This window comes from Meriones unguiculatus, chromosome 14 (genome assembly GCF_030254825.1).
Source record: "Meriones unguiculatus strain TT.TT164.6M chromosome 14, Bangor_MerUng_6.1, whole genome shotgun sequence".
Lineage (NCBI taxonomy): Eukaryota > Metazoa > Chordata > Mammalia > Rodentia > Muridae > Meriones > Meriones unguiculatus.
The window spans coordinates 20,552,516-20,676,906 of NC_083361.1; the positions used below are offsets into that span (position 1 = coordinate 20,552,516).

Below are 124,391 nucleotides of genomic sequence, written 5' to 3' on the forward strand. Positions count from 1 at the left end.
CTGCATGAATGAAACTGAATGAGGGCTGCAGCCTTGCCAGGCCACAGAGGAAGACAATGCAGCTAGCCCTGATGAGACCTGATAGGCTAGGATCAGATAGAAGAGGAGGAGGCCCTCCCCTGTCAGTGGACTAGGGAAAGGGCATAGGGGAAGAAGAGGGAGGGTGATGGGATGGGGAGGAGATGGAGGGAGCTACAGCCAGGATACAAAGTGAATAAACTGTAATAAATAAATAAATAAATTTTGAAAGGTGCTATCCATTTCAAGTGTCTAATCTAAATGTTTTCATGCCCCCTAGTGGCCTCATAAAGTGAGGTGGCAGTTTCAGTGAATCCTTGTACCCAGAGTCTACAGAATCCTGCTGACCCCAAGAACTCAAGTACCTGCCTTCTTGTGGAAGAGATCAGAATGTTTAAGATGGTTTCATTCCAAACCTGGGATAACATTCACCATCCCCCCTTGAAAATGTACTCAAGGTAGCTTACCTTTTCATGGCAGAATTTGGGGCTTTCTTAGCCAATACTCAATAACTCAGTCTGGCCAGGTTTTTTTTTTTTTATTTTAACATTAAAAATTTTTATATTGATTACAGTTTATTCACTTTGTATACCAGCTATAGCCCCCTCCCTCATTCTCTCCCAAACCTACCCTCCCTCCCTTACCTTCTCCCATGTCCCTCTCCAAGTCCACTCCCCTTCCATCTGATCCTAGCCTATCAGGTCTCATCAGGACTGGCTGCATTGTCTTCCTCTGTAGCATGGTAAGGCTGCAGCGCCTCCCTCAAGGGGAGGTGATCAAAGAGCCAGACTCTGAGTTCATGTCAGGGACAGCCTGCAGTAGCTTGATGACAGGTGTCTAGATCTGAAGTGGCCACTCATAGGTCATCCGCATACTGTAAGAGACTAATACTAGGGTAGGTATGTCTGTACTTACCCAAATCCTCATGCAATGCCTCATCAAAAATGGTGGGAGAATTCTTGAATCCTTGTGGCAGTCTGGCCCAAGTCAGTTGTCCATTGAAGCCCCGTTCTAGATCATACCATTTGAAGGCAAAGGCTGAGTGACAGGGGCCAGTGGAAGGCCGAACAAAGCATCTTTAAGGTCTAATACTATATATACAGTCCGTTTGGGTGAGAGGCGAGTAGCAAGGTGTATGGGTTAGACACCATAGAGTGTTTATCTTCCACCTTTTTGTTGACTTCTGTCAAGTCCTGCATGGCTGATAGTCATTAGACTGTGGCTTTTCCACTGGCAACAGGGGGTTGTTCCAAGCCAATTGACAGGGCATCAAGATTTCCTGCTCCCAGAGGCAGTTAAAATGGGGTGCAACTCCCAAGGAATGGAATATTGTTTAGTCCTGGCAGGGAGGGCATTAGCCTTCAGTTGTATGATAAGGGGTGGCCGAGGTTTGGCCAGTCCAGCTAAATTGGTCTCTGCCCCTACCTCAGGGATAGTTTTAGTTCTTCTAGGAAGGCATCTGGGCTTGGGGCCTCTTGGTGGAGTATACAATTTATATTTGTCATCCAGGGCCAAGGTTAAGACATGTATAGGGGTCAGAAGACAGGGTCAGCTCTCCTGGAGTTAGAGTTATGAATGATTTTGAGCCACCATGTGGGTGCTGGGAACTGAACCCAAGGTCCTCTCCAAGATCAATTAGTGCTCTTAACTACAGACCAGTTAAGAAAATAAATCTTAAGAAAATGGTTTGAGTTTAGTATCCTAAAGCCATGCTCCACACTTTCTGACCTTTACCAGCACTTTCCTCTTAATAAGTAAAAGCAGAGCTAGTGGACTGCTGTCCAAAGTTAAATGGTGAATCAGATGAATGACTTCAAGAAACAATCAGCCAAGGACAGAGCTCAGCATGACTCAGTTCTGTGCCAAGGTGTTTAGAAGGACTTTAAAAATTAACTGCACAGTTTAACAATGTGTGCAGAAACTCTGTGTACCCTTTGAGAAATTTGAGATTTTTTTTCTTATAAAGGAAAACATTTTATTGCCCAGAGGTTTAATCCATTATCATCATGGTGGTGAGCGCGGAGGCACACAGGCAGACATTGTGCCAGAGATGTTCTACACCTTGATCTGCAGGCAGCAGGAAGAGAGAATGAACCAGAAGACCTGGTTTCTCAAAGTGACACACTTCCTCCATCAAAGCCACACCTACTCCATCAAGGCCACACTTCCAGTGTGTGGATTCACTCTCTGTGAATCTATGAAGGCCATTTTCATCAGACCACCACACTTCCTTTGAGCCATATATTCCACATATATGAAAGAGAAAATACAAACCTGTAGCCAGTATTTGCTACTTTTTGGATTCCTTTCTCTCTATTCTTCTCCACCCCTTCACTTCTTCCCTTTCAACCCCCTAACACTAGATAGGAGAGAAAAAGGGATAAACGGGAAAGGGGGCATCGTTATCATTTAACTACTCCCTGCTGATAAGGGGCATCAAGTTCCTTGGGGCAAGTTTGGTCGTCACCATCAGGATATTCAATTTCTTCTACTAAGCTCAGGACCACTTGACAAACAGCAACCAACTGCAACAATAGCAACCAATCAGCAATCAGCAGGAGCAGCAGGGGGAGGAGATCAGTGAGTTGGCTGGAGAAGGGAGTAGACAGCCCTTTGGCAGCCATGCCACCTCTGGCGCCACAGTGCTGTGGGCTGGTGAGGAGCAGGGCCAGCTCTTCCAGATCACACGCATTTGCCTGGGTTTCGACAACACATATCAGGACCACCAACCAACTCATGGCCTTCAGTGGCTGCACACACCACGGGCCTGAACATGGCCTCAAGTGGATAGTCATTTCACTCTCATCAGCATCCCTCCTCCCCATCTCCCCAAGGCATCAGGCAGGGTGCAGACTATATATATACACATTGATCTCAGGGTTCATCACTGCCTGGGGCTGCAGCATGGACCACAGACAGCAGCATGGCCTCTGGTGGTATTGCTGACCACAGTGGTCCTTTGAGGGGGTCCAGTACAAAAGGTGAACCTTTCCTCATCTTGGGCCTTTTGTTGCCCAGAGCCAGGGGGAAGCCCATGGCTGGGTGCAGGTGTAGGGGCCGAGTCTGCAGCTGCATAAGCTTCAGGCTTGCTGACCCTCCCGGGTGACGACTGCATGCTGCCTCAGCCCACTGTCTCTGTCACCATCGCCATGCCTCCAGTTCCAGCTCTCCCCACACCACACCCACAGTTCCCGTTTTTCTATCTTTTCCACCTCTCAGTCACACATTTGTTCATTGTAGTAGTGCCTACTGCAGCAAGGCTAGTGTGGAGGGCATTGGGTATCTTCTACTGCCCTGGGGGAATTTAAAAAAATGTTTTAAATAATACTTCACTGTAGAGGATGAATTTCCAAGATACAACTTTCCTTCAAATCACCTTTCTGCTGAAGAGTTGCTGTGCCTGCCAAGTGGCACCAATCCAGCTGGGCCATTTTTCAAACCAACTTCCCAAAACTTTTCAAAAGGAAGCATTGAACAAACAAACCAAAAAAAAATAATAATAATAAATAAAAAATCAAACCACTCAATCTATGAATTCATAACTCCAGTAACTTAACAGCCAGATGATTTCCATAGCCTTCAAAGGAATGTATAAAATTGAAAAGGCTTTGTTTTTATTTTTGAGAAAAAAAACTTGATAATTTTAAAAGACTTGCTATAAACTTAAGAGGTAACTAGAGCAAACATGAAACCCTCCTTTTAAACCTCATCAGGACTATCTTGTTAGCTTTCCATGGAAGTGTTCCAGGGATTCTCTGAAAATCTCTTGTCTTTCTCCTGTCTTAAATGGGTGTTGGGGGATTGAATTTGGACTTGTGCTTACATGGAAAGCACTTTACCCACTGAGATCACCAACTGAGCTCTCTTTCCAGCCTCTTAACAGATCTTTTGGGCTGAAGTTTTTTTGTGGGCCCATAATATGCACATTTTCTTCTCCTAAAAGGCAACTATTTTAAATACAAAGTGTTGTCGAAGGTTAAAGTTTAATATTGATTTATCTTTTACTTAAACAGTGGTTATTCCTAAACCAGCTGTATACCCAAATGACCACACAGAACTAGGATATATTTAGTTAACCTAGAGCACAGTACTGGGCAATGATTCCTCCACCCTAAACCTCCAAGCCTGCATAGTTTCCTACCATTCAGATTTTACCCATTAAAATTCCTTTTAGCTCTATCTTAGGTCCAGTTCGTCCTGCCGATCTCTACCCTCCTCTCTTCCCACTTGCTTCCTTCTCCTCCCCTCTGGACCAGGATGTCCCACCCTATTCTCTCCATTGCTCAGCATGTGGCTGGTGGTTTTATTGGCAATACAGACAACAAATGGTGGCATGTTTACACAAACTTGAGACAGGTGATGCTTTGAATAAACACCATAATGCAATGTCTGGATTGAAACCGGATAGTGGGGTAGAGAATCAGCATTTGAATGAACATGGGTAAATTGTGTACATTTCACAAGAACAAAATTCTCTTCCTTCCTTCCTTCCTTCCTTCCTTCCTTCCTTCCTTCCTTCTTTTTTCCTTCCTTCTTTTTTCCTTCCTTCCTTTCTTCCTTTCTTCCTTTCTTTCATTTATTTATTTTTATGTATCAGATCCAGTTAGAGATGTTGGTGAGCCACCATAATTTTGCTGGGAATTGAACTCAGGATCTCTGGTAGAGCAGTCAGTGCTCTTAATCGCTGAGCCATCTCTCCAGAACCCAAATTTTGATTGATTTTCTGTGATCCACTGACATTATCCACTCTGAAGACAACTGTAGTTTTATAAGACTAACCGGCCCAAAGCATCTGGTATATCATTGTTCAGGTCTTAACCTGTCATGGTTCCAGTTCTCTATTGATATAAGAATTCACACAGCTACCCCCTATTGAAACAAAAATAATTGACTCTAAACTCTTTCCTAATACCAGATAAGACAAGGCAAAACCTACTACCGATCTAAATTCGTTATGAAGCATAGATTAAACAAAACCTAACATCAGTCACTGAAATACCTCAACTCTACCTATTGGACCAAATTGTAGAGGTTGGCAGTTTATTAATCATCCAAGGGCAATTAGAGACTGTTCCAGGGCCCAGTAATGCCTGTTCCGTATATTCCTGCCTACCACTCATAGATATAAACACAGCACTCACCATAGTAGACCAATGGATTGCGTTTTTCAGCATCCATCTTTGCTTAGCCAATGGTTTCCCCTTTTCCATCAATGTACATACAGTCACGCCCCTCTTACCCAGTCTGCAACTCTCATTGGGTGGATTTGTCTTACTAGAAGAATGTACAATATGTGGGTAATGCTATTCTTGCTTACCAAACACACCACCTTGCTAAAAAAAAAAAAAAAAAAAAAAAAAAAAAAAGCTCCCATTCATTGATACCATTAGCACAGAAAGGACTTCTAGTATCCCAAAATAAACTTCAGTTTTACCAGACTCAAGCCAAATATTTAAAACCCATAATACCTGCAACAACACTGTTAACCAACACAAAGAAATTATAGCATTTTTTAACTTTCTCATTTCCAGAAACAGCTCTACGGGATTTCAGGACAGACAGGATACTGTCAAAATTGTACAGCTGATTTTTTTTTTTTTTAATAAACGACGGTATTCCCTTTAAAAGATCAACCTGCATCCTTAAATGCACCCCAGAAGGCTACTTTGTGTAATTCAGATTAAAGAAAGACGACTTTTAAACATACCAGTATTAGGACATACTAACCACGAGCCTCCCACTGCTTATTTGTACACGGGGGACAGAGATACGAAATAGACCCATTAGTCAACAGGCCTTTTCTGGAAGTTTGTTCCATGTATTTTTAACCAGCAACACGGCTGCTCTAGCTAGGGATCACATCCCAAGACCTATGTCTGTGTGATTTGGCTGGAATGCAGACACACCACACACCTCTAACCATTCTGGTTGGAATATAGATAGGCCCTTTGCACACACCTTTAAGGTTACAATTAGTTTTTAGAAAGAAGCAGACATGTTTGGAAGTAATGTTTAATTGAGGAGCAGAAAGTGACGAATCAGAGAAAGACTGGACAGAATCAGAGTCAGATGAGAGAACTGGGAGTCAGTAGACTCCGTCAGTCAGTTTCGTGCAGTTCTGAGTGGAGTTCCGTTCAGTAAGTGCAGTGGAGTTAATGCGTTTGTGCAGTTCCGTGCAAGTCGGCAGAGACAGTTTTACTAGGGCCCTAAAAACATTAACTTTTAAAAAAATCAATAAGTATGAACGAGTAAATAAACCAGTTCTTTGCAAGTAGGTTTTACACTTAGCTGGCATCCAGAAATCTGTTTACGTGATAGCTCCGCCTTGAGGCGGCTGTCAGTCTGTGCGAGGGGCGGGGCGGGGCGGGGCCGAGCCACCCGAAGGCCGCCTGCGGGACCGCTAGAGCTGACGGTCGCGCACGTGTGACGCAATCACTCCGCGTCTGCGCGGACGAAGAAGCCGAGGAACGTGGAGCCGAGGTAGCATGGCGGACCCCGCCCAGCCATCCCCCCAGCCGGTCGGCGGAAAGCGCAAAGGCAAGGCCCAGTTCCTGCCGGCCAAGCGGGCCCGGCGCGGTGACGCAGGCGGGCCGCGGCAGCTGGAGCCCGGCCTGCAGGGCATCCTCATCACCTGCAACATGAACGAGCGCAAGTGCGTGGAAGAGGCCTACAGCTTGCTCAACGAGTATGGCGACGACATGTACGGGCCCGAAAAGGTACCGGCCTCGGGGAGAGCGAGCCGTCTGCGGGCCTCTTCCGGGGAGCGGAGGCGGCTGATGCTTTGCTGCGCCTGTATGTGCTTGCATGGCCTGGCTTCCCTTCCCGCCCCCGGTGTGGCTGCTGTTGCGGTTGCCTGCCTGGTGGGTGTGTGCTTACGGGCTAACTCTTTAGGCCCTCTTGACATCACTAATGACAGTGCCTCCTGTGGACCTGGTAGTGCGCTGAAGAACGTTCGGAAGCGTACTTCTTGCGACCGTGCGAAGTTGCTACAAGCTAAGATCTCTCTGAAGTAGAGGAAGTTTTATAAGGATGCTATTTTCCAAGTTCACTTGAAAATACGTTTAAGAAAAGAAAAACCTGTCAGCCCCAAATCCCAGCTTGTGGCAGTTTAGCATCTGTGAGATTATTGGCTTGGACTCCGAAGACAGCTGCACATCCTGAAGTGTGCAGAAAGATTGTACATCGGGCCCCATTATTTGAGAGGAGGGGCGAGGATATGAATCTGTAAAGGCTCCTTCAGTGTCCACAGTTCTTTTTATCACACGATTGAAAAACCTTCTTGGTAGGACCAAGGACTAGGCGACAGGCACATGACCTGTCTATGCTGGTGCCTTGTGTAAGTTCCCTTTGGTTGTGTTCCTTTTGTTTTTGAGGCTCCCTACCTCAGGCTGGCCTCAGCGTCGAATTGGCTGCTTTATTTGGCTCAAGCAAGTTTTTTACTTCCCTCTGTCTGCCCCGTTTCTTATAGCAGGAATAAGAGTTTTTAGTTCTCTTATACATTTGATTCTAATCTTACCAAGAGGGCATCCTGTCAGTAATAATAGTATGTAATGATGGCTTTAAGGTCCACTCTGACATACTCTCTGTTAAGCACCTTGCCTGCCTGCCACTGTCAAGATGCATCTGAAAGCACGTTCAGATGACACATACCACACTCAGGGAATTCATTTCTTCATTTACATTTTGAAAGTAGTATTATTTTAACCTCCTAATAAAAAAGTTTATTGTCAACATTGAAACATCTGCCGCTGGGGGTTTTAACATAAGTCGTTAATCACAGTGTTTCAACATGAGCTGTTGTGTAATTTTTGCCTATTGGTTTTTATGTTAACAGTTTACAGACAAGGACCAGCATCTCTCCGGAAGTGATGGGGAAGACGACGATGTGGAGACCGCCTTGAAGAAAGAAGTTGGTGACATTAAAGCTTCTACAGAGATGAGGCTGAGAAGATTCCAGTCAATGGAGAGTGGAGCAAATAATGTAGTCTTCATCAGGACCCTCGGGATAGGTATGTCTATCCCAACAGCCCATGATCATCAGTGTCGTAGTATCTGGGCATCTCTGTCTTAGCAGATAGTACCGGGACAATGGCTTCATGGGTATGGCTGCTAGTTACTCTGTGGTAACTTCACCATGTTCCATCAGTAGTATGTCAGTGTCAGGTTGTTTTTGAAAACATTTTTAGATGACATATACCACACTCGTGGAATTTGCTTCTTACTCCACATATTGGAAGTGGTGTAATTTTTTTGGCTAATAATGTGGAGAGGTGGGAGGTGGTGAGCACAGCATTGGCTTAAGAGTAGGAGCCTGGCTGTGCTGCATCCTTCCATTGTATGTGACTGAAGATAGAGTGAAAGTGTATAGTCTGTCTCAAAAGAGAGCTGCTGTTTAGTCCCAGGCATAGTTACCATTCAGGAATGGAGGGCTTGATCCAGTTAACTAAAGACCCGAAGTAGAATTCCTTTGGCTTTCAAATGTGATCACTGATTTGAAAATATGCACACTGACATCTCGGGCAGATGTGTGTAGTTGGGAAGTAGCCAGTGAATCACTGTGTTGTAATGCTGGGTTTTCTTCCTCGCTGAGAGCTGGACTTCTGTGCTTGTTAACAGGTGGACTGAGTAAGACTTCAAGCGATACCCAGATTTTGTTTTTGTAAAAATGTGCTGTGTAATGCTTGTTAGTCTAATTTGTGTTACAAGGAAACAACAGTAAGATGTTACGGTTTAAGTTAGGACATCTCCAAAGCATTGATTCTGGAGACTGTCAACATTTATTTTTAGCACAAGCATTAAAGAGATGAAAAGTTAAAATACTAGATATATGATAGGTCCTAGAGAAATACGAGTTATTTAAAAACAAAAACAAAACAAAGACGTTTTTTTTCTTTTAGAACCGGAGAAATTAGTGCACCATATTCTCCAGGATATGTACAAAACCAAAAAAAAGAAGACACGAGTTATTCTACGAATGTTGCCCATCTCAGGCACCTGCAAAGCTTTCTTAGAAGATATGAAAAAATATGCAGAAACATTTTTGGAACCCTGGTTTAAGGCCCCAAACAAGGGGACATTTCAGATTGTTTACAAATCTCGAAATAACAGCCACATGAATAGAGAAGAAGTTATCAAAGAGTTGGCAGGTAAGTCTCTTAGTAATTTTATATAGCCGGCTGAGGTTAACACTTAGGCTTAAGGATCTTAAAGTTTAAGTCATACATTTTTTTTAAACACATATAGAAGATCTAAGTGATACTGGTTTGTGAGGTAGATTCTTTGCAAATCAGAATTGAATATTTGGGAATGTACAGTTGTCTGCCCATACCTATGGGAGATTGGTTATTGGATCCTGTGGGAATGCCAAGCCTGTGAGTGATCAGCTAAGTCTTACATAAAACTGGCTGTTTTGAGATAGTATTTGCATATAGCCTTCATACATTCTCTTGTATATTTTATATAGCCTTTGTGATACTAAGTCTGATGGAACTTTATGAAAATAGCTAAGCTGTCTTGTTTAGGGGCAATGACAATTAAAATTAGTCTGTTCATGTTAAATACAGATATTATTTTCTTTCATAAGTATTTTGATTCACACTTAATTGGGTTTGTGCACATGAGTGTAGTTCCCACAGAGGCCAGAGGAGCTGTCATATTGTTTTTGAGGTAGTTAACAGGTGACTGTATAACCTTCAGCATGAGTGCTGGAAACAGATGGGTTCTGCAAGAGCAGTGCATGTGTGTAGCTGCTGAGTCATCTCTCCGACAACTGTTTTATTATGAAATGTCTCAAGGTTTCATTCATATTTATTTATTAAAAGCATTCGTAGAGCCGAGCACACATGCCCTTGATCGTGTAGTTGGGAGGCAGAGGCAGGCAAAATTTATATGAAATCTAGGCCAGCCTTGTCTACAACAGTGAGTTTCAGGCCAACCAGACCCTGTCTTGAAAATAAATAATACAAAAAAGTGTTAATAGAATTTGGTTGGTGGCCACAGGACAATGAATTCTTATAAAAAAAATCCTAGGTAGTAAGGATGAAAGCCTATTTGTCTACATTAGACTTAATGATAGCCTTCTGCCCATTTTCCTATTTTTGTTTCAGGAATAGTGGGCAGCCTCAACTCAGAAAACAAAGTGGATCTCACTAATCCAGAGTACACAGTGGTGGTAGAGATCATCAAAGCTGTGTGTTGCCTGAGTGTGGTGAAAGATTACGTGCTATTCCGAAAGTACAACCTCCAAGAGGTGGTGAAGAGTGCAAAAGACTCACAGCCTCACCCGAAGCTGGGAAATGGCAAAGCAGCTACGTTGGAACCTGATGGCAAGTTGGATCAAAGTGATCCCTCAGAAGGAAAAAATAACCAGCAGGTGGCACCAGAGAGCAGTGAGGAGCTGGGGCAGACAGAGTCAAGGTCTGAAACCCAGGCTGGGAATGAGGGAGAAGCTAAACCTGAACTTGAAAATCAAGTGTCAGAAGAACCCAAGGCAAATGAAAATGAACTTTCATAGGTCATTCTGTGGGGGAGCTGGGTCTCAGCTGGGTTCCATGTAAAATTGTGATAATATGTTTTGACTTTTGTGTGCTGCTCAGTGCTGATGTCACAGTCCCTGTTGACAGTTTTGTTAAAGCCCTTCCAGGCCTGTATGTCATTGTGTGCATTCCCACGTGCTGCTTCCTAGGGGAGTGTGGTAGGAGGATAGCCTTGGCCTCTGTCTCCTGACTACTTTGTCTAGTTTCCTCTTAAGCACTGCCAGCTGACGTGGAACAGAGCAGTAGCTGAGTGGGAAGTCAGCAGGACATTCTCATTCTGAGGAAGGAATGAACTACCACTCTGCTGCCCTACCCTTTCATTGTTCACACGGAGAACTGTGGACTGTATGGGAATCGCTTTGATGGTTTGGGTGTGTTTTTTTGTTGTTTGTTTTAATGTTAAGAGCAAATCTGATGGTCCATTGTTGCAGTTTTTGTAGAGAAGGTGTGGGGTAGGAGAGGACTGTTGTAGGTGTAGACCCATGGGTATTTGTGATACGGTAAGGAATAAGGAATTACCGAGTCCCTTCTATATACTAGTACAAGAGCAATGAGAGAAATCTACTGTACCAGAGTCTCACTGAACTGTCCAAGCTCTCCTGTCACTTTGCCATGCTTTCAAGAGTTCCTAACAGGCAGAGATCAAAAGGGTGGAAGTGACCAATGAGCACTGCAAAATGAACTATCCAGGTGGGGACTGTAACATTAGGCTGGGAAATGGCTTTGTACTTAAATCTTAAAACAAGTTAGTTTGAATGCTAAGGTTCCTGGCACAGGCGGTTAAGTAAAAGCTAGCGACATGAGAATATATTTCTTCTCACATAGAGGCTTTCTTGGTAAGCTAGACCAAGAGGATATGGGAGAAGCAGAGAGTAAGGAGCACCTTGCTAATGCAGAGGGGCTGGAGCATCCTCAGGTGCTTTGACATGTTAACTCAGGTCTAACATTGAAACCATTTTGAAAGGATGCACCTTTGTGTCAGTTAGGGGTTAAGGAAGGAGAGAATCTCGGTGCCTTTTTCAGGTTTGCTCCGAGATAGAGAGACTTTTAATAGTGTAGGACAAAGGGCCTGGGGATAAATTACCGTTTGCTCAGACATGGAGTTTTGGAGCTTGTCGAAGTTGCTGCATTTCAGATTGCTTTATACTTTTCTTTGGTTGCCTTTTTATTTATTTGTGTTTAGTGAGACCTGTGTGTGACCGACTATTTGCCAGTTGTACAATGCTGTGTGCTGTTGGAATCTAAATACACTTACTGATTGTTCTTTGCTTTCTGATTTGCCGGCTTTATTTTCAGTGTGCTAGTTTACAGGTGGTTCCAGGGTAGGAACTGAGTGGTTATTTTAAAGCTGCAGCAGTTAAGATGGAAAATAAAGAAGTAGAAACCAAATCCCCGTGCTGTGGCTCAGTGCACCTGCCCCCCTCTACAAAGGAGCTAATAAGCCTTGTACTGTGAGACACGTTCCTCCAAAGCTGAACACAGTTTTCAGATATCTTTACTTGCATTTTGTTCTTGGTACAGCTGAACTTTTCAGGTTGTTTTCAAAGTTCCTGATATTTTAAAAAATAAAAATGAATTTGTTCTGTAAAGTTTGATATTCTGTACTTTTGTTTTCTGCTCCATATTAATTGTCTTTAGATGTTTCTAGTATGTTTACCATAAAAATGCTTATGTGTATGATTGTGTATCAAGAATCTGGGTTTGTAGTTTCTGAAAAGTAAAGATAATTAAAATTTATTCATGAATAATGAATACTCACCCAGAAAAAATAAGAATAAAATGTTTTGCAGGATTTTCTTCAAAACAAGTGCCAATCCCATACTGAATTTCACTCCTTTATACTCCTGATTTAAACAGATTTTAATCTGCTTGAGAGGGGTGATTTCATACAGAGTAGTTACACAGGCGTCTTAACATTTCTATTTGGACAGTTCATCTTTTGGATTAATCAGAACAAGATGACTAAAGCAGTTTATGGCATGCTGACCTTCTCTGGTGTCATTTAACCCTTGTCACTTCCCACCATTCTCTGTTGATCCTAACAGTCTCCTCAAATATGTTTAGGTTTTGCTGTTTTGTTTTTTCTCTTGTTTTCCTAAGTACAAAACGAAAACTATTTTCAAGGAAAAACAAAAAGTTTTCAGAGTGTAGTCGCAGCATTAGCAGGAGGCAAATACTAAAGCTAACTGCACCCCTGCTCTTCGTTCTCCAGCTACGCTCGTCCCCACTCCTGGTCTCTTAACACGTTGCGTTTGATCTTCCCAGTGATTGTCTTCGGGAGTTCTTGCACAAATTCCACCTGATTGACAGAAAAACACACCATGAGGCACTGGATCCCATTTGTCTCATCCCCGCTGTCAGTGCAATAGGAGAAACTCCAGCTGAGGGTTAGGATTAGAGACCTAGGATTCACCTGCCTTCTACTATTCCTGATTGAGAGAAAAAGCCCTTAAAACGGTGGGCTTTGAGAGCTGGGACCCAAAAATCTTAGGAAATTCTTAGTGATAATTTAGTCTGTAGAGGTTTCACCTTAACACCTTGACTTGGCCATACACTTCTGTCTGATTTGTTTCTCTCAAGATAGTGCTGTATCTTTAAATGCCTTCACATCTCTTTTGAAAGTCAAGGTTACCAATTGAGTTGTTTTAGTGGAGAAAGTGTCAGAGTGGTTGGATCAGATCACTGACATGAACTACATTTTGGCCCAGATGATGCTAATTGAAGAGATGGTCTTGTAATTAACCTATAGCAGCTGACGGTAGTACTGTGCTGGAAGGTACTGTAGCCACTCTTTATATGTGCTTGTTCTTCATCCTTTGAAGAAAGGTTCAGAAAGATTCCTGTGTGTGTGTGTGTGTGTGTGTGTGCGCGCGCGCGTGTGTATGCGCTTCTGAGGCTTATTTGAAGCTACTTGAACATTGGGACTTACAGGGGTATCATAGCCTCGTTTACTCTAGATCAGGTGCTGCTTCTAAATTAGGGACTTAGTGATTCTTAACTTCCATTCCCCTTCCCCATATAAAATGGCACTTATTAGTTCTGAAAACGTTTTTAGTATCGCAATATACTTTTTTCTTTATGTGTTTCTGCACATTTTCTTGGCGTGTGTGAGCACAGCTGTGTGTGTACACATGCATGCGAGCACAACCGCCTATGGAGCCCGAAATTGGGGTCAGGGATCATCACCCTCAGTTAACGATTCCCCCGATCTCCGAGACCAGGCCTCAGTCCCTGGTGTTTTTCTACCCCTGCCTTCCAAGGCGAGAGTTACAGGCAGGTGGGCGGCAGCCACCCACACATAACAGGGGCTCTGGGAATCTGAACTGCAGTCCTCACACTTTCACAGCAGGTACTCAGTCACACTCCTAGCCCCGGCAGTGTTGACTTTTTAAAGTTCTACTTTAAAAAGATCCTTTGTAGTATCCTAAATATAAAACACTTTAAAACTTTCAGAATCAACAAACTCAAAGGGTATCTTCTGGCATACATAGCAAGTGTATTGTCAAAATCCAGCACAGCCAAAGGTGAACTGGCACCTGCCTTTCTTGGGTACTTGTAAGGTGCTGTTGAGTTTTTCACGTGGTCCTGAAGTTCAGCAGTTAACTTCTCACGGTTGGAGGACTTGAAGGGCGCAGCTAATACAACAAATGCTTTCACCACCTGCAGCAGAAAAGCCGTTTGCTTGTAAGACACATCACGCGCTTGGAACCATTGCTTCACACAGGCATTGACTGTTTGCAGCAGTGCAAAACCCAGAGAGGAGAATGAAGCTTGGGTACAAACTATAAAATACATGAGAATCTCTTTCCAGAGGAATGGGTGTGAGTGTGGGGAGTGCTGAGTTCTGTTTCTATATCACATAGACTTAACATTTCTGCTCAGCTGACTGTATAAGGCAGTCCTTGATTTCAAGGTGCTCTTTTATGCCGTGATACTTGTATAGTTAGAGGCATGTTGAAGACAAATGGAGATTCTAGAGGATATGGTCTGAAGGAGATCTGAAAGAAAGCTCAGAATCAGGAAGCCTCTATCTGTAAGAGGTCCTTTTGTGTCTGTTTTGAATACCACTTTTAAGCCATTAATTATTGAGGCTAATTCATACATTGATCCTCATTGGCATTTGCTTCTGGAATTTGGTTGGAATCAGTTATACTGAAAATATGAGGATCTTGTGGCAGGAAAAGAATATTTTGGAGATAGGGATAGATCAAAGAGTTGGGGAGGGGAAGAGGATGTTCAGAGAGCCCTGTGGAAGGCCACTGGTATGTGAGAGGGAAGCACAGAAGAAGGTATGGGAGAGGTCTGACAGCCACACTGGCTGAACGTTTTTCTGCTTGATAAGTCTTCAGAAAAACTTCCAGGAGGAAAGGAAGATGTGCCTCCTAATTAGACCCATGGGGGTTTGGGGGCAACCTTGGGTACAATTCCCTGTTCTTGTTTGTGTAAAAAAAAATGCATTTTGAGCTGAAGCAGTTGCATGGGAGTTGACCTCTGACGCGTTTGCTTATGCGCTGTCTGTTCACCATGGAAGAGCAGTTCATGAGTTATCTAAGCAATGTTCCCCTCCGTCCTGACAGGGCTCCCAGCACTTCCCTGCCGCGACCAACGTACCATCGGGTCTAGCCGGTTGGCCTACACAGATTGCTGAACCACACTGCCTAAAGATGTGGTGGGATTTACTTAAAACAGTTGCAAAAAGAATTTACTCCTTCCTGGCAGGGTGGGGATGAGTGATTCTAATTTGTGTCTTGAGCTGATTGCTATGCGATGGGAGGAACTAGCATGATGCATCTCAGGCGGACAAGGGAGACTGAGCGTTGATAACTTCACGGGGATGCTTGGATGAAGCTTGAAGCCCTGAGTTGAGGGGAGTTTCTGTCACGGGCCATCCAGAGAAGCCCAGATCTCTTTGGGATAGAACTCATTTGTAAGGTAGATGACCTCACATGCATGTACCTTATGATGAGAATTAAGCGAGTACCCCCTAACTGGCCTTTGCCACAGATACGTGGACAGAACTTGAAAACGGGACTGCTGCTTCTCTTCTGACATCTACTGTACCTCTCCCCGGATCGGATCTGGACTGCTGACAACAGCTGACTCAATTACTGCTGGGTGCTCTATCAGCGCACTCTCTACCTCAAATGGCCCAATCCGGTACCTGCAGAGGAGAGGAAGCCTTTGAGCATAACATTCTCCAAGTAGGAGACCTCCCCCACCTGCCGCGACGAACAGCGAATGTACGAACCCAGAGGATATAATGACGTCATCGGCTCTGCCAACAAACCAGAAATATCCGTCACTGTCCATCACTCCTCTGTCTCCCGTGACGTAAAAATTCTTTCTTATTGTGGCTTTAGTCTTTTCTGGATTGTCCTACCAATGAAAGATGGCATTTGGTGGTGGTTAAGTCTGGTTAGAACAGACAGGGCTGTGACACCCACCGAGTGGCTTACAAATCATGCTTCTAAAAGAAGTCGGGGTTTAGATAGGGCGGTTCCTTGAATAGAACACAAAAGATCTAAGCGCTAAATCTCTCCTGGGAACTCGGGGGCTTGTATGTACCCTCTTCCGCCTCAGCTGGTCCACCCTTCCTCTCTGGGGACAGCCCCTTCGAGAGGTTTCTTCCTTGTAGAACTGATCTGAGGAGTACTCTCATGGAATAGATGTTAGTCTCCTCATTTTACAGCTGATGAAATAGTCCTGTAATTGACACTTGCCCAAGACATAGCAAGACACAATGGAAGTGAAATTTGTACCCATTTCTGTATTCAGGCACGGCTAGCATGTTTTTCCTTTTCTTACCACGTATTCGGAGAAGAAGCAGAAGGGTCGAGTGGACTCCAGCCTAAGAGCGATTTCCCCTTCTTTGCCAGTCGGTAGGATATTTCCATTTTCATCTATAATCTGGAGTCAAAGAAGCAATTTGGGTCTTTACCTTTATATATGTATTACTAAATATTAAAAATATTTATATACAATGAAAACAGGTCATGAATAGTAATTCAAAGGGAAGAAAGCTAAAGCATTCTTTCTTGAATCAATCAGATGTTTTCTCAACCTACCTGGACATCATAAGGCACTACTCCTTTTCCCATAGAGCCTGGTTTAATTTCTTGTCCTTTGCAATTGGCGCAAATTATTCCCTGTGAAGAGGACATATTTATATGAGTGAATAAACTCTGACAATGGAAACTTAAGGTTCAGTTCTGGGGCCTGGGGACATGGCTAAGTCAATAAAGTGCTTGCCTTTAGGCGTGAGGGCCTGAGTTTTGATCCCCAGCACACGAATAAAAAGTGGCAGTTATGAGTCTGTAAGCCCAGTGCTGGGGAGGTGGAGACTAGCCTTGAATGTGTGGTCCTCCGTTGCCTGTGTATTGGAATTACAGGCATACCCTAAACCTGGCTGAGGACCACTCAGCTGAAAACCATACCTTCTAGGCTCTACTGTGTGCACATCGGAACAAATTCTCATAGAGGCTCCTGGAGGTATGTGTGTGTGGGGTGTGTGGGGGTGGGTGGGAATCCTTCTCAGTGTGATGGAAAGATGAGCCACTCAGGTTCAAACCCAATCAACCCCTAAATGCCATGAGACATCTCTTGTTCTGGAAGGAGGCAGGAAGGCAAATCACAGTTCCCCTTTAGCCATACCTAGCTGAGCACTTCACAAATTATAACTATTTGCAGCAAGGAAAAGTTATCTGAGAAACTCCATAAAGATGTAGAAGCATGAGTGCGGTACCTCAAGGACTCAGTGCTCAATCCTTATTGAGTAACACAGCACAGCAGCTATTTAAATAGTAAATAGTGCTATCTCATTGTATTTGGTACTGTATTTTAAATCTAGCAATTTAAAATAGAAAGGAAGATGTGTTTAAGCTCTGTGAAAATTCTGTTCCATTTCATATAAGACACATGAGTATTTGAGGATTTTGGTATCATCTGGGGTCTTGGACCCAATCTCTCACAGCCCCTGAGGAAAAAATTCTAAACCAATTTTGTCCTTCAAATATACCACTTCAGTCTGTCCGTAGCCCTCGTACAGTTCCAGCCCGGTTTGTGCCTTCCACTGTTCCAGCACCTCTGGGTTGAGTGGCTCTCCTCCCGTCAGGCACTGCCGCAGCCTCTTGAATTTGTATCTGGAGAGACAGATTTTCATGGTAATGGGGGGTGGGGTTGGACATTTCATTGCAAGCTCAGATGTTCAAGCAATGGGAGAGCTAGGGGTCTCAGAAACATCCACAACCTTGTATTTTCTGAATACCTCCTGTATTGCTGCACGTCTTTTAGTTGTGTGAGGCACATGAGTGATGAAAAGAAGGTTCCTGAAGAAACTTAGGTTTTAGCAGGTGGCGAACTTTGTGGGGGAAAGAGTAGATAAAAATGCTAATAACCTTACAAAATACTATAATTATGAGATAAATGATACAGTACAGATTGGGTAGTGACTGTGTAATAATAGTTCTAGGAACACTCTTAGATTTTCTTCATAGTCCCTATTATACAGATGGGGAGACTGAGGTCTAGGGAGGTTAAAAGAAATTGTGAAAGCCTTGCCAGTAATAGAGCATCAAGTAGGACACTGCACCATGGACCGATCAGGCCATTTTCCCAAGCATGTCATCCACACTGAATCCTTGTCACCATGTCAGAGATGAATTTTATGGAGCCTTAGTGAGGCCAAGTAAGCAAGTAACAAAGCTCTGCCTGTTGGACTTCAGATTAGTAGCTAGTTGGATCCGGACAAGAAAGCCTGGCGTGGTCTGACTCTACAGAGTGAGGCTCCAAATAAGCAAAATGTGGGCAAAATGTACCCTGTGTCTTCAAGCAACCCCTATAAAGCTTTGGATTACATTTAAAATGTAAGGCAAGAAGTTCACACTGATAGCTACAAGGAGGTGATGCTGACAAGAAAAGGCGAGGCTGCCTATCTGTGTCACTCTGTCTCTCACAGCACTTCCTCTCCTGGGCATCCAGGCCTTAGAGGGAAAGGAAGATGGCCAAGCCTGCAGGACTAAAATTATTCATCTCTTCTTTCTCTTTCCATGTACTGTATCACAGTTTCTTCCAAGATTGAGACTTTCCATCTTGCATGGGAGTTTCTTAAAACTGGAGGATGGGAAGGTAAACAACTCAAGATAGATTGAGGAAGTCCCTGAAACTGACCAGATTCAATAGGTCCCTCCTCTGTCAGAGTAAGCAATAAAAGTTGAAAAGAAGACTCCTGAGACCAGACCAGCTGCCTGGACCTGGAAAGGACACTCTTGAACATGCTGAGCTGCCTGCAGGCTCTATAGTGTGCTGGAATAGGCTTTGGTGGTGCTACTGTTTTTGAGTTATTTCTGCTCTTGTAGATAACCTGTTGTAATAAGTAAGTAATCCCAATACAACTTATTGGTTTACTAAGTTGGACTTGGTGGTGTCTGTACTTTGCTCTGAAATTGACTGCCTATATGGGGTGAATAGATGTGTGTGTGTGTGTGTGTGTGTGTGTGTGTGTGTGTGTGATTCAACATCACCTTCTTGCTTTAAAGGGGCTGATTCTAAAGGCTGTGTGTGTGTGTGTGTGTGTGTGTGTGCGTGCACACTTATGCATGCCTGGTCCTGTAGGTGTGAGTGTATGTGTGAATTCAGGTGCCCATATCTGCATGTTTATGTAGATCAGAAGACAACCCCAGGTATGATTCCACAGGTGCTACCACGTTGTTTTTTGAGATAGGGTCTCTCCCTGGCCTTGAACTCCTCAAGCAGGCTATTCTGGGTTGCCAGGAGCTTGTCTCTCCCGTGTTAGACTACAGGTGCACACTACCACCCCTGCATGTTCAGGCGGTTCTGAGGATCAAACTCAGGTCCTCATGCTTATGTGGCTAGCATGTGACTGAGTATCTTTCCTGCCATTCTTCTGGATCTTAAGCTGACATATGATTTTGTCCTCAAAGGGTATTAAGTAATGTCTTGGGGCATTTTGGTTGTTGAGCATGAAGGAAAAGGAGAGGATGATGCTATTGGCATCTGCTCAGTATCGTACAGCGCACAGAATAGCTCCAGAACACGATGCTATGTGGCTCAGGATGTCAATACGACGAGATTTGGATTCCTGTGCCCCCCTGCATGAAGAGGGAAGCCCTGTGATGCTGGATGACAGCTTCTGTTTGTGTTCAAATGGAGAGTTCCGCCCAGTACCTCTTAAGGTCCTTCTGTACGAGCATCCGGTACACAGTGGGAGCGCCGCACAGGGTTGTGATGGGGTAAGTGGTGAGCGTCTGGATGACAGAGAAAGACAGACAAGTCAGGAGTGGTGAGCCAGAGGCCATGGCTAGAGATAGCCTCTGCCACCTTTCCTTTTCATTACTGCCTGCTGATCACATGGAGTAAGAAAGTAAATATTTATCAGCTGTCATTAGTGACATGTTGGGGGTTTCTAGTTAATAGAAGGAGAAATGTGCATGTCCTAGGAAAAAGGCATAGACTGTCGAATTCAGTAGGCGAACTGCCAAGTTGGAGAACAACCGGAAGTATGAACTGGTTTACTCGACTTCAGAGCTGCGTACGGAGAACTCTTGTAAACTCCGACCTATATTCACCCACGTGTTCTGTGTTGCACTGAGCCTGGATGTATGAGCTAACCTGCCAGGACCCCGTGGTAGGTCAGCAGCAGCCCGTGAAGGACAGCCCACTTTAGAGAAGACTGAGTCAGTGCAGAACAGCCACTTCAAAGGACTTAAAATTTGCCAGGCTCACACCTCTAGTTCCCTAGGTCAAACCTTCAAGTCTAGTGAAATTCTCCTGCTTTATTGGAGAATTTTCGTGCTCTTAAAGTCTCCACTGCAACATTCAGGGTGTTCACAGCTGGTATTAAATGTCGGAAGGACCCTGCTGTTTGAACTAACACCCAGAAATGGCTCCCGGACTGTCTGATCTCCCTATGTGCTCGCCAGCCTTCCCAGCTTTGTGCCTCATCTCCCGCCCTCCCTGTCCTTGTGGGTTTTAGGAAACAGCTCCTCCCTACCCCCAGGCAGAAGAACCATGATTAAACATAAGCATTCTGGACAACATTGTCCACATGTGTGCAGGCCAGCCAGACTGTTGATGATGTCAACGATAACTCTTAACTCACACAGTAGCCTGACTCCACAGGCACCTGGTTTAGAGGCTTCAATTCTTTTTAGTAAGTATAATGCGTATGTCTCAGAATAATACAAGTCCTATAGAGGGTTTTATGAATACCATTATCTTTGTAAAACAAAAATGTTCTTATTTTGCAAAAGAAAGTTTTGAAATGTGGAGTAAATGGTTATTTTGTTCAGGGCACTTGGTAAACTTGATGCAGAGAGCCTCCTTCTTATGACTCATGTACTTATCTTAAGGCCTTCAAGCTACCCTGTCAGAACAGTTTAGCAAAAAGTGTCAGACTGACTGCAGCTTTTCCTCACACACAGACACGCTGCTGTACTAACATTGTGGACAAAGTCATGTTTACATCAGGCCAAAGCTTAGAAATAGTTTATTAGTATGTAAGTTTTCTTTCTTTTGAATTACTTGTGAAATCACAAGTATGTATATATATATATATATATATGTATATATATATATATATGTCAAGGAATTATTTTAAAATAAATTCTTTATGATTTATTGTCAACAATGTTGGATTTGTACAGCTGTAGGGTTGTATAAATATCTCTTGGGTGAAAAAAAAATGTCAGAGTGGCAATGTTTAAGAAGCCCTGATCTATACAGTATAATAAAATATGTATGTATGTATGTTGCATATAATCAAATCAAGGCAATTAGCATGTGCATATCTTCAAATATCATCACTTCTGTGTGTTGACAATATCCAAAACTCCAGTTATTTTTGAAATGTGTTTTAGGCCACAGATTAGGTTGCTGTTCTACCAGATGTTTTAATGTAGCCACCTCTGGTGGAAGGTATGTGTACCTACTTTGCTAGAATATCAGAGTCTGTGAGCTACAGTGAGGAGCACAGGATAGGGGACAAAATAGATGGATGAAAAGGGATGCCATAAGAAAAAGGTGACCTCCCGAGATGAGCTATTGTCCTTTTTCCACTAGATCAGAAACAGAATATTTATTTGTCTTCCGTTATTTAGAATGAGGCTCCTAAGCAGCCAGGTTTTATCACCGGTGAGCCTTGAGTTATTTACAGCTGCAGCCTGGATTTCCCACTGAGAGTGTGGTAGGTGATTCCCCTCCATTCACAAGCATTGAGGACTCAACTCCCTGAGACTTTGCTGAAGAGAAAAAAAAAAGAAAGAAAAGAAAAGAACACCCCCCCACCACACACACACACACACACACACACACACACACACACACACACACACAAACAAACAAAAAACAAAAACAAACAAGTAAAACAACCCAAACCGATTTCCAGAACCTCGGGAAACCCTGGAGTCAGAGCAATCTTTATGGCTTTGTGGGGTCAAGACTTACATCTAGGAAGGCATCGGTGTCAAACTGGGCCATCCGGTGCACAAAAACACAGGCACCTCGAAGCCACGTAGAAAACACGCTTCCAATGGCAGCCTTGATCCAGCCAGTGTCTGACATATTCCACATGATATCTGAGGAGGTCAAGTCCAGCCAATACCTACATACAGAAAAGCCACAGAACAGAGCAAAAACAAACAAACAAACAAAATGGAAAATGAACACTAGTGTTTTTGAGGAGTAGCCTTGCCTTATGCTACAGTGGAAAGAAACCTCAGATCAAGTGCAGGATCCTACTCCCCTTTCTCCTGAGAAGGACTTTTCTGAATCTTATCTGGAAGAGATAAGACCTGCGGGACTGGGTTTGGTGTATTTTTCTGTGTTTGTCCATTGACATGACAAATATTTAGTGAGTAAATATTATGTAGCAGGCACCGTTATCAGGAAGCACACAAGACAGATCTCTGCTTTTATTTTAGGGAAACAGTAGCAACAAACACAGCAATTCGAACCAAGTATGTACACGTTGTAGGAACAGTAGATAAGATATTTACTTTTAAAGTGCTGTGATAAAATACTGACAAAAGGAGAAAGGACCTGATTTTGCTCGCAGGTCCAGGGTAGAGTCCACCATGCTGGGAAAGCGCTGGCCCCAGAAGCCTGAGGAGCTAAGAACACTTTGTTGACAGGAGGCAGAGCCCGATGAATGCCTGTGCTCATCTCACTTCCTATTTTTTATACAGTCTAGGATCCCAGCCCAGGGAATGGTGCCACCCACGATGGGCAGTGTTTACCACCTCAGAGAGCTTACTCAAGGTAGGAACTCCTAGGCATACCCGGAAGACAATCCCTTGGGTATTCTAGATCTGATGATTGATGATTGAGATTAATCATTGAATGCCTTAACTTTAAGGAAAACTACAAACAGAGCGATGTGACAGTTTTAGGTAGACTTTGTCTTTAAAAGATCCTTCTAGGTAAGAAAATTCACCTGGCAATGAGAAGGGGGGGGGGGGGGAAGATGTGCTATGAATCAAGCTCTAATCCTAAGTTCTTGCTTCATCAATTAACTAGATGGCACCATTTCGATAGAGCAGGGCAGGGCAGGGACACTTTTATGGATCTATGTTAGAGATGTCTTAATAGCCATTCAAGGAGAGATGTCCCATCAACAGTGACAACCGCTCTGGCGGCATGGGGAGACGGCATACAAAACAAAGAAGTGGTGTGGTGGTGCACTCCTGCAATGCCAACCTTTCTTTGGGTGCAGGCTGGTGAGGCAGGAGGACTGCAGTAAATTGGAGGCCAACTAGGCCACACAGTGAGTTGCAGTCCAGAGCCTGGCTGTAAGCAAAATAAGAACAAAACGGTAGTTTTCTTTCCTACCTTCCACAGAGGGTGTACCCAATGCCAAGGCTGCTCTGTGAGTGCTGAGCCATCTTGGGGGAGCCTGTGGTCCCACTGGTGAAGTAAATGGCCATCGGCTCTTGACTTCCTGTCTCCACGCAGCTATGCTCTTCAGAGGCTGATCTGCAGATGAACCCCAAGATAAACGCTGAAGACAGATGAGTTGAGTCTGTGTCATTGTTCTGCGCTCCCCTCTTATCACAGGGGAGTCATGGATTGAATCTGCCACAGAGCTTCCCTGAATAGAAACTTAGAAGGACTCTAGTGATCAGGGCAAAGGTTCAACAGCATAGGTCCTTGTTTTTAAGCTCATCTCTCTGTGAGCCAAAGAGATAGCCAAGGTAACTCACCATGTGAATTACAGAAGTGTTCTTGTAATTTATAAAAAATTTAAGAACAATTTGAATCTTTGTAAGTCGATACCATTTCAAGATTTGGGTCTTAGGAGAAGACCTTTAGATTCAAAAGCCAAATATATTGAGATCAAACAAAATGTTGTTGTTGTTCAGTATTTTCAGTATCTCTGACAGAAACAGTGACTAGCTGACCGAATAGCCATTCCCTCCTTTTTCTGAACCAATGAAAGTCTGGTTTTGATCAAGCACTGGATAGTCACATGCTTCAGGGGAAAATGCCCAAGTTAGTTATAATTAAGTTAACCAGTCCGGATCATTCCTTCCCTCTTCAGTTTTTGGTTTAGGAATAGGCCTGGGAGAATGATGGTGAATAGATATACACTCCTACCAGGAGACCTTTGCTCATTTTAAAAAGAGCGATGAGGGCTGGAGGGCTGGCTCATGAGAAGCAGAGTATAGATCCCAGCACCCATGGAAACACCTGGCAGGGTATTTATATGTGTGTGGTGGCCCGCCTGTTGATTTCATTGCTTGGAAGGTAGAGACAGATTCCTAGAACAAGCTAGCTACCCAGGCTTATGACATTGGTGGGAGAACTCAGCTCCAGGTTGAAGATGTTCATATTGTTTTGCTTGATAAAGTAGGTCATCTGAGGGGAACTGAGACACTTCTGCTGGAAGTCAACACCAATTACATATGAATGAACCTGTGTCTGATATTCTGGCCCCATCAAGCTGATATGAAGCAGAGACCAGCTGCCACTGCTCAATCTGTATGACCTTCTAACTCATAGCATACAAGCAAATAAGCTGTTTATCAGTGATGGATAACTGATACAATAGTTCAGAGTTTTTGAGGCACACACACACACACACACACACACACACACACACTTGAGACAGGGTCTCATTATGTAGCCCCTAACTGGACTGGAATTCACTATGTAGACCAGTTTGGCTTTGAATTCGTTGATACCTGCTTGCCTTTGCCTCCTGAGTTCTGGGATTAATGGCGTGCACCACCATGCCAAAATTTCCCTTTCTGAAAAAATTCCAAGCTAAAGGTTTTACTTCAGTAAATTTCATTTTATGTTATTATTGTATTTTGAGGCATTGTCTCATAGAGCCCAGGGTGGCTGAAAACTGTGCACTTGAGGACAATGTTAAGCTTTCTTCTAGCTGGGTGTGGTGGCTTGAGCCTTTCATCCCCGCACTCAGAGGCAGAGGTAGGCAGATCTCTGTGAGTTCAGGGCCAGCTTTGTCTATAAGGTGAGTTACAGGAAAGACAGGGCTACACAGAGAAACCTAGTCTCAAAAAAAACCAAACCAAACCAAACCAAAACTTCCTCTTGCCTCCACTTCTTGAGTGCTGAGATTACACACAGGTATACCACATCCAGGTTATGGGGCACTGGAGAAGTCCAGGGCATCATCCCTGTTAGACAAACTCTATCATCTGGATCATATTTTTAACCCTCAGCTAATTTTGATGATGACTGAATGGCAATGAATTGGTGAAATAGAGACTGTTGAGTGTGTAACAGACACACTCAATCCCTAATGCTCAGAAATAGTTAAAAAAAAAATTAAGAAAGTTTTGGTAACTTTCTTTAAAATAGACAAAGGTCATTGAATTTCTTTTCAGAACAAATATTGGGTGAAATTGGATATTTTGGGTCCAGAGAGAGGGATTATGTTACTTTACCTAACATCTTAGGTTAGAGGACATCTCTTGTCTTTAGGCATTTCTCCATTCAGTAAGGGAACCTGCTAATACAAGACTTTTATTCAATTGTTTACTTTTCACGAGAAGAAGAGACATTAGAATCTCTGGGAGGAAGGGAGGTGTTCAAGGGTGAGTTCTAGCTTTTCTCTCCTTTTGGCTCCCTGAGTTCTGGAGTTCCAGAGCTGACTTTTTCCTGGAAACTCCCAGATTTTCATCTTTATACCCAAGACTCACATATTCTCCACTTGTTAGACAACTTGATTTTCTAAGACCTGATTTTAATATGGCTGGCTGTAAACTTACTATTTTTTTTTAAACATGTATAGGTGCTTTGCCTTCATGTATGTCTGTGCACCACATGCATGCAGTACCTGTGAAGGCCAGAAGTAGGCCCTGGCTCCTTTGGAACTGAACTTTAGATGGTTGTGAGCTCTTCACAGCAGAGCCATGACTTCAGTCTCTAAACCTAAACTTATTCTCTTATAGCAGTCTCCGCTGGTTCATTCGTTTGTTTGTTAGTTCGTTCGTTCGTTCCTTCCTTCCTTTTCTATCTTTTTTTTTAGGTAGTGTTTTGCTATGTAGCTTAAACTGACTTCTAGGATCTCCATAATTCTTCTTTGACCTTCTGAATACACCCCATGCCTGCTTTTAATTTCCATTTTTGTAGTGTTCGGAATGGAGAACAAGGCCTTGCCACTCTGGGCAAACACTGTACTGCCGAGTTGCATTGCCAGGCCCATCTTCCTGAAGATGACAGTACCTCATCGCCCAGTCTCCCAACAAAAAGCCAACCAGCCCCAGCTCCTACTTTCTTCATCCTCTGTGTGACTTAGCCTTCACATACAACTGCAATCGCTGTGCTGTTTGTTCTAGCCATTATGCTGAGCATGACATATTGCTTTTCCCTTTCATTTCTCCTGCAACTCCACACTGTCATTATCCTGATTCCCTAGATTAAAATGTAGACTTCCAGAAATGCCATTTAACTTACCTGGGTTCACAACTTACAAAAAATATAAACTGGATTTTTTTTATTTTTATAAAACATCAATTGCTTAAAGATTATGCTATAAATGAACAATTTTCTTGTTTTTAATAATTTAGGAAATGCTTTCTCATATTCTAGCTTATCTTATCCTCAAATATCACTAGGTGTTTAATTATAATAGAAGTAAAGTGTTTTGTTTGTTCATCTTCTTATTAAGTATTTCTTCAGCACCAAGCTATGTGTTGTTAGGTGTTGAAGATAAAGTCATTAACCAAACATACAAGCAAAGCCTTGGCTTCCTTAGAGAGCATAATTTAGGACAGGAACTGTAATGCTTTCTGCAAAGGGTCAGATAGCAGATATTTTAGGCCCTGTGTGCAATAAGACCTCTATTACAACTGCCCAACTTTGCTATCATTATATGAAAGCAGCCACAGACAATATACAAACAAATGAGCACCTCTGTGTGCCAACAAAACTTTGTTTACAAGTGGTGGCCCAGATTTGGCTTCTGAGTCTAACTTTCCAGTCCCTACCTCAGAGGAGAAAAGCTGAGTATAAGAGACTGGTCTGATGAGTCAGAGGAGCCAGTGGTGTGAAGAAACAGTGACGCGAAGGGGGAAAAAGGCACCACTTACAATAAAACATTTGAACTGAAACCTGACAAGAAGGAACAGCTTTGCAAAGGAATAGGAAAGAACATTCCAGGCAGGAGAGACAGCAAAGGCCCCGAGTTAGAACATGTCTAAGGAATAAAAGGAAGACCGGTGATAGCTGTGGCCCAGGAGCTGGGCAAAGGCCAGTCTCTAGAGCACACTTATCACAGTCCACAGAGAAAACAGAAAAGTCAGAGCAGAGCTATATGTCTTCCTTCTGCATGTAAATAATGTCATTAAGTTATTCTTTTGGGGGCAAGAGAGATGGCTCAGTGTTTAAGAGCACTGTTCTTGCAGAGGACCCAGGTTCAGTTCCTGCCACCCACAACTATCTGTAACTCCAGTTCCAGAAGATAATATGCCCTCTTCTGGCCTCCATGGGCACTGCATACATGCTATGCACAAACACACATATAGATTAAACCCCCATACACTTGAAAATATTCTTTTTGGGAAAGGAGCCTGGTTCAACTCTGGCTACCGCTGTGTCTTTGGATAAACAGATCCAGAGCTGTAGCTGTGATTTGTGCTGTCACTAATGCCTCCCGCCCAAATACTCACTGAAGTAACTCCTGAAAGCTGAGCCACCCATCCCAGCGGTGTGGAGACACCAGGAGTTTAGTCTTCAGGTTGGGACACTCTGACACAATGGAGTCCACCGCAAGAGCCACTTCCTCACTGGCCACAATGCACTTGGCCTTGGATGCTTGCAGTCGGTACAGGATGTCTTTCCTAGTCAGTTGGATCGTTCCTGGCATGAAGACAAGCCCTGCAACAGAAAGCTATTCCTTAGCTAACAGCTCTGGATACTGTGTGGAAATGTGGGCCATGTATCTGGGTGGAGAAGAGCTTCAGATTTCAGCCCTCAGCCGCCCTTGCCTTGGTTCCCTGAGACCTTCCACGGGAACTCTGACACAGGGGGATCATTAGAGTGCTGGCCTTGGAGTCTGATAGGCCTGGGGGTCTAGTACTGCCCTTGGAACTTACTAACCTTGTGACTTTGGTCTCTCTGGCTCTCCCTCCTTTATCTTTAACATGGGGGTAGTGGCAGCATCTGATTCATAATGATAGGCTAGAACTAGGAACCATTTTAAAGTCATGTTTAAACTGTGATTATGTAATGACTATGTAATACTTGATCTTCACATTATACTTTATGACATATTTTCCATGAACACTATCTCATTCAGTCCTTTCAACCAAGGTAAGATTTGCAAGATAATCCACTGGACATGAGAGAAGAAATAATAGAAATTCAAAGGCTACTGAGACACTAAATTCATGTACTGTCTTCTTTTTGCAAGTGTTCTATAATATACGTACTCCACCAGTTCAAAAGAATAGAGTGAAAAACTATATGTAGATGGGAAAATGCCTGCCCATTATTTATGTATTTATTTTTTGCTAGATTGTACGGTTCTGGATGCTTAGAGACTACTCTTCAAAGACTTAAAAAGATTTGTGGACGTGGTTCTTTTTCCGTACCTTTTTGTGGGTCCTGGTGATCGAACTCATGAAGCTGGGTTTGTGCAGGAAGCACCTTTACTCACCAAGCCACCTCAATAACCTGAGACTACAGTTCTAAGCAACCACGGGAAGTACATGCAGTCTTTGGGGGATAGCCGCTGAGTGGCAGAACCAGTCCGCAGACCTCTTAGGCAATGGTCTGGCACCACCAAGATTTGCCTCGACAACCATAGCATGCTTCATATATCCATTTATCCCACTTCATCCCAAACGCCAGCCAAAGACAGGATCTCAAAGCTCCTTATGAGAAGAACGCACGGGGCAGGATTAGCTGTAAGGCGTAAGGATTACATGTAAACGATAAGATGTGAGCAGGTGGCTGGACTCTCTAAAGTGACTCCGCAGGAAGACAGTGGCACACAAAGCATTACAGACAGCCGCCGCCTTTCACTGAGCACATATCCCATGCCAGTGGACGATAGCTCCCCTAAGGGCCACAAAGTCAGTAAGTGGCAAAGCCAGTCCCCAGAGACATTGCCAGCATTCCCAAGGCCTGTGCTGTATATCTGTAGTCCTTGCTGAGTATTCTGAAGCCAGTTAAATAGGACGGGGCTTATCATTGTCATCATCATATCGTGTGCATGCGTGCATGAATGAGTGTATGCGCACACGTGTCTGTAGGCTCTCATGCCATGATGTGCTTGTGAACAGGGGACAGCTCTTGTGATGTCAATGGTCTCCTCTCACCTTCAGGTAGGCCCCAGGGACTAAATTCAGGTGGCTGGGCTTGCATACGAATCACCTTTACCTGAAGAGCCATCTTGCCATCCTAAGGTTGGTATTTTACTGAGCATATTTTAACTGATTTAGCTGTTTTTTTCCCCCCGTTAAGAAAACACCTTAGAGGATCTTAGGATGATCAATCAATATAAAAATATAAAGTGACTTCTCTTACAAGCCATGTGCTCTTAATGATTCACAAGTATTGTTTCCTTGGTGGATTCCCTAATGTGTTCAATGGATAGATTACCTCCTTGGGAGTGGAGGGAGGGTGGGGATTTCTTTTGATGGGGGCAGCAAATATTTGCTGGGTGGCAAGTATCTTAGGCTTTACTGCATATGTCTTGCAGCAAAATCAAAGTAGTTTGCCATTTGGAGAGTATAAGTAATCTAAAAAATTAACATAAAGGATTTGACATTCTGGGGAGAAAATAGATTTGCAGCTGCTTTTCTTCATTTAATGAGATATCTTTTAAGCACTAGCTTGTGTTTGTATTTATGGATTTCATGATTTATATAAATACATTAAGTAATATTGAGTGCATATTTTATGACAGATAAAACACCCTTAATCTCCTTTCAGCAATGGTTGATTTCCCATTTGTGTCTCCTTCTTTAATATTGTGAATGAAAATACTTCTATTTCTGCTTTGGTCTATTTTATTGGCAGGAAGAGCATCTTCTATGAATTGTGCTGATAACATTAAAATTATTATATTATCAGTAGTATAAATTTTCTTTTAAGTGCCACCTCATCAAGAGCCAGACAGTCAATCAGCAATCAACATCCTCAACTAAGCTTACATCTTCGCTAGGTTGTAAATTATATAATCATTTCTATTTAAGTTGTTTCCATTTTTCTATACCTGTTAATAACATGGCACAAATATCTTTCTATCCTTCATAATAGTCTATCCTTTGGCATTCTTATTTATTTTAGCTGACGTCTGAAGATTTATTGTTGTTTTTTAGACCATAAATCAGAGAACTGTTTTGGTAAGGAACCTGGTGAGTATGTTAGCCTCGATGGACTGTAGGGTTGTTCTGGGTCTCAGTCAGCATGTTTGCTGCAGAGCAAGAGAGACCAGCTGTATTCCATCACAATTCTCCTCCCCCAAATAGAGGGATTCTGAAGTCCATGGCTTACAGACCCCTGTCTGAAAGGACAAGCTTTTACTTGGGGTACGTTGTATTACTAATGTGGGGAGGATGTGTAATTAGATCTAGTTATCCTTTGACTGGAGGATTTCCCTACTTGGGCCAGAGGTGTTTATGTTCTTTCGAGTCTTTGCAACCCCAAATACTTGCTCTTCTTTTATATTTTCATGTTACAGAGAATTCAGATAGACACGCAGAAGAGAGAACCCTGGGTTGTGGGGCAAGCACAGCACACTCTGAGCTGTGAGGAAGCTCTCATGCTGATGTTTGCTCTTATAGAGCTTTGTGTGTAACTTAGTTTTTCATTTTTGTTTGTGTGTGGGGGTGTATGTGCATGAGCCTGCACATATCCTCACGGGACACAGATCCTCACATTTGCACAGTGAGCTGTCTCCGTAGATCTTTAATTCTGTAATTTTTAAGTGGTCTGACTTTTGGCAAATGTCTTAACATCACTGTGTCTTTGATTTCCTCTCTTACGAAATGCTTTTCACAATAAAGCCAATGATTTCTTAAGATTGTTGTTAGTATTACATCACTATTGCTCTTAATTTTAACTTTTTCTTTTTCTACTCTCTGTAAAGATAGCTTTAGCCAAAGCTGGCGTTTCAGAAAATTCTCAGGTTTTGGTCTCTATGTTTCTCCGTGATTTACACTTGTGGCGTTTATGCTACTGACCTGTTCTCATGCAAGCCACATTGATGAGCCACCATTCAGGGATGCGGGGCAGAATCACAGCCACCCGATCTCCTCTCTGCAGGCCACAGGGTTTGATGAGCACGTTGGCAGCCTTTCTTGACAAGGAACCCAGTTCTTGGAAGCTCCATTTCACCTCATCTCCTTTGCCATTCACCCACCACAGGGCTGGGTTGGCTGGCCTCTCTCCCGACTGGCCAGGGGACACATGGGAAAGAGAAGATAAAATATTATGGTTTGGAGGTGTCACCCAAAGACCACATGTTAAAAGACATAGTCCCTAAAGACCCATAGTGAAAAGAGGTGGTCTCTATCCCGTGGCTCTAGAGCCTAAAGAAGAGAATAATCAGACCCCAGGCCCTTCCTCTCATTCATTCCTCCCCTCAGCTGCCCTGGAGTGAGAAGCCTTCCTCATCGTGCACTTTTCCCTGTGATGCCCTGGGCTGCTACAGGGCTAACTGAGCTTATGTTGAAATCTCTTCACCCATAAACCGAAGTAAATCTCTCTTCCCTTTACGTTTGTATCTTAGGTATTTTGTCGCAATAGTGGAGAGCTGACTAGCACAGAAGGCAGATAGGACATTTCCCATTACCCCTTCTCTACACCGCTTCCACAGCGCGCCCTTGGGAAGAAATTTTCCTCTGCAGCTGAATAGTCTTGGAGACACACCCCTTCAGGGTTTGCCTGTTTTCCAGAGGGGGTGAGCATTTTACCAAGGCTGAGTTAATCTAATCTCGTCTTCCTGTACTTTTTAGTTTCCTAAGAAGAATCAAGAGATGGAAACTGACTGGAACAAAATCTGTTTATGGGCTCTTGGTCCCCATGGGGCCATCCAGGTTCCTGCCCTCACTGAGATAAAGAATCGTCTTGAACTTTACAGGTAGAGCACAGGGAGAGGACATGGAAGACAGAGATGAGTGAGCAACAGGAGCTCTCTCTATACCTTCTCCTTTTGGGACCACTGGTCTAGTACATCCGCAGCAAAGTTAAAGTTCTGGGGTAATGGCTTCTCACAGCGATTTATGGCTTCAAAGTCCTCAAGTGTCAGAGGTGCCCAGAGCTGGGGATCTCTGTGGAAGTGCCTGCTGGCTGGCTTGGCCAGCCAGATGAGTCTAAATCTCTGGCAATGGAGGAAAGCCTTCATGATTCCTGGAGGACTTTTGTCTTCTGATACAAAGCGGGAAATGTCTGTGGGGAAGACAGATGAGCGGAGAGTGTCAGCTGGAGATTGGGAAGTGGCTTCCTGAGGAACGCTCCACCTCACATAGATCTGTCACCACTAGCCACTGATTGGTGTCCCCACTACTGCATGCTTCTTCACTCTGCCTGTGACCAGCGTAGCCCTAAAGACCCAGACAGCTGTAAAACTGTCAGACTCTCATCGTCTGCCCCTTCCTCCTCCCCAAGGAAACCACAAAGGGAATATTTGCTGCCTGCATTTGCTTTCAAGGTCTCCCTCCGTCACTTTAAACTCTTATACCATCTGCTAACTCCTCTGCTTGGGTTTCCAATTCCAGTAAACTCAGCTTGTTCCCTGAGAACACCCACTTCCACCATGAAGGGACAGCCTGCCAGTTCCCTTGATTCCAGCCAGCCTGTTCTCCTTTTCCTAATATCCCTCCATTACAATTCACTGAAGTCCTGGACTACTTACTTTAGGGCCATATGACTTTGAGAAAATTATTCATCTTCCCATCTCTCAATGTTCTCATTGGCATAACGAGGGAAATATAATCTGTCACTTTTGCCTATTATAAATATTTAATAAGACAATGCATGTAAAATGTATAAGTTGTTAGAAAAGGACTGTCCAGTTGTTAATTACTGCAGTTTGGGTAGTGCCATGACACAGGCTACCTGGATTTTATTCCCACTTCTTTCAAACTAGGGTGTGATATCACTAAAATTGTCCACCTTTTCTAACATTTGTATTTTTTTTTCTAATTCTGTAGTTACTTCTTCCTTTGGCATTTTGTAACTGCACCCTGTATTATTCAGGTGACAGCGGTGTGCCTTTCTATACAGGAACCCTGGCTGTCTAACCTAGCTACAGTGGATAGAAGCTACGTAGCTGTGTATTCCACTCTTAGCATCGCACATGAGTTAGAGCTAATAAAAGCAGCCCCTGTTCACGAAGCTTTTGCATAGAGAAGCCAGCGCTTTCCATGTCTGTTGTTATTGCGATAACAGCATGAAAGGCTGTAGCTGCTGCTGTTTCCACTTTGCAGGTGAAGACTCAGAAGCTGATGCAGACTGAAGTAGCTTGCCTGAGATGGTCTGGCAGAAGCAAAGCCAGGCGCTCCTATGATAGGGGGACCTCTGCCTTATGGGTAGTGTCCTTTGTCAACAGGAATTCCTTCTCAACAGGAATTCCTGTTGGTGGTGGGCATCCTACCCTTCTTCCACTTAGTTCTAGAAAATTAGTTGACAGAGCGGAAAACATGCAGGTGCGAAGGGAACATGGGTCTGCAGCATGGTGACAGCAAACAACAGAGGAGAGGGCTGGGGGTGCTGCTCCCTCCCTGTGGTGTTTTCACACCCCTTTGCTGCTCAGATGATGTCTGGCTTCCTTGGTGCAAAAATGAAGTTCACCACAGTCTTGAAGAGCTTTGTCTGTTAGTACTGTTGGTATTAAACTCCCTTACATCAACGTGGGAAAAGGGATCATGCATGAGAACATTATAAGGAAACTCATTAACCTGTAACAATTATCATGTATTGCTGATTATCAACATAATTTAAAAAGGGAAGAAACAACAACAAAAAAGAGAGACTATGCTTTCCCCGGGAACAATTTCTAGTAATGTGATGGAGATGGCAGAGTAAAGTAGAAAGGAAAGGAAAAGCAGAGTGGGCTATGCTCATGACTTAGCACTCTGCCAAACTGAGCTGCTTTTTCCTCTCCCAACATACATGCTCACCGCACACACATATGCACATGCATGAGCAAACACACATGTACACATATCACACACACACACACACACACACACATACATGCACGCACGCATGCACACAGCCATATTTTTTCTTCTGGATGGTTTTTCTCAGTTATTTCACCTACTCACTTCTTGCCCTCATCTGTGCAACACAGCAGTGATAATACCATCTTTACTGGCTGGTTGTAGGACTCCTGTGAGGTCCTGCCTGTGGCCTGGTATATAGCTAAGACCCCAAAAAGTGCTGCATAAGAGCAATCAAACATCATGCAGACATGGTGACTCATGCCTTGATCCTAGCGATTGATGGAAGCAGGGGGATTTCCATGAGTATGAAACCAGCCAGAACTACTTGAGACTCTGTCTCAACAAAACCAAAACCATAGCAAAACAAACTTTCAACCTCAACACCATTTAGGCTAGAAGACTTCAGTAAAAGAAAAAAAAATCTATGAAGACTAAAGCTATTGGGGTTAGCCACTACCTAACCCCGACTCTTCTAACGCTGTACCCTGCATCTCTGGGACCGACTCCAGCTCTGTTACTTGAAGCATCCTCACCTTCACATCCATTCACTTCACCTTTTCTTGGTCTCTATCTAATGAGCTGGAAGGATTTTCAAGACATGGTCACTCAGAGCATTCTTGCTGTCTACGGATAGTACTGATCTTAGAGGAAACATTCTCATGTTCATTCTTTCCTCCAAGTTAAAAGATAATGATTTTTTTCATGGAATATTCTTATTTATCTAATTTTCCATATCCCAATTAATAATCTAATTAATATTCAAACAAATCTAAAACTTGTTGTAAACAGATATGAGCTGACTCTTTATATCTTCGTGTCTTCTGTGTTTTGAGCACAAATAAAGCAGAGTGAATACCACAGTTGCTCATGTGATTGAGTGGGTTTCACCACTGAACTTGAGATACCTTTGGCAATAACATTTCTATGTTCCCATCTGTTTGGTTTATATTTGATTTTGAGGTTGACTCTGGTACAGTCGGGCCTTTAAAGAGAACAGGGAACTTTGAGGAGTCGCCATTTTGCTTTGAAAATAGCCATTTCCTGATCTGGGGATTACAGGGGTAAGTCAATTTTATTTCAGGGTCAAATCTGACAGCTGCTGAGTGCTTTAAATTAAAGCAGCATCTTTGGAGAAATTGGTATATAAACACGCTTTTTAAAATATCTCCAGAAACATCTCTGTGAGAGCGAGAGAGTTGAACTGAATAATTTGTAAACATGCCGTGATTTCCAGAGTTTAAGAAGAAAACTTAGTAGTGGGAGAAATTATTGAGCAACAGTTGGCCACTCGGGTGAACCCATTCTATGTTACATGTCACTGAATTCTGAATTTCATTTCACAAGTACAGAATGTATTGTTTTGCATATAAAGGAATAAAGGCATTGAGAGGAGAATAATTTACCAGTGGCCATTCATCCAGCAAGCAATGAGTCTAACTTCACTGGCCATTTCTGTGGCCCAAGCAAAGGAAGGTACTTCTGTGTTCTTACTGCATGGCTGAGAACTTTTGCTAAGTAGAACCATCAAAGACAGTTGTCTGGCGTTGGGCCTGCAGTGATCTATCATGGTGACGGAGCCTGCGTCCTTACTGCTGCTGTATTAGCATCCCCTCCATTTGTCCCACGCATCTGCCTTACCAGCAAATGGTACTGCTGATCCAGAACAGGTCTCTGTTTCTTCCCAAAGGTTGTTTCTGCCACTGCCACACAGTTGCTTCCTTCCTGCCTCTTTTTGATGGTGACTATGTCACTGTGGCCCTGAGCCTCTGGTGTACAGTTGTGAGGATTAAAATCCCTTGGGAGGAGAGTTTTTGTTTCTCTGGACAACCTGTGGTTAAAGGGACAGATACCTATAAGGCACTGCTAGGAGGGAGGAAGCAAATGCAGGGCACCCTCCTCCCCTGGCTCAGCACCAAACAAAGACTAAGCCTGCTCATTAGCGGATTATTCTCATTCCCAGAGCTGATATCAAGATCTTTAATGCCCATTCCAGAGCTCCCCTTGATCTGATTAAGGACTGGGCTAGCTAGACCTGACCTGCAAACCTGCCAGTTTAATATAGCAAAGAATTTCATCAGAACCCTCCATGGATAAGTTATAGGAACTGTATCAAACTCTTGGCTGTTACTGAGTCTGTGCTGTGTGCTTGTCTCTTAAATGTCCTGATACTGTCTCACTTGTAAATCACCTTGAAACAATGTCACTGACTGGTATATGCATGACTTTCTATCTTCTGAACGGTGCTTATTTTCTATCACAAGTACAAATTGCTAATTTTTTATTTTCTTTTTTAAAAATGTTTTAATGTTTTTGGTTTTTGGTTTCACTGTGTGTGGCCCTAGCTATCCTGGAACTCTCTTTGTAGACCAGAGTGGCCTTGAACACAGAGAGATCTACCTGCCTCTGTCTCCCAAGTGCTTGGATTAAGGAATGTGCCACCACGCCTGGCTAATTGCTAACTTTTTGAATAAAAATTATAAATTATTTCTAGTGGGCATGAAATACATAGTTAATAGTTACATATGTAAAAAGTGCAATCTTTCTTCTCTACAATGATGCTGCTAACTTTTATTCTTGAATGCCCACTTTGATTCAGAACAGAAGACTTGATATAGCCACTGCTGGGGAGAGTCTATCCACATTAATTTTAAAGATTAATCCATCATTTTTAAAAAATTCTTTTCTTCTCATTCCCTTAGAGACAGAATATATTTCACAGGGCTGATGTGTTGTCCTGGGATCATGGAACAAAATATGAATACAAACATCTATGGTCCACAGTTACTAATATCTGTCTATGTCCACTGAGATGTCTTACCCCTGATGCCCTTTGATCCCTGTTTCCTGCACCCTTTCTCTGTACTCATGGCGAGACATTAGCAAAATGACCTAGTCCGTGGCCACCATGGCCAATGGCCTTCTTCAGGGCAGTGCCAATCCTCCAGTCCTCCCTAAGCTACTTCTGGTACATTTTGAGATGCTTTCCTGAGTCATGTTGGCAGGCTAAGGGTGTTTTAGACACCTTTTAATGCAGTGACTGAATGTCGGTATGTTTCTTTTGGGCGTCATCCACGAAGTGAGGCTTAGGGTTTTTCCCTCATGCCCATTCTTCTTTTGTCTTTGGGAGTGTTTGACACTGGAATAGGGGCAGAGTTTTTTTCTTGGACAGTTTTCTGTAAATAAACTCTATATTTAGATAATTGGACCATTCCCCCAAACACCTTCGGATTAACCTTTATAGTCTTTGGGGCAGAACAAATGTTTCTACATAGTTACATCATCTCTCACTATATGCTCTCTGAATTATCAAGGGTCCTGAGTTCTTTTTTTTTTTTTTTTTTTTTAATTCACAGACAAATTTTTAGATGGCCTTCTCATACCCTGTGTCACAAAGACACACAGCATTATAGAAAGCTGGCTCTTCAATCATGAGCCTTATTTTTCAAGATTACTGATGCTGTTGAAATTTCAGAAAGACAGTTTGGAACTTTAGCAATCACAGCCGGGATCTTCAGCTATCAATCAACCCGGTGTTCAGCAGTTTTGTAAGGAAAAGGAAGTCACAAATTTCATGGGTTCCAAATAGGTTGGGTAGTGATATTCCAGAAGGAGGTGGAAGTTCATACTCCAGGGCCTACTAGTTTGTTTCTGGAGTGTAGACTGTATGTGGTGTGTGTGTGTGTGTGTGTGTGTGTGTGTGTGTGTGTGTGTGTAGGAGCAAGTAGTTTTACAATATGAGATGTGGAATGTGGTCCCACAGCCTGGAGAGAAGGCTTTTTATCACTGTTAGTGTCAAGTCAGGTTGAATAAGAGAAAAACACCAGACAAACCAAAATTGAGGCAAAGCCAGCTCCCAAAATTCTACAAAATACAAAGCCAGCTCTCCTTCAAAACAGAGATGGGGGCTGGAGAGATGGCTTAGAAATTAAGTGCTCTTCCAGAGGACCAGAGTTCAAGTCCTAGCACCCACACGGTGGCTCACAACCATCTATAACTCCAGTTTCAGGGAATCCAACATCCTCTTCTGGCCTTTAAGGTCATGGCATGCATGTGGTACACAGAAAAAAAAATGTTTTTCAGAAAAACATTCATACACATAAAATAAAAATAAATAAAATATCACCCCTACCCTCCCACCCACAAAAAACCAAAAAAACAAAACTCTCAGAGGTCATCAGAAACAAGAAAAGGCACAGAACAGAAAAAACTAAGTGTTCAGACCTGAAAGATGTAATGTGATCTCCTGATGGGATCCTGGGGCAGGACAGGGATACTAAGGAAAAACTAGGGAAAAAGGAACAAAATAGCTTATTTGGTGAAGGTAAGCTATCTTCGTCATCTTGGCCAGGAGCAATGCATGACGGTAAAATAAGAGGCTGACAGTGAGTGAGGGGAATAATGGACCTTTTCTGCTATTTTTGCAACTTTTCTGTCATTGTAAAACTAAAATAAAAATTATGACTAAAATCGTATTTGTGGAAGTAGGATAGAGAACAGATTGTGTGTGTGCGTGCACATGCATGCATATGTGTGAGTGTGTGTCTCTGTGTGTATATGTATGGTTTTTTTTATTTGTTTTTTACTTCCCTCATGTACTTGTGTGTGTACAAGCATGTGGAGGTCAGAGGTGGAAGTGGGTGTCTTCATCTATCATTCTCCAATTAATGTTTTAAGAGAGGGCCTCTCATGGAACTTTGACTCCAACTTTGTTGTCTGGGCAATGAACTCCAGACCTTTGTCTGTTTTCAGTTCCCCAGCACTGGGATGACAAGTGCATGCCACCATGCCTGTTGTTTGTTTGTTTGTTTGTTTGTTTGTTTTTAATGTAGGTGTTAGGAATCCAAATCCAGGCTCTCATGCCTGCCAGACAGGCACTTGGCCAACTGAGCCATCTCCCCAGTCCGAGTAACAAGAACCTTTTATTTTCATACCTAAGCCATTAGGGATTCTGCAACATAAACTCACATTCTATGGAGTTTTGGGAACAGATTTGGGTGGATGGCATCTATCCAGGTCAAGTGCTCTGCTGAGGTGGGATCAGTCCTCTTTAGAAAGCCAAGGTAAGTCTGGCGAAGACGTATCAAGTGCATGGTGATTTTTGCTGAGGGAGGGAGTAGCTTGCATACAACTCCAGTATTTCAGGAATGCGCTAGCGACTGGGTGTCACACAGGAGTGGGTCATGGTGTTTTTCCTGGAAAGTGTTACATCTTGGCTGGAGACAGATTTGACAAGAAGTTAGTGGTGAAACTGTTCCATGTGATGGGATAGCCAGGAAAACAGGCTTGTGGGAGAATACCGTAGTGGTGGGCAGAAAGACACCCAGTGATTAAGGGCACATGCCACTCCTGCAGAGGACCTGGGCTTGGTGCCCACTACCCACACGGCAGCTGTAACTCCGGTTCCTAGGGACCTGACACCCTCCCCTGGCCTCTGTGGGCAACAGGCACTCACAGAGTGCACAAAGGAAAATGCAGGCAAAGCGTCATCCACATAAGAGAAAAATCAATTGATCAATGAATCATACATCTGTATTAATAACATTTGTTTGGTTATAAGTGATAGAAACTCGGCCTAAACTATGGCTTAGAAGAGAAACTAGACTCACTGGCTTGCCAACTCAAGAATGTATTGGTTAGTCACACCATAGGATGATCAAGGTACAGGCAGATCTTAGGATATACAGAGCTCATCGATCATCTGGAGTCCTTTTGGGTGCTTTTGTTCCACTATATAGCTTGATTGAACTTTCCCTGAGTATTGATTTTTTTTTCTTACACAGCAGAACACAAGCTCTTGTTACAATTCACATACAAACACACACACACACATATATGTATATGTATATTTTCTTTAAGATTCCCTACCCCTGAAGAGGGGTTGGCTGTTGAATCTGTAATTTGGAAAAGTCTGGACAAGACCTGTAAATGAGGTTAAGTGACACCCACAAGACCATTCAAGAGAATGAGGAATGAGAAGAAGGTGAGCAGGAGATAAGGATGGGGATTAAGACAGAAGACAGCTGTTATCATAGTGATTATATAGTTGAAAACAGACTATTCCGAGAAATTTGCTGTGCTGGTAATCTTGGGCTTATGGCTCTGTTAGTAAATGATGGATGTGTGCCACATCCAGGTCTAAGAGATGGGGATGTGAGCCAGTGCCAATTTTCTCGCTCAGGGTTATCAAGAAAAAAAAATTACTAATTTGGGGCAACCTGACCTTTCACTTTGCAGTCATGTATGTTCTCTTGTCAGCGCTTTCATACAGCCTTGCGGCTGAGGCAGCTTGGCATCTTCTAGCCTCCTTGTGAGAGTCATACCTTTGAATGACTTCTCTGGATTTAAGACTTAACTCTCCTTTCGTACGAAGGACAGGTTGGCTTCTGTTTCCATGGCTGCACAGTTGTCAGGCAGGGACTTCTTACTTCTGGTAAGAGGGTAAGATAATAAGTCACGGTTGGATTGAGGCCAGCCCTCAAGATAGCATCTGAAAGGGATGAGACCTCTCCCAGCGATGATAAGCCACAGGGGCCTCATTATGCAGTGAGGCCTAGGGAATAGACAGGACATGGCGTTTAGATCATTCTGTGGGCTTCTGGGAGTTTCCCTCATTTCTGGCAAGGGTGGAACTCCAGTATCTATAAGCCAGCTTAGCTTTCAAGGGGAAGATGACAAGTGGGCACAGAGAATCCAAGCTTAACCCCGTAGGTGAGTCATCTCCCTGACAAAGACTGAGGGCACCAAATCATTCCCAGTTCTACAGCATTTACCAGGCCTTCGATACCTGTTTCACTTAGAAAGTACCTACATAGTAACAGCAGCTATCCTTTAAATGAATATAGCATGTTTTGTTTTGTTTTAAATTATTTGGGATCTCATATTACTTCATCATAATGCTGACAAAATCTTGTGGAGCTGCCACAAGTAGTGCTATTGTATATATAAAGTAGATTCAAACCTTGCCTGGCTCATATCGTGCCTGGAAGTATGGCTTATATTAACACTTGACCCTCTCTCTTTGTTATCTTCATCTGTCTTCAGGTTGGCTGGTGATCCTATTGCTTGTAATAATAACAAGAGATTATTTGGGGGGAGATTTATTTATTTTATGTGGATGAGTGTTTTGCCTAAATGTTTGTATGCATACCACATATGTGTCTGCTGTCCAGGAAGGCATCGAAATCCCCAAGACTGGAGTTACAGATGATTGTCAGCCAACATGTGGGGGCTGGAAACTGAATGTAGGTCCTTTGGGAGAACAAAACATGCTTTTAACCATGGAGCCATCTCTCCAGCCCTGATCGGTGAATTTTTTAAGTATGCTCTTGAGCTTATCAACATGATTATAGACTTATATACATACTCAGTATTTAAATCCAGTGCATTAACTTTTTTTTTTCACAGTGTGGCTTTGTGTCCCTTTCACACAATCCTATGGACCTGTGAGAATGGATTTTCTCTTCTAAAAAGACGCGCTGGGTGCATCTTGCACATTCTGCACCCCAGGACTCCAATGAGCCCTTTCTTCAAGGAATGCCTTTTTGGAGTGGTGGTGGGAGTTCAGGCAGGCCTCACCCTGTAGCCTAGGCTGCCTGGAACACACCACATGGTTTCTTGGAGCGAGAAATGGTATTTGGTCATCAGCTAATCAAATATCATTTGCTATAGTGCTTTTCTATATAAGGATGACTAGCTGGGCATGGTGGCTCATGTCATATAATCCTAGCATCTGGGAGGCAGAGGCAGAATTGTGAATTCAAGGCCCACTACATAATAGACCTGGACTACATAATGACACCTAGTCTATAGAATGAGACCTGGTCTCAAAAACCAAAAGGAAACAGACAAGCAAACAAACAAAATGATGAAAAAGAATAACTATAGATATGTGACTGTTTCTTCTTCTTCTTCTTCTTCTTCTTCTTCTTCTTCTTCTTCTTCTTCTTCTTCTTCTTCTTCTTGAGACAGAGTCTATCTATGTAGCTCTGGCTAACCTGGAACTTACTATGAAGACGAGGCTTGCTTCAAACACACAGAGATCCACATGTCTCTGCCTCCTGAAATGCTGGGATTACAGGTGTGTGACCCCTCAGCCAGCTAGGAAAGTGATCTTTTAGCCCAATGTATAGAAAAGATCCACAGAGCAGAACAGTGAGTCAGTGAGACTGCTGGCTGGTACTTATCTGTCTACCTCGCCAGATTTATCTTATTTAGGAATCGTCTGCACCTTAAATATTTACAAAGTAATATACTTTGAACCAGACGGTGCAAAGCGTTCCTGAGATTCCCAGAGACAGACCTAACAGCTCAAGGTGACTGGAATAATGGGAGAGAGCTATGAAGTCTCATCTTTGTCCCCTCTGGGACTAAATGAGACAAAGTAGACAAGGGTGAGTTGCATTTTTTTTTTTTTTTTTTTTTTTTTAGATAGAGCTGTTAGAGTAAAGGTGTGTGGTACCATAGACTTTCAGCTTTGTCTATATGGCCTTCTTGGATGTAATGACCCTTTGCCCAGGAGAGAATGCTCCTAGTCACTGTTCTTATGTCTTCAGAGATAACCGCAGGAGGAGGGAACTCTGAGATGCTACATTAATTCATCAAAACACCACGTCCACTCTTTTTTTTCAGGCCTGGGGCAGTACTCCAGGTGCAACCAGAAGAAGAAAGAGCTGTTGTTTCCTGTGAATGGAAATAAAAAACCAGCATTTAAGTATTTAAGGAAAATCAGAAGCTCTACATTCCGGGGGACCAGGTGCTGTAGGTTGGGTTACCACATTTATGGCTTTGGGAGTTACCCTAAATATTGTCGAGAGGGTGGCTGTTAGTGTGCCACATTTCTCATTCATGTATCTGATGCTCAGCTCATGAGAAACGGGCAGAGCCTCTACTGGCACCATAATCACACCTCAGAGCCACGTTCTCGTTCTGTCTCCATGGAATACGAGCTGCAAAGGAGGGAATTCTGTTTGTTCTGTTAAGTGTTCTGTCTTTAAGTCATTGGATAATGCACAGCACAGAGTCCTCAGATAATATTTGCTAACTGAATTAACCTATTTGCTCCACAGCAACGTTGGTTTGGGTAGGCTCTTGGGTACCTTCCTTTGACTCTTGCCCAGGTCACATATGGAAAGTGTCTATAGCTATAGCACATCGGTTACGATCAATCGTGCTATGATGCAAAATAAGCAAATTCCTGGAGGCTTGCGATCTCTAAAACACAACTTTCTTTCATGCTCTCACTGTTTTCCAGCCCAGGTCAGCTGACCTGGAGGACAGGACAGCAATTGTTTGAAGGACTGAAGGTAAGTGTGGAGGGGAACAGTGAATGTGTGTGTGTGTGTATGCGCGCGCGCACACACACACACACACACACACACACACACGCACATGCACACATGCCTATGTTGTAGGCCAGAAGTGACATACATCATTCTGAGGCAGAATAGACCGGCATGGAAAGTGATGGGGACATAGGAAGGAGAAGGGGCCTCCACTCCAGTGTCTGGCTGGACCCTCAGCGGGGACGTAAGAATCCCGGCACAGTTGTCAACCCTGCAGACACTGAGGTAGTCCTCACTCAGTTGCAGATGTTTCTTGTTAAAGCAGCGCTGAGCCAGGCTTAAGGCCTGGATGGACGTGATAGACGTGATAGACTAAGACCACATTTTCTCTTAGGCACTGTCTGGAAATCTCAAACAAGCCTGCTCACTGCGGCAACACCCCTGCCTCCCAGCATCTCCTGGGTTGTAGACTTTTACCTTGTCAATTGCTATCCTGTCAAGGGCCTCCCAAGAACCACCCTGTGATCTCAGTGGTCTCATCCATGTTCCCAGGCATCTGTTTAAAGATAATAGCAAGATGGCTAAATGGGTAAAGGCATTTACCACCGAGCCGGCCAACCTGATCTCGATCCCCGGCGTCATGATGGAAGGAGAGAACTGACTCACTCAGGCTGTCTTCTGACCTGCACACTCATATCCTAGCACATGTGCCCTCCAATAAATGAATAAATAAATAAATAATGGCTTTCAGGCTCACCTAAGCAGTGCACATGCCTTTCGTAATGTGATGAAGTGAGTCTCTGTCTTGGAGAAGCCCATACCCATGTTCTCTGGAGTGTCTTACTTCCCAAGTACCCCTCTCCCTTAACTTTCATGCTTAAAATACATACATACTTAAAATGTCTTTTAGGACCTGGGTAGATATCTCAGTCAGTGAACTGTGTGCATTCATCTGGCCTAAACAAATAAACAAGCTGAAGATGGCGGTGTGCACTTGATCCCAGCACTGGGAAGGCAGGGACAGGTGGGTCCTGTCAGCCAGCCTAGCCTGCTTGGCGAGTTTCAGGTGAGTAGAGATCTTGTCTCAAAAAACCCAAGATGGGTGACACCTGAGGAATGACAAGGCAGTTGTCCTCTGGCTGCCCTAAGCACATCCAGACATGTACATGAGCACACACACACACACGCACACACACACACACACACACACACACACACATTCTTTCTCTCTCTCAAACACACACATGTATACACAATGTCATTTAAGGTCTCCCAACTCTGCTTCATGCTGGTTCCTCATGAAATTCTCATCTACATGGAATAAAAGGATAGATACAGTTTAATGACTAAGAGAATGCCCCAGGCTGCTGGGAGTGGCAGATTGGAGCTATGTCTCTAACCCTGTTGTGCATTTCAAAGCTCCAGGTAACAGCAGCAGCTCATTAGTTAAAACTCCCTGTATACCTGGAGAACCAATTCCACCGCTTTGTGTGGGGTATAGCCAGGTGATAACTATGAAAGGGTTTTTACCAAATGCTCTAGGTTCGTTCAGTGTCTTGAAGTGCTTCATAATAGAATCTAAATGTGCCTTCCTAGAAAAGCAGTATTAGAAATAAATCTGTACAGCGAAGCCGAAGATGTAGCGCAGTGGTAGATCATAGCATTAAGACCTGGGTCCTGAAGAAAAAGGAAAACAAAACAAAACAAAACAAAAAACGCAAAATGAAACAAAACCTAACACCTCAAAACTGGTCCTTTGTAACTTCAGTAACCTGGGTCCTACATTCAGTTCAGCAGAGATGGCTGTAGGTTTTTTGGGGTGTGGAAACCCAAGTTCAAATTCCAGATGGGCAATGTAGAGGCTGTGGGGCAGACTGGAGCTGTAGTTTGTGGGTGGAGTGTGGCCTGGGCTCTCCAGAGGAGCAGAGAGCCGTGGCCTAAGCGAAGACACTCATCTCTTCAGGGAGAGCGCTTCCTCTCAGCTGGGTCCACGGCACCACGGATGAAGCTGGAGGGAAGAGGGGAGCACACAGTACCAGGCACACCCTTCAGGTCATCCTTCATGCTTGCTAACTCGGATGATGGAAAGACTCATGCTTCCTTAGTTGTGGAGTCTCGTGGGCCAAGTTTTCTTGGCAAGCGAAGCCTCTGTGTTCTCAGGAGGTCTGGCAATTAAGGTTGCTCAAATTTCTCTGCAGGGGAATGTTCTCTGAAATGATTTCGCTCTCAGGGATTCTGCGTCCACACATGGTTCTCATATGCCCTTTCTTTCCACAGACTCTCTGAAGTCTCAATCTAAGAGAGTGTCAACCTTGGAGAGCTGAAGAATCCCCAGGGGGATTTCAGTTACTCCCGAGCCTGAGTCCCACCTCACCCTTTCTGTGCCGGGGCAGTGCGTGGAGGGTGATGGGAGGGAAGGCCCGGTGATTCTGGCGGACACCGGAAGCTTGCTCATACTCCTGCTCTCTCCTGTCACGTCATCCGCCCCAATCTTCTCCCTAACGATTGAACTCTGCCGGATGTAGAGCCGGCAGCTGGCTCCTCCCTTTCTCTGGTTGTCTCTTTCCTCACCCGAGCTTTTTTCCTTCTCTGTGAAGAGTTTCTTAGTTTAACAGAATCTCATTTTTCAAGTTTTCCTTTGCTTCCCGTGATTTGGGCATCCTAACCAGAATATCACTGTCTGTACCAATATCATAAAGTGGTTCCTCTATGTTTTGTTTTTTTCCCTTTACTAGTTTAAGATCCTACATTTCGGTATGATCTATTTTGAGTTGAAAAAAAATGTAATTATTCATCTTTTTTTTTTGAGATTGCGATATAGCTACATCACTTCCCTTCCATCCTTCCAAACCCTCCCATATAACTTTTCTTGCTCTTTTTCAAATTTGTGGTCTCTTCTTTCATTAATTGTTATATATAATATGTATCTAACATGTATACATATATGTATATATAATATATAAGATATATTGTTATATAGAAATAAAATATATTATATATAAAAATTATGTATATATTTATATTTATTACTTATGTGTTTATAAATATGTAAAGATAATATAATGTATTATATAAAATATATTATTGTATAGACATATACTATATCCCCAAATACACAAATACCACCTGCTCAGTCTGTAATGTTACATGTACGTTTGCAGAGCCCACAATTTGGTGTAGATAACCAGTTGGCGAGCTCTTCCCTAGGGAAGATCATTTCTCCCACTCAGCACTCCTTGGTTGCCTGTAGCGCTTTGTATAGGGTTGAGACTGTGTAGGCATTAGTCTATACTCAGTAGCACGTCTATTGTTGTTCTTGTCCAGCTCGTGATGAGGCAATCATTCTGACATTACCAGCAGACACAGCCTCACAGTAAATATTTTGTGTGGTATCCAACAGAAAAGATAGACAAGGGTGTAAGTCAAAAGCAAGTCTTCATTAGCTAGTCAGCAACTACACTGGGTATTTGGGGTTCTGGCTTAACCCTGAGCCTTTCTCGGGGTGAGCTTTTAAGCACAAAAACTATCCTGGGTTGACATACTTCAGTTTTGTTTTTTCTTTTTTTTTTTAAGCTTTTGAAAGAATCTTTTAATTTTTAATATGTGCATTACAGGAAACAAAACACAAGAATCCAAGAACTAAGTCACCCAGTCACAAGCAGCTCAGCTCGGTGGGTCCTTCAGGATCCTGCAAATGTTCATACACTTAGGTAATTGAGATTATACAGGGAAAGATGCTTTCCCCACATCGTGAATATTCACCAACTAAAAACCCCACACTACATGAGCATTTTCATAACCAAGGATACACCACGCCATCTCAGTCTGTCAGACAAAACTGTAATCCTGGCTTCCTTGGCTACAGAAAACTCATAGGTGACAAAAATAGCAGCAGGTCTTTAGACAGATGTACTGGTGAAGTTACAATTAAATTCTGAATTCCCTCAGTGCTCAGTTTACAAGGAAACACAAAGCAATAGTCCACAGGAAGTACAGCATTCCTAAATTCATCATCAGATCTATCTACTAACATACGAGGAAGGAATGTCCCCACTCAATAAATGTATTCCTGTGGAGCAGCTGGAAGACACACCTATGTCAGGGGCTCTCAGGGTGACAGCAGTTTTTTTTTTTTTTTCAAGGCAAGGTTCTTCTTTGTAGCCTAGGCTGCCCTAGACTCACTTTGTAGACCAGGCTGACAGCCAACGAGCGTGGTGGAAACTCATCTGGATGATTCTTGGATTTCTTTAGTCTCCAGTTCTTAGAAGATCACTCGTAAAGAAGATTTTTAAAATTAATATTTTATTTTTTATATTATAGTGTAATTACAAGATTTTCCCTTTCCTTTTCTCCCTCCAAACCTTCCCAAATACCCTTTCCCTCAAGAGAAGGATTCTTGCTGTTTATTGCTGTGTCTCTAAAGTCAAAAACATTTTCAGGCACGAATGTGATTAGTAATATTGGTTAAAGGAGTGACTGCATTCTGCTTCCTTCACCACTCTTTTGTGAATGGAGGTTCTCATTCACGGCAACCAGGGGCTCATGTCACCTTTCTATTCTTTAATATGAATGCCCGTTAGTGTCCTATGTTGTCTGTATTCACCTGTCTTTACAGTAAATTCCACCCTCCACATTCTCACTGACATTTTTAAGCCTTTATGATTTCCCTCATTTCCTCCCTTTTATGTGTGAGAATAATGATACGACCCATCTTAGAAAGCTGTTGTCAGGCAGAGCAATTAACCAGCCAATTTATATATATATATATATATATATATATATATATATATATATATATATATATATATTGGCCCTTTCCCTCAGTTTAGCCTTTTCCTCCTTTAGGAAGTTATATAACTGGGCTATTGGCTTTCTGTTGTGTAAGTTGCAAACACTTCCAAGCCAGCCTTTCATTCACAAGACCTGGCTTCAGCTCACCTGCCTGGGGATTTCTGAGAAGTGTTCCTTGTTTACCTAGATGAAAACTGATCTCTGTTTTAAGGGGGCTGTGTGAGCCTTTCTCCAACTACACCATTTGGCAAATCTTCAAAGCCTTTTTTTTTTAAATCTAAAATCTATATGGCTAAAATGTTTAAGAGCTCAGAAGCACAGAGCATACAAAACCACGTTACTCCTCTAGCAAGGAATCCTCCTGAAACTATAACACAGAGAAAGGTTTTGTAATGAGATGCATGAATGTCCTCACTAATAGGGTTGTGTAAACACTGTAGTTTCATATACTATCACATCAGGATTTCTGCAAAATGAAATGTGAAAAACCATTGGTTTTTCAGATTTTGAAACCATGGATAAGAGATGGTGGACATCTATTGTTCTTTATAAGACAGAGAAAGAAAAAAAAATAAACTAGGTATATGTATCTGGCTTTCATCCTTTCTTTCTTTCTTTCTTTCTTTCTTTCTTTCTTTCTTTCTTTCTTTCTTTCTTTCTTTCGGAAAGGGGAGAGGGAGCAAGGAACAGGATGGCCCTGAGTCCCATGGACACTGTGTTATCTCTCACCTCTCTTCCCACCCCCTTGCTGCAATTCCTCTGCTCACCCTTTAACCAATATCCTTTTTGCTCTTGTTCAGAGCTTATCTGAAGTGCTCCTGTCCCTGAGAAAGACAGAGAAGATCACAAATTATTCTGGCCTGTCATCTACTACTTGGAGCAATTTTGGAAAGTAAGATGTGCTATTAAAAAGAATGAAAATCTCAACCATTTGATTTTACTAATAAAGACCCAGGAGTCAGATGCTGGGGAGAAAACCTACTAGCTCACATAGGCAGAAAAAGCACCCAGCTCACCTTCCTACTCAGCTTATGTCCCAAAGGAAAAAAACCAAAAGCTCAAGGCCAAAAGCTTGCTAGCTCAGCTAACAGCTCAGAGGGAGAAAGCAAAAGCTAAAGCACTAAAGAACCAAAGACCAAAAGCTAGAAGCTAATTTATCCTTCTCTTCCCCGCTGTCCTAAATACTCTTCTCTCAAAATCCTTCCTTTCTGTTAATCCCTGTCAGCTGGTCTTGACCTAGGGTTAACTTTATTAAATCCTGTGTACAGAAAGCTCTAGGATTAAAGGTGTGTGTTAGGGCTGAACCACACCATAATTAAATCACCTGTTTATAATAGACAGAAAGTTCTTGGATTAAGGTGTGTATTAGGGCTGAACCACATGAAACAAAAGACAGGTTTTTACAGTTCACAGTCTCAGGGTTCACAATGGGATCAAATATCCTGCCACCAAGGTGTGAACAGAAATATCTATTTCTTTTTATTTTTTCAGATTGGCATGTGAGTTTTCTTATATGAAAATAGCATCTTCCTCATTTCTTTCGGTTAATTTGGCTGTTTATCAATTTTGCTTATCATTTTCTTTTTTAACTTTTTAAAATATTTACATTTTAAATTTTGTGTGTTTTAAACTTTAAAACATGCCACTGTGTATGTGTGGAGGCGAGAGGTCAGTTTGTGGGGGTTGGGTTTCTCTTTCCACCATGGGAAAGAGAACTGGGAACTGAAGTCAGGTTTCAGGCTTGGTAGCAAGTGCCTTTACCCACAGAGTCCCCCGTTTGTGTCTTTTCAAAGAGCTAATTCTTCATTTCATTCATCATTTATTTGAAAGTCTGCACAGCTACTCATAAGGATGAAATAAGATGGTGTGGGTAAGGCCTCAAGGCCTGGTTAGTACAAAGCAGTGAGAAAACTAGCTCCCAGGAAAGGCTTTTTAAGCCAGAACACTTAATTATTCATCTAATGCTTGGGAAAAATAGAACAGGAGAGTTAACAAACAAGCAAACAAACAGAGACCCAGTGGTTTTACAGTTTGGGATGTGATTTTTTTTTCTATTAAAGAATGGGGGCAGTATCTAAGTAAATGAAACATGGGTAAAATATTGACTATGTGCTGGAGAGATGGCTCAGTGGTTAAGAACACTGGCGGCTCTTCCAGAGGACCAGGCTTCAGTTCCTAGCACCCACATGGAAGCTCCATCTGTCTGTAACTCTAGTTCCAGGGAATCCAACATCATATTCTGATATCTGTGGGTACCAGGCATGCATGTAGTGCACAGACATACATGTAGGAAAACACCCATACACATAGAGTAAGTCTTTAAAAATTCTGAGTCATTTTAGTGGAGACATTTTATTATTTACATACAGTCAAGGCAGGACTGTAAAATGATGTGCTGAGCTCCAGAAAGTTCTGAGGGGCTGTGTCACCTTCCAATAGCATGAGGTGCATCACGCATTTTAAACTTACTCTTCTTTTTCATTGCTTTGGGCTAACTATAGCAGCATGGCAGACCTATGGTCTTTGGTGGAGGTGAAGCTTCCCATTATAAAGGCAAACTTCCTGTTTATTAGGAAACCCAGCAAGCAGAACCAAACGTAATACACTGACTAAGTTGTCTGGAGGAGGCGCTTCAATGATATTTTTAAAATTAGTTCTCTTATGATGGAAGTTTTAAAATTTAAAAGAATCACTTTGTAGAGTCTTCATTAAAAATACAGAAATATAATTAACTTCAGTACATCTCATTATGTTCTGTAGCTTTTGGTGAACTTTCTTATTAGCTGTAACACTGCTGTGTGTTTTCTATGCAACACAATCTGGGACTAGAGTGAGTTTTACGTCTTTGTTTTCAACTTACATATGTTTTACTTCTCTTGGTGAACTCCTTGTCAGTTTTCGTATCAAGAAAGACACTTTCAGTCCTCTGCTGTTGAGGATATTTTAGTAAATAAACAGCAGGCTCTGTGACCAGAATGTCATTTGAATTAGAAGCCAATGAAGGAGTTGGAAACAGAATTTTCCTAAGTTTGAAAATGAAAAGCGAATTCAATGCACCTCCTTATGGCTTGCGGAATTCCACTTTGGGTTGAAAAGTTGTAGTTTTCAGATTATCTATTAATAATGCCTTAACTGCTATTGCTAGTCCCCTCAGTAAGTCACTGCAAGCATTGGTTTTAAATTGTGCTCTCTAACCTGGTAAGGCTGCACCCCCCTCAGGGGGAGGTGATTAAAGAGCCAGCCACTGAGTTCATGTTAGAGACAGTCCCTGTTCCCCTTACTAGGGAGCCCACTTGCACACTGAGCTGCCATCCTCCTCCCTATCAGTGAACTGGGGGAGGAGCATGGGTGGAGAAGAGAGAGGAAGGGGATGAGGGAGGGGGCTACAGTTGGGATACAAAGTGAATACACTGTAATTAATATAAAAAATAAATAAAATTTAAAAAAAGAACTGGGGAACTCATATCAATAAACGAGAACTTTCTGCAAAGCTGGGAGGGCTTTTTACCTATGTACATGAAGTGCTTACTGTGACTGAGAAAAAAAATTGTGGTCTCTGGCTCCTCAAGCTCCTTACTGCCCTCTTGTTACTCACCTTGGAGTTGCGGCTCTGACTGCCCTGAGACTCACCAAACCCTATGAAAGAAGGACCATGAGCTGCATACCACCAACATAGGCCTATCCTCTGAGCCTATGTTAGGTGGCCTTCACTGTGATGGCAAGACACAGATGAAGTCAAAATAATGGAGTCACTTCGAAGATCTTGAACCCTCCCAGGTGTTCTAGCTCTCTTTTTAATGAGCCTGGCCCCCGTTGCCTAGACCATCCTGAATCAACTGCATTTACCAAAGCAATAGTTTTGAGAAGGAAAGGGATGAGTCACGGCCTACAACATTATTAGCATGACAACCCAGCTGGTCTCTAACTTCAAGGAGGGATTCTGTATTATAAAGCGTGGCATCGTCTTGGTGGCAAGGTCACCTTTGGTCAAGTGAGTCATTCTATCCAAACCTTCCACCAGGTCATCGAGCAAATGCCCAGGTACGAGAGAGGAAAAAGACAGCCTTCCCTGCAGCCCTTGCTGTTGTAAGATACACATAGGGAGGGAGGGTGGAGGGTGGAGGGGAGGAAAGCGGAGAAGAGGAGAGGAAAAGAATGATCGTTTCTCCCAACCACATGGCATGGCACTTGGTGGTTCAAAGGTGACCTGGGCGCCGGGGAGAGATGGCTCAGTGATTAAAGGGCGTGCTCTGCAAGCCTATGTACCTGAGCTCTGATCCTCAACATCCTCAGCATGCCTGCAATCCCAGCACTGGGATGGGAACAGGTAGGTCCTGGTGGCTCACTGGCCAGCCAATCAAGTCAAAACAATGAGCCTCAGGTTCAGTGATGAGACCCCCTCCCCCCTTTTTTTAAAGGTGGATAGTAATTGAGGAAGATAGACAGCGTTGACCTCTGCCCTCCATATGTGAGCATGTGCACACGAGCATGCACACACACAGACACACACAGACACACACACACACACACACACTTGAACACACACACACTTGAACACACACACACACTCGAACACACACATGCACATATTGTGTTCCACAGAAAAGAACATCAAGTAAAGTAGGTCAGAGACAACAGAGAGTGGAGGGACCAGATCTCACAGTCCTTTGAGGTCCAAGTACCCCCAAGGACCTCCCAGAACGACCCACCTTTCAAAGGTTCATAGTACCTCCCAATGATGCCACGTGGGGAACCAGTCTTTAACAGATGGCCTTTGGAGGACATACCTACATTCAAACCATAGTGATCCTCAAGATCATGAGTTATGCCTGGCACATGGCATTTGTCAGTTAATGGCATTTGTTGAACAAGTAATTATGGAGTTGCTGAAGGGATAATGATATTTTTAATATGACATTGTCTCCTGGCACCGTGTTCCTCTATTTGACCAGGGAATTGCTTTGCTTCATCTTTTGTTTTAAAATGTGCTGATAAATAGAATGCAGTACATGCATGGATGCTTATGACTAAGTTGGGAGCTTCTAAGACCTTGACTATTGAGAAAAAACATCTGGGCCAACCACCTAGGGTTCCTGGAGGCCACAGTACTGCCCCCCGCCTTTGGTTGAGACCATCTAAGCCCTGCAGTGTTAGAACAGAGGGAGATGGCTTATTGTAGCATGTTCATGACTAGTGTCATTTAGTTCAAATGCAGTCTCCCTTTGCGTTTCTCCCCACCTTTCTGTTTAACACAGAAAGATAATTTCTGGACTCCTAACCACATGATAATCTCCTCTTAGTTATTTATTATTAACTCCCAGCACAATTGCTTTCTTAGAAATATGCTTTGTGACTACATTCCTCTGAAACAAATTGACATTTGCTTTGCACCCAAAGTAAATGAGATTAATTTTTTTTTTATTTTAAGCATTTTTGCAAAATTGCAAGAAAACTTTATTCACAAGTGATGGTACAGATCAGAAGTATGTTATGGATGGTGACCACGGATCTTGCGAGTGAGTATGTGCTGTGTATGCTTAAGAGCTCAGTGTCTGCTACAGTTGCTGTGCAGGTAGAAACATAATAGAGGAATATTGCACAGTTTGCTATTACAGTCTTCATTGGTGTTTTACCTGCCTTGAACATCCATTGCTGGGATCTACATGAATCCATGTGTTTGTGTATTGGATTCACAGTTCAACCATCATTTGCTTTATTTCTTTCACAGTCAGACAAACTCACTCCTGTGGTACCTGGGTACCCAATGTTACACAGCATTGTCGAGGAGAGGAATTGAAGAGATAACACAAAGCATCCCAGTTGCTAAGGCAACAAGAGAAGGTAGAAACAGCAGGAGGAAAAGAGAATGCTTATTTTCTGCCAGTGCTCAGGTCTCTTTGACTTAATGCTTGCGTTAAGTGAGTGACCCACTGAACACTCACCCCTAACTCACACCAGAGCTGTCCCAGACCACTCTGGATTGGTTTGACACTGAGACTTTCCCCAACTTCCCATTCTTCCCAAAAATCCAGCTGCTGTACCCCTGACTCTCTTCTTGTCCTTCCGTAACTGCAACCCTGTCCCTATTTCCAATCCCACCCTTGTCTCTAGCTATAAAGCTCCCTGACTCAAGTCCTAGCTTCAATTCCTTCTGAAGCTTAGGGGTATCTTTGAGATAGGCCAGGACAGGGAGCTGCAGAGGAGGCTGGTACTCTGGCTCCTGCTGCTGTGGTTTACAGACTATTTAGCTGTTAATGTGAATAGAGACTGGACACAACCATTATCACTTCCCTTTGGTTCAGCTGTGTCACACTGGAGTTTCACACATTGGAAGTTTTCAAGGGGTCTTTGATGGGCACCGAATCCTCCCTGTAGACGAGAACTTAGAAAACATGTCTTGAGCAGCCTGCCGGGGCTCTGGCTACATTTTTTTTTTTTCCACTTCAAGATCTCCTTGTTCAATATACCTAGGGTGACAGAGTTCAAACTTGAAAATGCTAACTTTAGAGCACCAGAAAAAGATGGATTTGTTGTTATACTAAACCAAAGAACTTCAACCATTAGGGGTGAAGACTGTGTGGTAAGTGATTATATTTTTTGAAAAGAAATCTCAGGGAGTATATGCATGCCAAAGCCCTGTGTGACACTGCTTCTCCCAAATGCTGCAAGTTTTGTTGTACCTGATGTGTCATTGTTTATTGTATTACTTTGGTGAAAGGTTGGTGGCCTTGGAATCTGTAAGTGATCCTTGATGCAAATTCTAGTGTGTTGAATATGCTCATTTCATTCTGTGCTTCCCAGTTTGTGACTTGATCATAAAGTGACGACTATTTACTATTGATTTATCTTTTATTAACGCTGCTGTTAATCCTAAACAGCTGTTAATCCTAAACATAATGTATACTCAAATCACCACACAGAGATTGGGATTTATTTAATTAATCTAGAACACAATGCTGGACAATAGTTAGTCCATCTGAAACCTCCAAGACCTCATGGTTTCCTAACATTTAGATTTCCCACATTATACTTGCTTTTAGTGAAATATTAGGTCCAGTCCATCTCTCCACACCGTTCCAAGATCTCTCCTCCCAGTTCTGCTCTCCTAGCTCTCCCACCCTTTTGCCTCCCACTTTTTTCCTGTCCTCTGGCTCCTCCTCTCTCCTGCCTACTCCTTCCTCTCTATTGCTCAACATTGTGGCTGGTTGTTTTTTTTTTTTTTTTTTTTTTGGATGTTTACACAAAGTTGAGACAGGTGATGCTTAGTTAGAATAAGTATCACAATGCAACATCCAGATTGAAACCAGAGAGTGTGTGTGTGGGGGGGGGATAAATCAGCATTTGAAAGAACAAAGGTAAGGTGTATACATTTCAAAAGAACATTATACCAACAAAAAAGCGAATTTCTATCCTTTGCTTTGTAAAATTTGTCCTGTGCAGAGTGTGGATATAGTTAACGTGGAAAAGACCTTAGGAATTTGGATAAGCAGGGGTTCATCTCTTACTGTGAGATTATTCATTTTATTACTGAAGTGTCACACATACTCTTCAGTACAGAAACACACAGGTGCGTGTGTATGTATGTATGTATGTATGTATAATATTGTCTGTAGAGAAGGGGAGAGGGGGTAAGAGATAGGGAAGAGAGAAAAGAACATCCCATAGAGATGACCATATTTGTTTTGACTGACCTGCTTGGACAAAGGCTCCAGAAAGGTTCAGTGATCAGGATGAACCTTAGCACAAAGGCAGAATCATACCATTTAAACACCTTCAGTCAAGTAAAAAATACTCTGTTTTTCTAGCACCCACTAGGAGAAAATAGCATGATGAACTTTGTTAGAACATGTCGTTATCATATAATAATAATTATTATTATTTTCACTTTGTCTAACTAAACTGACACAGTTCAGTCAAACTTTCTCACCACTGAGCAGTTACGTGTTCTATCATCTATCTTGCTTGTTCTAGTCCATCAGCTCTCAAAGCTTGGCTTTTAGCAGACAGGTTCTATTGGGTTTCATCCAGGTCTGATTACATAACCATTGTCAATGTCCTGCCAGCAACCAAGTGGAAAAGAGTGCCTGTGACTCAGGGTGTTTTACCAGTTAGTGGCAAGACGGACTTTGTTTCCATGCTTATTTGACTTGTGTCTTTGACCCTCACAGCTGAGGTTACTGCTCCCTGTCAGGCAACAGCCGCTTCGAAGTTGTACACTCTGTACTTTCCCCAGTTTGGAGGGTCAACGGGAAAATGCTCCAGAACTCAGAGTTTGCTCTTTTATATCGGCAATAAAAATCTTCCCCTTAACCATACCATGGAGCAGTCATGTTGTCAGTTTGTACACTACCTTTCACATATCTCTGAATCTTGTGGGGAGTGGATCCTTACTCCGTGTCCCGTGAGTCAGCACCATAATATCGAGATCAATTCTTATTGCTTGGGCATCAACAGTCTGATCCTTCTCGTCGCAGATGGAGCTACCCCTTTCAACAGTGCATACTTAATGCAGCACTTATTCTTTTTGAGCCACTTGCAAGCAGTGTTTACTGGCCTAGTAAACATCATCTCCATTCCCATGGTGTAGATGAAGAAGCAGGCTCAGGGACAACACCTGTATCTACGCAGAAGAATGGCTCAGAGATCCTTACATCTGAGGAGTGGGGGAGTCTTGCAAGGTGGAGGAATAAGTGAGGCACTTTGCTTATAGTCCAGATTCTATGGCTGGGCACTGACCTGGATGTGGTGCTGAGCCTTGTTTGCAGCCCAGCCCCACTGTTTGTCATTTATGTAGTTAGTCATTGCTGTAATGCTGACAATGATATCATCTAATAATTCTGACAGCATTACAGAAAATGGAAAGTGCCAATATGCATGCAGAGTCCCCTAAACAAAAAAACACACCTCTCAAAGGACTCCTACTCTGCCCATGTGACCTTTTCCACAAGGCCTCCCTAATTAGACAGTCTCTGGCCTCTTGGGATCCAGCTGTAGCCCTACAGAATACCCTGTAAAGGGGTCAATGCCTAGTGCCATATTTAGAATCCATAAGACACTACCTTCAGGAGGAGTTCAAAGGGGGCAGGTCACATGAGGGATCATGAAGGGCTGTGGAGATGTTCCAAATGAGACTGGGCTGCTGTTGAAAGGAACAGGTTCGCTTTACACGTTTCTTTATAAATTCTATACCCCATGTTAAACTAAGATCTCCCAGCACTTTTCCAGAAAGCGGGAGGAGGAGCTGGTGAATTGAGACAAGACCCCTCCCGGTTGCAAAGGAATGCGAAAGGTGTCCTCCCCGCTGTGGAGGAGTGTCCAGATCTGCAGTTGCCTGGGATAACGTTGCCTGGTAACCGATCCAGACGTCACAGCTCCCCCACCCACATCAGGGCGGGACCAGATAGACTTGGCACCTAAGATGAACCAATCATTTTAAAAGTCAACTACTCTACCCAATCTAGTGTCGCCAAGCTTGCAACCTCCAAGATTCCCACTCCCCTTCCTTTAAAAACCTCAGCCTTCCATCTCTCCTGGCTGTTCCTCTCTGGTTTGGAGGGGGAGGGGGGCAGCCACATTGCGATGGCTCAAATAAACTTCTTGCAAATTGCATCTATTCGGCCTCCTGAGTTCTCTTCATTCTCCCTGAAAATTAGGGTCCCCCTAACACTGTGTCCTGCTTGGCTCTGTGCTTGCTGATTTTGTGTATTACCCTGAGTGCGCATCTATCCAAGACTCAGGCAGATGTTGAGGGGATCGGGATCTCTCAGTAATGAATTCCCTCCACGGTATGATAAAAGAAGAAAGTATGTTCTTTCCCACAACATCCCCTGACTTAGGACACTTCTTCTGTTTTCCTTAGCCTCTAGTTATACCCTACCTCAGACCTCACAAAGCCAAGTGACAGAATTCGCAGAACTCAAGACCAGTGGAGGAAAAGGGCTTTGAGTCCTTATAGGAGGTTACAGTGAAAAAAGGAGGGGCTATCTGTAGAGGAATCTTGGCTGAAGAACCCTGGGCCCTGGCAGTGATTGGGACTCCTGGGGAATTTTTGTCCTTGCAAAGGGATGCACATGGTCCCCAGTGGAGGAAAGCCTGAGGCTCCAAGGTCCCTGGGGCAAGGGTAGAGGATACCTCTTGGGTTCCTGGAGGCCAGGCCTCTCAGTGACTCATGGTAGATTTAAATTAGGACAAGCAGCAGCAGCAGCATTGCTGGAGAGGAGTTGGGGGAAGACAGTGGACTTTTCCACAGCAGGAAGGACAAGATGGTTTGTCAGGTGAGTGCTGCCACCAAGCCAGAGCTGAGCTCGGTGGAATCCTCTCATCCTCTGGCGCTCTTGCAGGCTCTGGGCAGAGTTCCCTTTCTGCACCACTGTGTTCTGGCTGCTGAATGCTGGTCAGGGCTCTTCCAGATGCTGCTGTGAAAAGGGAGAGTCTGACCCCTGGAGTATCTCACTTGACAACCAGGGAAGATTATGGAGAGTGAACATTCATCCACAGAATGACCCACCACACAGGGTATTATTCAGGTCGATATTTTATTACCACAAACCTGAGTCCGAGAGTTCACTATGGCCATCTAAAGAACAAAAGACTTCCAGGAAGGGCAGTAACTGAATTTGAATGAACAAAAATGTTGGGGTCTTGGTTTTCTCCTCCACACTTACCCTCTCTACATTCCATCCTCACCCCACCCCCACCCCGCCCCAACAGCCAAGGATTCCTGTCAGGTCACAGAGATGCTCTGGGTTGATGCTGCTCATATCTGACCAAACTCTTTGTTTCGAAGTTCCTTCCTTCTGATTTTGCCCGTGACGGTTTTGGGCAGTTCTGGAACAAACTCGACCTGGTAGAGAAAAAAGTCATCCTGACTTAGGGCTTCTGTGGTTTCCTTCCAGTTCCCCACTTCCTGCTTCACCCCACCTCCCTGTGCAAGCTGGGCTCCTGCGGTGACCTCCACGGAGCCACTGAGTATTGCAGCTCTCTCCTGACCCTGGAGGAGGGTGTAGCTGCATAACTTACTCTGCCCCGTGAGTCCTGAGTGGAAGTGGAATGTGTCCTCTCCATGCAGAAGAGTTTGGAGCCGCTATTATTGGCCACTGTCTTCTCTGTTTCTTACCGGACGAGACAGGTGCCTCTGTGGCAGCCCCATCCCAGAATGAGGGACGTGGGGCAGAAGTTGTAGAAGAGCCATGACAGACCTGAATAACCGACCTTCAAGGTCTTGGCCTCCATTGTTTGGGGTGTTGTGCTACATTCATATGTAACCCTGTCTGATTGGAGGTTTTCTGCCCTCTGTAAGGGCAAGAGCCTGGACTAATGTAAAAGGCTGGTTTTGTTGCCACACATACTTTTGAGTTCTGACGCTCCTCTTAGTGAGGGAAACCTCAGGGAGCCTGAGCCGGAGCTTCATCTCTATAAAACACGTGTAGACTGTGGATAGGCTTAAATAATGGGACATCGGGGCTAGAGCGTGACACACACAGTAAGTATTCTAGTTCACAATACCCGTTAACCCTGAAGCTCCCTAACATGTGTACCTCAGTGAACAGGCAGATGGTATAAGAATGCACCGCATCAGAGGAAAATAATGGCTTCCTGACACGTTCGTCTGTGCTCTCTTCATTTAAACAAGCAGGGCAATACTAGGCATATTCCTTCATAGCTCGCTTCCCCCTTGATAGATTGATAAGGCATTTTATATCAAAAATAAAATAATCTGAAACTGGGCATAATGGCACATGCCTGTGATCCTGACCCTCAGAAGGCTGAGGCGGGAGGATTGCAAAGTTTGAGGCCAGCCTGGCTTACACAAAGAGACACTGTCTCAAAAATAAAAGAAAAATAAAAACATAACGTAGCATAACATAAAACACAAGACAAATTTTACCACCACCTTAAATTATAGGATGGTTTTCAATTTTGTGACAAGATCAACTTACCATTATTGGACATTTTTGCATGCTTGCGCATGGCACTTACATGTAACAAAATAAACACCTCAAGATATATTGCATGTTCTAAGAATAAGGACTTTTTTCTTTTGTTAGTTTTATATATGCATGTTATTGAGGTTGAAAATAGGGTTTGCTTCTTGCCACGAATCACATTAAAAAGTCTGAAAAGTGTTGATTTTGAGTTCTTCTTAAATTTTACAGGATAACAGACAACATTTTAAAAAACACTTCTTGGGCACTCTCCTGATCCTTTTCTTTTGGTTAATGTGCACCAGGGTGTCCATCTTTGCTTTCTGGTACAGGGTAGGGATTCCCCAAGAAACAAAACCTTTTGGTGAACTGAACTGCCCACACCCCACTAGGGCTGGCCTCTGAGAGGTGAGGGAGCCAGTGGGAACCCATCCAGCCTGGCTCACCTTCCTGGGGTACTTGTACGGGGCCGTCACAGACTTCACATGCTGCTGTAGCTCTTTGGTAAGCTGTTCCTGATCATGTGACAGGAACTCTGGGTTCAGGACGATAAATGCCTTCACTACCTGCAGAATGGAAGCGGAGGTCAGATGGGTCATACAGAGGTGGCTAAGTCAATGGACAAAACCCATTGTGAGCTCAAGTTGATGTCTGAGACCAGAGGTAAACGTGGAGGGCTTTGGGAAAGGAGAGGACCAGGTTGAAATCCATGCTCTCCCCATTTCCACTCCACGCACTGGAAAAACACCTGGTCTCTCTTAAACTTAACTTTCTTCTCTGTGAAATGGGAACAATAAATAAAATAAAATTAAATAATTTAAAAAAATGGGTACAATAGAACTTCATTCCTCACAGGGTTTTTATAAAGAGTATATGAGAACACAGAGAACGTATGAAACATATGACCGGCTTAAATTTGTTACTACTACCATCGCCATTATTAATATCAACATGCATGTGTTGTGTGCACTGTTTTGTATAATAATAATACGGTAACAAAATGGGCAACAATAATTACGGTAACAAAACAGCAGTGACTTATTAACAACATTGCAATAACTCATTTTACACCAATTATATCCCCACCTACCCACTTGCTTGGACAAGTCCTGGTACACAGAAGTGTTCAATAGACATTCTTGAGCCAATGAATGCATGTTCTGAAGCGTGCATTCCTGTGTGTGTGTGTGTGTGTGTGTGTGTTCTACAGGATTTAGGCAAGTTACTTAAACTCTCTGCCCCTTTCTTTCCTATAACAAGAATGAGAGACGAGTCCTTGGGGCACTGGGTTTTGATTTACTTACTAATTTTTGCCACATCTCCAGCCTCAGGCTATTGGGTTTCTTGAGGGTGAAATGATTTGGCACAGGGCAGCTTACTCAGTGCCAACCTTTTCCAGACCACACCGTGTAAGTACACACACACACACACACACTAGCAGTCTGAGCCCCAACCCTGGGTTCCGGGGTTATGCTAAGACCTTGGAAGTCTGCCTATCCCTGTCACTCTAGCTCCTGCTTTCAACAATGGGCTTCTGTGCCCTCCTTACCTCTCCTCGATTCTTGTCTGGGCTGCTCACCACGGCGGATTCTGCCACCGCTGGGTGCTCCGCCAAGGCGTTCTCCACCTCTGTAGGCCCGATGCGGTACCTAAAGAAGTAACTTCTGAGCGGATACAGGGGCTGCAGAGAAACACCCCTTACACCTTGACACTGAGGGTGGAGGTCATAAACAGCCAGAGACTCGAGACTAGTATTTTGGACCCCAAATATGAAGACCGGGGCATTTAGTATTAAAGCTATGTGGCTCAAATGTTCCTGGCGATGGCTCACTTTGTGCCTTTGGTGAGGGAAGTGGCAGAGCGATGGCTCCTTGTGGAGCTCTGCGTGTTTGGTTACATTAGCCTCTCTCAGCACCAGAGGCCCCAGGATCCTTGACTCGGGTCCTAGCAAATGTGGCGTCCTCTTTTCGTATTTCAGCGTGGTGATTTATCTGTTTTATAGCCCCTCCTCCTTTCTTTCTTTGATGGCACTAGGGACTGAACCTAGGCCCTCACACAAGGAAGGCAAGAGCTTTATTACTGAGGGGCATCCCCAGCCCCCTTTTCAAATTTTGAGATAGAAAAGGTTTTAGTAAGTTGCCCAGGCTGGCCTTGAAATCACTCTGTTGCTTAGGCAGCCTTGTATTTGGGATCCTTCTGTCTCAATCTTCTGAGCACCTGGGGTTACAGGCCCGTGTCCCCACAATCTTGGCTCCTCCTCATGACTATGTGATGTCTGACTTCTCCTCAAACTTCATTTTAATGAATTAATTCTTTTGGCTGCAGGGGTGGTGGAGGTGTCCCGGTACGTAGGTATTAGTGTATTCTTGACATGGCTCTTTTCAGTGTCAGGCTAAGGGTCCCATCACCAAGGCACGGAGTAATGTCAGGCAGGCAAGATACCATAAGGCATTTGAACGTGCCAAGAACCAGCCCAGGACCATCCATACCTACCCAGAAGCATTGATGATATCATCTTCCCTCCCCAAGAACCAGAAGTATCCGTCTTCGTCAACAGTTGCTCTATCCCCACTGTTGTAAAAGTCCCCACACTCCACTTCAGACGTTTTCTCTGGGCTGTTCTGAAGAGAGAACAAAAAACGCCTTCATGGAGGGTAGTGAGCTTAGAGTTGAAAAGCTCAAGGTCCTGTCTGGGTTTGAACTCTGCACGTGGCACCTCGACAAGCCAGCACACTGTGGGCTGCAGCTCCATCTTTGAGTGCCGGCCGTTCAGCTCGTACTTAAAAAAATAGCATCTCACGCTTGTGCAACTCCCCACCTGAATAAAGTCTCCATTCAGAGCTACGTGCTCAGCACGTGCAGTGCTGGGACAGCTGAGAAGAACCAGCAGCTGCAAAGAAATTCCCTTTGCCAAGTGCAACCTAATATGACCCTCACGGGAGTTCCATGAGACAGGGGCTTCATAATGTAAGCTTTCCTGTGCCAATGCGGAACAATGCAAAGTAAGAAGAAGAAACAATACCAAGAGTTCCCTTTATCTGATTTCCTCCCATGGTAATGTCTTGCAAAACTATTGTTCAATATTCCAGTCAGGATATGGATATTGATCCATTCTCTGATTGCTCTCAGATTTTGTATGTGTGTGTGTGATGCAATTTGCTCACAGACATGGACTCTTCATTCTCCCATAGCAGCTAACCTACAGAGCACTGCAAACGCCAGGAGACCAACACAAGGCACCTCCCTCTGCTCCGTCCTTCTCTTCTCACCAGAGCTAACCCTTTGACAACAATTAATATCTGGGTTTTCTTTTTCTTGACACATAATAATTGAATGTATGTGTGGGCCACAAGGTAAAAACTCATATAATGGGTAAAGCTCAAATATGGAAAAACAAGTGAGTTAAAAAATTCACCAGGAGGTTTAAAAACATATTAAAACACACAGAAGGAACCAGAGAACTGAAAATACAGCCACTGAGAGAAATGCAGTTCAGAGAGAGAGAGAGAGAGAGAAGAAGAAGAAGAAGAAGAAGAAGAAGAAGAAGAAGAAGAAGAAGAAGAAGAGAGGAGAGGGAGAGAGGAAGAGAGAGAGGGAGAAAGGTAGCAAAGTGAACAGAACCTAAGGGACTTGTAGAACATCCCAGGGCCACCGAAGATCCTCTACCAGAGACTCAGGAGAAGGGGAAGGGGTGGAGTGGGGTTCAAATACACAATGGAGGAAAACGCTTCCTCCATTGGAAGGAAGGTTTTGTGGACAACTCCTTATTGATATGGCAGTCAGTTAAGCCGGTACTCTGTTAACTGCTTGAAGCACCCTGCTTCTCTTAGCTTGCTAACATGGCCCCGAGCTTTGCACAGCTCTTTAGAAAGGTGCTAGGGAAACTCCAGCTGCTTCTATTTGCAGCTCCTGCTACCATAAAGCTCCTGTCCTTTCCATTTGGAGTGTTCCTGAAGAACAGCAGAATTTCAAAAGAATGGTTAACTCATGCTCACTCATGTTATAGCAGACTGGATTTATAAAGAGAGCAAATTTGTTTATTCTAAAGACTTAGTGTAAGATGAACGTGTAGGTCATAGAGCCTCTGCACTCCCTGAACCAAGACATTACCCAACACCAAGCATTGCTTAGCCTCCCTTGTGTTGGCCTGTCAGAGGACTGAGAGGACAGGAGGACTCTGTGCCCTGAGGGAGGGTCACAGGACTCTTAGGTTTATAGAACTGTTTTATTCCCTTGACATGTTGCCTTGGCTAAATTTTGTCCCCTGACTTTCACTTTAATATGTTTTTATACTTGCGTTTGCTGTTTGAAATACATATAAGAAGAAAGTTTCATTTTCTTGTTTTGGTGTGATCTTAAGATGATCTCTCTGAAATAAAACAAATAAACACTACTTTTTCCAGTATATAATCAGTTTTAGCAATTTGAGGTAAGTGAAATAAGCTGTGTCACGTCATCTTACCGATCGGAATTATCCAAAATAGGCAATTTCACAAAGTCAGAAAAAAGATGAAGGGTGAGCAGATGCTGAGGGGTGAGAGGTAAGCAGATGCTGGAGCTGAGCAGTAAGTAGATGCTGGGGTTGAGGGGTGAGGGGTAAGCAGTGGGTGCTTCTGTGCAATGAGTGCAGGGTTTCTCTTTAGGCTGTAGATTTTCTGGAGACAGATGATGGTGAGGGTTTCACTCTGTTATGAATTCAAATGTGCGCATTTAAGAAATAAATTTTATACTCCATTTTATTCCAAAACAAGCAACAACAAGCCAGGTCTCCTTAGAGGAGTCCTTACACTGTGGCCTCCAGAGGGCACTGTGTTATGCGATACTGTTACTAAAACCAGGCTCTTAGTCTTAATTCTCAGAAACAAAACTCTAAGACAGAGAAAAGAAAAATGAACACACACACATATGTTTTATACAACATGTAATACCTGTGTTTGGGGATCATGGATGTACATGCACGTGCATGCATGTAATTGCCTATTGCAATTACTTGGGATTTGTAAAAACACCCACAGGACTGCTCCCTGAGGCTGTGGTGTGAGCACAGTCCCAACAGCAGGTGAAGAATGTTTGGAGAAAGGAGATGGAGCCTGAGATGAGTTTCAGAATCTGGTCACCCTTCCATGGTCTGTCTTGAAGCCCAGGAATTTGCTCTTTGGGATCACTCTTAAGCAGGAAGGTCAGAGTTTGTATGATCAAAAACGTCAGCGGGTTTCCTTATAGCTCAACCCTATTTCTCATGTAGGGCGTGTGGATGCTGGGCATGCTCTGTTCATTTGGCATGGGCAGGATGTGTCAACACTTCCAATTGCAAAGGGACAGTTGGGCTTATTGGAGACCCCGTCTGGTGATTCTGAGGTCAGTCTTCTTTCTATCCTAGCATTTAGCTCTTAAATCTGAAGTGGGCTAGGACAGACAGGGATGTGACTCTGTGCCAACAGCTTAGAGTGTAGTTAAAATGGCCTTCCTCAGGTTGGAGTGAAGAGAAGATGACTTGAAATTGTCTCAGGGTTCAGAGCAACCCGCATGCATTCTTGAGGCTGGGGGGGGGTGGGCACCCTTACCTCATATTCAACAAAGAGGCCTAGAGGTCTGGTGGGCTTGATCCTGATGCCAAGGTATCCTTCAGTGTTGGGCGGGAGGATGTTGCCCTTTTCATCGATGATCTGGAACAAGGAGCCTGTGAATCCCACCATGGGGGACTCACCCTACCCTTTGTGCCACTGCTTGGCTCACCAGGAGACACTAATAAGATAAATGCAATCTACCCATGGAGAAACTGTCAGAAAATAGAATAAAACTGACAAATTATTTGAATCAGCAAATATGGCGCCCAAAACAAGAGAAGAGGCTCTTTGTTTCATGGCAATGTAGATATTACTGCAGTGTCTCCAAACCGGAAAACGGTGTCACGTGCCTGTATTATCCATTATTCTTTCCTGCACACGATGTGTGATGCATCTCTCTGTGAGCTGCCTCAGTGTCCACAGTCATACACCTCCCGCCTGAAGCTCCCACAGGGAGCCAGGGCCAACCAGGGAGCAGGGTGATGGGGGGAAGGATGAGGCTGGTTCTACCGCCTGCCATTACAGCACACAGGGCTCCTATAAAGTGCTCCCCAGCTGCACCCGAAGGTCAGACCTGGATGTCGAAGGGTAAAATGGCCTTCCCCATGGAGCCTCGCTTGACCTCCATTTCCTGGCTCGTAGCACAGGATATCCCCTGTTCCAAAGAAAGAAAGAAAGAAAGAAAGAAAGAAAAAGACGGAGGTTGGCCAAAGCAATCACACAATAGAGGCCATTTGTTGAGAATAGGCTCTAGGTTCAAGGCATTGACCCTGCTCCATTCAAAGGAGTCTTATTCTCAGCATGGGCTGGATCTCAGATGGAGTATAGACTGTCTAACCAGCATGAGCCAGTTTGCCACGAGAAGGCTGTAAGTCTGTAGAACATACATACCCACTCGGTAATACAGATAATTTCATAATAATAGGAATTCTGGCTCAGCTCTTCGGGGATAGGCCTAGATGGTTTAGAGCTTTATGCTTTCCCTCTGCCGGTATCCCTTAACCCTGTCCGTCTTCCCAGTGTTCGTAGTTCCTCCATGGAGTTGGCATTCTCTTTATGTTTAGTACTTTACAGTAAGTACACCTGTCTTCTCCTCAGCTGAAAGGAGACAAAGAACACACTTCGTTCGAATTCTTCTTGAGAATCTATGGAAATGACTCCCCTCTCCCCTTTTCTTGGTATTTGAGATAAGGCCTCTCTATTGTGTCCAGGTGGGCTTGGAACTTACTATGTAGTGTAAGCTGGACTTGAACTTGTGATTCTCTGCTTAGCCTCTTAAGTGACAGGCTACCAGCACACACAGCACACATGGCTCTATGGGGGAAACTTTTTACCCAGTGTGAAGTAAATACCAAACACTCAGTTGAAGACTATACTAAGTATTATTATTCAGATGCCAATATTCTTTTTTTTTGTGTGGTATTTTCTCGACACAGTACTTTTGTGAAGTTCAAGTTCACATGTAACTATTGTTTGGTTGTCTGTTTCCCCCACTGGATATCAAGAATCCCTAAAGTATAGACTGTCCCACTCACTTGTGTACACTTAGCATCTGGCACAATGCCTGTTTAAAACACACAGTGACCATAGTACCTTTGGTGGAAACTATGGCCTTGGCATCATGGCCAGAACTTAATGGATGATGATTCATCAATAGTGGCATTATAATAATATCCATATTAGAAAGGAGAATGCTGACACTCAGAAAGATGGACTGATAGGCCTAAGATTTTGAGGTTTATAATGAACAGGGCTGAGCTCCTGGATGAAGATGCTCTTCATATCTGCTGTGCCAGCACTATCACTGTAGGTCAGTGAGGCCGTCACTGTCACTGTAGGTGAGAGAGGGAGGCCATTGCTCTTACTGTAGGTAAGGAAGAGAGACCATTGCTCTTAGCATCGGTGAGGGAAGCCATCGCTCTCTCTGTAGGTGAGGGAAGCCATTGTTCTCACTGTTGGTCAGTGTGGAAAGCGTGATTGAATGAAGGATGTAGAGTGCTTGGAGGAAGAAAGTATCATTCATGTAAAAAAGGCTGGAGTCACCAATGAGGCGTGTTCTTCTAATCCTCCCTTCTCCTCCTCTGTGTAAACTATGAGCCATTCAGCAACAGGTCCAGAGTCACACCATTTTTATGGGTTGGAAGCAAATCAACTCACTAATTTGTTTGTTTGATTTGGTAAAAACAGTAGACAAGTATATGTGACCAATATCTAAAATATCCAATGCGTTCTGGAGCCTGAAATATCAGACATCAGTTTATTAAGGATACTGGAAAGTGGCTTCAACCATCTATTAGACATTAATGGCAAACGTCTGGGAGAGACAACCACTAATGAAGCTCTTGAGTTTCATAAGGTACACGATACTGTAAATGCCCTGACTATCTGGAAACTCAGTGACACTCTGGGATATCATTAAGTGTGTGCATGTGTAGTGTGCATGAGTGTATACATGTGTGCTTGTGGCATATAGAGAAAGTCTTTGCTTCCTCATTTGCTACTGCTACAATCTTATAATTTAACCTGTGTTGCCCTCCTCAACACCCACACACGAACTTTGAAAGCCCACTCCCAACCCTCTCTTTATGTAGCTGCTTTAAGAGAAGGGTAGAATTGGCAGGATCTGCTGAAAGTGGTCTCCATATTGCAGGAGAGATTATTCTATTCTAGTACCATTATGGGACTCCCCTGGGCTAACAATTCCAGGCAGAGCATCAAAGTGTCTTTATAAGTCTGGTCTAAGCCTTCAGCTCATTGGTCTCTTCACGAGTTGGTGAGCTATAAAATTTCTTTCTGCAAAGTTGAGCCCCAAAGCCCTCCATTGGCTTTTAGTCATACATTGGGTTGAGTAGCCCATTCCCTGTACTCTGTAGGTGAGCCCATTCAAGTGGTGCAGAAGGTACCTGTCCACCTACCGTTTCTGACTGTCCGTAGACCTCATGAATGAGAATGCCTGTTCTTTGCTTCCACTGTTCAAACTCCTCTGGCAGCAGGCTCTCCCCTCCAGTAAAGCAATGCTTCAGGGTGGGGAACCTGAGACTTATGGGAAGGCAAAGATGTCAGGCATGGATGCTCTACTGGAAATACGATGCATTAAGAGCATACAGCTTGGTCATTTCGGTCATTCATCTGCCTGCTCTTTCACTTTTAAGTCCACTTTCTGTTCTTTTCCTAATGGCCACAGCCAGACAGATGCCGCTCCCTCTCTGTAAGTCTCCACTTCTCGCAGGAGTGAGTGGGTGATAGTGAAGATTTTGGGTCACATCGATGATGTTTTTGTTAAGTTTAGATGTTGACGTAACAAGAGGGAGACAAGAGTGCTCATACGAACTCACTCTAGAAGATCTTTATATGTGTCTAAGAAGAACAACTTTATAAAACATAAGTGGTGAGGGACAAGACCCCAAGGATCTCGAGGGTATAAGAGAACTATACAGCTTTTTGTGGAGATGTGTTATCCTTCAAGAAAATGAACGGTGGTTTTATTTAGGGAACACAAAGAGGCACACGGAAGTCTCTGAGGTATTGACAAAGTTTTATGTTTCTGACTCAGCTCAGGTGAGTGATTGCACAGGCATTTTTTAAAAGTTTGTTAACTGGTAAATTTTCATCAATAGGTAATTTTGTATTTTTGTTGTTATGTCACAAATAATAAACCCACACACAAATGAATACATCTACAAAGGTGTAAGGCTACAAGTCCATGTCTTGAACTAACTGATTAGACTGATAATTATTACTACACACACACACACACACACACACACCCCAACCATCAAAAACAAAACAAAACAAAAAAACAAAGGAAAAACAAACCATGGCACATCAGAAACATTAAAATCCTACCCAAAGATTGCTTTTATCAGCCAGTTTTACATACTTGGCCATTTTCTGCTGAAGAATCATCCGATACACGCCTGGGGCAGCACCACAATGAGTGATGGGGTATTTGAACATTGTCTGGAAATGAAGAGATAAGAAATTTTATTTTTGTAGCTAGGGTTAAAGATATTAGCCCATTATTAGCACTTAGATTATAATTTTTCTTCCAGGAAGGCCTACTTATTTTGGGGTTAATTCCTTTAATACATGCACACTAGGCATCGATTTCATACATAGCATTTGTCAGGCACTCTTGGTGGGCAAATGCAAAAATAGCGTGTTACTGTCCTAGGTAATATATATATATATATATGGTAGATACTAAGAGAAGAGATTCAAACAAAACATGTATAATAAGCTGGAAGTTGGTAGATGTTATGAGAGAGATGTAGAGTTCTGTCAAGTCCACAGCAGAAGGCAATAGATTGGTTGGGTCCTCCAAGACGCTTATGGAAGAGGTGGCATTTAGTAGGATACTCTGAAATGAACGTGGCATCTACAGACAGAGAGGTGGGGATGCTCATGAAGACAGAAGGTTTCACATGGCAAAAGTCTTAGGAGCTGAACAAATATTTGGCAAAGTAGAATAATGCCAATTTAGATGCAGGGCTAAAGAACAAGACATAAATGTATGAAGACTGAGGTTAGAGCCACACTCCTGAAGGTCTAAAGTATTTAACTTTCATCATTGTCTTTTAGAGATGGGGCCATCAGAAATTCAGATTGGGGCTGGAGATAATCTGAAAGAGAAAAGTGTATCAGAGAGAATGCTTGTCTTAGAATCCACCTGCTTTGACTTTAAATGCTGTTGCTTAGTTCCTCTGAAAAGGTTTCTTTACCAGTAATGTGAGAATATTCATATATTCCATGGAGACTCCTGCTGAAGGGTAATATACGAAACAGTCTGTGTCCACTCAGTACCTGTCTGGGACTAATCAGGTTTGAACTTTCATCTTCTATTTCAGCAATGTCTCATGTTTATTTGCTCTCTGTAAATCTGACTTTGACCCACATCCATGCTCACTGCCTTCATTCCAAACGGTATCATTCTACATCCTCATACCCTCCCCTACCCTAGTGGCAGTCATGTATGAATCTAATCTTACTCCAGGTAGATGAGACAAAGTACTAAGATAAATCATAGATTAGTTAGAACCAGAGGCTACCCATCAGGAGCAAATCTCTAAAAACGTTCCCAACAGGGTCATCTCAAATCCTTGTTCTCTGAGCATCTCTTCCCCGGCTCTTGGCAACAGAAGCCCACTTCAAAGTACTTTAGTGGAGAATAGAATACAGGTGCCACTAGACTTAGAATGGCATTGTATCCTTCTAAGTCCAAATCATGTACTTAAATATGAGAATTAATTCAGCTAACTACGCAACACCCTGGCTTAGCAACACACTCTATCTTAGACCTTCATTTGCTTTCCCTTGTTGGGTTACCTTTTTCTGGGTAGATGTGAACAAATTGTATGTCAATGACACAGACAAAAAAATGATTTAATTCAAGTCCAGCCTGGCGAACCGATGGATTATTGAACTTACTTGCAAGGGTATGGTTGAGGGGTTACCCACAGGAGAGTGGTTGACCCCTACGTAGCTCTATCAACCGGGAAGTCCTACCTTGTCATGAATAGTTACCTTTTGAAGCTACATAGAATGCCTTCAGTTAGCCTTCTTCCTCCTATGTATGTACTCTGGAACTCTCTGACACTGTCTGTAGCTAGACAGGATAATGACCAACTGTGGAGGATCAGGAGAGAGCCAGTGGCTGTTACTTAAGGCAGGGCCCTGCTGACTTTTCCCCAACTTCTTCTACCAAGGAATGTTAATAGCCCAGTCACACAAGGCTATCATAAGTGCAGGTAGTGACAACTGCTCTGATTTTGAGATGGCACTGGCCATGTCATGGCTTGTTATGTCATGTTCCATTAAACCCTTTTTATTCACCGATCACTAGGAATTGAGGTTACTGCAGCTGTCCAGCATCATGAGAGAATATTAACTTTGTATATCAGTAGCTCGGGAGAAGATCCAAGTTCAAAGTTACATTTGCAGTTGAAAGCGGGCTCTACTTATTCATTCTGAAGCTTATAAAAACAAGAGTGGACTCTGCCCAGAGTTTTGATAGCCACCTGCACTACTGTGTTTCCTGGAGAAATGAAAGTGAAGAACGTTGGCTTTGAGGGGACAGGAACTCCACGGTAGAACCTTGAGGGACAGTGCAGCTGAGAAATAGACAGAAACTGTGGTGCTTTGTCGCTCTGCTGGGTGGGGAGCAGGCATGTCTTCCGACAGACCTCGCAAGAGGGGGCTTATCTGAGTGGTGTTGGAAGTGAAGAAATGTTTTATTTCCTGAATTTGGGGCGTAAATGGCTTTACTTTGATCCTTATATTCATCTTCAACGCTAGAGACTGAAAGGCCCAGACAGATATCTTGCAGATCCTAAGAGACCACAGACGCCAACTCAGACTACTATACTCAGCAACACTTGCAATCATGATAGATGGAAAACACAAGATATTATTCCATGACAAAACCAAATTTAAACACTATCTTTCCATTAACCAAGCAAAACAGCGGATACTAGAAAGAAAACTCCAACACAGTAAGGGTAACTACATCCGAGAGAACACAGGAAATAAATTATTTCACATCAGCAAAAACAAAAGAAAAGAAGTACATACACTCATACCACCACCACCAATATAAAAATTACAGGAATCAACAATCATTGGTCATTAATATTTCTCAAACCAATGGACTCAGTTCCCCAATAAAAAGACACAGGTTAACAGAGTGGATACAAAAACAGAATTCACCATTCTGCTGTATACAAGAAGCACACCTCAGCAACAAAGCTAGACATTATCTCAGAGTAAAGGGCTGGAAAAAATTTTCCAAGCAAATTGACCCACGAAACAAGCAGGAGTAGCTATTCTAATATCTAATAAAATAGACTTTCAAGAAAAAGTAATAAAAAGATGGGAAGGGCACTCCATACTCATCAAATGAAAAATCCACCATGATGATGTCTCAACTCCGAATATTTATGCCTCAAATGCAAGCGTACCCACGTTCATAAAAGAAACATTGCTAACACTTAAATCACACATGAAACCCCACACATTAATAGTGGGACACTTCAACACCCCATTCTCAGCAATGGATAGGTCAACGAGATAGAAATAAAAAGAGAAATAATAAAACTAACTGAAATCATGAATCAAAAGGACCTAACAGATATCTGCAGAATGTTTTACCCAAATGTACTACATGGATCCTTCTCCAAAACTGACCACATACTCAGTCACAAAGAAAGCCCCAACAGCTATAAGAAGATTGAAACAACTCCTACCTTATCAAACCATCATGGATTAAAGCTGGAACTCAAAAACAATAGAAACAATAGAAAGCCTACAAACTCATGGAAATTGAACAACTCTTTAGTCAATGACTACTGAGTCAGGAATGAAATAATGAAAGAAATTAGAGACTTTCTAGAATTCAATGAAAATGAAGGCACAACATTATGGGACACAATGAAAGCAGAGTTAAAAGAAAGGTTCATAGCACCTAAGCACCATAAAGGAATCAGAGAAATCACATACTAGCAACCTAACAGCACACCTGAAAGCTCTAAAACAAAAAGAAGCAAACACACCAAAGAGGAGTAGATGGCAGGAAATAATCAAACTCAGGGCTGAAATCAATAACTTAGAAACAAAGAGAACAATACAAAGAATCAACAAAACTAAAAGCTGGTTCTTTTGAGAAAATCAACAAGGTAGACAAACACTAGCCAAACTAACTAAAAGACAGAGAGATAATATCCAAATTAACAAAATCAGAAACAAAAGGGGGGCATAACAACAGACATTGAGGAAATCCAAAGAATCATTAGGTCTTACTTCAAAAGCCTATACTCCATAAAACTGGAAAATCTAAATGAAATGGACAATTTTCTTGATAGATTCCATTTACCAAAGTTAAATCAAGATCAGGTTAAAAATCTAAATACTCTTATATCTGCTAAGGAAATGGAAGCAGTCTTTTAAAGTATCCCAACCAAAAAAAAAAAAAAAAAAAGCCCAGAATCAGATGGTTTCAGCACAGAATTCTACCAGACTTTCAAAGAAGAGCTAATACCTATATTCCTCAAACTATTCCACAAAATAAAAACAGAAGGAACATTGCCAAATTTACTCTATGAGGCCACAGTCATCTTGATACCCAAATCACACAGAGACCCAACAAAGAAAGAGAAAATCAGACCAATTTCTCTTATGAACATTGATGCAAAAATACTTAACAGAATACTTTCAAACCAAATTCAAGAACACATCAAAAACATCATCCAGCAAGACAAAGTAGGCTTTATCCCAGGGATACAGAGATAGTTCAACCTAGGGAAATCTATAATCATAATGAATTATAATAAAAGTCTTGGAGAGATCCAGGATACAAGGTCCATACCTAAACATAATAAAGGTTATATACAGCAAGCCTATAGACAACATCAAATTAAATGTAGAGAAACTCAAAGCAATTTCACTAAAATTAGAGACAAGACAAGGCTGCCCAGTCTCTCCACATCTCTTCAATATAGTACATAAAGTTCTAGCTAGAGCAATAAGACAACTAAAGGAGATCAAGGGGAGAAATTTGGGAAGTAAGATGTCAAAGTATCACTATTTACAGATGATATGATTGTATACTTAAGTGACCCCAAAAATTCTACCCAAGAACTCTTAAAGCTGATAAACATCTTCAGTAAAGTGGCTGAGTACAAAATTAACTAAAAAAAAAAAAAAATCAGTAGTCCTCCTTTATACAAATGATAAGCAGGCTGGAAATAAATTAGAGAAACAACACCCTTACAATAGTCACAAATAATATAAAATATCTCAGTATAACTCTATCTAAGCAAGTGAAAGACCTGTATGACAAGAACTTCAAGTCTCTGAAGAAAGAAACAAGAAGATAGCAGAAGAAGGAAAGACCTCACATGCTCATAAATCAGTAAAGATTGTCATGAATAGTAAAGATGGTCATCTTACAAAAAGAAATCTACAGACTCAATGCAATTCCCATCAAAAATTTCAACATAATTCTTTACAGACCTTGAAAGAGCAATTCTCAACTTCATATGGAAAAAACAAACAAACAAACAAACAAACAAACAAACATCCCAAACCTAGGATAGAGAAAACAATCCTGCAAAATGAAAGAATATCTGGAGGTATCACCATCCCTGATTTCAGCTGTACTACAGAGCAATAGTAATAAAACCATATGGTATTGGCATAAAAATAGAAGGGTTGATTGGTGGAATCGAATTGAAGACCCAGAAATAAACACACATACCTACAGACATTTGATTTTTTTTGACAATGAAGTCAAAACCATACAATGAAAAAGAAGAAAGCTTCTTCAACAAATGGTGCTGGGCTAAGTGATGTCTACATGCAGAAGAAGGAAAACAGATTCATATTTATCATCTTACACAAACTCAAGTCCACGTAGATCAAAGATATCGACATAAAACCCAGATATACTAAGTCTAATAGAAGAGAAAGTGGGGAAAAGCCTTGAACTCATTGACACAGAAGACAACTTCCTGAACAGAACACCAACAGCTCAGGCTCTAAGATCAATAATTAATAAATGGAACCACATGAAACTGAAAAGTTTCTGTAAGGCAAAAGACACTGTCAAGAGAACAAAATGTCAGCCTACAGATTAGCAAAATATCTTCACCAACCTTACATCTGACAGAGAGCTAATATCTAAAATATATAAAGAATTAAAAAAATTAAACACCAACAAACCAAATAATCCAATTAAAAAGTGAGGTACAGAGCTAAACTGATTTTTCAACAGAGGAATCTCGAATGGTTGAGAAGCACTTAAAGAAATGCTCAACTTCCTTAGTCATCAGCAAAATGCAAATCAAAATGACTCTGATATTCCATCACACATCCTTCATAATGACCAGGACCAAAAACTCAAGCAATAGTGCATGCTGGCAAGGATGTGGAGCATGGGGAGCACTCCTCCATTGCTGGTGGGGGTGCAAACTTATACAATCACTTTGGAAATTAATCTGGTGCTTTCTCAGAAAATTGGGAATAGCTCTACCTCAAGACCCAGCTATACAGCTCCTGGTCATATAACTGAAAGATGCTCAACTATACAACAAGGACATTTTCTCAACTATGTTCATTGCAGCCTTATTCATAATAGACAGAAACTGGAAACTACCTGGATGTCCCTCAAGTGAAGAATGGATAAAGAAATTGTGACACATTTACACAATGGGATACTACTCAGCTATTAAAAACAAGGAAATCATGAAATTTGTAGGCAAATGGAAGGAACTAGAAAAGATCATCCCGAGTGAGGTAACCCTCACTCAGAAAGCAGAAGCAGAAAGACACACATGGTATGTACTCACTTGTAGGCAGATATTAGCCATATAAAGATAAGTTACCAGGAGGACCCACATGATATTTAAATATCACTCAGAAGTGGAACTAAAATAAATAGAAGAAGTGCTTAAAGAGAGGGGAACAGGGTTGAAGAATGAGCCTGGAGAGAAATTAGGGTGTAGATCAGATTGTGGAGACGGGGCAGGAGGAAGACAGAGGGCTTACAAAAAGAAGAGAAATTGTGAGTGGGAACAACTCTGAGACAAGCTGGTGACCTAGGATTGGTTAAGCTCCTCAGGTGCTTTTATCTAAGACTCTTAGTTGAGGGGTCATAGAGGCCACCCTTTAACTAGACTGGACTCCTAGTAGAGGAAGGGAAGCACCACATATCCACAAAAACTTTGATCTAAAATTTACCCTGCCTACAAGATGTGCAATGATAAAGATGGAGCTGAGATTAAGGGAATTTACAACCAATGACTGGCCCAACCTGAGACCCACCCCATGGGAGAGTGCCAGCCCCTATTAAAAACACGCTGCTATGCTTGCAGATAGGATACTAGCATAACTGTCTTCTTACAGGCTCCACCCAAAAGTGGAGCCCAACAGTATCGAAACAGATGCTGAGACTCACAGCCAAACACTGGGTGGACTGCAGAGAATCCTGTGGGAGAATGTAGGAAGAATAGAAGAACCCAGAAGGGACAGGAGCTTCACAAGAAGACCAACAGAGCCAACTAACCTGGGTCCCGGAGGGCTTTGGAGCACCAATGAAGGACCATGCAGGGACTTGACCTTACACATACATAGACCATGGGTAGCTTGGCCAATGTGTGGGTCCCCTAGAAAGGGGAGAGGGGGCTGTCTCTGAAATGGATTCTGTTGCATGCTTTTTAATCACTTAACCCTGGTGGGGCTGGCTTGCCAGGTTGCAGGGAAAGAAGATGCGCTAAGTTTTGTTGTGACTTGATGTGTTGGTCTGAGTTGGTAGAAGGGAGGCTCCCCTTATCTGAGGAGTAGGAGAGAGGGACTAGGTGGAAGTGGGAGGGAGGATGGGAACTGGAGGAGGGGGGCTTACGATTGGGATGTAAAGTTATTAATTAATTAGTTAATCAATCATTTTCCTTTTACTAATTAGTTAATTAATTAATAAAAAGGAAAAAATTATTCATCAGTCAAATAAAATGTTTAATATAAAAAAATCCTAACACAATATATCCAGGAAATTTTGGGGCACCATGAAAAAAAACCAAACCTAAGAATAATAGTGATTGAAGATGGATAGGAGTAGTACTAGAAGAAAAAAATAGGAGAATACTAGCTCAAAAATCCACAAAATATCTTTAATAAAATCATAGAAGAAAATTTTCCTCATCTAAAGGAACACATGCCTATAAAGGTACAAGTAGCTTACTGAACATCAACTAGGTTGGGCCAGAAAAAGTTCCCTGCCACATAAATAATAAAAACACTAAACATACAGAACAAAGAAAGAATAGTAAAAGCTGCAAGAGAAAAGGGCCAAGTAACATATAAAGAATTAGACCTGACTTCTCATTGGAGTCTCTGAAAGCCAGGAGAGTCTGGACAGATGTCTTGCAGTCTCTAAGGGACCATGATACCAGCCCAGACTACTATTCCTAGCAAAATTTTCAATCACCATAGATCAAAACAAACAAACAAACAAACAAACAAGACATTCCACAACAAATGCAGATTTAAACAATAGCTATCCACAAATCCAGCCCTACAGGAAGTATTAGAACGAAAATTTCAACCCAAGGAAGTTAACTACACCTAAGAGAACACAGGAAATAAATAATCTCACAGCAGCAAAACCCAAAGGAGGAACACACACACACACACACACACACACACACACACTACCACCAAAATAACAGGAGTTAACAATCATCAGTAATTAATATCTTTGAATATTAAGGAACTCAATTCCCCAATTAAAAAAACACAGGCTAACACATGGCTACGAAAACAAGATACATCCTTCTGCTGCCTACAATAAACACCACTCAACATCAAAGACAGACATTACCTCAGAGTAAAGGGTTGGAAAAAATTTTCCAAGCAAATGGACCCATTAAAAAAGCTGGTGTAGTTATTATAATATCTAACATAATAGACTTCCAACCAGAATTAAATTTAAAAAATGGAGAAGGACATTGCATACTCATCAAAGGAAATCCACTAAGACTATGTTTCAATTCTGAATACTATACCCAAATGCAAAAACACCCTCATTTGTAAAAAAAAAAAAAGAAAAAGAAAAAGAAAAAAAAAACATTACTAAAGCTTAAATCATGCACTGAATCTCACACATTCATCGTGGGAGACTTCAATACCCCACTCTCATTAATGGACAGGTCATCTAGAAAAAAAACTAAACAGAGAAATAATGGAGCTAACAGATGCTATGAATCAAATGGATCTAACATATTTCTTCAGAACATTTCAACCAAACACAAAATAATATACCTTCTTCTCAGAACCTTATAGACCAGTCTCAAAAACTGGCCACATACTCAGTCACAAAGCAAGTCTCAACAAATACAAGTAAATTGAAATAACCCATTGTATCCTATCAGACCATCACAGATTAAAGCTGGATATCAACAACAGAAAGTCTACAAACTCATGGAAATTGACTAACTCCCAGCTGAATGACTACAGGATCAAGGCAGAAATAAATAAATAAATAAATTAAAACCTTTCTAGAATTCAATGAAAATTAAGGCACAACATAGCCAAACTTATGGGACACAAGAAAGTGGTGCTAAGAGGAACGTTCATAGCATTAGTGCTTTCGTAATGAAACTGGAGAGATCTCATACTAACAACTTAACAGCACACCTAAAAGTTCTAGAACAAAAAGAGCAAACATACCCAAGAAGAGTAGGGCGCTGGAAACAATCAAACTGAAGGCTTAAATCAATAGAACAGAAACAAAGGAACAACACAGAGAATCAATGAAACAAAAAGTTGGTTCTTTGAGAAATCAACAAGATACATAGCCATTATCCAACCTCATTAAAAGAAGGAGAGAGAATATCCAAATTAACAAAATCAGAAAAGGAGAATATAATAGACAGAGAGGACATCCAAATCCAAAGAATCATTAGGTCATACCTCAAAAACCTGTACTCCAAATAATTGGAAAATCTAAAAGAAATGGACAATTTTCTTGACAGATACCACTTATCAAGGTTAATTCAAGATCAGATAAACAATTTAAACCAACCTGTAGCCCTTAAGAAAATAGAAGCAGTTATTAAAATTCTCCCAACCAGAGAGAGAGAGAGAGAGAGAGAGAGAGAGAGAGAGAGAGCACATAGCCACATGGTTTTCATGCAGAATTCTATCAGATCTTCAAAGAAGGGTTAACACCAGTACTCCTCAAATTATTCCACAAAATAGGAACAGAAAAACATTGCCAAATTCATTTTATGAGGCCACAGTCACCCTGATATCCAAACCACAAAGACACAACAAAGAGAATTACAGATCAATTTCCCTCATGAACTTTGATGAAAAAATACTCAGTAAAATATTCACAAGCCAAATTGAAGCACATATCAAAAAGATCATCCAATATGATCAAGTAGGTTTCTTCCCAGAGATGCAGGGATGGTTGAACATACAAAAATCTGTCAAAGTGATCCACCATATAAACAAACTGAAAGGGGAAAAAACCCACATGATCATCTCAATTAGATATTGAAAAGTCTTTGACACAGATCCAAGCACCCCTTCACGATAAAGTCTTGGAGAGATCAGGGATACAAGGAACATACCTAAACATAATAAAGGCAATATACAGCAAGCTAATAGCCAACAACAAATCAAATGGAGGGAAACTTAAAGCAATTCCACTAAAATCAGGGACATGGCTGTCTCCTCTCTCTAAACCCATTCATTATAGTATTTGAAGTTCTAGCTGGAGCAATACAATGGCTAAAGGAGATCAAGGGGATACAACTGGAAAGGAAAAACCACTACCCAGGAACTCCTGCAGCTGATAATCACCTCCCAGGAAGTGGCTGGATGCAAAATTAACTAAAAACAAAAAATCAGTAGCTCTCCTATATACAAACAATAATCAGGCTGTGAAAGATCATGGAAATAACACCTTTCACAATAGCCACAAATAATATAAAATATTTTGGCATAACTCTAACCAAGCAAGTGAAAGACTTGTATGATAAAAATTTCCCATGAAGGAAATTGAAGGAGATATCAGAAGATAGAAAGGCCTATCATGCCTATGGATGGGTAGGCTTAACATAATAAACATGGCCATCCCATCCCATCAAAGGCAATCTACAGATTAAACACAATCCTCATAAAGATTCCAACACAATTTTTTACAGACCTTGAAAGAACAATATTCAACTTTGTATAGAAAAACAAAAAACTCAGGATAGCTGAAACATCCTGTACAATAAAAGAACTGCTTGAAGGTCCCACTATTCCCATTTCAAGTTGTAGTACAGAGGTATAGTAATAATAATAATAATAATAATAATAATAATAATAATAATAAAATGCATAGTACCGGCAAAAAAACAAAAACAAAAAAAACCAAAACAACAACAACAACAAAAAACCACAAACACATTGATCAACAAAACTAAATTGAAGACTCAGACATAAATCCACACACCTATCTATGGATGCCAGATTTTTTTGAAAAAGAAGCCAGAAACATACAATAGAAAAATGAAATCATCTTCAACAAATGATGCAATTCTAACTGATGTCTGCATGTAGAAGAATGCAAATAGATTTATATCTATCACCCTGCACAAAACTCAAGTCCAGCTCTTTGATCACCTCCCCCTGGGGGGGGGAGCAGCCTTACCAGGCCACAGTAGAGGACAATGCAGCCACTTTTGATGTGAACTGATAGACTAAGATCAGAAAGGAGAGGAGAACCTCCCCTATCAGTGGACTTGGGGAGTGGCATGCATGCAGAAAGGGGAGGGAGGGTGGGGTTGGGAGGGGATGTGGGAGGGGCTTATGGGGAGATACAAAATGAATAAAGTGTAATTAATAAAATAAAAATTTTTAAAAAAGGAAAAAAAAAAAAAAACTCAAGTCCAAGCGGACCAAAGACCTCAACATAAAACCAGACACACTGAAGAGAAAGTGGGGAATAGTCTTGAACATAATGGCACAGAAGACAACTTCCTGAAAAAAATACAAATTGGACAGGCACTAAGATAAACAATTAATAGATGAAACCTCACGAAACTGAAAAGCTTCTGTAAAGCAAAGGACGCCATCAGTAGGACAAAACAGCAGCCCACGTAATGGGAAAAGATTTTTACCAACTCCACATCTGTCAGAGACTTACTATCCAAAATACATAAAGAACAAAAAACTAGCCAGCAGCAAATGAAATAACCCAGTTAAGAAATGGGGTACAGAGAATTCTCAACAGAGGACTCTCAAATGACTGAGAAACACTTAAAGAATTGTTCAATATCCTTTGCCATCAAGGAAATGCCTTTGAGATTACATTTTACACAAGTCAGAATGGCTAAGATCAAAAACACAAGTGACAGCTCATGCTGGTGAGGAAGCAGAGCATGGGGAATGCTCTTCCTCGGCTGGGGGGAGTGTAAACTTGTATAGCCACTTTGGAAGTTAATGTGGAAGTTTCTCAGAAAATCGGGAATTGATCTATCTCAAGACCCAGCTATGCTGCTCCTAGGCATATAATACCCAAGGGATGCTCCACCATACTATAAGGAAACTTGCCCAACTATGTTCATAGCAGCTTTATTCATTATACCCAGAAACTAAAAACAACCTCGATGCACCTTAACCAAAGAACGGACAAAAAGAATGTGAGCATAACTCAGCTGGTAAAAACAATCACGTCATGAAATTTGCAGGCAAAAGAATGGAACTAGAAAAAAAAAAATCATCCTGAGTGAGGGAACCCAGACCCAGAAAAACAAATGTTATGTACTCACTTATAAGTGGATATTAGTTGTAAAATAAAAGACAATCATGCTATCGACCACAGACCCAGAAAGGCTAAGTACAAAAAGAGCGTCAGTGGAGAAAGCAAGAATCTCCTGTGAAAGGGAAATAGAATAGATTTCTTGGGTGGACTGGGGGCAGGTGGGTTTGGGAACAGAATGGATTGGATGAGGGGGGAGGCAGGGAGAAAATACTGGGAGAAATGACTGGCTTTGGGCTTATCCTCATTGCTTTAGTTTCTCTATGTATATATTATGTGTTTCCTACCCACGAAATCTGATCCGTAGATCTGAGGAATAACCCAGAATGATGCATTTATTCCAGCTAGCACTGTGATCTGATCCTGATGCCATGACTGGTTCAGTGTCCCATGTGGTGAGATGTTCAGGACCAGAGTTACTTCTTGGGTTTCACTGAGCCTTTTTAATTTGGGTTCAGCTTTGCGAAACACTTATTTCCTCTGAGAGGGTTTTGACTCCAGAAAGCTGTTTCTTACCTCTATAATGACCTTGGGATCAAACTGAGGAAGTTCGTGGATGAAGAGTGTAGCTCCTGATGTCCATGGTTCCAGCATGCCCCCTATGGTAGCCAGAATCCATCCTGGGTCTGACATGCACCAGATGACATCAGACATCTTCAGCTTCAAAAACTTTCTACTAGTGAGGTATCCCAGAAGCAGAAAGACACACATGGTATATACTCACTTATAAGTTGATATTAGACATATAAATAGAGGATAATCATACTAAAATCTGTACACCTAAAGAAGCTAATCAAGAAGGAGGACCCTGGGTAAGATGCTCAATTCTCATTTGGAAAGGCAAACAAGATGGACATTAGAAGATGGAGAAAATGGAACAGAACAGAGGGACTCTGAAAGACTCTACCCAGCAGAGTATCAAAGCAGATGCTGAGACTCATAGCCAAACTTTGGGCAGAGTGCAGGGAATCTTATGAAAGAAGGGGGAGATAGAAAGACTTGGAAGGGACAGGAGCTCCACAAGACGAGCAAAAATAGTAATAATAATAATAATAATAATAATAATAATAAAATCTGGGGTCTTTTTTGAGACCGATACTCCAACCAAGAACCATGCATGGAAATAACCTAGAACCCCTGCACAGATGTAGCCCATGGCAGCTCAGTCTCCAAGTGGGTTCTCTAGTAATGGGAACAGGGACTGTCACTGACATGAACTCAGTGGCCTGCTCTTTGATCACCTCCTCCTGAGGTGGGAGGCAGGCATACCAGGCCAAAGAGAAGGACAATGCAGACAGTCCTGATGAGACCTGATAGGCTAGGGTCAGATGGAAGGGGAGGAGGTCCTCCCCTATCAGTGGATTGGGGAGGGGCAGGAGTGGAGAAGAGGGAGGGAGGGCAGGATTGGGAGGGGATGAGAGAGGGGTCTATAGTTGGGATACAAAATGAATAAACTGTAATTGATGATAATAAAATGTTTTCTGCTAACTCCAAAAAAGTGGCCTCAGCTCTGCCATCATGGGAGCCTGTTGGCAAGGGCTGCGGAGTCGTTCTCAGCCAGTGAATCACCCCCCCCACACTCATTTCACGTGATTTGTGTGGGGGCTCCAGAGCACCAGCAGTACCCCTCAGTGTCGTACTTCCTGGCCACGTGTCACTGAAATTAACTCCTTGCTAATGACCCCTTGGATTCTGCTAGAAAAGCTGTGGCAATCTTCTGCTCTCATGCTGGGTCTAAATCAGTCACTGTCATAAGAGTGATTCAGGGGACATCCACACAGCAGAAACAGTGGAGATGATGAAAAGCTCATCTAACCAGGAATGTTGGAAGCCTAACCCTGAGCTGCTCAAGGCAATAACCTCATAAAGCCCTTATTCACCCTTTGGCTTAAAGGGTTTGGTTTTGGTTCTCCATCCTTTGCAATGAGAGGACAGTTTGTCAAGTGTGATGACCAGCAGATGAAGAGGAGGGATTGTACTTGTTTGCCTTCTCTTACTCCAGCGTTGGTTAATAAGTTAGACAACGACACTCAGTCTGTTCAGAGCATTACAAGTTTGAGAGGAAGAAGATAGGAGTAGAGATGATTGGCTTAATATTATTGAAATAATTCACCAAAGCTTAGCTTTAGCCTCCATATATATGTTTTTCAAGACAGGGTCTCTCAGTGTCCCCTTGGGATGTCCTCTCTGTGTAGACCAGGCTGGCTTCAAGCTGACAGACATCTATCTGCCTCTGCTTCCGAGTGCTGGGATTAAAGGTGTGTGCCACCACCACCCAGCTGCCTTCACATATTTTTGTGCAAGGTCAGACCTGTTGTGGCTCAGTCCCAGGCACTCCATTAGTGAGAAATGCCAAATTCACTTTTCCCATAAAAGAAAAGGGTGAGCTGGGTGAGGAGGTGCACGGCTGTAATCCCTGCACTCGGGAGGCAGAGGCATGTGGATCTCTGTGTGTTCGAGGTCAGCCTTGTTTAGAAAGTGAGTCCAGGACAGCCAAGGCTACACAGAGAAATGAAACCTTGTCTCAGAGAGAGAGAGAGAGAGAGAGAGAGAGAGAGAGAGAGAGAGAGAGAGAGAGGGCATCTCAGGAAGGGTGAGCATCTCATGACAGGAAAACATTCTGTCTTTGACCCACTGTCAGGACACAGTGACTTGTTCCTTGGCTGGCTTGGAGAATGCCCTCCTGTGAGAGTGCTCAGCAAAACCCAGAAGAGCCTCTTGTGTTACCCTGGGTCTATATCAGCTTAGCATTCAGGATCCTAGAGCAGAAGCAGGGATCAAGATGTAGACACTTTCGTTCAGAGTACCATCCCCTCAAAATGCATATGAGTACACATCCCTCACCTCAGCGCTGGGACCCAGCCTTTAAATAGGTACTTTTCCCTTACCACGAAGGAGTACTGGACCGAAAGGCAAGTCCCTGGTTGTGCTTTGCCATCTTGGGGAAACCCGTGGTCCCACTGGTAAAGAAGATGGCCATGGGGTCCTTCATCTTTGACTTAATACAGGTGTGGTATGGGGATGCTGATCTTCAAAGAGATTCAAGCAAAAGAAAAAGAAGGAAAAAAAAAATCACACGGTTGCTTTCCCATCTTCCCACAAAGTAACATGAAGCGTCAAGCATGGCATGGGGAAATCTGCACAGCTGGAGGACAAACTGGTGTTCTCATGGGCTGGGGTGGCTGGGACAAAGGAGCTGGTGCGTCTCTAAAATTTGAGGAAAATGTACAGACCAAGGCATGACAGAACACTTAGCAAGCACCACTTTCAGTGAGCAGGAAATGGACACTCATTCGATGCTCCCTGCAGCTCTGGCTGGGGAGGAGGGGAAGTTGTGTCCCCTTGGTCTGCTTGGGCTCGGGGGCATCTTCCTGAAGGATGCTTCTTAGCCTTCTCTGACTGTAGAGGCAAGCTGTCTAAGTTTGTTTTTTTTTTTTTTGTTTGTTTTTTGTTTTTTGTTTTTTTTTTGGTCTTGTTTTGTTTTTAAAACCCAAAAATAATGAGCATTGCTGGCCTTCCCAAGTAAGACACGGCACCACGCTGACTGGGTAATCTCAGTGATTCCTGGAACATTTTCTTAATTCTAAACTGTTTTCAGTAAAGTCTATGCTTTTAGTGAGGCCACTTCTTTTTACTATCTAAAAAAAATTGGCTTTAGAAATGGAGGTGTCACCCAAAGGAAGCAAGCCTTGCATGACTCCTGCCTGTGTTATGAGTATTGTGGGGTACTCCTGAATGCTTACAGAAGTTTATTTCTTTTTCCTGAGGGGAAAGGGGTCTCTCTTCAGTCCTGCCTTAAGCTTGCTGGTAAGCTGTCCCCAAAGGTACTCAGAAGATTGGAGCTAGCAATCCCTAAAGTTACTGTTCCACTACCCCACTGCAATTAGAAATTCGATTGCTTTTTTTTCTTTCTTTCTTTCTTTCTTTCTTTCTTTCTTTCTTTCTTTCTTTCTCTCTTTCTTTCTTTCTTTCTTTAAATCAATTTCTTATTCATGTTTGGTTTTGAGAAATGGTTTCACTGTGTAGCCCTGGATCTCCTGGCTCTTGCTATGTAGACCAATCTGGCCTTGAACTCACAGAGAATCCCCCTGCCCCTGCCTCTTAAGTGTTCAAATTAAAGTCACACACTCCCTCACTGTGCTCAGGCTGTCTTCACCTTGGAGGTTCACCTTCATGACATGTCTTCATATACACATTTTTATTCCTAAGAAGGTTTCTTATCTACATGGAATATGCAACGCACTCATCCTCTGACTTTACATTGTTCCTTTGCTCAGCCTCAGGGATGGGTGTACTTCAGTGACACGGCATGGAAATCCGACTTCCTGATTTTTCAGACAAGGAACCCAGGGCCAAGGAAACGGAAGAGAAGAAGCAAGAAGCCCAAGCTTTCACAGCAGATGGTCAGGAAGAGAGTTTCTCTCATTCAGTCCCTAAGGTGTCTTGTGCTTGGATTGCAGTACTTGGGCAGAGATGGTCTTCTCCCCCATCCATATTCAGAACCTGCATTTCACCCAATCAGAAACTCACTTAACCAGTGATCGGAAGTTGAGCCACCCTTCGTGGCTACGATCAGACACCACCAGCTTGGTTTTCAGAGCGGGACACTCGGAAACTATGGACTCCACCTCTGGGATGAGGCTATCTGTGGTCACAATGGCTTTGGCTTGAGACATTTGTAGTCGGTAGAGGATGTCCTTGGCTTTCAGTTGGGTAGTCCCAGGCATGAAGACGACACCTGTGGGATGAGAAAGAATGACTTGCTCTCACATCCATGGCTTAAGCCTGACCCCTCTCCTGAGAACTTCCACAATACTGTGCCAACTGTGGTCCACAGACCACCAGCCTCGACACCATGGGGGATAGAGAATCTCACATCCTGTGACACATCTACTCAGTCATAATCTGAATCTTAATAGGATCTCCAACTGATTCCTATGAATGTAAAAACTCTCCTCCATAATCACTTCTACTCGAGATGAGTCCAAACAGAGGGTAGATGGACTTTGGTTGGCAACGGTGCCTCTGAGCATAGCATTGCTGGCATTTAGGACTGGCTGCATCTCAACTCTTCCTGTCCCATTTCCTCTTCTGCCTCATCAGTCCCTTGAGGTCATCTTAAATGTCCCTTGTTCCTTTTACCTCAAGTTTAGCCACATTGTCTTCTGAATGTTTCTATATGTTCTCTTTATCAATGCCAGCACAGCCACCACCAGTGACTCCAAGCCTGGCTGCTCCATTGAAGCCCCATCCTTACTAGATGCCCTGTTACGAATCTCTATACCACTTCAAGTCCGTGGGGCACAGGCCATATTCCTCCACATTTCTTCTTTGCATGAACACCTGTGCCCTCTCTCTCTAGGAAGATATCCTACTTCCTATTCTGACACTGAAGGTACCCCCCCCCCCACACACACACTGTTTATCTTCCTTTTTCTCTATTTTCTCTTTCAAAGTGGCTATGGGCATGCGCATATGTGTATGAGTGTGTGTACATGCTGCTAGTCCTGCCTAGGAGTCTTTGCATGTGAGGAACCCACTATCGGATGGCCTTTCTTTGCTTCTAGCCCTCTTTAATTCTGCTCACCTCAGAGGATTCAGCTAGATCGCCTTGGGCTTTCCACTATCCATCTCTTAGTTATAGATACATAGTTTTTCTTTTCCTATGGTCTTTTTGCCATTGCTATTAGTTCTTTATTCCATATTGTATTCTGTTGTTAGGTAATGAAAGGGAGGGAAGAAGAGAGGAATGGAAGGAAGCAGGAGGAGAAGAGGGGAGAGAAAAAGACATGTTACAGGAAGATGCATGATGAGATGGGGAGAGTAACGGTAAGATGAGAATCCATGAGTTCCTGCTACAGTTTACATGAAGTCTCCCCAAAGGCTTATGCTGAAGGCTTGCTCCACAGCTGGAGGATCAAAGGTGGGGAAAGGTGTTTGGAAGACAAGGCTTTAAGCTCATCAATGGAGTAATCTATAGATGGACTCCTAATGGGGTAAACTATTGAGAGGTGATGGGAAGTGGGTCTTTATTGGAGTAGGTCGTTGGAGGTTATCTTGTTCCTGGTCTCTTCCAGACTCTTGTGTCTCACTTCCTGGTTCCACGAGGTGGGTGTGGCACTTTGTTCTATCACATGCAGCCATAATGATCCACCTCACCCCAGGCAGCTATGGACCCAGGTAGCCGTGGGCTGAAATCATGAGACAAGACAGACCTTCCCGCCTTTAATTTGATGTTTCCACAACTACTGGCTACAGCAATGCAAGTCTAAAACACAAAGCCCCGCGTGGATTCTAACAATAAAAGTCTGAAATTCAAGGCCCCATGTGGATTCTAAGTTATCCATGTTTACATGGATAAGTAATTTAAAGAGGAAGTGAAATCTCTGCATGAGATTTTTTTTAAATTAATCACACATAGATGTCATGATACAAAAGAAAAACCTTTCTATAACCCCACCACAGTAGTACATAGAAAGATTGTATGACAACCCTCCACCCCCAAAGAAACAGTCTAGACAGGAAGCCATTGAAGAGAACTCTTAAAAATTGTAATAGGTATCCTGAAGTGTAGCTCTTCACAGCTGATGGCTTCTGGTGGGGGTTTTGGAGGTGGGGGAGGACTCAGTTTTCTTTTAGAGGCTGGCCACTGAGAGTTTGATCATGTTCCTGTGAGTATATGGGCAACACAAATTGAACTTGATATGTTTTTTTCTTTTTCTTTTTTTCTTTTGGGGGGGGGAAGCTCACGAGACTGTGTGAGTCTAGGAGGCGTTGGAAGTGAGTATGATCAGGGGTGCATTATGTGAAATTCCCAAATAACCAATAAGAATATTATGTTGGAGAAAAAAAAACCTATCTAGGCAGAGCCAAGCCATATGAAGCTCTCCCGGGGATGGGGGGTGGAGGAAGAGAGTCCCAGCATCTTGCAGGAGAAATCAGGAATGTTGACCATGGGGGTTGGGAGGTCCAGTTCACACATACTCTGACATGGTGCACTGAGGAAGACATAACCATCCTTCCTGGGACTACAGTCAAATCCAGTTACTCTAAAGGAGAACTTCAAAGAAAGACCCACAAGTCCAAAAATTGAACCGCGTTCTGCAAAACAACTGGCTTGCATGTTTTAAAAATGCCGTTGTCACGCAGAAAGGTCTGAAACACTATAGATTAAAGAAGATGGAGCAGGTCTGCTAACTACATACAATGCACGGTTCTCAATCGGATTTCAAGGGAAACTGGCTCTAAAGGATATTGTCTGGGTAATATCCTTGTGTATGAGTAACTATATGCACCGATGCCAGCCTGTGTCATAACGTCGCTGTGAGTTTGTGAAGGGAACATCTTGGGTTTTAGCAGATTTTTTTAATGTTCCTTTGCTCACAGATACCTGTACGTTTTGCAACATTTACAACAGATTCTGAGAGAAGGGATGTACTATGCTCAGGAGGTATGATATTGTGTTTAGGACATATTAGTAGTGGAGTGTTAGGGGAGGAGGAAGAAGGTGTGTGAATACATGTGAGTGGGAGAAAGAGACAGCCTTGAAGAATGAGGAAGGGATGGGGAAAAGATGGTTTTGTCTCCATCCTGGTGGGGAGGAAGGGAGGCTTCCTCATGGTTCCAGCATAGAAGCCAAGGCTGGAGCCTCAGAGCTTCATCTATACCAAGCTACATCCACAGCACCTACCGCCCCAGCACTGAGTCTGATGGGCCGCACGCGAGTCACTGACCTGTTCGAAGGCAGCCTATTGTCACCAGCCACCACTCGGGCACTCGAGGCAGAATCAAGGCCAGGCGATCTCCCTGCTGCAGGCCACAAGACTGCTCAAAGGCATTGGCAGCACGGCGGGTAACATCCCTCAGATCTCTGAAGCTCCACTTTATCTCCTCTCCTTGGCCATTCACCCACCATAGGGCTGGACTTGGGCCTCTCTTGCCCTCCTAGTTAAGATAATATAGCAAGCATTACTCCTGTTTTCAAGGAAAAGGACAACCTGTGTCCACAATCACATTCCAGTGAGTCTAGCGCTTGAGACCTTAACAGACTCCAGGGAAGAAGGGAATGGGTCGGGCACCACTCCCAATTCACAAGTGTCCATGAATACTCTTCAAGCTTTCCCACTGAAGACAAACAATTTTGTTTCTCCCTTGGTCTGCTCTAGGTTCACATAGACAGTGAGTTTCTCTCTTCACTCAGTTTCCCCATCCCTGAAATGGAGACAACAATATTGCCTAAACAACAGTAAACTTTAGACAAATAATTCACATTGACAGCATTGGGCACAAACAAAATAGTTGTTCAATGAAATAGCACCATAACAAAAGAAAAATAGTAGTGGCTGCATGTTTGGGTAACATTTTAAAATTCAGGAATTTCTAGTGGTTAGGATATGAAGACAGAATAGCAGGTAACCTGCAGGTTCTTCTTTCCTCACAGAGCTATGGAACAAACAATGATAGAGTAACTAAAGTAGCTTTATGAAAACTCTAGAAACCAGGAAAGGGTCTGCAACATTGTAGCAGCTGCCCACGGCTATAGCCACACTCAGAATGCAGGGCAATCCGTGCCACCCTTTCTTGCCCTTGCTCCCATGCACGTGAGGTGCTGCCATGCTTGCAGTGTGGTGGAGCACAATCAAGGGGAAGCCATCCAATTCCCAGCTCATAGAAAAGACTGGATCTTTTCTGCAGTGTCCTGTCCTGTTCGGGAGCCACTGGATGGACTGCTTTCTCTCCTGCCTGATTTAAAGGTCACAGGGAAGCAGCACCATAGTTTGACTCCCAGGTTGGATTTCTCTGTGCTGCTGGCGGGAGAAGAAGCACGGGTGAAAAGGGGAATCAGGGTTAGTATCATCGGTCATGTGAATGTGAAGATTGGTACAGCTGAGAGAACACACAAAGAGGACCAGGGAAGGAAAAGCAAATGTCAGAAAGGCTTACAATGGCGTTAAGCCCTCTCCTGGCCACATTAGTGACAGTCTGCCCTTCCATGAGTTAGTCTGAATGACTGGAAAAAAAAATGAGCTTCTTCCCCACATGTCCATCTTTCAACCAATGACCACAGGGCATAGGAAAAAAAAAAAAAAAAAAACAAAACAGAACAGAGAGATGCTGTCTATTTATTCAAGGGGACAAAACAGATTCCCAGAAACAAGCTCCATGGACTTTGGTTATTAGATAAAGTTTCTTTTTTTTTTTTTTTTAATCTGTTAAATTTGCTGGAACAGCTAACAAAAAACACAAAGATCAAAAGGAGATCAGAAATGCTCCGAGTGAATCAGATGGCCCTATCAACAGAGGGGTAACCTTCTAAAAGAGAGAAGTTAAGTTCTAGGACCAACAGTAGAGCAATTGAAGGAGCCTGTGCTAGAGAGTGTAGAGAGAGTTTTGGTTTCCTCAGAAGCCCAGTTACGTTATGTGAATGTGCTTTTGTTTTAACCCCAGGCGTGGGATACAGGGATGCTTCAGTTTGTCCACATCTGTTAACGATGATGGTCAAGTGCTCTAGCAGCCCTGTGGGTTTGCCACCACAGAATGTGGAATTCTGGGGACTCTGGGGAGGGTGCTGGTGTGTGAACTCACTAACCAGAGCTTTATGGAGAAGACACAGAACAAGCTGATACCACTTTCTTCTTATCGCTAGGCTCTTCTTTCCCAACCCATCTCATGCTTCCGATGGTCTTAACTAGACTTAGGGTCTGGGCAATGAAGAAAGCCCATTCATCATCTCTGAGGCAGAGGGGCTTTGGCCTCTCAGATAGTGACACTAGGCTAAATGTTGGACTGTAGAATCAGTCAGCCTGGATCCAAATCCTGTTCTGTTTGTTAGATAGAGAGGAGATTCCAGCAGGTCACCTAAGCTCTCGGACTCCCAGTCTCCTCATCTGGAAAATGGGAAGAGCAGAAGATCAACGCAAAATGGCTGCCATGGGACAGAAGCATGTTCTCCACAACAGGGCTGTGTTTTTATTTTTATTTTTGGCATTGTCGTGGAAGTTCTGAGGGAAGAGGGTAGCAGAGAGAGGAATATGGTGAAGGAGTCAGTATTGACTGTGAGCAGTGATCTAGGAGTGCGTGACATTTACAGCTACTCTCCAACTTCACTTCGGGTGAATTGTGTCTGTACAAAAATGGATTCTGGGTGAGTTTTCACACGGTAGCTCAAAATGTCACAACTGTGTATCGAAGCGCCCAGTGTCACTACTACTTTTCTATCCATCTACGTCTTAGGAAAAGACAGACCAAGGTGGATTTCCTGCAGAGATGCCTGGTGCCTCGCAGGTCACAGAGACTACTTCTCTGGAAGAATCCCCTGGACACCACCCTCAAGATGTAGCTGATCTGGAGGATCCAGGGGAGACCTGCCACCTTAATAAGATGACAGAAGAAGCTGTAGATCCCTCTATCTCTCGAGAATCTATGCATCCCTCTGCATCTCCTTACCTAGTTAGAGTAAGACAAAGCCACTAGGCCACTGCAGTCCCCTCAGCTCCATCACCACGCCCTCTTACCTCCTCCATTTGAGCCCAGTTGTCCAGCACATCGTTTGCAAAGTTAAATTCCTCAGGCGAATCATAGTCATTCCATCTTTGTGTTCCAGCTCCTGAAAAAGACCGGCTGTGCAGCTGGAAGGGGCCTAGGGAGAAGCTGTGGATGAATTTGCAGATGCCCCTGGAGATCTGGATCTTCATCAGCCACTGCATACTGAGGCGGTCCTCCGGCACGGAACCTTCAAGTCACCGCCTGCCTCGAGAAGAGGTGGTTTACAAGCCAATCAACCTGTAGCAACTGTCCCTGAACAGTATTGCTGTGTGATCCTGATTTGTTGCCAGAATTACCTCTTGCTTCACATGAGGATTTCTCTACCCAGCTCAGGAACCACAAGGTGTACAAAGTGCCAGTGAATGGCTGTTATTGCTACATTAGATTGAGACACATGCTTGGAAGACTCTGGAAACTCCCTCTGGTTTGACCCAAGGGTGGTCGGCATGTGGCCATCCCTTTTGCAACATGGGGCAAGTTGTCTCAACTCTGGAATCCTTTCTTCCTGTCAAGCCTAGTCTTGAAGTTTCCATGGAAATTGTCATATCTTCATCTAAAACCTGTCCCCCCCAAATCTGAATAATCATCCCTGTGATGTCTAAATACAAATTAGAGCTACCAAAATTCTTCTCAAAATTGTGTGTATGTGTGCACACCGTGTGCACATGTTTGTCTGTGTGTGTGTGTTCGGTAGCAAAGAATAGCTCACACTGTCTCCCGCTGGGACCACCGTAAAGAGAAGAGTTGGGAAAGAGTCCTGAGGTTATTATTTCTATCATGTGAAATAAATGAAGCCAATGCCCAGAGACATGGAGATAAAGGTAGCAAGAGCCTTGGAGCTATTCAATCTGGCTAGCGCTGTTGCCAAGGGCCCTCTGCCCCTCTGCTATTACTGCCTCCCCCTGGGTTTTGCGGGCTTCTGTATAGATTCCTACAGCCATACACCCACGCTCAGATCAGACAGTGCTACTGTCTCAGCCTCTTCCTGCTGATGCTGTGTGGCCCCAAGATCCTCCCTAGGATGCGTTCCCCGCCCACCATAGTCAACACAGGGAATGGAGCGCCACTGACATTTCAGTGAGATTATGAATGCAGGGACAGCCTAGATAATGAAACCAGTCCTAGAACAAACAGTGCTACACAGCAGTATCCCCTCTCCAAGCCAAAAAAACAAAAAACAAAACAAAACAAAACAAAACAAAAAAAACCCACCCCAAAAAACAAAGCCCAAAACAAACCCTAAAACAAGCCAAAACAAATAACCCTAAATCTTGTATGGGAGAGATTACATAACAGAGGTTGAGATTCAATGCTCAAGACTGGATGGAGTAGTCTCAGCTGATGACTACACAAAGTTGTTGGTCTCTTGGGAACTGCAGCAGCCTTTCGTCCCCTCGCAGAAGCGAGTGCGCTGCAGGGGCTGGGTGCAGTCTCCCATTGGCTGTTTTTATCTAAAATGGCTATATTGAGACATAGATGTCTGCATGACCTCTGGGTCTTCCTTAACTATTAACGGCTTTCCCCACAGGCAGGGCAAATGGCCACATAAGAAGCAGCTCTGTGATGGAACACTTGTCTGCCCATGTGGCCATGAGTACTGTCGCTAGCACTGCAAAATAAATAGGCAAAAATATATAAGTAGTGGCTACTGACTTAAACAAAAGTGTGGGCTACAGCAAGAAAATATAGGGACTATTTCTGTGCCCCCTTCCTGAAGCATACGTGGGAGTACCGACCCCAATATGTCTCAGTGTGATTGTATTTTCAAAAAGCAACTGAGTTAAATATGAGATCATTGGAGCATAACCGAATCCATTATGGTTGGTCTCCCTTTTCACAAAGGAATCAGACATTGGTAGTGCACATCTTTAATCCCAGCACCCGGGAGGCAGAGGTGAGTGGATCTCTGTGAGTCTGAGGCCAGCCAGGGATACACAGTGAAACAAGTGTCAAAAAAAAAAAATTAAAAAGGAGATTAGCATCCAGACACAAGGTGGAAGTGAATGCTGTATGAGCATAGAAACAATCATCTCCAAACCAAGAAAAGAGGCTTCAGACAAGTAATCTTCATGCTGGACTTTCAATATGCAGAGATTTGAGAAAACAAATTTCTGTCAAGTCACTCCATCTGTGATCATTTTCCATGGCAACCTTCTTGGTCAAATAAGAATAATGCTGGCACTATCTCACAAATAGTTTGCAGTTCCGATGTAATGTTTGTCGTGTGAGTTGGCCAACACAAGGGTACCTGGATGAGGACAGCTGTGGTAGCTGAGAGGGTAGCCTTTAGAGATAAAACAGCACAGGTTCAAATTCCATTCACCCTTCACTCGCCATTTGTGCAACTGGGAGCAATTTACTTAACCTCTCTCTTAAACACAGATGGACTCACAGCACCTATTGGCCCAAGCAATAATGGTGATGGACATTCTGCATTCTGCAAGAATGTGCTGATGTTCTGCAAGACCCAGCACAGGTAAGTACTCTAGAAACAGGAGCTATCGATGGTTAACTCTCTCTCAGAGAAATGGGGTAATTGAGCCTGGTGCAAAGAAATGGTGTCTTTACTTCTGCAACAGGGTTAGAGGGAAGATGTGGGGATTAGGGCCTGAAATATATCTATTTCGGAGCAGCTTATGCATGCTTATGCATACAGACACAGCACGCACGGCAGTGCATGATACAGCTTTCAGAGACACCCATACCTGTGTTTCTGTCTGCCCTCCTGAGGTGCAGATCTCTCTCTATAGCTGCATCTATTTCTACATATCAATATCCAAAATTTCATCTCTCTCTATCACTCTCTAGAGCTGTATATCTACATAGTAATAATTACACCAATGCTATTCTCTGCACACATGACTATCTAGCTATGCATCAGCGTGTTTGTTGATGGCCACTAAGGATTCAACATAATGTTAGGTTCTTCTTTTGTCTTATTAAAAAAAAAAAACAAAACAAAAACAAACAAACCTAGATGAAAGCTGGAAGGAGAAAAATCTATTGTGTCCAAAGAATGTCTGAATCACGGAACAATTTCTCTTTCATTTATGAAACACATTATCAGGGTTCCGCATGTACTTTTAGGTTTTATCAGCTGGAGGAATGTCTATCCTCCTGGAGGATGTACTCTGAAGTCACGATGAAGTGATTTTAGAGCCCAGGATTTTGAAGTGTTTAAAAGTGCATTCTGGAAGCAATTTGGCCAGGTGTAGTGGAGGTCCAGGACTCTAGACTCATGCATGGAGTGTACTGAGAATTAAACCTGTTCAAGAAGCTGATGGACACAAAGTGCCACTTAACAGACTAACACATTTAATGTGTTCTAGGGGAACCCAGAGTCACACGATCAGGATTTGACTGTTTTGCCTTTGACTTTACCACCCACCAGTTCTGTGGTTTGGGGTCTAGGGCCCTGATTTTGAGGTTACAAGGATGACACCTCCCACCCTGAGCCCCATGATAAATAGCGGCATAATCACTTTGCCAGCATTGAACCTAGAACAGACGAGGAACTTTTAAATGTTGAGGTACCTTTCAATTGCCAACAGTTCTGAATCTTTCTCTCTCCTTTCCTCCATCTCTTCTTCTTTCCCTCCCTCTCTCCATTCTCTCCCTCTCTTTTTTCTCTCCCCCTCTCTGTGTTTGCATGCACACGCAGGTGGAGGTCAGAAAGCAACATCAGGTTCTTCCCTCAATACCTCTCTGCTTTAGGGATGACATGGTTTGCTTTTTTTTTTTTTTTTTTCTGTGATAAACACCATGACCAAAAGCAGCTTGAAGAGAAACATGTTCTGTTTGGCTTATATGTTGTGATCATGCTCAGCCACCAAGGGAGGTCAGAGCAGGAACACAAACAGGAGCAGAGGCAAGAAAATTTGAGGAATGCTGCTTTCTCATCATGTTTTTAGCACTGGCCAAGGTACCCAGGAGTGGAACCTCCCACAGTGAATTGGGTCTTCCCACATCAATCATTAACCATGAAAATTATCCAGACTTGCCTTACTGATCAGTCTGATAGAGGTGCTTTCTCAGTTGAGGTTCCTTGAGCTTGTGTCAAGGAAACACAGAAAACCAACAACTTAAGGCACAAGCCATGGGGTACATTGCCTGGGGTTCTCTATAGGTGCTGGAGATCAAAGGTAGGTCTTCATGCTTGCCCGGCAAGTGCTTCACCAGGGAAGACCTATTCGTTCTAAGGAATGTGATGTTTTCTTTCAGTGACTCTCTTCTGTCTTCATCTTCTTTACTCACTCCCAAGCACATCAGTCCCTGTCTGTGAGCCACTGTGCCAAACACAGCTCATGTACATTTCCAGATACTTCTCTCACCAACATGCTCATCATTAGATTGCAGTTAAAGAGAGGAAGTGTCAGAGAAGTTCAGTGGGTTGACCAAAGTCATACAATTCATCAGTGGTGTTCTCAGAACTTAAAACTGGATTCTCAGGTTTAAGGCTTTTGAGAAAGATTTAAACACACACAGACACACAGACATTCATGTGCACACATGCATACACAGAGCTGGGGGTGAGGTGGGAGTGGGGTTGGGGGGCTTTGTCTTACCTGGTACTGATCAGGACAAAGGTAGGCTATGGCTAGGAGAGAAAACGTGTAGGGTCTGTTCTCCGTGTGTAGTCCTTCCCAGGACTGTCAACGCATCTGTGGAACTTGTCCCCTGGCTGAGGAAATGTTGAACAGACAACTTCAGGAATTGGATGCTGCTGCGTGGGGGTGGGGAGGAGGAGACAGGAGGGCAGAAAGCAGTGCCAGCTTCCAGACTGGCCAGTCAACTAGGGAAAAGGACTGTGTAGAGCCTTCCCGGTTTCCATGGGCTACTCAAAGCGGGACAGGGTAAGAAAAGTGGAATCTTCGTAAGTTCTCTGCAGCTAAGCTGCTTCCCTTTCCTAGTCTGCATCCTTCATCCTTGTCATCCATTCGCAGCTGAAGGGCCACACAGCTTCGTAGCTAAGAGCCATGCTCCAGGGAATAAAGATCTCGGTGCAAGCCTCAGCTCTGCCTTCAGCGCGTGTCTCTTTCTGGTTGAGCCCCGTGCTCCATTCCTCACTTCATTCATATGATAAAAATGATAAGTTCTAAGGATATTGTTTGTTTATTAATGCAAGACTGAATAACTCCTTAGAGGCTTATAAAACGCAGTGATAGGCTCTGTTGGCTGTTTAATTCTAATTAAAGGAAACAGCTCTCTGTGCGGGCAGAAGGTGGGGTCTTTGCAGTTCTAAAGGTTTAGGCTTAAATCCTGGATCTGCCACTTATAAGAGGAAACCCTGGGTAAGATATAAGGTCCTTGAATTGGGGCAGTTCATCAATAAATGATGTTAGGGAAGTTTCTGTAAGCTTAGTTCTATGAGATCATGGGAAGGATTATGTTGGTCAGTAGAGAACCCCACCCAGACATGGTGCCTTTAGTAGCCTTTAGTAGCCTTTTCCTATTGCTCTGATTTTGGGGGTATTGTTGGAGAGTGGATGCGCTCCAGGGTGCTGGCCTGGATTTCCCAACATTCTTACCCTCCTAGTCTTGGTTGAACCTGGGACAGAAATGCCTTGGTTTAAAGTTACCATGAAAAAACACAGAGTGGAGGGTGAGCCTGCCGGATTATGCTTTCCAGCTGATTGGTTTATGGTGAAAGTTTAAGCACAGGGCAGGCTATGCTTTGGGAAGAAGGCTTGGTGAGAAGGCAGAGTGAGGTGACTGACCACAGTGAGCTACAAGTTAAATGTCAGAAGTACCATAGTGCAAAAGTCCCCGAGAGTGAGGTAGAAGGGGTGGTCAGTTCTGCACAGTGCAGCAGGACCAGGCAGTAGAACCCAAGAGATGTATTCTGGACTCAGCAGGTGTCTGTTGAGCGACTAATATGTGGCCAAGAGGACAGGCCTTAGGGCCTGACAGTCTGAATATGACTGTTTTTCACCAATTAGCAGCTTAGTGGCACTGTGAAGGTTTCTGTCCCTCTGTTCCTCTATTACAAGAGGGTCTGGAGTAGAGAAAGGATGCTGAAGACTCCATGAAGACTGACTCCTCTTCCACACCAGCCTGCCTTAATGAAAGTTCTAGACAGCGAAATCCAGGCTAAACACAAGTCACATATGTTCTTGGGCATAGAAGGGGATAGTCGCTAATCTGTACCCTCTTCTGATTCAGTCCTGCTTGGAGCCGCACAGAAACATGGCATCATAAAGTGGTAGAGATGCTCTGAATCATCTTTTCTAGGTAGCCTTGTGTAGCGGATTCTCCATCCTGGATCTTCATACAGACTAACTTCCACAATCCTATGATGAACTCCTGATTTACTCACTCGCGATTCGCTTCATCACACACAATTACTGAACGTCTTTTAGGGCCAGGTGTGGCTTTGAATGTGCCAGACAAGAACTTTCCATGCCCTGTGATAGACAGGCCAAAGACAACCAGCAAACACCACAGAGTTCTGTGTTTGGCAATGATATGCACAGTGGGTCATGATTTATACACAGAGAAACAGATGCTGAGGCTCTTCTAGAGACATTCCCAGAGTCACAAAGGACATTTTATACAATACAGGACAAAACTTTACTGCTTTATTATTATTATTATTATTATTATTAATCTAAGCTAATTTTTCCTTCTCAGTTCTCTCAATAATATTCTGTTTCTAGGGTACCTGATATGCCTCTGTTCCTGGTTCTAGTTTTATCCCCTAGGGGATATGTATGAGCTGGCTTACTGAAGTTCTTCTCCTGAGGAAATGTGTATTGGTTGGAAGGAAAGAAACTTCCATTGTCTGGTCATTCTTATCAACCATTTCTGGGGAAAATTGTCTGGAACGCTGCCAAATCTTCTTGTAGCTTAGCTTTTGTGGTCCCCATAAGAAGGCATCAACGGCTTCCTCATTCACCTCAGAATGATGTGGAATAAAGTTTGGAAGACAAATCCCAACACCTAGCACAAAACAAACATTTTTCCTTCTTCCTTCCTTTCTTTCTTCCATCTTTCCTTCCTCCCTTCCATTATCTGTCTGTCTATCTATCTATCTATCTATCTATCTATCTATCTATCTATCCATTTTTGGTTTTTAGAGACAGTTTTTTTTTCTGTGTTTTTGTGTAGCCTTGGCTGCCCTGGACTTGCTTTGTAGACCAGGCTGGCCTTGAACTCACAGAGATCCACCTGCCTCTGCCCTCCCCAAGTGCTGGGATCACAGGCGTGTGCCACCACAGCCTGCAGCAAGCATTTTCAAGTGGCAGTTCTCATTTTACTTCAAACCAGATGTACAGGGCTGCAGTCAGTGTTCTATATGGGTCCCCTGTGTTACTATGCAAGTGTTTCTATTTCCTCATTTGAAGATGAGAACGACAGAATAGATTCCCCATGATTGCTGTGATAATTATAACTTATATGTACACTACCTAGAGGAGTGTCTGGTGTGTGCTAAGCGTGCTGTTATTGTTAATTATTAGGAGAGAGGAATAGAAGAAAGAAGAAATGGTTAGTTCTTTTTATTTGTCTTTTTAGGTGTATTCATGCAACAGAGGCAGATAGTTGACCTAAGATGCAGTAAGTATTATTCACATCAATATCTTTGATATAGAGATCTATGAAATTTAAGATTTTCATTATTTAAAATTTATTATTTTTTCTCTCTCTGTGTGCATGCCAGATGACATCAGGAGTCATTTCTCTCCTATTGAGTTAGGCTGACTCTCTTGTTTCTGCTGGGCTGGCACTTCAGGATAACTCACCTCCAAGCTCCAGCAATTCCTTTGTCCTTGCCATCCATCTAGCCTTAAGAGTGTTGGAATTATAGATGCATGCCATCAAATCCTAAACTTTGTACATGGGTTCCAGGGATCAAACTCAGGTAATCAGGTTTGCATGGCAAGTATTCTTACCCACTGAGCCACTTTGATGGCTCTGTATGGCTTTTTACACACACCCCCTTCTCTCTCTCTCTCTCTCTCTCTCTCTCTCTCTCTCTCTCTCTCTCCTGTCTTTCTTTCTTTTCTCAGTGCTGGAGACTGCTCAAGGTCTTACAACTGTGCAATCAATTACTTCACCACTAAGCTGCATCCCCAGCCTGATTACTTCTGGAGCGCCTCTTGCCTCAACGAAATTGTAAACCCAGCCTTATTTAAACATGTAGCAATGCCTCGGGTCATATGCTTTTTTCTTTTCATTGACTGTCTTATGTATGTATGTATGCATGTAAGACACCATGACCAAAGCAACTTATAAAAGAAAGCATTTAATTTGGAGCTCATAATTTCAGGCAATAGCAGAGTTTTTGACAGCCATGGTGGTGAGCATGGCAGCAGGTAGGCAGGCATCATGCTGAGAGCTTATATTGGATCCACCAGGAAGAGGCAGAGAGAGGATTTGGAGGAGACTCTGGGCCTGATGTGAGCTTTTGAAACTTCCAAGCCCTACAGACACATCTGTTCCAACAAGGTCACACTCCCTGACTCTTCCCAGATAATTCTAGTTCTACCAACTTGTGACCAAGCACTCAAGTATATGTCTATGGGGGACATTTTCATTCAATCCATTAAAACCCTGTCTTAAAAACAAACATTCAAGCAAGCAAAATATCAACATTCCTACACATATCAATGATTAACCATTAATAAACTGTTTTTCTTGGTTAATATCAGAAGATACTAATGAGAAACTAAACCAAACAGAAATTAGTGTCATTTTCATGTGGAAAGAAAGAACAACATTAAGTAGATGTCTTATTGTATGGAGAAAACCCAGAAAGGAAGATTCAATTTCTGTGTATCAGCTCATTGCCTATTTAAATAAGAAAAGAAGAGAGAGAGAGAAACAGAGATAGACAGAGACAGACAGAGATTAATTCAGAAGAAGAAAATAAAACCTAAATTCTTCACTATGATGATAAATTTCAGCACAAAATCCATAATTAAAATGGCTGAGTATGTAGGAGAGTGTTTTCCCAGCACGTACAAGGTCCTGGAGTCCATCTTACACACATACACACACACACACACACACACACACACACACACAGACACTATAGATACACAGACATATAGACACACAGACACTAAAGACACACTACAGATATTTCAGAGTTGTTATTCAGGGGAATCAAAGAGATTCCAAATAATGCAGGCTATTGCCAATGCCTTGATTGGCTCCACTCCACAAGGACTTCAAAGTAAAACCCTATTGCTGAAGACACCACGTGTTTGAGACACAAACTGAGACACAGGAACTGAGCCTGAACTGATCTGAAAGATTTCTCCCTGAGGACCAGCTCTCATGCTGTCTGAATCTATACAAACTTCCAAGGAAGGAAAGCATTCAATAGCCCTACCCAGCCGTAAACCTTGCAAACCACAACAATAACTAGCAAGATGATCCCAAGGGTGAAACAGTGGCATTTATATCTTGGGGGCAACCACTAGCTGTCTAGTCGGACTTAAGGCCTACTCATTGGGAGTGAATTTGTGCTTAGTACAGTGAACCAGGCCCACTACCTGTGGGTGACATGCTCTTAGACTGTAGAGGAGAACCCACTTATGACACTTTCCTAAACCAGTATCACTTCTAATTACATGCTAAATACTTATCTCTGTACTCAAAGATAAGTAGTTCTTACCCTTTATCAAAGAGGCTTCTATGGGAAGCAGATGGAGACCATCACAGAAATCCACAGCTTGTCAAAATGCAGAGAACAACTGACGGCGTGCCCAAGCCCCAGGTGACACACACACAGCACAACTCTTACTCCTAAGGCTCAGGGAACATTCCTGAGGAGGGGGATAGAAAGGTTTTAAGAGCAAGAGGCCCAAGCCGTCTGCTGTGAGATGAGATCTTCTATGTATGACAGGAAAATCACATCCATGAAATCTCAAAGGTTGCCTAAACGAGACCCGTGTAATGGAAACATCTGTTGACATGCCAGTGTGGGTGAGAGAATTCTTAGAGGGTCCTATCCCTAGACAAAGTACTGTAGACAAGTGCCGCTCAACCTGTGGGTCACTGCGCCTTTGGGGCATTGAACGACCCATTCACAGGGGCCCCTAAGTGGCAGAAGCCATGAAGGAAGAACGGCCATGAACAAGTGAGCTTCCTGGGGATGGCTCACCATTTTGCATGGCTATGATATGTTTATGTTGGAGGGGCACGTCCCCAGGGATTTTGTCTCCAGGTTCTTCTTGCTGCTGCTGTGGCTTCCCATGCTTGTCATTTCTGTATTCCTCATGTATCTGGCACGGTATGGAGAGGCCCTCACTGCCTATTAGTTCCTCAGGATTTACCCACTCTGTCGGCCAATATGTACTTTCATGAGATAATGCTGTTTAGATGAATTGATGATTTTGTAATTCCTGATCATGATTTTATAGAATTCCTGATTTGATTCAAGTAACTCTAAGCCCCCTCCTGCGGAACAGCAAAGGCTGCAGAACGGAGTTCTGTGAATCTGCATATGTCACAAGCACAGAAATTGCACCAGGAAGAAGAACAGGCTTGAGGCAAATCTATGGTCTAGGAAAACATTCATTCTTGATTAGGTCCAGAGATGGGATCATGGATTTCTGCATGCATCATGAAAACTAGTTTAAGCTATACAAGGCCTTAAAAATAAGACATAAGATAAATGGCTGCTTTCTTGGTTAAAAACCTTGCTGACCTATGACAAAAACAAACAAATAAAACAAAAACAAAAAACAAAACAAAAACAGCCTATTGCTCTGAACTTATAATGATCTGTGGAATGAAAGACAGATAAAAATATCACTTTGAACTTGTAATGAACTTGTAGAGCTAAGAGATAGATAAAGAATGTTTCGTTAGGTGCAAGCCTTAATGGAAAGACATGTAAATGATTATCTTGTTGTAAATCCTTAAATCATGTTAACCTTAAACCTTATCAACCTATGATGTGAATAAATATTGCTGTGAACTTACAGTGAACTTATGGAATCTTATATGGATAAGATATATTTACTTAGGCACAAGTAATCAATAATCTTGCTGTACATCCCTCTGTGTAACTACTTTATCTGTTTCTGTGATAATTGCTGTTATGGCTATGTACAATTTTTTTCTTCTGACATAGAGATTTTTCCTTAGAAAGTATAAATTGAACTAAGAAATAATAAAAGCTGCTTTATCCACCAAGTGTGTGTGAGAATGTGTGTGTGTTTCCTCCCTTTTCTTTCCTTTCTCTATCAGCAACTTACGCTAGAAGCCATCAGCTCTGGTTCTTCATGATCAGCAGAGACAATCAACAGGAGCTACCATCTCTGGCTGGCTGCTAAATAGTTGAGGGAGTTTAGAGTTTTTCACCAACCACAAACAGTGCTGGCTCCTTAGATGCAGGAGCTACCTGCTTTTGGCTTCATTTGCACTCTCCGTCTCACCTTGGTTTACACTTTGTCAGAGCTGGCTTTCCACCTAAGACCACTGGAAAACACAAATATTTGCATCATGATTCATAACAGTAGAAAAAGTAGTTATGAAATAGCAATAAAAATAATTCTATAGTTCAGGAGCATCACAACATAAGGAACTGTACTAAAGGGCCGCTTTAGCAGTAGGAAGGTTGGAAACCACTGCTATAGACTAGTAATGGTGTGTGAGAGAGAGAGAATCAGAGCTGAGCTAGCTTATCCAATTCCCAGTGGCCATCTCTAAATACTTACACACAGGCCACACCAAATGGTCTCATAAATATATCAGATTGTATGTGAAATAAGAATGAGGGGGTCATAAATCTGAGAGGGAGTGAGGGTGGGTGGGAAGAGTCGGAGGGGAGGAGAAGGAAAAATAGAAATGATATGAATTTAAAAAAGGAAAACATGACCCATTCTCAAGAAAAACAGGGCATCCGTGGGTAAAACTGATGATCAAGTTTGGGATTACTAGATAATAACTTTATAAATGCCATAGAGCTGTTTAAGAGCTGAAGGAATGTCTGCTAAAGAGAAACAAAAAGATATTTAGCAGAGATAGATGATTTTCAATTGGTAATCATTAACTGAAAAACTTGTTCTTTTAAGTTAAAAATTAATTGATTGGACTTTCTAGTAAGGCCAATATGATCAAAGAAAGCCAGTGAACCTGAAATTGATCAAAAGAAACTTTCACTCAGAATAATAGAGAGAACTTTGAAACTGTAAATGGAACATTGGCAGACCTTGGAATCAGTTAAGTGCCAGAAGAAAACAAACAAAGAAATAATAGACCAAACTGTCTCGGATTTTGGTGGAAAACATAAGTTTACAGACTTTCAGAATAACAGAAAGAAGTATAAACAGGGGAAATAGAAGAAGAAAACCACTGAGGCATATAACCATATTTCTTCTTAATAAAAACTAAAGATGGAGCTGGAGAGATGGTGCAGCAGTTATGAATGTGCACTTTGTTTTCAGAGACCAGATTTTGGTTCCTAATCTAAATGTTAAGGGCCTCATACAACTGATAACTCCAGCTCCCAGGGATCTGATACCCCCTTATGGCTTCTAAGGGCATCCCCCAAATGGAGAAAGGGTGGGGGAGGGAAAGTGAAAGGAGGAGGTGAGAGAGGAAAGAAGAGAAAGGTAGAGAAAAGATGTAAAATGAACATTTTGAAAATAGAGAAAAAAGTTATGAAAACAGACAAAGGAAAACAACACAAGAAGACAATGTTTCTAATCACCAGAAAACAGAAGGCTAGACCTTGGCAAGGTGGTTCAATAGATAGCTCTCCTTCATGTCTAATCTGTAGACAAAAGTGTGAGACACCCAGAAGCTCTGAGATCTAGAAGAGTAGCTTCAGTGAACACACTTGACTCCAGCGTCACACTGTGGTTCAGGTTCCAGATCTAGAAATGGCCCCATGTCCCTGTAGCCTTGGCTGAGGCCTTCTGTGGTTTTGGTTCTAATGCCAAATGCTCTGCGAAGGGCCCAGCAGTGAGTTCGCATACACTAGCACATTAGGAGACACGTCAGCCTCACTTAGTCTCAGCTGCTGATCCTGAACTGACACTCAAACACAGCCCAGCTTATTTCAGCTAGAGAGTGACACAGTCATTATTGCACATAGGTGCAGCTTGGAAGTGAGCTTGCATTGGTCTCCAGGGCATGCTTGTCAATTCCAGCACTACAGTGACTCCTGAAAAGGCCTCGAAGCATGCTTCTACTCCAATAGTAAACCCCTCCTGCACAAAACAGCTAAGACCTGCCTGGACAGATCTCTAGGGCTACTCTTACCAACTCTAGCCAAAACATAGACTCAAAGGACCCAGATATCAAAGCCTAAGCTGTGAGGTGAGAGCAGTTCTGCCATACCTGGGCTGAGCAGAAGACATGTCTAGTTTATTTTTCAGGTCAGGATTGCTAATCTTAGTTCCTCAGTGGAACCTGGAATAGCCCAAAATCTTGGCTTCACTTTCTCTCAGATGCAAGTTGCCAGCAGATGTATGCCTCAGAGATGGGCTTAAAGACTTTGTCTCTGTAGTAGATCCTGAAGCAACCCTGCAGCTCGGTTACAGGTCCTCATAGCCTCAGTTTGCATTGGTACTGTCTGACTCGGGACCCACAGAGTTTTCAGCAACGGTCCTGCTGGGATCCTTTATTAAAATCGAGGAAGAAAAGTTAAAGCGGCTGCTTCCCGAACCCATGTCTGCCAGAGTCCTTATGAGGTTCACAGAAAAAGAGATGTCGGCAAGCAGTCAGGGGACTGGTTGAACATTTGGCTGTGATCCCAAAGGCAACTCTACCATTTCAAAGACCTAAGAGAAGACGTTAAATGACTAAACACACTTTCTAAGGAATGGAAGAACTATTTGTTCCTTCAAAGGTACAGACTGATGCAACGATGAGTTGTACAAAAAAGAAATTAGACAAACAAAACACCATTAGAAAAAAAAAATAATGAAGCTGTAGCGGCCTATCACAGGAATTGTAGACCTGTGGGTTACTGGAAGGAGATTTCAAAATGCTCCTATTACAGAAGCTCAGCGAGGTGGAAGAGAACACACTTAAGAAGAAAAGTAAATGAAGTTGTGGGGAAAGTAAGACTGTTGATCATTAAATGAAATATAATAATTTCTCTAGAGACAGTCTTACAGGCAGAAATTATGAAGTGATCTAATTATTTGTGCAGAAATTAATTTATGAATTGAGAGTTAGAATTTATATGTAATTTGAAAAATGATGTAGACAACTTCTGCCAATGAGCTGTCATCATGCTGTAAATTTTATTGTACTCACATGATTCTGATAATTGGAAGGTATAGCAAAAAATAAAATTCATGAGAGTAATGAAAAAATTTATGAATACTTTCAAATCTCTATTTAATATAGTGAAGAAGTTCTGACCAAAACCAGCCAATTGAACACAGACACACTCAAATAAGAAATGATAAGTAAATGAACACTGAAGACAGTGGGATTTCTATAGAAAGCCCTGAAGACTCACCCAACACACTTCTATAACTACTAATTTGATGAATATATAGGGTACATACTTAAACCATAAAGACCGGTGGTATTTCTACCCACTACCAACAAAATTACCTAAAGAAAGCAAAGAAAGCCAAGAGAGAAGGAAACCAAAAACATAACTCCATTCATAGTAGTTTAAGAGTAAAATAAAAAACTTGAAAATCAATTTAACTACAGAGGTAGCAGATCTGTGTCCTACACACAATAAAATGTTGATGGATAAAACAGAAGAAGACACAGATATATAAAATATATCCCAGGATCATGGATCTGAAAATTACTGTTAAAATTTTCATAGTACATATAGGGATCTGCAGATTCAATACAATACTTGTCAAAATTCCAATCAAACTCATGTGACTCTGACCACCTAAGATGACCTTGAACAAAAAGAACAAAGCCAGAAGCCTTGTAGTACCAAACTCCAAAATATACTGCAGAACTTTAGTGATAAAACAACTGTGGTCCAGACTTGATAATAGATGCTTACATGAGGGGAAGAGAAGGAGATCTTAAAAATAAATCCACATATTTGTGGTCAGTTTAGCCCAACTGACAAACCCAAGAAAAGACAATAGATCTGAAGTGCTTCAACACACACACACACGTGAGAGAGAGAGACTACGCAAAGTGATATATATGCTAATTAGCTTGATTGTGGTAGTCCACATTGTATATCTGTATCTATACCATACACACACACACACACACACACACACACACACACACACAATTGAGCAATTTGTCTGTTATACTTCAATAACACCAAAAAGTTTCTAAGGAAGACCAAAGCTAAATAAAAACTTGACTAAACCCAAACCTCTCAATAGCTTGCAAATGTAGGGTGGCCACTGTTGCAAATTCTGGGACCCATGTTCCACTTTTCACTGTCCTTGGTTGCTCTCCCAGTCCCTATATCCTGTTTTAAGTTGTGCTATAACAAAAGTGACGCAGGCTAAGAGGCTTAAACCACAGGATGTATTGTCTCACAGTTCTGAAGGTGAGCCATACCCAGCAGCTGTTGGCATGGATGGTTCCTTCTGAGGCTGGGAGGTCAGGCTGTCCCAGGCTCCTCTCAGTTGATGGATGTCATCTTCACATCCACGTCCACATGGACTTTTCTTGTGTATGCCTATATCGGTGTTCAGATTCCTCTTCTTGGTTGAGACACCATTCATACTGGGTAAAGAAGCCTTCTTTTCTGTAGACCACTATAAGCATCAGGGAATGAAGACCATTTCTGTGTTTCTCAGTGACCCATCTAATCATCAGTGGCCTCCTCAGTGTTCCCGCAAAGGGTAGGAAAGGTGGTAGGATTGGTTTTTGAGTGTCAGAAACAAGAAACCTGCCCAAATGCATGAAACAGGTTAGGATGAGAAACCAAATACTACACATCTCATTGCCTGGAACACAGTAAGTTGGCAGGGTTTACAATCTTTGCTTAACCTCCTGTTGTCTGTTTCTCTTGACACCTACAGTTTAAATTCCATGGGGCAAAGAAACTTTATGTTATATAAAAGTTTGAGTTTATTATTAGTGACCCCCCACCCCCAGTGTTCGGATACGTGTTACCATGGTGATGTGGATGTGGGTATCAAAGGACCACACTCTAGGCTTGGCTCTCACTTCCCACCTCCTTCAGGCAGGCTCTCACTTATTTCTGCCCAGCAGTGTACAGCAGTCTAGCTGGCTAGTGTGCTTCAGGCCTATCCTCCTAACTCTCTTTCTCATCTTGTAACAGGGGTTCTGGAATTACAAATGTGCACCCCAGCCAGATTTTAGCTGGGATCCTGGGATCGCCATCAGGCTTACCCAGAAAGCCTTTTTTTTTTTTTTTAATTACTGACCCATATCATATTGCCAACCTTATTTGTTAATCAGTACCCTCAAGACGCAAGACAATATTCAGAACTGAAAACTACTCATTGGCAGCTGAATAAATGAGAGGACTTGAGCACTTGCCCCGTGGGTGGTCAGACTAGCTGTTAACCAATGTTCTTGAGCCTCACTTCCTTTCCCTCTGGGTTAGCCTGCTTGCAGCCAGAGAACCTTGCATGCCAAGAGCCATTGATTTGGGGGGAGTTCAGTAGGCATGTGGGCTTTCTGGAAAGTAATCTTGTATTTTGCAAGGTCTGTACTGTGACGCACCCCAAGAATTGCTTCCAGCCTCTGACATTCCTTCTCTTTGGGCTGCTGTATCTCTCAAATATCTGGCATGGTGTGAACCATCAGTTTCTGGGTATTAAACCCACTCTGGCTGAACAAACTTCCTACCACATCTTTATGAAGATGCACTGCTGTTCAGATGAATTAATCAATGATTGTGGAAGTCCAGATTCAATTCAAGCAAATTTAGAAGTTAAATTGTGTAAACAACTTATACATTGTATAAATAATGATTATACATTGTGTAAACAATTGTACAAAATTGTATAAACAATTTTAGAAGTTTATAGCTGCAATAAATACTTTTGTGGACCTCCAGATGACTCAGTAGGAGGCAGGCTTGAGACAGATATGTGGCTTCAGATAAGCTCTTAGGGATGGCACTGCAAATCCTGACATGCACCATAAATATAGGCAAGTTGGTTTAAACTTCCCATGAACCCAAAATACAATGGGGCTACCTAAAAATGTCTAAATCAAGTACAAACCTTAACGTCAAAATATACAAACTGTTTCATTGTAATTCCTCAGACCTTGTCAGCTTATAGGATAAAATACTGTCATTCTAAATTTACTTTGTATCTTGGAATGAAAGATACAAAGATAAAATTATTGTCCTGAACTCACTACAAACTAAGAGATAGCTGGAAAACATGTAGCTAGGTCAGTTCTAATTGAATAGATGTATACCTTGTTGTAATTTCTTGGACCCTGTTAACCTTTAGGACTTGTCAATCTTTGTCATTCTGAACTCACTATGTACTTATGTAATGGATACATAGACAAGAAAGGCTTAGTTTTTTTTTTCCATAATTTTATTTTTCTCATTAGTTACATTTTGTTAATTCTGTATCCCAGCTGTATCCCCCATTCCCTCCCCAGTCCCACCCTCTCTCCCTCATCTCCTCCCTGCCCCTTTCCAAGTCCACTAATAGGGGAGGACCTCCTCCCCAAGAAAGGCTTAGTTTTAATGAAGAAACATGTAACCGATTGCATTTTCAGATTCATCTGTTTTTGTGATTAATTGCCTTTTTTCATTCTGCAGTAATTCCTTTTTTGATGTAGAGAGTTTTGTTTCAGAAGAAGTATAAATTTATGACCAGACAATAAATATGGGTGGAAGTCTGCTGGCATTTACTTCAACCATGAGTTATAAATATGCAAATATGTATATAGACATGTGTTTGCATGTGAACCCGCCCATCTCTCTGTGGTTTGCACATGTTACGTGAATGTATGTCAATTGGCTGTCTGTATGTAAGGAGCTCCTTTTGTATCATTCATTGAATGTGTGTATGAATATGTGTAGGTCTGTATGTCTGATCTTTTGTCAGTATGTATGTTTGGTGGGTGGGGAGGGGAGGACTGGTTATAACAGCTGGTTGTGGAAGAGGTTTTCCCAAGGGCAGTCTGAACTTGCTGCAGTTTCTGCAGAGGAGGCACTAGCTGAAATCAATGTCATTGTCATATGTAAGCTTAAGTTTGTTGACGTTTTTTAACTTCATCCACCTTTTCTTCTTGAATACTTGTGTATGTGAGTGGTCTATTTTCTGTCTCTCTTATTTCTTATTCCCCTGTCAATAGACTCAGGGCTTGCCGTCAACCTTCTCAGATAGCAGCAGACAGACTTTTGCCTCAGGGAGATCTCTGCAAAGAGGCCTATCTGCAGATCAAAGAGCCTTCTTTTACAACCCCTTGCAGTTTTGGCTAGAAGCTGCTTTTTTTTTTTTTTTTTTTTTTTTTTTCAGCCCTGACTGTAGGAAAAAAAAAGTAGTCAGTTTAAGTTTTCCTTGTTGGTGGCAGAGCAGCCTGCCCTGAACTGCAGAAAGGAGCCCTTGTCTTCTTCCCTTACTGGCTGCCTCTTGTGGTCTCTAAATTTTTAAAGCTTTTGAATTTAGTTATAGAACTCGAAGATAAAGACACCAGTCACAATCTGATTGGCTTTGATTCAATGACCCTGCATTCACCTGCCTCAGTCTTTTACTTCCTCAAATCAAGTCAAAGCCGGCTTTGACTTAACGATATTAACATTTGTGATAAACAGTGATAAGTCTGGTAACCAGAAATCAGACACACTTCTGCCCTGGACAACTGAAATCTTTGTCTGATGCAGGAAGAAATGGAGAAGACCAGAGCATTGAGGGAAACACTGATCTTTATGAAATTCTGCCTTCATCCCCAAACACCGAGCCCCAGCGTGAACCATCAGCTTGCTCCGGTGGGTGCACGGACCCCCTGGGGCCATGGTTTCGCAGCCGCCCATTGGTCCTCTCTGATTTCCCGGGCTGCTTCCCCTCTCCCCAGGCTTGGGTCCCTGTCCTACGCCGGGTGGCAGTGTCGCTGAGAGGCACAGTGATGCAGGTCCGGTTCTGGTCGGTGACTGGAGATGCCCAGTGCAGCCCTGGAGGGACATGGCGAGGCTGCATGCACGTACCGGGGTGCATGGCGCTGTGCTGTCTGCAGCGGCGCGGTTTGATAAGAGGGTAACCTGCTCTACCCAGGTCCCCTGAGCCAAAAAAAAAAAAAAAAAAAAAAGTGTGTTTGCTATTCCGTCGCCACCGCTGCTCGCGCTGACAGCAAAACCCCGGCCAGCCAGCGCTCCGAGATGCAGAGACACACAGCGCAAAAATCAACTTTTCAAAACTTGGTAAGGAGTTTTGCGAAACTTTTAAATTTCGCTCGGGTCCCTGGCGGCCGCCATCTTGGCTTTGGGAGGAAATGGGTGGACCACGGCTTCACCATAGGCTTTCACGCGTCCGGCGCCATCTTTGTTTCGGGCAAAGAGGTCCCGCCTCCCGCACACCCAGCTGTCTCTCCACGTGCTCCCCTACCCCTTTCCCAAGCGGCTTTTCCATGCTTTTTTCTCACTATTTCCAAGCTCTCTCTTCCTGATTTCTATACACTCTACTCTTATATTTTAAAATGCTTTAAATCCCTTATCTAATGCTTTATATAATTTTCTCTTTGGGTTTGCATTTATAAGTCTTAATCATAATTAACTGTTTATCTTATCTTTTAGACTTATCTTCAGACAACGACCCTCATTTCAAGTTGATATGGATTTTTATAAAAATTAAAAGTTACCTTTTACTATCTTATCATTCAACCCTGCTTAAAGTAAATTTTATATAATAATAAAATTTCAAAGTTATAAATATCTATTCAAATTAAGTTGGTTTAAAATATAAGACTGTTACTGTCTCCTACTATATGTTACTCAAATATAATTTTAAAATTGCTTTATACTGTTCTGCTCAGGGGTTCATTATTACATACAAATTGTTTACCAATATTCTAAATTAAGATATATTATTTTTACAGGTATTTATCTATGTTAAAACTGGGTCAATTTGCTATATCTCTACTATCAAAAGGTTAAAATATACTTGGTTAATTTTAAATTTGGTTTATGCTGTTCTGCTAAATTGTTAATTTTAAACTTATAACTCAAGGGTTCGTTATTATGTACAAGTTGTTTACCAATATTCTAAATTAAGATCTATTAATTTTTTAAAAATATATTTATATTAAAACTGGGTCAATTTACTATATCTCTGCTATCAAAAGGTTAATGTAAGCTTGGTCTTATTCTCTTAAATTATGTTATTAATCTATAGTATAGCCTTAGACTATTACAAGCAATAAACTTTTATATATTAAATCATACAAAAACTCTTATGCTTTCACTTTAATAAATTATATTCATAACTTTTAAAGTCCTAACTTAAGCAAGGACAAAACCTAAAGTCTTGATATTTACTGGTTAACAAGTGCAGGTTAATAGTCATTTCATACAGACTTATAGTCTCACAGATGCAAACATGGTCTCACTGCAATTTTTAATAAACAGCTGAGGATGGTCGTTGAGTCACCATATAGGAGTTGGTAAAAATAGTGAGCTGTCCTGAAGGGCTCTAAGACCTAGCTGCTGGTGTTCCCGCAAGAGGTTTGCATAGCCAAAAATGTCCGTTCTGCCAGGTGACATTTCAAATGCAGCCAAAGTGGATGCTGGTCCTGCTGCTGCAACATGCCAAAGCTGGCTGCTGGCAAACTGGCCTCTGAAAGTCAAGGTGCTCCCAAGCAGGCTTATCCTCTGTGCCCAGCCATGGAGGTTCAACCAGCACAAGAGCACAGACCCTTCCAGCCTTCTAGCTCGTTGGCCTGGCAGAGGGCAGATGGCTCCCGACTTAGCAACCTCCACAGCTCTCGCACAGGTCTGTTTTTGACCTCAGAATGAGGTCCCATGGACATATTGCCAACTTCTGTGTTGGGAGACTTCAAGTGCCTTCCCAGCTCTCTTCATATGCAGGAGAACCAGGCCTTAAGCCTAAGTCCTAGAACTGCTATTTTCAGGCCTAGACACAGTCCAGACCCAAGAAACAGGCCTAAATGAAACCTTTTACCATCCCTTTAGCTAAAGGACAATAAATGTTAATAGCAGTTTCAACTATGTCTCATGGTAAATAACTAAATACAAATGTCCCTCTCAAAAACATATTTGAGAGATGTCTTAAGGTTAATAAATACAAGTTATACATGTTTGAGAGTCTAAAAATGTGTTTTAAGGTTGGTAATGCAACTTATAAATATTTGAGGGTTCTAAAAATGTTTTAAGGTTCATAAATGCAAATTATAAAGGTTACAAGGTCTAAGGTGATTTAAGGTATCTTATATAGGTAAAAAGGCTTAATATTTCTTCCTGTTGTTATGCTACTGTTGTATTGACTGTCCAGAGTTTTGACCTTTATTAATAGGCCTTAATTTATTAATCTAACTCTAATACAAAAACATTCCACTATACCACTATTCCACTATTATGGTCCTAAGCTCAAGATTGCAAGCCTCCATAATGTGTATGCTTATACTAAAACTTAAGATCAAGTGAGTTTCCCTTTTACTTCATAAAAGGCTTTTGCCTTTTCAGAGTTCACCTTAAAAATACTTATGCTACTAACACAAATATGTATGTCTACTGCCTTTTTCTTAATGCAGAGTACAATTGTGATACTACATGTCTAAAGTTTTACCTCCTTCTTAAAACTTAAAAGTAATTCTTGTAAGCTGCAGAAAGTCCACCTAAATCCACCTCTCAGGTCAATTGGACTCCAGATAAGTACTGCACTTATTGTCTATCTCAAAAGGTGAGACTCCTCCCCTTTCCCTGGTTTTGGGACTTCCTTTCCTGGCTACCAGACTGCTGTTTACTGCATGCAACCACTGGCTAGATTGGTGAGTTCACTCCATTTTCTCAGCATAAATACCTCTCTTGGTAGGGGAAGCTTGACTGCAGAGCTACGGCAACTTCCTACTATCTTTTGAGATGGAGGGACCCCCCCCTCAGCCGTAGCCTTAACTGTCTAGGCTTGACCCTCTATGCTGACCTCCATTTTAGGGCCTCACTCTCCCTTGGGCAGTACGTCCCCTCTCGCATACGGTTCCTTCCCCCCGCCCCCTGCTCGCTTGTGGGAAGACCTAGCACTAGCACTAGGCAAACTGTCATGCTCCAGCCGTGCCTCACTAAGCACCAAGTCCCGTCCCTGGCCAAGAACTGATGAGCTCTTGGACAGGTAGCACCGCTCTTGCTCGGAGTCACAGCTTCCCATTGGGACGCCTCTGGAAAGTTGGTGACTTCTCTGCCCCCAATGGGAGATTCCCAGATGCTCGCGCTCCAGATAGGATCTCCTCTGGAGAATTTCAGGTTTCTATACCTAGTGCCAGCTGGCACCAGGGCCTCTAAGTTTTCACACTTCTGTAACCAAACCTCACCTCAATGACGGATCAAAACAAAGCCTTCTTTAATATTGCCAGTGATTGGGTAAATAAAGTCCCGTCCAGGTAGACAGAGGTTCCCATGTACAAGCCTCATCGACCCAAACCTTTCAATGTATACCTACAGGGTTTTCTCCATACTCAACTTTATCTTTTGCCTATATATGTGTTTCAGTGTCCTGCCAGACACAGATGTTTTCTATAGCCACAACAGCGCCAAAGCAGCTACAGGTGTTCGACTCTGATCTCACAGACTTCCAACAAGCTGCAGGTGTTCAGCTCTGACCTCACAGACTTCCAACAAGCTGGACCTGCACCTTCCCTCCCAGCCATGGATGTTCTTGCAGACCCTGGAAAGCATCAAAGCAGCCTGTTCTTCCTGGACTTGGCCAACATTTCAGCCTTTTTACCTCCCTACAGCGCCCCCAGTGTCAGCAGGAAGTAGCCAGAAGAGAATCCACACCCGTTATTCACTTGTTGTTAACAAAAGGCTGAAATGGTGTGCTTCAGGACTAGGACAAGCAGCTCCAGGTTCTCCCAGCATTCCCCAGTCCCTACCTGCTGCCTTGCATGGCTGGCAACTCTCTCTGTTGACAACCCTCTACCCTAAATTTTCCAGGGCAGAGACTTCCCTTACTCTTGACCTTGCAACCTGACCATTTTGTTGCTATAACTCTTCTCTCTCTCAACCTCTTGCATGACAACCAAGAGCTGTTTCCAATAAGCCTAAATTTATATACTTTAACTTACCTTATAAAAGGCTGCCCAAGCTCCCCATTTTTTAATTATAGAAAAAGGGAGGAATGTTAGTATTTTGGAACACAACCTGCTTCTGGGTTGCCCAGCATCCTATGATGTCATCATATGTTGCCAGCCAGGTGGCCACACCTGGAAAGTGTGGTTATTGTGCCCCCTTAAAAGGGCCGATCCGACATGTGGTCTCTCTCTTACACCCTCTCTTTACACTCTTCTCTTTCTCTCTCTCTCTCAGGGCACCCCCCTTTTTCCCTTCCCTTTCCCCCTCTCTTCCCCCACCATGTCCTGCTACCCACTTTCTCCATACCCCCCTAATAAATCTCTCACAGAGAATATATCGGTTGTCCCCCTGCTTCTTCTTATTTATGATTTTTAACAGTCACCATTCCTAGGTTGGCCCTGGAGCTGTACAGAACTAGCTTGTCAATGCATGGGATTTCTTGGGACCCTGTTCCATCCAGTTGCCAGGTACTGAAGAAATAATGAACTCTCTTGGAGGCTAGAGGGAGCTCCAATGGGGAGCTCATGAGTAACATTTCCCACCGGTTTGCCTGCCACCAACTAGACCCACCCACACTTACCTCCCCGGTGATACTGTCGGAAAGAGATACCAAACATTAACATACTAATTTTAGGTGGCAAGAGCTCACAGTGGGGGATGGCCTAAAATATTACTTTAGCTTCTGGAACATTCTTCATTGTAATATATTTGCAAAGGTAAATAAATGATAAAACTGCCCCAAGAGTACTGTCTTCTGGGAGTTCTTCGATAGTACAGACTTTAAGTATCACACTCCTCTATTGTTCCACAGCTCAGCTTGCTAAAAGAACTGGACCTGTCAAATTGACAGTGGGCTGGGCACTTCTTCTCCTAGTCTATAGCTTTAGACGGTTCCAGTTGTCTTTTTTAAGGGCTTCTCTCTTTGTAGGTACCCCGCTCTTGTACAGAGCTTGACAATGAAGAGTTGGTAGGATGTGAACAGAAAGACTGGATCTTGGGGTCTACAAAGCTTCCTTCTCTCCTGCCCATAGCCCCCATGTGCAAGCTTCCCCTTCAGCTCCCCTTTGCAGCAGACAGGCTCTTGTAGTGGGCAGAGCAAAGGAAGCCAACATAAGGCAGTTATTTTCTGAGCACAGCGCACACAACCTGTGAGCCACGGCTACACCTGTGGCCTGCCTCCACCTGGATGGGTGTGGAAGTTTCGTGCTCTTCCTCGCCTGTCCCCTGCACACGGGTCTCTCACACATTTACTCCCTCCTGCTTGCTTACCTGAACCTGTACAGGAACCGTGCCACCTAGTTTTTCAGACGAGGAAACTAAGGGTCCAAGTGGGCAGCATACCCTTCCTGGCAGAAGAACTAGGCGAGATGCTTACCTTCAGCTCTACAAGTGAGAGACTTTCCAAGAGGGCCCCGTCTGCTTCCTTTTAGGTAAGGTGACACCGCAGGCCCTGCCCTCTGAGCTCTTTTGGCTCTTCCTCCTTCCCAGATCTTTCTCTTTCCCTTGACCTGTTTTGACTCAAACGTTTCTCAAACTTTGGCTCAGCTGACTCACCTTTGCATTACTTCATGGTGCTCGGTGCTCCTGATTCTTGCTTTACCCCTCTTCCTTTCTTTTTCCAGTTTTTACAGATGGGAAGCAGGGCTTGGTATGAGGCTTGGCAGGGGAGCGATGTTCTAGCATCGGCTATTTCCCAGAACTCCCAACCTTTTCTTCGAAAAGGAAAGCAGTGTTAATTCAGCATAAAACCTTCTATCTCCACTCTCACTTAAAAGTGAGTTTTAAGTGCCACGAACAAACAAAACTGCATACAGTGAAAACGTTAGCATTTGTAAATCCTGTTAGGTCATGGTTTGCTGCTGAGCATTTAAGACTAGGTTTGTTAAGATGATTTTGGTCCTGCCGTAACTCTTGCCATAGTACTGGGCTCTCAGTGATTCTGATCAGACTTGTGTAGCAATGGGTGGTGGGGGTGGGAAGCTGGAGAGAGAACTGAGAAATGGGGAGAACACATAGCAGTGTGGAACTTCGCTCAAGCCCCTCCCCCCTTCATAACCTTGAATCTTTTTTACCTTTTGTCTTACCCCGTTTCCCATTCACATATATTGAAAGCACAGCCAGCATTAGTGCCTTCTGTCCTTTTATGTGTCATGGCTCAGCCAACAATTATCAGTGTAACAATCCACCTGCTTAACTGAATGATGGCAAGGTGAGGGAGACAAGGGCCCGAATGTTCTGCCACCAAATGGAACGGGCCCTCTTCAGGTCTTGCTTTGGCTTTTCTCAGCGGTGAGTGCTGTGCAATTCTTTCAGGATCTTTTCCTTCCTTCCTTCTGATACTACTTTGGCATTCGTTCTCCTTAGTGTTGATGGAATCTCCCTTCTTTTTGTAACCTTTCAGCATTATTATGTCTCCCCAAGAACCTGTCCTCAGTAACCTGCTATTTCTCTCATCATGTGTACCCTTCGCCCATCTCAGTAATTTCCTGGGTTGATAATTACCTAAACTTCACTTAAAGTCTTGATCTCTCTTGGAGCTCAAACTTATGTATCTGGCTAATTATTTGGTTGTTGTATGTTACCATTAAATATTAATAATATTAAATGTTAATATTGAGCAACTAACACGGTTAGCCTGAATGGGCATGGCCACTGAGTGAAAGTCAATATTCACACCTCCAAATGTTCACACACCCTTCTCAGTAAGTGCTGAAACCATAGACCCCAGTTTGCTGGGCTAAACTCCCAGAGGTCATCTATCAGCACTCCCTTCCCTCCAACTCATCTCCCTTAGTCACTAATTCACCAAACCCCACAAAGAAGAGTTTCTTTCAGCACTTCCCAGTTTACCCTTTAACATATTCTTTTCTCAGTCAGCAAGATAACAATTTCAAAATGCACAGTTGACTGGGTTTTTGCTCTGCATTAACTACTTTAATGATATTACTCTTCAGAACAAGTCCAAATTCCTTAACACGTGATGCGGGGACTTCTTCTGTTACTGTACAAGTTGGCCACAGTTCTTAGGAAAGGTAGTCTCTGATGAGGTAATTCACCTTCTCCAGTTCTTAAGCTCGTTCTCTCAGAGCACGTCTGTGACAAAACTCTGCTGCAGCTTGTCGTGGCTCCTGGCAGTCCTATTTGTCTTTCACATTGGAATTGTGCTGGGTTACACTCTCGAGAGGAGGTAGAGCATAGAGGTGCCCAAATTTGATGCTTTTGGTTACCAGGGTCATGCTCACAGCAGGGGTGTGAGATTCTGGCCTTCCTCCTTCCCTTTCTTCTCCATGGCTTGTGAGGCAACCATTTTGCTCTGTTATGTATGCTTGCCCCAAGGTAGAGATGTTGCCTCACCACATGGCTGAAACAGTGAGCCAAACCTACCATGGACTGAGAACTCTGAAACTATGAGTCCAAACCAACCTTTTCTCTTGGTAAGTTTAGTTCAGAGTCTTTGTGGTAGTAAAGAAATTAAATGCAGCTCCAATCACAGTAGTGGGGCTGGGAAACCTAACACCATAGACACATAAACAAGTGCATGCTCTTGCTTTGCCCCCGAAGCTCCTCTAGAGCCAAAGATAGAGCTGGTCAATCGTTACTTGTTGATGCTGGGTATTAGTGGGCAAAACAAATATTCTTTTCTACTTATTTTAAAAAGGTGTAGTTACTCTATTTTATGTGTATGAATGTTTTGCCCGCATGTGTGTTCTGTGCACCACATACATCGTTGATACCTGAAGAAGTCAGAAGGAGGCATCAAGAGCAGGAATCCTAGTTTCTGAGAAAGTGCCAGATTGATTTCCAGAGTGGTTGTACAAGTTTACATTTCTACCAGCAGTGGAGGAGGGTTCCCCTTTCTCCACCACCTCTCCAGCATGTGTTGTCATTTGAGTTTTTGATCTTGGCCATTCTGGTGGGTGTAAGGTGAAATCTCAGGGTCGTTTTGATTTGCATTTCCCTCATGGCTGATGAGGTTGAGCATTTCTTTAAATGTTTCTCTGCCATTCTATATTCCTCTCCAGAAAATTCTCTGTTTAGCTCTGTTCCTCATTTTTTAAGTGGATTACTTGGTTTGCTGCTTTTCAGCTTCTTTAGTTCTTTATATATACTGGATATTAGCCCTCTGTCAGATAGAGGGTTGGTGAAGATTCTTTCCCAATCTGTAGGCAGTCATTTTGTTTTGATGACGGTGTGCTTTGCTTTACAGAAGCTTTTCAGTTTCATGAGGTCCCATTTATTGATTGTTGCTCTTAAAGCCTGTGCTGTTGGTGTTCTGTTCAGGAAGTTGTCTCCTGTGCCAACGAGTTCTAGGGCCTTCCCCACTTTTTCTTCTAACTGATTTAATGTGTCTGGCTTTATGTTGAGGTCTTCCTCAAGATCCAGCTATACCACTCTTAGGCATATACCCAAAAGAGTCTCAATTATACAATAAGGGCATTTGCTCAACCATGTTTGTAGCAGCTTTATTTGTAATAGCCAGAAGCTGGAAATAATCCAGATGCCCCTCAACTGAAGAATAGATACAGAAATTGTGGTACATCTACACAATGGAATATTACTCAGCAATGAAAAATAAGGAAATCATGAAATTTGCAGGTAAATGGAGGGAACTGGAAAGGATCATCCTGAGTGAGCTATCCCAGAAACAGAAAGACACACACATTATATACTCACTCATATAGACATATAATATAGGATAAACCTACTAAAATCTGTACACCTAAAGAAACTAATCAAGAGGGAGGGCTCTGGATAAAATTCTCAATCCCCATCCCAAAAGGCAAAGAGGATGGACATCAGAAGAAGAAGAAAACAGGAAACAAGTTAGAAACCTGCCACAGAGGGCCTCTGAAAGGCTCTGCCCTGCAGACTATCAAAGCAGATGCTGAGACTTATGGGCAACTGTTGGGCAGAGTGCATGGAATCTTATGAAAGAAGTGGGAAATAGTAAGATCTGGAGAGGACAAGAGCTCCACAAGGAGAGCAACGGAACCAAAAAATTTGAACACGGGTCTTTCCAGAGACTCATACTCCAACCAAGTACCATGCATGGAGATAACCTAGAACCCCTGCACAGATGTAGCCCATGGCAATTCAGTGTCCAAGTGGGTTCCATAGTAATGGAAAGAGGGACTGCCTCTGACATAAACTGATTGACCTGCTCTTTGATCACCTCCTCCTGATGGGGGAGCAGCCTTACCAGGCCACAGAAGATGACAATGCAGCCACTCCTGATGAGATCTGATAGACTAGGATCAGAAGGAAGGAGAGGGGGACTTCCCCTATCAGTGGACTTGGGGAGGGGCATGCCTGGAGAAGGGGGAGGGAAGGTGAGATTAGAAGGGGAAGAGAGAGGGGTTTAATGGGGGGATACAAAGTGAATAAAGTGTAATTAATAAAAGTTAAAAAAAAGAGAAGGAATCCCAGTTAAGATTGGTTGTGAGCTACCACGTGGGTGCTGAGAACCAAAACCAGATCCTCTGAGCTGGCAGTGATACTCTTAACTACAGTTTCATTTCTTTATCCCCAACACCAATGTTTTACTGATTTTTCCAGCATCTTGGGGAGGTGTTAAAATGTTCTTCCCCTTCCCTAGCAGAGTTTATTGTCTTTTTTACCCAGAGAAGGAAGTCCTGCCCTGTGTGTGTGTGTAATGTGAGAACCTTTCATCATCACCTTGAGCATCATCTGCCTGTTGGCTGTATTGTCCCCTGAAGTAACATTGAGGAGAGAGATATAGATGGTTGCTAAAATAACATGCTCCAAAGCACAGAAATTCAGTGGGGGAGGGGGCTGGCTCCTGGCCTTACTTTCCCATAGAGTCTGTGATCTCTCTAGCAGTTGTTGGCACTGTTACTCTCACAGACTGTTTGAAGGCTTCCTGTCTTATTTTACTAACTAGACCATTAATAGAAAAGCAAATTGTAGCCTTGGCCTGTGTTGCTACCAAAGTGCAAACGTAAAAGTACACTGAATAATGGCCTACTTCAGAAAATTTGGGATAAAGTAATCACTTGACAAAAGCCAGGGATGTTCCTTATATAGGTAAGGCAAGAACATCATAATCAAGAGACTGTAACTCAGTCATAATAAACCCCACTGAATTGAGGCATTGAGCTGTCCTTTCGCTCCTTGACATTCCCTTCTGCCTACTCCAGCTCTCTGAGCTTGCAAATCTTTCCTTTGACGATGTCACTGCCTCAGTGATGTAAGCCATCTGTGCATCCCACTATACTGTGTTGCTGATTCGTGGAGTAGGGCTCCCCCAAACACAGAATTAGACATTAATACCTCAGAACATGACTATGCTGGGGGAAGGAGTACAGTATTAGTAGTTTTATAGCGTGCCTTTAAGTTCTTTGACTCACTTTCCAAGGTGAGATAGAATTTCTGTCCCTTCTAGAATCTGAGACAAACTTAGGGGCTGGCTACTCATGTAGCCTTTGAGGGTAGGTTTTAAAAGGTGATTTAATCTTGTGCATGAGCATGCAGAGGCTGGTGGAGGCTGGAAGAGAGCCTCTGTTGTAGTTACTCAAGTGCTGGAAGACAAGGTATCTCACTGGCCAGGAGCTTGCCAACTAAGTTAAGCTGGCTGCCAATCAGTCCAAAGGGTCTGTCTGCCTCTGCTTCTTCCAGTGCTAGGGTAATTAACATGTTCAGTTTTCATTTTATGTAATATAGTGTTGTTATGCCTAGGTCAAGAGACCACCAGGAGCATGAGTCTGATGCAAAACACACAAGGGTCTTTATTCAAGCTCGAGCTTGGATCTCAATCCCTCTCCACACAGCAGGTTGGGAAAGAGACTGTCAGCTCCAAGGGAACAGGGTTTTTAAAGAGGAAACAGCAAGCAGGGGCTTCCAAGCCTTAGTGTTACATGATTGGCCAAAGGGTAAAGGAATGAAATGCACTTTGACCTAGCTGGTTAATAGCACCTGGCCAAACCACAGAGAGGAACAGCTTGCCAAGACATTGCGACCCTGGGAACAACTTATGTTTTCTTAACTGACCCCGTCTTTATCCGTCTGCCTCAGTTGCTGTGTCTAGCTGAAGGCTGCTGAGAACATTCTGTGGTTTTTCTCAAAACTTAAGGGTGGGAACCAAGGTACTCTGGGGACAAGCTAACTTTGGATGGAGCCTGAGAAACAACATAGAGTTAGTTCTGCTAAGTTAACCCTTTTATTATTTGGGGATTACACTTAGGCCCTCATGTTTGCAATGCAGATTCTTTGTCAATTGAGTAGCAATCCTACCATTATTTAATCTTAATTAGCTATTGTCTTAGTTAGGGTTACTATTGCTGGGATGAAACATCATGACCAAAAAGCAAGTTGGGGAGAAAAAGGGTTTATTTAGTTCACACTTCCATATCTCTGTTCATTATTGAAGGAAGTCAGAGTAGGTTCCTGGAGGCAGGAGCTGATGCAGAGCCCATGGAAGTGTTCTGCTTACTAGCTTGCTCCCCTATGGCTTGCTCAGCCTGTTTTCTGCTAGAACCCAGAACCACAGCCCAGGGATGGCACCACTCACAATGGGCTGGGCCTCTCCCACCAATCACTAATCAAGAAAATGCATTACAGCTGGGTCTCATGGAGGCATTTCCTTAACTGAGGCTCCTTCTTCTCTAATGACTCCAGCTTGTGTCAAGTTGACACAAAACCAGCCAGTACACTTGGGTATGAAGGCTGAGACTACCTGTTGGGAGGAATTCTTACCTTATAAAAAGTCCCCCCACTCCGTTATTCAAGTCTACTCAAGTTCCATGTAAGTGAAATTCCCCTAGAAACTCCTGAATGTATCAGTCAGCTCAGGTCACTGTACTCTTTATCACACAAGCTGAATACCAGACACTTATTTTTCACAGTTGTGAAGTCTGGGAAGTCCAACATGAAGGTAGTGACTGATTGGGTCCCTGTGAGGGCTCTTGTGCCAGACAGACAGCTCTTTTCTTGTTGTGTGATGGGGAGAGAATGATCTCTTTCTCCCCTTTCTTACAAAGTCACTAAACCCACCACGAGGGAGCCACCATCATGACCTCCTCTTGGCCTGGATAAGAAGGCCCACTACAAATATAGTCAACGTATGAACTGGGGCACATAATCTCATCAATCAAATTCCTTCAACTTCCAAGTCATTCAACTAAATGTCCTAGATATATTGGAATACGGACATCAAAACAAAACAAAGGAACACCCCCCCCCCAAAAAAAAACACCTCTATTCCTCTTCTTTCAAATTCTCAGCCTATAGCATTTGAAGCATATGGAATGGTTGTGTTAATTTGTTATGCCACAGTGGGCAATCATGATAGGCTAGGTGCTTGTGCATGTTGTGTGTGAGGGTTGCAGTTGATATACCCTCTTTTGAGAAGTTGCTGTCAAGGCATTATTAGTAGGGAATGAAAAAGGATGGAAGGATGGAGGGGGGGTCAAGCTCCATCATGTGCTGAAAAAGACAAGAGCTGGGACCTCTTCACAGCCACAGTAGACCGGCCTCTGTTAAAGGTACAGACTGCTCCCAGTACTTCACCTAAGCCTTCTGCAGGAAGGATAGAGCAGAGTCAAGGAAGTCGGAGTCTAGACAGAGGGACAGCATAGATTCCTCTTAAAGGCGAAGGGCTGCCGTTATGC

General features: G+C 42.9%; 3 protein-coding genes and 3 long non-coding RNA genes across 18 annotated transcripts; 4 read left to right on the forward strand and 2 right to left on the reverse strand.

Annotated features, from left to right (window-relative positions):
- The first annotated feature begins 6,440 nt into the window (after positions 1 to 6,440).
- Thumpd1 (THUMP domain containing 1) lies at positions 6,441 to 12,142 on the forward strand. The gene is made up of 4 exons (XM_021635695.2): positions 6,441 to 6,734; positions 7,853 to 8,027; positions 8,916 to 9,164; positions 10,125 to 12,142. Exons 1-4 carry the CDS (start codon positions 6,504 to 6,506, stop codon positions 10,529 to 10,531), a joined length of 1,062 nt encoding a protein of 353 aa, XP_021491370.1. The 5' UTR covers positions 6,441 to 6,503; the 3' UTR covers positions 10,532 to 12,142.
- Positions 12,143 to 12,388: 246 nt separating this feature from the next.
- On the reverse strand, positions 12,389 to 35,994 carry Acsm4 (acyl-CoA synthetase medium chain family member 4). The gene is made up of 14 exons (XM_021635682.2): positions 35,849 to 35,994; positions 32,188 to 32,432; positions 31,226 to 31,436; positions 27,704 to 27,911; positions 23,397 to 23,540; positions 22,014 to 22,170; positions 19,737 to 19,816; positions 17,569 to 17,692; positions 16,619 to 16,699; positions 16,359 to 16,460; positions 15,802 to 15,929; positions 15,615 to 15,714; positions 14,094 to 14,213; positions 12,389 to 12,852 (listed from the first exon to the last, which is right to left on the reverse strand). Exons 2-14 carry the CDS (start codon positions 32,386 to 32,388, stop codon positions 12,766 to 12,768), a joined length of 1,743 nt encoding a protein of 580 aa, XP_021491357.1. The 5' UTR covers positions 32,389 to 32,432; positions 35,849 to 35,994; the 3' UTR covers positions 12,389 to 12,765.
- On the forward strand, positions 22,635 to 23,910 carry LOC132647166 (uncharacterized). The gene is made up of 2 exons (XR_009585462.1): positions 22,635 to 22,826; positions 23,406 to 23,910. It is a non-coding gene; the product is annotated as an uncharacterized LOC132647166 (long non-coding RNA).
- Positions 35,995 to 58,800: 22,806 nt separating the features above from the next.
- On the reverse strand, positions 58,801 to 117,150 carry Acsm1 (acyl-CoA synthetase medium chain family member 1). Of its 10 annotated transcripts, none has more exons than XM_021635649.2 (14): positions 117,034 to 117,150; positions 92,588 to 92,819; positions 89,807 to 90,017; positions 86,604 to 86,811; positions 84,962 to 85,102; positions 82,590 to 82,749; positions 69,654 to 69,733; positions 68,689 to 68,812; positions 66,348 to 66,428; positions 65,771 to 65,872; positions 62,700 to 62,827; positions 61,756 to 61,855; positions 60,653 to 60,772; positions 58,801 to 59,125 (listed from the first exon to the last, which is right to left on the reverse strand). In XM_021635649.2, exons 2-14 carry the CDS (start codon positions 92,777 to 92,779, stop codon positions 59,039 to 59,041), a joined length of 1,734 nt encoding a protein of 577 aa, XP_021491324.1. In that variant the 5' UTR covers positions 92,780 to 92,819; positions 117,034 to 117,150; the 3' UTR covers positions 58,801 to 59,038. The 10 variants fall into 10 exon arrangements, with proteins under 10 accessions (XP_021491324.1, XP_021491321.1, XP_060222924.1 ...); XM_021635646.2 differs by lacking the exon at positions 117,034 to 117,150 and adding an exon at positions 97,184 to 97,320; XM_060366941.1 differs by lacking the exon at positions 117,034 to 117,150 and adding an exon at positions 97,184 to 97,294 and having other exon boundaries at positions 92,588 to 92,823.
- On the forward strand, positions 94,775 to 103,763 carry LOC110547838 (uncharacterized). 3 transcript variants are annotated; one of them, XR_002476367.2, is made up of 4 exons: positions 94,775 to 95,094; positions 100,131 to 100,172; positions 100,276 to 100,476; positions 100,625 to 103,763. It is a non-coding gene; the product is annotated as an uncharacterized LOC110547838 (long non-coding RNA). The 3 variants fall into 3 exon arrangements; XR_009585464.1 differs by lacking the exon at positions 94,775 to 95,094 and adding an exon at positions 95,141 to 96,760; XR_009585463.1 differs by lacking the exon at positions 94,775 to 95,094 and adding an exon at positions 97,359 to 97,471.
- Positions 111,106 to 116,508, forward strand: LOC132647167 (uncharacterized). 2 transcript variants are annotated; one of them, XR_009585466.1, is made up of 3 exons: positions 111,107 to 111,456; positions 111,543 to 111,885; positions 112,258 to 116,508. It is a non-coding gene; the product is annotated as an uncharacterized LOC132647167 (long non-coding RNA). The 2 variants fall into 2 exon arrangements; XR_009585465.1 differs by having other exon boundaries at positions 111,106 to 111,456; positions 111,543 to 116,508.
- Positions 117,151 to 124,391: the final 7,241 nt, after the last annotated feature.

Coding starts and splice junctions, on each gene's coding strand:
- Thumpd1 (XM_021635695.2), top strand. CDS start 6,504: ATGGCGGACCCCGCCCAGCCATCCCCCCAGCCGGTCGGCGGAAAGCGC. Junction 6,735..7,852: donor ACATGTACGGGCCCGAAAAG/GTACCGGCCTCG, acceptor TTATGTTAACAG/TTTACAGACAAGGACCAGCA. Junction 9,165..10,124: donor AGTTATCAAAGAGTTGGCAG/GTAAGTCTCTTA, acceptor TTTTTGTTTCAG/GAATAGTGGGCAGCCTCAAC.
- Acsm4 (XM_021635682.2), bottom strand. CDS start 32,388: ATGAAGGCTTTCCTCCATTGCCAGAGATTTAGACTCATCTGGCTGGCC. Junction 31,437..32,187: donor AGTGGTCCCAAAAGGAGAAG/GTATAGAGAGAG, acceptor TCCCCTGGCCAG/TCGGGAGAGAGGCCAGCCAA. Junction 12,853..14,093: donor CTTACAAGTACCCAAGAAAG/GCAGGTGCCAGT, acceptor TCTGTCAATCAG/GTGGAATTTGTGCAAGAACT.
- Acsm1 (XM_021635649.2), bottom strand. CDS start 92,779: ATGCAGTGGCTGATGAAGATCCAGATCTCCAGGGGCATCTGCAAATTC. Junction 69,734..82,589: donor ATCCCAAGGTCATTATAGAG/GTAAGAAACAGC, acceptor CTTCATTTCCAG/ACAATGTTCAAATACCCCAT. Junction 65,873..66,347: donor TTTTACCCTTCGACATCCAG/GTCTGACCTTCG, acceptor TCCTTGTTCCAG/ATCATCGATGAAAAGGGCAA.